Genomic DNA, 109,138 nt, shown 5'->3' on the forward strand with positions numbered 1-109,138 from the left:
AGTTAACTCTGCCTTTCTCTCCACAGATGCTGTCAGACCTGCTGAGTTTTTCCAGATTCAGGGTGGCTTATTGATAATGTCACTAGACTAGCAATCCAGAGGCCCAGGCTAATTCTCTGGGGACATGGGCTCCAATCCCACCATGGCAGCTGGTAGAATGTAAGTTCAATTAATAAAACCTATAATTAAAAGCTAGTCTCAGTAATAGTGACAAGAAACCATCATTAATTGTTATAAAAACTCATTTGGTTCACTAACATCCTTAAGGGAAGGAAATCTGCCATCCTTACCTGGTCTGGCCTACATGTGACTCCAGATACACGGCAATGTGGTTGCCTTTAACTGCCCTCTGAAATGGCCTAGCAAGTCACTCAAAGGCAATGAGGGATTGGTAACACGTGCTGGCCTTGGCAGTGACTCCCAATTCCCATGAAAGAATATTTTTTTTTTAGAAAATCAGCGAGCTGACATTCAGCTGAGATTTTAACACTGAAGATTGCAGGAAGAAGAAAAGATTGAGAGCGGTATAAGAAGTCCCACAGTTTAAAATCCTGGTTTACAAAAAGGCAACTACCTTGGTGAGTTGGGGAGGCCTCTGTTCTGTCATACACCTCCAATTTATCCTTGCCTTTGAAGTGTATCTTAACAATGTCTATCATGTGTTCAATATCTACTTAGGACACACAATCCAGAGGAAACAATCAAAAACTGCCCAAAGCTTCAAGAAAGCTGACACAGCCACGAAAAAGCTAACAGCTCAAAAATCAGTCTAACTATAGGATATGTGCAGACAAGTAACTAAACTGAATATACAAAAACACAGGGATCCCCAATTGGTTGCAATTTTTAAAAAATGACCCACATCTTCAGAAGCTGGCAGAGTGACATTAGACATTGCTTTAGCCTTTAGCAGACAAACAGGTTTATTAAATAATAATTGAACAAGTAAATAGTAGTGGCAACACAACATGCAAGGGCTAATTTTCCTACGACATGAACATGGATACATGCAATTCCCAGACACAAGGCAGAGGGAAAATTAATGGAGACTCATTGCACCATATCTGTTCCCAATATGCAGCACCAAGTGATTTTCTGAGGATCTTACGGGTTGGGGGATGGAGTCTAGCAGGGTCTTCTCCCTGTTGGACCACTGATGGGCAGTAGTCCATTGGAAGAACATCTAGCAGGAAGTGGTCAGTATTCCCAGCCACACTAGGATCGGAGCATCGGAGGGCAAGAAAGAAACGGAAAGCAAAGAAAGTAAGTGAAACGTTTTTGTTTCATGGGGCTAACAATTAGATCCTTGGGGCTAGAGTTTTTGTGTGGACAGCAGCCAGAAATTCAGAAGAGATTAACACCCCCCACCTCCTGCGCCACTAAGAGGGGCACCTGTTGCTAAGCAGCATTGGGCCATTAATGACCTGAAGCCACAAAAATGTCTGCCACAAGTCAGATGAACTGAAGTGTATTTTGAGTGACTAATGCCATGGCAGAGGAAGGAAGGAAAATTGGGGCTATATTTTTTCATAGAAATTGTTAAATTTTACTCGTTCCTTGCATAGTAGAAAATAATAGAGTTTGATGAAATGTTGACACTAAGGCCGTTGGCGGCGGGTGTCAAGACCGGTGTGGATTTTTTTTTGTTAATCAAAGAACCATCGCTTGCTGCTTCTGCTCTCCTTGGAGAATTCAGTGTACCCACCTCGTTTCTTTTTGTCACTCTGTGGGGATAGAAAACCTTCAGTGCCCAGACAAGGACTGGAACCCTGGACCCTTAAATCAAAAGTCTGATATTCTACTGACTAAGCCACCAAGAATTGCAGCGGACAATATTGCGAGAAGGCCAAAAATTGGTTTTACGCTATCGTGAAACCAGTTTGCGATCATCCGCTCTGCCTGTCAACGGCGGGCCGCATTTCCCACCGTCCAGCGTCGGGAGCTTAATTTTAATGCATTTGCATCTCATCATTGTGGCCGCATGCCGGAATCATCCCCCCCCCCCCCCCCCAAGTCAAATTTACCTCTCATGTCAGTGTAACTTCAGAACAGCGTGATTTACAACTGCCTTTAAAAGGCATGCTCCTGTCGAGCTGAACTCGGAGGTGGGTGCACACATCCTTGCGCGGTGCTCAAGGATCGCTCATATGACATCAAGGGATATGCGCCGCGCATTCGTTATGGCGGTGGGGGTGGAGGGGGGTGCACAGGCAAGTCCATTTTTCCCGGCTGGCTTTCGGTGTGGTGCCAGGGCAAGGGCTCCAGTGCGTGTGGGGCTGGGGTAGGGGTGGCAAGGCAGCACAGACTGAAGGAAGTACACAAGCACATGCCAGTGGTGGGGGTGAGGGAAGTGACCACACACTTGGAAAAGTTTGTTAAAAGTGAGCATTCTCCCGCAGCTGAGACCATTCAGCTTCAGCTCCATTGACAGACTTGGAGTTCGGCCTCTGAAGCATTTCTGCCCCACTCAAGCAACGCAAAAGCATAGATGTAGCGCCAAATGCTCCAGAACTTTTCACCCTCGGGCACAGACTGCAAACTAAGGTGCATTTTAGGGGGCAGCAGAATAATTGGATGACTGGGCAAGTTGTAGAAAACCCTTGCGAAAGGTGGCCACAGCACAGTCACTGATGGAGGCGCTCAGAGCACCTTGCAATGTCTGTATTAAGGTTTGGAGTAGTATCCCTCATGGCTCAAACTAACCGCGCAGCCTTGCAGTGTGGGTTAGGAGAATGCCTGCGCCTGAGCTGAGAGCACAGCATTCAGTCCAGTGGCCGAAGCTGCCGCCAATCGCTCAAGTGGAGCGGGGCAGAGGTGGGTGGGGGTTCAGACAGCCATGAAGTGCACTACACACTGGCCATCCAAATGGTGGCCACTCTTCAGCATATTTGAAGGGCCCTTGAGGCTTAACTAAGAGAGAGGTTTCTTAGTACACTCATGCTAACCCATGTGTCTGTCTCTTTGGTCCTGCAGGAGGAGGACATCAGGATCATGGAGCCTGGTGATTTAGTGGTATGCCTCGTGGCTGACAGGGAGCAGAGAAGGAGAAGAGTACGACAGAGGCGCCTGGCTCACCAATGAAAGGAGCAACAACCTCAGGATGAAGGTGCAGCAGGGCCTCCTGCGCATGAAGCTGAAGATCCACAGCGAGCTGTCACTGATAGATGCCTTGCTAGACCCAGAGTCTGTAGATGGCTCTTGTCATTCAGGCAGATGTCTGAGAACCAGTGTCGCTGAAGACTGCATACGTCTAGGGAACTGGTCAGTCACATATGCCAACTGCTGCAGCATTTGACGCCACAGGGACATGGAGGGCATCCACTGACAGTGGACTTGAAGTCACCACGGTGCTCAATTTTTACGTCAGTGACTCCTTCCAGGACTCCACAGGTGACCTGTGCGGGATCTCACAAGCCTCCACCCACAACTGCATCCAGGAGGCCACAGGCACCATCTTCGTGAAGGCACAGAACTTTGTGCATTTCACCCAGGATCAGGAAAACCAGGAAATAAGAGCACTGGGATTTGCGGCAATCTCTGGTTCTCCAAAGGTGCAGGGTGCCATTGACTGCACTCACATGGCACTTAGATCTCTGTGGCAACAAGGAGTCAACTGTATCAACTGCAAGGGCTTCCACTCGTTCAGCTGGTCTGCGACAACCACAAACGCATCCTACAGGTCTGTGCACGATTCCCAGGAAGCGTCCACGACCCCCACATCCTTAGGAGGTCTCAGATCCCTGGCATCCTCCAGGGTTCAGAGGCTGCAAGGTTGGCTCCTCAGGGTCAAGGGCTACCCACAGAGGAAGTGGCTGATGACAGCCCATGTGGCGGTCTTAGACTGCAGCAGAGAGATGGTACAACAAGGCTCATACCGCAACCCAGACTCTGGTGGAGCAAACTATAGGCAAATTGAAAATGAAGTTCTAGTGCCTCAACAGGTCTTGTAAAGCACTACAATACAGTCGCCAGAGGGCGTTACGCATCATCCTATCTTGCTGCACTCTACACAACCTGTCACTGGACCTGGCTGAGGAGGAGATGGAAGAGCTGCACATATCCTTCAATGAGGAGGACATCAAAGGTGATGAGAGTGATGAGGTCCTTGAGGGCGAGGGTGTCAGTGATGAGGCCATCGCACTGGCCAGACCAGGTAGGCACGCTCGTGAGGTCCTAATAGCCACAAGATTCGTGGAGGATGACGAGATGCAGTGAGGACTGTCCTGACACCCTAACCTTGCATCTGTGAGCATTTCACTCCTGTGTGGCTGATGGCAGTGCACATACCCTCAGTGCTCAGGATCATGTCATAGAGACGCAGTGGAGTCTCGAAAAGTTGCAAATATCCAGAAGGATGATGACTACATGCAGTAAGGACACTCCATAGATCTTCACATTGTCTCTGTGAATGTCTGGCTCTTGTCTGGCTGAGGGCAGCTCGCTTGTGCTCTGTGATCAGGGTCATATCATAGAGATGAAACTGTGAAGCTTTAAGTGCACCTAATCCTTTGGCAGCCTTCAGCACCTGACCCCTTCAGGAGCACAGCATCACCAATCACAGATGCTGAAGAGGTAGGGGGGCCAGCCCCACCTCAAAGGTGCTGAGGGCACACAGAGAGACTGCCGGAACTCTGATGACTGTCCACAACATTCTGGCAGCAATGACAAGCACTGTTGAAGTTCAGGCATCACTAATGCGCCCAGTGAGTGTGAAGCTGGACCGTCACTTTGCTCTGAAGGTTACACACTGTACAGGGAAGAGGCCCTGGTCTGAGGCATCTGCAGGAGCCAAGGTTCCATTTGGAGTGACACGAACACTGCTCATCATAACAAGGAGCCATAGACAAGGAGACATTCTTGGGAGTTTGTATATAATGTTCACTATTATAAATAAGTGATTAACACCTGTGCCCACACTATTCAACTACATCTTCTTATAGGCTGCACTCCCTTTTCAGTTATTTAAAAAACCTTTTATTACTGTTTTGTTTGCACTTCAGTCCCACGCTCCTGATTTACGGACACCCGGTGCGGAGGGGGGTCGGGAAGGAGGAGGACCTCCTCGTGAACCTGCTCCTGGGCCTGGCCAAGTTGGCCATTAACAGGTCCAGGCAGCGGGCGATCGAGGGGGTTGTCCGACCCGACTGTCTGCCCCTCTTCTGCGGCTACGCTCGCGGCCGGGTGTCCCTGGAGAGGGAGCACGCGGTGTCTGCTGGCACCGTCAAGGCCTCCCGTGCCCGGTGGGCACCGCAGGGACTGGGGTGTTTTATCGACCCCTTTAATCACATTTTGATTTGATGTTTGTAAGTTTTCTTTAAACTTTGTCTTTGGTTTTACAGCTAACCTGACTTAGGGGCTGCGTTTCCTTTATCCCCCATTTTGTTGATTTAGTTTATTAGGTTGGCTTTAAAAAGAGCTACATCTTCCTAACCTTCCTAACCCTGTCGCTACATCTTGGTGCTCCACCGACATCCACAGCGGAGGTAGAGGAAGCCTCCTGACTGCTACGCCCGTCTGTGATGACCTTGGCGGGCATCCTCTGGAGGTTCAAGGCCTGCTTTGGGTGTCCTGTTGTGGGCCAGGTGCACCTAGCCCTGTGGAGCTGGAAATGATTGGGTCACAGGAAGAGGGGATTTGGATTGGCTGGAATTCCCAGAGTCACCTGGGTAGATGGCCCCCGGGAGTTGAGCTGCTGATCCTCCTCCCTATTGGTGTCTGAAGGCCCCTGGCTGACTCCGTGAGGAGTAGGAGAAGCTGGAGTGAGATTGAGCTACATACCACCCCTCTCGCATTGACACTGGGAGGCCAATTATGGCATCAGCGATGGAGGTCAACTTGGGCAGCAGTGTAGGACTGATGTCCTGGACCAAGGTCTCCATGGCAGCTGTCACTCTGCCAGTAGTGACCTTGGCTTGTTAGCACGCAGGCGCCATCACCTCTGACTGAAGGCAGATGGACTCCACCATTGTCCCTTCCAATCTGAAGAGTGCACCTGACATCCCTTCCTGATGTTCCCGTGATCATCTTTGCAGCTCCAACAACTGACTGAGGACCAAGTCCAGAGGCTCATCATCTGATTCGGACTCAGCAGTTTCCTTGCCTTCAAGGCAGTCCTCTTGAGTGCCGGATTTCCCTGCCTGCACCTGCTGTGGAACAGATTGTGCGCTGGGCTCACGAGATTGTGATCCTGAGGCTGCTCTACATCTAGATCCCACCGAGGAGTGTGTTGCTGCACTGGTGGAGGGTGTGGGTGAGCGATGTGACGGGTCTTCAATGGTGCTGTCCTCAGGTCCCTCGTCCGAGTTGCTCTCGGTGCTGGCATCGGTTGCCTGAGAGCGACATGGCAGAGGTGCCTTGGAGAGAAAGTGGAGATTATTAATGCTTGGCTGCCATGTTACACACAGAACAATGGACTCAGAGTAGCGTTGACAGAGGGATGATGTGGTGCAGGATCCTCATGTGAATGTTTGCCGCCGACCTCACTGTCACCGCAGGAATGGTCCACATCCTCTCCAGCTAGATCCAACATGTGACCCTCAAACAGAGTGAGGACCTTAATGTCCATACCCGCTCTGGGACCTCTCCCGCACATTGTGCATGACCTTGTCCTGCATAAAGACAGATGGAGAGAGAGTGTGAGAGAGGCACATGCCAGGCCAAATGATAAGGTTGCCAGGCATGTGTGTATGCTAAGTGGAGCCATGGACTGGATGAGGGGGCAATCTCCAGAGAAGATGAGGCCATATGGGGGTGTGAGGGTGTGTGTGTGAGAGAGTGAGTGGTGATGTCCCTTGAGCTGGCAGTGAATGAGATGCCAGTGAATGTGAGTGTGTGAGTTGAGAGTGATGAGATGGTTGACTTACCCTGGCGGCTTGGGTGAGATCATTCATCCTCTTTCTGCACTGGATGGCTGACATCTTGTGTGCAGTATTGGCACTGATCACCTCTGCCCCCACCTCCCAAGCCAGAGTGGTGAGACTGATGGGACTCCTATGGTCAGAGCGGGGGTAGAGGACATTGCAGCGGGCCTCCATGGTGTCCAAAAGGCATCTCAGGGATGCATCACTGAATCGGGGGCTGCACTCTTCTTGGCTTTTGGGGCCACGTCTTCACCGGAGCAGTCCTGGGCTGCAAACATTGAGAACTGTGTGCGCGGCTGCAGTTTAAATATGGCGCCCGGAGTGAGGAAGTGGTGAGGTAATGGCGTGGCGGGCAAATTGAAGGCCGGCCGCCAGCTATACAATATTTTTCCCGTAACTGCGTAATTTATGAGGTGGGATACAGGATATGGCCGGCAAGATACGGCACGAAAATCCGCCATTGCAGATAAAACGTCTTTGTTCATGCCCACTACCATGCTTAGTGCAAATATGAGATGATTCTGTCCTAAATCTATGCTATAGATGCTGTCTTTATGTCATGATTCTTTAATCCTTTTCTCACCAACTATAGATTTGGCTCATCAAGTTGTCTTCAGAGGTGCAGGCTTCCAATAAAATATAGCTACCTTCAATTAAGTAATCAGGGCCTCATAAACTTAAATAGATCAACACCCTATCAATGCTCTGGGGTTACCATTGACCAGAAACTGAACTGAACTGGACCAGCCATATAAATACTGTGGCCACGAGAGCAGGTCAGAGGCTGGGAATTATGCGGCGAGTAAATCACTTCCTGACTCCCCAAAGCCTGTCCACCATCTACAAGGCACAAGTCAGATATGTGATGGAATCCTCTCCACTTGCCTGAACGAGTGCAACTCCAAAAACACTCAAGAAGCTTGGCACAATTCAGGACAAAGCATTGGCATCCCATCCACCACCTTCAACATTCACTCCCACCACCACCGACACACATTGGCAGCAGTGTGTACCCTACAAGACACACTGCAGCAATTCACCAAGGCTCCTTCGACAGCACCTTCCAAACCAGCAACGTGTACCACCTAAAAGGACGTGGCAGCAGATAGATGGGAACACCATCACCTGCAAGTTCCCCTCCACCCTGACTTGGAAATATATCGTCATTCCTTCACTGTTGCTGGGTCAAAATCCTGGAACTCTCTTTCTAACAGCACTGGAGATGTACCTACTCCACATGGCAGCGGTTCAAGAAGACGACTCACCACCAGCTTCTCAAAGGCAATTAGAGATGGATAATAAATGCTGACCTAGCCAGCGACACCCATATCCTGTGAAAGAATTTTTTAAAATGAAGCGTTCAAAAAACCTCTTAGCAGACGCAAATCTGCATAAACAGCAGAAAGTGTTTCTATTTGAATTGAATGTATCCACTCATACCACAAGCAAACTGACCAACAATCAGCTAAACAATTATTGTACCAATATATCAAGGTAAGTTGGAACATTCTTCTGCATTTCAATCCTTTGTGTGCCATGACCAAATGAAAGAATCCAATTGAAACAAGCCAATTGATTGACTTATTTATATATGATCCACACATGCCGTTTACATGGCCTCATTCAACTTCCCAAATCATAACTTGTTCAATTAAACAGCCAACAAATTCTGCACACATGTAACACACCACCAGCAATACGAGGCTTAATAAAACAGGCTTCACATGCATCTTTGGACTTCTCTTGCCCTTCCTAAGTTGCACACAAAATTATTCAGAAAATCAAAGTATATTCGTCTAGGTATATCTGGTCCAATATTTCATAAATCATTGAAGGTGGCAGGACAGGTTGAGAGAGCAGTTAATAAAGCATAGCATACTCTGGGCTTTATTAATAGGGGCATAGAGTCCAAGAGCAAGGAAGTTATGTTGAACTTGTCACTGCCTCAGCTAGAATATTGCGTCCAGTCCTGGGCTCCACACTTTAGGAAGGTTGTGAAGGTATTAGCGAGAGTGCAGAAAAGATTCACAAAAGTGGTTCCACAGATGAGGAACATCAGTTATGAAGATAGATTAAAGATGTTAAGACTGTTTTCCTTAGACAAAAGAAGGCTAAGAAGAGATTTGATAGAGGTACTCAAAATCATGAGGGGTCCATGAGAGCAAATAGGGGGAAATTGTTTCCAATCGTGAAAGGATCGGGAATGAGAGGAAACAAATTTAAAGTAATTCGCAAAAGAAGCAAAAGTTATATGAGGAAAAATATTTTCACACAGCTAGTGGTTAGGATTTGGAACACGCTGCCTGAGAGTGTGGTGGAAGCATGTTCAACTGAAACATTCAAAAGGGATTTAGAGTGTTATCTGAAAAGGAAGAATGTGCACAGTTACAGGGAGAAGGCAGGAGAGTGGAATGAGGTAAGTTGCTCATTCGGAGAGCTGGTGCAGACACAATGGGCCAACTGGACTCCTGCTGCACTGCAACAATTCTGTGAAAAAGCAATAAGTATTGATTCCTTCTTAACCTTCCAGTCAACACTTAACCTGTTTTATGCAGAATTTTGACAACATTGTCCAAATTCTGCTGAGGTGGTTTTTTTCTCCCCAGCTGCCATTATTAGTTCTACTGTTCTTTCAGCCTCTCATTGGTGATTCTTACTTTTCTCCAAGCATTTCTGTCATTTGTCAAACCTTTATGGGAAATACTTGTTTTCACAATCTGTCGACAAGTCTAAGCAATTAAATTTTTATGTTGTACTGCTCCAGCCTTCTCATGTGATGACTTTTATCCTCCCTAAAAGTAATCATTCTGTAGGAATATATCTTTAAATCAAATCATCCCTTTTCAATCCATTTCTTTCTTGGCTTCTTACATTCACATTTTCATCTCCACCTGATACGGAAGGCAGTGCTTGACTCTGAAATAACTTTGCTGCATGTCTCATTAATCTTTCTCCCTTATTTTTTTTCAAGAATCCTGATAGTAGGAACCATTGAAACAAGCAGTCAAAAAGGCAGCAAAGAAAAGCACCCAGAATGTTATGGGGAAACCTCCAAGCCAACTTGGACAAAATAGAACTGGGCGCATATCTGTGCCAGTAATCCTGCCACAAATATCATTTGTGTCACCAGATCTGCAGACTAGTGCCACAAGAAATCCAATGAACAGGGAAGGCAAGGAAACAATGTCCTTTTTCTTCTTAGACATAAACAAAACATGTTGGAAACACTCATACATCAAGCAGCACCTGGGGAGAGAGAAACAGATTTAGCATTTCAGTTCTGTAACCTTTTGTTAAAACTGAGAAATGTTTCAGGTTTTAACCAAGTATATGGGCAGGGAAAGGGGAAGAAGGAATAAAAGGGAAGGTCTGTGATAGGGGGGGAAGGCAGGCGTGACTAAATGTCAAAAGGGAGACAGCTCAAGGAAAAAGGAGTAAAGAAACAAAAGATGAGTCTAGAGCAGCTGCAAATGGCAACCATTCTTCTTGCCCACTCTGGGCAAGAGGATACTTTTCACTCCCTTAAAGGAACACTTAAATAACTAATTATTCACAATTCACTCTGATAATAGCAATATCTTCATAATGAACCGAAAAAGCCTTTCTCTACCAAATTAGCACCCCCACCACTCTTACTTCAGCACTCCTGCACCATCTGGCACACACTCCATAACTACAAACCTTCCTCTCATTTACTCAATCCTTAGGCAGGAGAAATTGCTGCACTGTGCCCATGAGAGACAGGTCACTGAAGAGAGCAGTCCCACCTTAAAACAACTCGTGCCTTATAAGGAGAAGGGCAAGGAGGTAATTTTCACTTGACATGTGTGATAGTGAGACCAACAGCGTACTGCTGACACATTGTTAATGCTCACGTGTGTTAATGGCTGAACTTTATCCTGGAATTTACTGTGAATGTCCAAGTTACTACCCCCAATCTGTTTCCTTAAGGAAGCCGTAAATCAAAATAAGCAAATTTACTGAATGACCCCCCAAACAAAGAAATTACCACAATTCCGCTCTTTGTAGCCAATACTTTATTTACAAATTTACAAATCAGAATCCACATAAATTAAACATGAATTAACAGGCAAAATATAGCCATTTCAAATTATAAATTACACAAGGAATAGCAGCTGCAACAAAGATAATCTCACAGGATTTTAAGCATTAGTATAACTCTCGGCACACAAATGTGGCACCACATGAAATCTCACAGTCTTTCTAACTCAGCCTCTGGAACATAGAGTCTCTCACTTTTCTCACTCAATGGATTTGTTCTTGAGTTACCTACAATGTTAGCTCCACTCCATCTGAAAATTCATCACCCAAACAGCACAGTCCTACAGAACCTCCTTAGCTAAGATTACAGCAATCTTGATGGCACAGATTCCCCAGCGACTCCTTTATCAGACTTCTTTAATAAACCTCATTAAATGGTCAGGTCAACTATGGCATAACGGAAACATAGCGGTATAATTGTTCAATTCACAATCTACACTCTAACCCTGCCTTCAGGTTTTAGTCCTTTTTATCTGTCTTACACACACAACTCTTTGTGAATGTGCCTTCTCTGTTCTTCCCCTACTGCAGCTCTCCTTTGTTTGCAGTATTCCTTTATGTCTGCAAACCACGCAGATTTTGTATGTTAACTTCCTTCCAGTTGGTACTACTTCCAGGTCAAGGGTTGCCAGGTCACATGAACCAGTATTTCTCATTATTCAGGAAAATTACAATTGATGCAAACTCTTAAAAGTACTTTTCAAACATGTTTTAAAACAATTTACAGATTCCACAGCCATTTTAAAGAAATTACAAATTTTCCTTATTGTACTTCTTCCAGGTCAGGGGTCATCATAACCAGCACAAGGAGGCAATTGATGATGTGGAACTCAGAACTCATGGGTCCTTAACTGGGAAGAAGGAAGTTTGAGATACATCAAAGCTATGTGCAGAAGTCAGTCTCTGAGGATGTGCACCAACTGCTAGTGTTGACTCTCAGGCTTACAGCGCTCATTTGCAGTAACAGACTCAGGGAAACCTTTTCTTGATTGCAGGCCCCAATGGACCACATGGCCACTGCACCAGAATTTGCAGCAGACCCATACCTAAGAAGTGGTTGGGGAACCAGTCAGTGCCTCCTCCTCCATGGAAGCACAGACTGCAGATCTGATAGAAGCTGGGCAGAGAATAGACAGCAAACTTGTGAGTAAGTGAGATTTTAAGGTGAAATGTTACCAACAGGAGAAGTCTGTTTTCTATTGTAGATAGCTGACCTGTCAGGATCCTATGACCCCACTTCGGGACAGAGTAAGGGTATTCTCCCTGGTGCCCTGGTCCGTAATTATCCCTCAGCCAACACCTAAAAACAGTTTATCTACTCTTTACCTCATTCCTGTCATGTGTACATAAGGTTGGTAACTGCAACTAAATGCATTCCTGGAGGTTTAATCACATGACTTGCTGCCACAGGCCAGCCATTAGTCAACCACAACATCCACCCTTGTGAAACATTTCCTTCCAATGCCAATTGGAAAGCAAAAAGACTCATTACCCAATTGGATGATGATGATGATGCTTGACTGTCAGCCAAACAGGCTTTTTTCCCCCCCTATTTTCAATACTTTGATATCTAGTAAAGAGAAATGTTCAGAGAATTTTTTTTTTAATATCTTTTTTCATGTCCCGATGATTTTTCTCCAGGGTTGCACACAGCAGTGCCCAGGAGATTGACCTTCAATTCCTGGAGGCTGCAGGCCAATCCTGGAGAGCTGGTAACCCGTGTGTGCAAACTGACTGCTGTGTTTCCTACATTAGAGTAGTGACTACGCTTCAAAAGTACTTAATTGTCTTAAGTGCTTTGAGATATCCTGAAGTGAGGAAAGGTGCTATAGAAATGAAAGTCTTTCTTTCATCATGAAAATCATTGAAGTTTTGAGTTGAAGCTTAGCCTATTAGCACTGACAGTTTAATTATCCTTTAGTATTATCAATCTTCTGGTAAACTTGCAAGGGTTTTAAAAACATGTAGTGCTGTGGCAGAATGTGGCTGCTCCCAGGCTCTGAATTCTTCCAGCTTGGGAGGGATAGTGGAGATGTGTGACATGTCTCGGAGCCATCACAGGTTGCTGGAGTAACAACACTAACATTCTCTGCACAGAAAGAATGCCGTAGGTATGTGTAAACAACCTCGCTATTTAATTAGTTTTATAGTTTCAATTAGTTCCTGAAGCAAAACATTTGATCATGGGGAAAGAAGTTAATGCTGAACCGTTAGTTGCAAAACAAATCCACAAGGTTATATCCACATAAAGTATACTTTTAAAAAAGAGAGGACAACAATCCTCCGGTTAAATAGGTCTATGTCAATTCATTTTACTCTACAATTTTATTCTGTAATTCTCATCTGATATGAGGCAAACGGCAGTTATGGCAACATCACACAGGCTATGGTTTCAGGCCTTAAACAAAGGGGCAGTTGGCAGCCTGGCTAAGTGTGCATCTCAGGGAACAAGAAAGCTGACAGCTATACTCAAGGCGCAACATTTTCCGGTCGCTTCCAGATATGGCAGCGATCAATCTGTTCAGTTTGCTGACACGCTGGGTGGAATTTAAACCAGCCGGCGGGAAAGATGGTGGCCCGGCTCCACTTATTCACGGTAGAGGCAACACAGCTATCTCCTGGCAGCAGGAGTACCTCTCGTGATTAACTTGGAGGTGTAAACAGGCCAACGTGGTAAACTCGCCTGCTCGCGACAGTGTGTCAATTAAGCTCATGGTTGAGCCAATTGACTTCAATTGTCCCTGTGCCCACCAAAATTTAGCCGTGCCTCAAGGATTAAAGGTGAGTGGCATGGTTTTCCTGTGTTTGCCTGTGGCCTTCTAGAGGCTCCGTCTTTCAAAGGCAATTAGTGCCCGATTGGGGGACCTGGCATCAGGAATGGGGGTGAGTGGTGGGGGTGGGTGGTGGGGGTGAGTGGTGGGGGTGGGTAGCCACTGAAAGCCACCCCCTACTGGGGTTGCCTACTGTGATTAAATGTATTCGTGTAAACACATGACTTACCCCCATGCTCCAGCCATTAGTCACCACCACACCCATTCTTGTGAAGCACTGCCTTCCTAAGCCAATTGGAAAACAAAAAGACTCATAGCCCACTTGGATGATGTTTGACTGTTGGCCAAACACCTTTTCTCCTCCCCATTTTCAATATTTTTATATATGGTTAAAAAAAGTTCTCTTTTTTAATGTCTCCAGGATTGCACACACAAGTGCCCTGGAGATTGATTTTCAATTCCTGGAGACTCCAGGACAATCCTGAAAGGTTGGCAACCCCTTACCCTTGCCTCCGACCTCTCAAACCTCCCTTCCTGGCCACCTCCTCCTTGCAACCCCCATCTGCCCTCACTCGCCTGAGTCCAGGCCTCCAGCAACAATTCCCGGTGAAGTCCCAGCAGCACTTCTGGCAACAGCCGCCGCTCCTTGTGGTGCTGCTGGCAATGGAGAGCTGCTGACCTTTGAATGGCCAGCACTTCTGGGTGACATTTCCACACCGGCCAGTTAAGTGCCTGACAGGTTGAGCCTCTCCCACAGAAGTGATGTGGGTTTCCCAACGGTCCTCCAACCAGTGGACTGGCTTCATGTTGAGAACATGAAATTTTGCCCTGTCTGTTAGGTGACGAACCTTACAATACACAGTGGGCGGAATCATCCCAGATTTGCACAAAGTGCGGTATTATTACACCTCCTTTTGTCCCCTACAGATATCGCTTCCTTCATTTAACTATTCTCTGCTCTCCACCTAGGGAATTTTACAGTCATTTTGTGGGGAATATTACAGTGATTTCATTTCCCCCTTCCCCTTATCTTTCTTCAATCCCTTATTAAATGCTCTTCATCTGCAACATCTCCCAGTCCTATCTCATTATAAGCCCCACTCACCGGAATCATCCCCCTATGTTGGATCATGAACTCAGATCGGGACTTCGAGGCTCATTTGCCTACCTTGCTTCAGGCAGCACTCACGGTCATCAGCACCAGGCTTCGCAGGCGGCACAGTCACTTTTAGGGGTGGGGGGGGGGTGGCTAATGGGCAGCTCTCTACCTACCAGACCAGCAGTAGGGTGGGGGTGACTTTTCAGTGACTGCAGGGCTAGAGCTTGCTTGGGGAAGGGGGGGCACATGTTGATTGATGCAAGTGGCCTCAAGATGGTGAGGGCTGAGGAGGCAGTCTCCAGAGGAGATGAGGCCAGGTGGAGGTGTGAGGGTGTGTGTGAGAGAGTGAGTGGTGATGTCCCTTGAGCTGACAGCGAGTGTGATGCCAGTGAATGTGTGATGGCCTGTGAGTACTTTTTTATTCATTCACGGAATATGGGCATCACTGGCTAGGCCAGCATTTATTGCCCATCCCTAATTACCCTTGAGAAACTGCCTTCTTGAACCGCTGCAGTTCATGTGGTGCAAGTGCACCTACAGTGTTGTTAGGGAGGGAGTTCCAGGGTTTTGATCCACTGACAATAAAAGAAGAGTGATGTATTTCCAAGCCAGGAAAGTGAGTGGCTTGGAGGGGAACTCCCAGGTAGTGGTGTTCCCATGTAGATGGTAGTGGTCGTGGGCTTGGAAGGTGCTGTCTGAGGAGCCTTGGTGAGTTTCTGCAGTGCATCTTGTTGTGGTACACACTGCTGTTACTGTGCATCGGTGGTGGAGGGAGTGAATGTTTGTGGATGGCGTGATAATCAAGCGGGCTGCTTTGTCCTGGATAGTGTCAAGCTTCTTGAATGTTATTGGAGCTGCACTCATCCAGGCAAGTGGGTAATATTCCATCACACTCCCGACTTTTGCTTTGTAGATAGATGATGGACAGGCTTTGGGGAGTCAGGAGTTGAGTTACTCACCACAGGATTCCTAACTTCTGACCTGCTCTTGTAGCCACAGTATTTATATGACTAGTCCGGTTCAGTTTCTGGTCAATGGTAACCCACAGGATGTTGATAGTGGGGGACTCAGTGATAGTAATGCCATTGAATGTCAAGGGTCGATGGTTAGATTCTCTTTTGTTGGAGATGATCATTGCCTGGCACTTGTGTGGTGTGAATGTTACTTGCCACTTGTCAGCCCAAGCCTGGATATTGTCTAGGTCTTGCTGCATTTGGACATGGAGCGCTTCAGTTGTTAGGAACTAGAGATAGTTTAAGTTAGTTATATGTGTATTGGGGTCTGTTAGGATTAAGGTATATTTTTAAGTTTAAGTTTAATTTTATATTTCTGTATTTTGTGGATTAAAAGGATGAAAGCTGAGTTTTAGTTTAACTTTAAAAGATGTCTGTATTTTAATGAGATTTATGACTCTTCGGGGAGTTGAAACAAACAAAGTATAAAAAAACTGTGCTGTTGCCTAGCAGAGAGAGAGGCCCCACGGAGACAGAGAGAAACAGAAGAGCAGTTTTTTAGTTCAGTTGGAAACAGGATCTAGGAGAAGCTGGACAGGGGGGAGCTGCAGGAACAAAAACAGAAAATGCTGGAAAATCTCATCAGGTTTGACAGCATTTGTGGAGAGAGAAACAGAGTTGACGTTTCAAGTCTGTACGACCTTTCTTCAGAGCTGCAGGAAGCAGGTTTCCCCACAGAACAGAAGAAGGGGGCCCGGAGAAGACCTTCTAGTCAAAGGGAAAGAACAGGAAGCTGGAAAAGGTGGTGGTGCCCTTGAGAAGGTGGTGGTGAGCTGCCTTCTTGAACCGCTGCGGTCTATGTGGTGTAGGTACACCCACAGTGCTGTTAGGGGGGGAGTTCCAGGATTTTGACCCAGTGACAGTGGAGAAACGGTGATATATTTCCAAGTCAAGGTTGTGAGTGGCTTGGAGGGGAACTTCCAAGTGGTGGTGTTCCTATGTATCTGCTGCCCTTGTACTTCTAGATGGCAGCAGTCGTGGGTTTGGAATGTGTTGGATGAGGAGCCTTGGTGAGTTGCTGCAGTGCATCTTGTAGAAGGTACACACTGCTGCTACTGTGCATCGGTGGTGGAGGGAATGAATGTTTGTGGAAGGGGTGCGAATCAAGTGGGCTACTTTGTCCTGGATGGTGTCAAGCTTCTTGAGTTTTGTGGGAGCTGCACTCATCCAGGCAAGTGGAGAGTAATCCATCACACTCCTGGATGGGCTTAAGGAAGTTAGGAGTGAGTTACTCGGTGCAGGATTCCTAGCCTCTGACCTGCTCTTGTAGCCACAATATATATATGGCTAGTCCAGTTCAGTTTCTGGTCAATGGTAACTCCCAGGATGTTGGCAGACTAGGAGAAGAGATGGGAAATGAAGATGAAGACAGATCAGAAGGGGTATTGATACCCACGAGTTGCTGGAGCTTGCAATCCTTAACACCTGAAAGGAAGAGAAAATGTGTTTTGTTAAAGTGTTGGATGAGACGAGGGATGAAATGAGACTGTGGAGCAGGTCAGCTTTGAGGTGGAGTGACTACAGCTTTAAAGTGGATAACAATGGGGAACAGACATGGAGCTGACAGATTGTGGAGAGGCAAGGTTGAGAGTCAGGCCCAGCTGAATAGTAAGAGATGTGAACGAGAGACTCCTATTTTAGCACACTTGATGAGGCCATTTGTGTTTTGCACTGTCACCAATTCTGATCCTGCTGGGTCTATTTTATACCTTGCTGTTGGTAACCCTGACCAATAGCAGGAGTGAGTGGCCATCCTCACCCTCAACTTGCTCCACCAAGATATTCGTGCTGCCTTCAGGAACCTAGTTACCAGCCAGAATTCTCCAGACTGTCCCAGGCACCTTTCTCCGCCTTTTAAGGTTTGCTGCAGCTGTTGACTGACAAAAAAAATGAACCATAATACAAAAGCAAAATACTGCATGTGCTGGAAATCTTGAAATAAAAACAGAAAATATTGGTAATACTCAGCAGGTCTCGCAGCATCTGTTTCTCTCTTCACAGGTACTGCCAGACCTGCTGTGTGTACTTGCGGCATTTTCTGCTTTTATTTCAGATTTCCAGCTCCTGCAGTATTTTGCTTTTGTATTAGTGTTTAATTGACTGCCATTTTTCTTCCAGGAATACCCACCTTGAAGAAGCTCTGCTCCTCTTGTGTTTGATTAGGTATCCGAACACTTTCACAGCCACATCTCCTTCCTCAGCAACAGTCTCAGGCTCCGACTTATACCACATAGATTCCAACTAAAATTCCACCCTTCGTGTTTCCGATCCACACACAATTGCAGGTATCTCCGAGATATTCAACATTCCTGGAACCGTTGTTCTTGCAGCACCCTGAGATCCACACTCAGTGCCCTGCACTGCCACCTGCCCACTATCGACCTCTCTCTTCAGCAGCACCCGCTCACTCCATCTCAAAGCTGACCTGCTCTACCCCCCGTCTCATCCAGCACTTTAACAAGAAACATTTTCTCTTCCTTTCAGGTGTTAAGGATTGCAAGCTCCAACAACTCGTGGATATCAATACCCCTTCTGATCTTCCTTCATCTTCATTTCCCTCTGACGCCATCCCTTCTTCTAATCCCACTCTTGTTCCTCTCTCCATAGATGCTGCCAGACCTGCTGAGCGCTTACAACATTTTCTGTTTTTATTTAAGAAAGTGAACCACCACTTTAAGCTCTTGTACACATTTAAGAAAATGCAGCGGCGTTCGATTTCCTGCCTGTAATGGTTAAACGAGCTTATCACAAGCACATTTCACACTTAAAGCTCACCTGCTGCATGCAAATGAAATGGAACCTGGAAAATCAACGGCACCTCACCCTACCTTCTCTAAGCAACTTTTAATCTTCCTTCAATCACTATCTTATAATCAATGAGAAACAATGTACAAAACCAAAGAGGCTATGATAAATTTGTATGAGGGATTGATTAGCCCACAGTTAATGTATAGGTCTGGGTGCTCAGTTATACAAAGGACATTAAATCCATAGGAAGTGTGCACTGTAGATTCTTCAGGGGTATGGTTATAAGGAGAAACTTGAAATACTGGAACTATTAATAAAGGAACAGAAATGTTTAAGCATAGATTTAACAAAGTTCATAAAATTATATGAATGGTTTTGGGCGTAAAGGATTAGCATGGATTGAGGATTGGTTAACACACAGAAGACAGAGAGTCAGAATTAATGGGTCTTTTTCAGGTTGAAAAGATGTAACTAGTGGAGTGCCACAAGGATCGATCCTATTATTATTATTTACTCTCTATATTAATGACTTGGAGGAGGGGGCAGAGTGTCATGTATCCAAATTTGCTGATGGTACAAAAACAGGTGGGAGGGCATGTTGTGATGAGGACATAAGGAATCTGCAAGGGGATATAGACAGGTTGAGTGAGTGGGCAAAAACTTGGCAGATGGAGTTTAATGTAGGAAAGTGTAAGGTCATGCACTTTGGTAGGAAAAATCAAAAGACAGACAATTATTTAAATGGAGAAAGACTCCAAAAAGTGCAGCACAGAGGGATCTGGATGTTCTTGCACATGAAACACAAAAAGTTAGCATGCAGGTGCAGCTAGTAATTAAGAAGGCAAAATGAATTTTGGCCTGTATTGCTAGGGGGTTGGAGTTTAAAACTGGGAAGTCTTGTTGCAACTGTACAGGGTGTTGGTGAGGCCGCACCTGGAGTACTGTGTATGGTTTTGGTCCTCCTATTTAAGAAAGGATATACTGGCATTGGAGGCAGTTCAAAAGAGATTCACTAGGCTGATTCCTGGGATGAAGGCATTGACTTATCAAGAAAGGCTAAACAGGTTAGGCCTTTATTCATTAGAGTCTAGAAGAATGAGGGGTCATCTTATTGAAACGTACAAGATTCTGAGGGGGCTTGACAGGGTAGATGTTGAGAAGATGTTTCCACTAGTCGGGGAGTCTCGAACTAGGGGATATAGTTACAGAATAAGGGGACACTCACTTAAAACTGAGATGCGAAGGAATTTCTTCTCTCAGGAGGTAGTGAACATCTGGAATTCTCTACCCCAGAGGGTTGTGGAGGCTAGATCACTGAAAGTATTTAAAGAGGAGGTAGATAGATTTTTGAAGTATCGGAGAGTTGAGGGCTATGAGGAGCTGGCACGAAAGAGGAGTTGAGGCCTGGGGCAGATTAGCCATGATCTTATTGAATGGCGGGGCAGGCTTGAGGGCCGAATGGCCTACTCCTGCTCCTCTTATGTTTTTATGTTCTTATGGTTTGGATGGGCTACTTAAGGAAATACTATTCCCTCTGGTTGGGGAGTTTAGTGATTGCCTTTAAAAGAGCGAGGAGTCAGGTTAAGGAGACATTTCTTTAGGCAGAGGGTTTTTTAGAGAATGGAATGTTTTGCCAGGGGAAATAATTCAGGCAGAGCCGGTTGCTTCTCTTAAGGGAAAATTGATTAACATTTGAAGAAGGGTAAGATACAGGGCAATGGGGAGAAAGCAGATGGGGCCAAATGGCCTACTCCTGCTCTTTTTTCAGAGCAGTGAGATTAGTTTTGGATTGATCTAGCAGAGAGCTAGCACAGACATGGGCTGAAGGATCTCCTTCTACACTGTGAACTTCCATGGTTCTGTGACATGTGAAAACAAGTATTCAATGGGCTTTGTGACTTAAGCTGTTGATGTACTTAACATTCCTTCACCTGTTTTGAAGGAATAAAAATATGAAAGCCCAAAAGGGAAAATGTATACGTTGAAAGCATAAAATTGGTGGTGCATTTCTTGGGGAAAGCTTAGAATTTTTTTTTATAAAGACGTATACATACTGGTTGATGCTAAGTTGAGGGGGAAGAAGGTGGCATAGTGATAATTTCAGAGGCCCAGGCTAATGCTCTGTGGACATGGGTTAAAATCCCACTATGGCAGCGGGTGGAATTTAAATTAAATTAATTAATAAAATCTGGAATTGAAAGCTAGCCTCACTAATGGTAACTATGCTGTGAAAACCCGTCTTGTTCACTGAAGGAAATCTGCCATCCTGATCTATCCATGAATCCAGACCCACAGCAATGTGGTTGACTTTTAACTGCCTCTGAAGTGGCTTAGCAATTGAAACTTTTTTTCATCATTAAACAGAGTAAAAAAAACATCAGAATTTCCCCAGACAAAGTTTTTCTGTCTCCATCAGTGAATCATTTATATACACAGTAAACATCAATGGCCCAGCCTGTGGTAGTGCCCTTGCCATATTAATGCAGTTCCATAACCCAACTTTTTACTTTCTCTGAGTTTTCATCCATCACAAAAGATTGCCTTCAATCTCATACTAGCCTGCCTCATGAACTACCCCCTTGATGGGCAGGTTCATCCAGCCTGCCCCTCACTCGTGGTGACTGCAGAATCATAACTAGATGCTTCCTTTCTTCTCGCATCTATGTAAAAGAAAAACTGAGAAAATCCCAGAGACGATAAGAGAAAAAATACTATGGAAAATGCCTCTCCAACTGTTCCTCAGATGATTGAAATCCGCCCAGGAGATCTGATTGACCATGTATTATTTGTAAAGCCACTTACCTTCTTTAAGATGTAACCTCTGCACTAATAACTGGTCCTGCTTGACATTTTTTTTTATTATTTCAAGGGACGTGACCATCACACCATCCATAATTTCCCTTGAGATTGTGGTGGTGAGCTACCTTCTTGAACCGCTACAGTCCATCTAGTGTTGGTACATCCTAAGTGCTGTTAGAAAGGGAGTTCCAGGATTTTGACTCAGCGACAGTGAAGGAGTGACAATATGGTTCTAAGTCTGGATGGTTTGTGGCTTGGAGGGGAACATGCAGGTGGTTTCCCCATTCGTCCGCTGCCCTTTTCCTTCTAGGTGGTAGAGGTTGCAAGTTTGGAAGGTGCTGTCAAATGAGACTTAGCGAGTTGCTGCAGTGTACCTTGTATCTGGTACCCACTGCTGCCATTGTATGTTAATGGTAGGGATAGTAAATATTGAAGGTTCAAGGGGCACTGAACAAGTGGACTGCTTTGCCCTGGGTGGTGTCAAGCTTCTCGAGTGTTGTTGGAGTTGCACTCATCCAGGCAAGTGGAGAGTATTCCATTGCAATCCTGACTTGTGTCTTGTAGATGGTGGGCAGGCTTTGAGGAGTCTGGAGGTGAGCAGAATTCCTAGCACCTAACCTGCTCTTGTAGACACAGTATTTATGCGGCTGATTTCAGTTAAATTTCAGGTCAATGGTATCCCCTAAATATGTCATGTCTGCAGAATTTGTATAACTGCAAGTTCTGGCATTTAAGCCCAGTAAATTTGTTGGGCAAACCATAAATTCATGTTGACTCCCTCATGTTATGACATCCCGCAATATCAACATTGGCCAAAAAAAAAGCACCAAAAGAGCGAGATTAAGTATGAAGATGCAGTAAGCAACTTTAGCAGAACAGAGACAGTTCTGTAGATTGGTAGTTAGGCGTCAGGTGAAATTTAGAGCAAAGAAATGTGGGAGGAAGAATAGGAAGATGAAATATACAGTAAATGATAAAACTTTAATTGGATTAGAGGAGCAGAAAGACTTTCAGGCTCAAATACACAAATTTCTATAAGTGTTGGAACAATAAAGCTGTAAATCTAAATGTATGGGATGCTAGGTGTTACAATAGGAGTACTGAGTGAAAAGCAAAGATTTTTACACTAGGGATACTGAATACAAAGCAAAAACTTTTACTACTAATATAAATCATTAGTTAGAATATTGGTCCTTCATCGCCAGTGTTTTGACAGGATGCAATATAGGTAGAGATCATTGGAATTACCAAGGCCAAAAAGTACTTGGGTTTTGTAGGCCTTGTTACAAGTATGGTCCAGTAATATCCTCAGAGCAGGCCAGCCCTCTAACAGGGCCTTGCACCAAGAATTGGATGTGGAATCAAGAGTCCAGCTTAGCTGCCAGCCTTGGGAAACAATAGTCAGTTGGTCCCCAAGCACCAAAAATGATCATGTCCTTCAAGTAAATGTTGTGCACTTAGCTGCTTGTCTCTCAATGCCTTGCAGCTGCACTTTGAGAAGCCATAAGTTGGCAGGTGTGGGGGAGGAATGGGGGGCTGGTGGGAATGGCACAAAAGCCACAAAGCTCAGCACCAGCTTCTTGAGCCATCACTGTGAGGCTCAGGGAGATTAAATTAAGGTGAGTTAGGAACATTTCTTTAGTTTCATTTAAATTGCCTATTGTAAGCCCTGCTCTTCCCACTTACTCTTCCTATTTTTGAGGAAGCCCCTGAAATATACCAAGATACCCAGGGTAATTCTCTGGGGACCTGGGTTCGAATCCCACCATGGCAGATGGTGAAATTTGAATTCAATGAAAAATCTGGAATGAAAAGTCTAATGATGATCATGAAACTATTGTCAATTGTCGTAAAAACCCATCTCGTTCACCAATGTCCTTTAGGAAAGGAAATCTGCCATCCTTACCTGGTCTGGCCTACATGTGACTTCAGACCCACAATAATGTGGTTGACTCTTAAATGCCCTCTGAAATGGCCTAGCAAGCCATTCAGTTCTCAAGGGAAATTAAGGATTGGCAATAATGCTGACCCAGCCAGTGACGCCCACATCCCATGACCGAATATTAAAAAAAAATCCCAGGGAGATGATAGAAACCCAACCTAGCGAGTCTCCATCCTCTTTTCTTCTCCCTAGCAACTGTGAAAATGTTTATCCCCGAGGCACTGGGGATAACAAACATCAAGGCCACTGTGTATTTGGGATTATTGCTTTAGGAAGGCTGTCAATGCCATAAAGAGAGAACAGAAAAGATTTTGCAAAAGGAACACAGAAATTAGTTTAGTTATGTGGTGAAGAGAAAGAAATACCATTCGACATTGATGTGAGCCTGGGGCAAGTGGAAGATTAGCCTTTCCCCCTTACCAAAACTCAAAGGGGCATGATAAAAGAAGGAGAATCCTGGTTGTATCTCAAACTCTGCTCCTTCCAGGCAAAAACCTGCTTTTTCTCATCCTCTCCACATCCACGAACTTAAAGGGCCTCTCAGTCCTGGATAATAAATATTGAACTAATTCCTTCTTTCAGAATATATTGCATGCATTGTTTTCATTGGAGTTGTATAAGTTTGATGTTTTTTAGTCACCAACCTCTTCGATTGCGTGCAGCACTAAACGTTGGTTGTTTGCCAAGTCCTAGCTTTGCTGAAGGGATGGTGGGAAGGTCACCAGTGTGCTCTGTGGGAATAAATCACATAGTTAGAGTCTGTTTGTTCTTTCTTGCCTTCCAGTTAATAAACTTTCTTCCCCCGCTTTGTTCTGTGCCAAGAGGTTGGACATTCCATCATCGTTCTGTCTGCTTGTCTGAACATCTAACAGACCAGTACAAAAATGCAGTTATTATTTCTGTAGCTGTCTTTCTGTTCAACAGCAGAAATTCCATGTTTAATAGCTCCAATCAACTTCCTGTCAATTTGCAGACAACTTATTCTCAGTTGTTCCATATGAATTTCTTAACAATTTCATCAAATGAACACCATAGTAATGGAGGTACTGCTAGATTCTTAACGCTAGATTCTTAAGTGGCTAGATTCTGAAGAGGCTTGACAGGGTAGATACTAAGAGGTTGTTTCCCCTGGCTGGGGCCTTTGGGACACGAGGGCACAGCTTAAGGATAAGGTTTAGGACTGAGCTGAGGAGAAATTTCTTCACTCAATCGGCTGTGAATCTTTGGAATTCTTTATCCCAGAGGGTTGTGGATGCTCCCTCGCTGGATATACTTAAGGCTGAGATGGACAGATTTTTGGTTTCTCAGGGAATCAAGGGATGTGGGGAGCAGGCAGGATAGTGGAGTTGAAGTCCAAGGTCAGCTCCAGTCGTACTGAATGGTGGAGCAAGCTCGAGGGGTCATATAATCTATTCCCGCTCCTATTTCTTATGTTCTTACTGTGAGCACAAAGTTACTATTTTCACTGGGGAAACTTTTGAGTTGGGCACTGAATAGATGCCATATTGGTGGTGCGTTCATGGTACCCACACGATGCAACAGTCAAGAGACGCAACCTACTTTCCGGTTCAGGCCTCGTTAACATTACTTCATTGGGTTGCAAACGTAAAAAATTTTAGCGGTCACTCTGCTAAATCTCACCAAATTTCTTCAGGAACCGAAGTGACCGGCTATTGCACTCAACTAGATAAGGCACACTAGAGGTTTGAGGTGTTGGTAGTGAATGCAGGGGTTTGAGGGGGCGGTGGGAGTGGGAGAGTGCAAATGGGGTGGTAGTGGGACGGAAAGATGTTGTGGAGACCAGAGCAGCATTTCTGTTCCTCCGAGCCCCGCTAAAGTTCTTTTCAACAAAAAAAATTGTTAGGGAAAAGCTTCCAGCAGCCCCTTTAAGGACCACCAGTAAGGCCTCAAGGCACTGAAGGAAGTAGAATTAGCATGTGCTGTACATGCTTTCTTCTTGAAAATTATAATCAGAGTCCTTTTTAAACATCCTCCCACATTAGTTTTGGCCAGGAGTGCTGGGCCTTCCTGAATGTTGATTCAGGCCAGTAATTGGCTGTGCAAGATCCCCACCTGATTTTTAATAGCCAATCACCCATTTTAAAGATGAGAAACAAAAGACTGGTAAGGTGGAAGTCCCCTTCCTTTATTGGGTCAAAAGAAATGTTTAGCAGCATAGAGAGGCTCATTTCAATTGGGACACACACAACTTGGATTTATATAGCACCGTTTTTTTATTTATGGGATGTGGGCATCACTGGCTAGGCCAGCATTTATTGTCCATCACTAATTGCCCTTATTCAGAAGGCATTTAAGAGTCAACCACATTGCTCTGGGTCGGGAGTCACTTGTCGGCCAGACCAGGTAAGGACAGCAGAGAGGGACATTAGTGAACCAGATGGGTTTTTACAACAATCGACAATGGTTTCATGATCATCATTAAACTTTTAATTCCAGATTTTTATTGAATTCAAATTCCACTATCTGCCCTGGCAGGATTTGAACCCAGATACCCAGAGCATTACCCTGGATCTCTGGATTATTAGTCCATACCTGTATGCCATTGCCCCCCCACCCACCCCCTTTTCACATCCTCAGGGCATTCTGAAGTGTTTCACAGCCAATAAATAACATTTTTGAACTATGACACCAACCGCCCCCCTTCCCCTCCACCACCCCCACCCCTACACCCCCTCCCCAGAGGAAAACAGTCACTCACTGGGATTTTCACAGAAGCGTCCCCTTAATTGGTATGGAGACAGTTTTCCTGTCCAATTAAGGGCAGTGAGCGAACTCACAAAGTTGAAAGGGTCAATCAGAGGCCTTTCTGATTGAGAGGGACAGCACGCTGTAATAGAGGGTAAGTAACTGAGAGGATGCTTCAACTTTGGAGGTGCTCTCTCACATCATTTTTAAAATTATATTCAAAAAACAAAAAGCAGCTGTGTCTACATGTTGGTTTGTGGGGAAGGTGGTGGGAATTCCTCTACAGGGCATTCTTTGGCAGGGAAGGCAGGGTGAACCTTTGGTCTTGCCTGGAGCACTGGCCTCCACAGGCTGCCCCTGGGTGCTTGCCACCAGGCGGTTAAACTGGGGAACTGGAAACCAACCGGAAAATCCCAGTCAGCATCCTTTAATGGCTGTTAACAAGGGTCTTAATCAGGCTAATTTGCTAGCCCCTTCATGGTGGCATGTACCCCTGCCAGCCCTGAACCCACCTTGGCAAAAATGGCTAGCGCTGGGAACAGGGTTGGAAAACCGGCGTGTCATCCGGTGCCGGTATTTTCGGGTCATGTCTGCCTCTGCTCAGTGGGGCCCAAAGATTCTGCCCATAGTCTCTGTTGCATTAGAGTCTGAGCAGTGCACACTTACCTGAATGTGGCAATTCTGTGTTGCCAACTGTTCTCTGCACTTTTAGAGAAATAATTCCAGCTGCTGTCCTCCATGTCATGCACTAAGTTTAATTGGACATAGATCCCTGCTCAATGCCACTCTAATCTCTTCCACATGGCTGGAAAGTCTCTGTATGTCTCAGGCCCATCTAACATCAAACTATTTATATACCACTATGTAGTTTTACTTAGGTTGCTATCGTACTTACCCATGGATTGATTTTAGAGTCTTTAGAAATTGCCACTCAGATTATGTGAAGTAATCCTGCCTTGGTCTATGCAGCCTTTCAACTGACTATGATGCCTGAACATTTTCTTTCCCCTCTTTTGAATTTCCCATTTATCCAAGAGAACAGGAGGCATCTGCAGCAAGGAATAGCGTGCAAGATGGTTTGCAAAACTGACTACGTTCTTCTGCTAAAAAGTGATTAAAAGTGAGCTCAGATATCACTTCATGAGGCTATAAGTTCCTTGAGCAATACTAACTGAAGAATGCTTAATGCGCTCCTTCTGCCATCTAGCTTAACGCTACCATGGCCAGGATTTTTCTTCCCCACCGCGGTGTGTCTCCCCCTGGTGGATGCAGTGAGCCATTTAAATCTCCATTCAGTTCGATGGGACCATAATATCTCGTCGGGTGGGAGGGGCCATAAAATCCTGGCCCATACATCCAATTATTTTTAAAAGGGATAGGGCTGCCATTAGAACGTCAGGCAGATAAATCACCAGCATCAATCTCTGGCCTATAGTAGAATTAGAGTTTAAAAACTCAGGCTGGGAAATTCTTCAGTGTATGTCAATCCCGCTCTCTGCGTTGTTTTACCCAAAGTTCTTTGAAGTAATTTGGCTGAGCAGGAACTTCTCTGAGAAATCAGCAAACCTTGATCATGACAAACTTTCTAAAGTCAGTGCAATTTTACTCTCAATTGTTGGCTACATTGGACTAATTGATCAATCGTAGATATTTGTCACTATTTTGAATCCTTATTAGTATGGTGATAGTTCATGGTTGTAGCTCACTGATAGAACTACTATTATATCACAAGGTACTGGGGGCATGATTAATTTCTCAACGCTTTGAAAATATGAGTCACAAGAGTCTACTTGGATTGGATTAGAACACAGATTAACAGCACTAATAGGATTGTCTTTTAACCTACCACACTCCAGACCACACAAACGTACCAAGTATCACATTGTCTGTCTCTCAATTAGCACGTGTCTCTGGATGGAAGTGAAAATATTTTTTTTTGCAAAAATATACTTTATTCATAAAATATCTTCAACCACATTCCAAACCATTTCAAAAACACCATTACAAGGATACAATCCGGTTCAACTTTAACAAAATGTATCACCAGGTGCATCAGTACAAACAATATTACAATCATTTACAGCCTTTCATTTTGAGCTGTACAGCCCGAGGGGATTTAAACAGTTCCCAGCCCCTCGGTGCGCTGTGGCAGAAAGGTCTTAGACAGCGACCCTTCCCCATTGCGCCTTTGCGGCAGCTGCCCCAAGCTTTAGTGCGTCCCTCAGCACGTAGTCCTGGACTTTGGATTGTGCCAGTCTGCACCACTCGGTCGGGGACAACTCTTTGTGCTGGAAGACCAACAAGTTTCGGGCAGACCAAAGCGCTTCTTTCACCGAGTTGATGATCCTCCAGCTGCAGTTGATGTTTGTCTCGGTGTGCGTCCCTGGGAACAGCCCGTAGATCACAGAGTCCTGTGTCACAGAACTGCTCGGGATGAACCTCGACAGCAACCACTGCATCTCTCTCCAGACCTTCTTTGCAAAGGCACAATCCACAAGAAGGTGAACAACGGTCTCTTCCCCACCACAGCCACCTCGAGGGCAACGTGCAGAGGGGGTGAGACTCCTGACGTGTAGGAAGGATCTGATGGGGAGGGCCTTTCTCACCACCAGCCAAGCCACGTCTTGGTGCTTGTTGGAAAGTTCTGGCGATGAGGCATTCTGCCAAATGACTTTGACAGTCTGCTCGGGGAACCATCCCACAGGATCCACCCTCTCCTTTTCTCTCAGGGCCTCTAAGACGTTACGTGCTGACCACTGCCTGATGGACTTGTGGTCAAAGGTGTTTTTCTGCATAAATTTTTCCACCAGGGACAGGTGGTACGGCACGGTCCAACTACTTGGAGCGTTCCGCGGCAGCGTGGCCAGACCCATCCTTCGCAACACCGGGGACAGGTAGAACCTCAGCACATAGTGACACTTGGTGTTTGCGTACTGAGGGTCTACGCACCGCTTGATGCAGCCATACACAAAGGTGGCCATCAGTATGAGGGCGATGTTGGGCACGTTTTTTCCCCCTTTATCTAGAGGCTTGTACATCGCGTCCCTGCGGACACGATCCATTTTTGACCTCCAGGTAAAGCGGAAGATGGCTCGAGTGATCGCCATCGCGCAGGAGTGTGGAATGGGCCAGACCTGCGCCACGTACAGCAAGTGAAAATATTCTGGTTTTCACTAGCCCATAATTTGTTATAGCAGGACACCTAATGGCATCTGCTGTTAGTTAGTTAGACTTGCTCATGCACGTTTAGATTTTAATTTTTTTTTTCGTGTGGCAAGTTGCGGAAAATGTCAGCTGATAATGTCAGGGAAACAAGGCATCTGGGACCTTAGTGAGCTGAGCAAACAACTGTGTATATCCTTAACCAACCAGATTGAAGGATTGCAAAATTAACAGTATGAGGACTGAGAAAGAAATGTAAATTGAAGTGGGTGGATTCAATGTCAAATCAGGTACAGAAAGAAAACTAAAAAGGTGGAAATAAAGATTGGATTGAAAAACAAAAGAGAATCAGAAAAAAACATTTTCACACAAGAGGTTCGAGTCTGGAATGCACTGCCTGGAAGTATGGTGGAGGTAGGTTCAATCGAGGCATTCAAAAGGGCATTAGATGATTATTTGAATAGAAACAAGGTGCAGGGGTACGGGGAAAAGGCAGGGCAGTGACATTCAGTCACAATGCTCATTTGGAGAGCCAGTGCAGACACAATGGGCCGAATGGCCTCCTCCTGTGCCATTAGATTCTGTGATTCTGTGAAAGGAAAAGTAATGAAAAATAAATTTTACATTTCTAAAATCTCCAATAACAAATAAACCCTGAAGGAATGAGAATCTACACTTGTCATAGTCAATTTACAATACCAGAAGGGTTGATTGGTGGCAATTAACACTTACCACATTATTTAAAGGGTACGCAGCAAAGCTTAATTTTTGTGGCAAGTTTTGTTTTTGCCTACCATACAAGTATGGGAACATTATGCCACCCCACACGTTTCAATAGTGAGTCAGACAGTGAGGTGCCATTCTTTCAGGTTTTAGAAATCCGCAATGGGTGACCAAAAAGTTGATAAAAAGGGAAAATATAGAACATGAGAATAAACTAGCAAAGAATATGAAAACAGATTGTACAAGCTTTTACAATTATGCAAAAAGGAAGGTAGTTAAAGAAAACATTTGACCATTAGAGACAGAAACAGAAGAAATTATAATAGGGAATGAGGAAATGACAGAGACATTGAACAAATATTTTGTTCTGTCTTCATGGTAGAAGACACAAATTACATATCAGAAATAGAGAGTAACCAAGGGGCTAATATAAGTGAGGAATTGAAAATAATTAATCCCAGCAGAGAAAAGGTATTATATAAATTTAAGGGACTAAAATCTGACACATCCCAGGATCTGATGGCCTACACCCTAAGGTTCTAAAAGAGGTAGCTACAGAGATAATGGATGCACTGGTTATGATTTTCCAAAATTCCTCAGAGTCTAGACAGTCCTAATAGATTGGAAGTTAGTAAATGTAAAATCTCTATTCAAGAAAGGAGAGAGAAAACAAGAAACTACAGGCCAGTTAGCCTAACATCAGTCAATCCAAAAATGCTAGAATCTATCTTTAAGGAAGCCTTAACAATGCACTTAGAAAATCATTGTATGATCAATCAGAGCCACCATAATTTTATGAAAGGAAAAACATGTTTGACAATTTTATGAGAATTTTTTGAGGATGTAGCTGGTAGGGTAGATAAAGAGGAACCAGTAGATGTAGTAGATTTGAATTTCTAAAAGGCATGCTACATATTTTTTTTATTCATTCATGGCTTGTGGGCTTCGCTGGCTGGGCCAGCATTTATTGCCCATCCCTAGTTACCCTTGAGAAGGTGGTGGTGAGCTGCTTTCTTGAACTGCTGCAGTCCATCTGGTGTAGGTACATCCACAGTGCTGTTAGGGAGGAAGTTCCAGGGTTTTGACCCAACAACAGTGAAGGAACGGTGATTTTTTCCAAGTCAGGATGTGAGTGACTTGGAGGGGAACTTCCAGGTGGTGGTGTCCCCATCTATCTGCTGATCTTGTCCTTCTAGATGGTAGTGGTCGTGGGTTTGGAAGGTGCTATCGAAGGAGCCTTGGTGAATTCCTGCAGTGCACGTTGTAGATGGTATACACTGTGCGTCGGTGGTGGAGGGAGTGAATGTTTGTGGATGTGGTGCTAATCAAGTGGCCTGCTTTGTCCTTGACAGTGTCAAGCTTCTTGAGTGTTGTGGGAGCTGCACTCATCCAGGCAAGTGGGGAATATTCCATCACATTCCTGACTTGTGCCTTGTAGATGATGGACAGGGTTTGGGGAGTCAGGAGGTGGGTCACTCGTTGCACGATTCCTAGCCTCCGACCTGCTCTTGTAGCCACAGTATTTATATGGCTAGTCCAGTTCAGTTTCTGGTCAATGATAACCCCAGGATGTTGATAGTGGGGGATTCAGTGATGGTAATGCCATTGAACATCATGGGGCGATGGTTGGATTCTCTCTTGTTGAATGTGGTCATTGCCTGACACTTGTGTAGCACAAATGTTACTTGCCACTTGTCAACCCAAGCCTGGATATTGTCCAGGTCTTGCTGCATTTGGACATGGACTGCTTTAGTATCTGAGGAATTGCGAATGGTGCTGAACATCGTGCAATCATCAGCGAACATCCCCACTTCTGACCTTATGATGGAAGGAAGGTCATTGATGAAGCAGCTGAAGATGGTTGGGCCGAGGACACTACCCTGAGGAACTCCTGCGGTGATGTCCTGGAGCTGAGATGACTGACCTCCAACAACCACAACCATCTTCCTTTGTGCTAGGTATGACTCCAACCAGTGAAGAGTTTTCCCCCTGATTCCCATTGACTCCAGTTTTACTAGGGCTCTTTGATGCCACACTCTGTCAAATGCTGCCTTGATGTCAAGGGCAGTCGCTCTCACCTCACATTCATTCAATATGATCACCTCCATATGACAGGTTAATATGCAAGATAAGAGGTCATGGAGTTAGAATAATATATTATTGTGGTTGGAGGACTTGTTAACAAACAGGAAGCAGGGAGTAGGGAAAAATGGGGCACTTTCATTTGGCAGGTAACTAGAGAAGTGTCACAAGGATCAGTGCTGGGTCTTCAGCTATTTACCATCTATATTAATAATGCCTTGCATTTATAGGATCATAGAATAGTTTCAGCACAGAAGGAAGCCATTCAGCCCATCATGTCTTTGCTGGTCCTCAGAGGGAGCAATTCACCTACTGCCACTCTCTTGCCTTCTCCCTGTAGCCCTGTAAATTTTTTTCAGATAATGATCCAATTCCCAAGTCCCTCTGCTCCTGCACCCCCCTTGGAATTGAACCATTTATTTTTAATTGTTTGTCTGCAGTGTTCCTGCCAAATTGCATCACTTCACACTTCTCTGCATTAAATTTCATCTGCCACTTTCATTCTACCAACCTGTCTATGTTCTTTTGAACTTCTACACTATCCTCCTCATGGTTCACATTACTTCCAAGTTTTGTATCATCCTCAAATTTTGAAATGGTGCCTTGTACACCAAGGCCTAGGTCATTAACATATATCAGGAAGAGCAGGGATCCTAACACTGAACCCTGGGGAACTCCACTATATACCTTTCTGCAGGCTGAAAAACAACCGTTCACCACTACACTTTGTTTCCTGTCACACAGCTAATTTTGTATCCATTGTGCTACCGTCCCTATCATTCTATGAGCTCTGACTTTGATCACAAGTCTGTTGTGCAGTACTTTATCAAATGCCTTTTGGAAGTCCATGTATACCACATCAACAGCATTAGCCTCATTAATCTTCTCTGTTACCTCACCAAAAATCTCAAGCAAATTAGTTAAACATGATTTGCCTTAACAAATCCATTGCTGGCTTTCCTTAATTAGCCCGCATTTGCCCAAGTGACTTAATCTCGTTCCAAATCATTGTTTCTAAAAGCTTCCTCACCTCCAAGATATAACTGACTGGTCTGTAGTTTCTGGGTTTACCTTTGTACCTTTTTCTGAACAACAGCGTAGCATTTACAATTCTCCAGTCCTCTGGCACCACTCCTGAGTCTAAGGAAGATTGGAAAATTATGGCCTGTGTCTCCGCATTTTCCACGCTCAATTCCTTCCGTATCGTTGGATGCATCTCACCTGATCCTGGTGTCTAATCAACTTGAGTACAGACAGCCTATTCAATGCTTCCTCCTTATCAATTTTAAACCCTGCAAGTTTCTTAACTGCTTCCTCTTTCACCATGACCTGGACAGCATCTTCTTCCTTGATAATAAAATGCTTTTCACCACCACTAGACATCTCAAAATGCTTTATAGCCAATGATGTGCTTTTGAAAAGTAGTCACTATTGTAAAGTAGGAAGAACAGCAGCCAGCAGCAAAGCCAGGTGGAAGTTAAGCTCTGAGGGGGTTGAAGAGGCTGCAAATAGTTATAGACTGTTTAACAAGGTGGCAGATGGACTATAATGTGGGGATGTGTGAGGTTATTCACTTTGACGAGAAGTATAGAAAAGCAGAATATCTTTTAACAGGTATGAAACTTCTAAGTGTTGATGTTCAGAGAGTCTTGAATGTACTTGCGCAAGGAGCACAGAAGGTTAGTATGCAGGTACAGCAGACAATTAGAAAGGCAAATGGCATGTTAGCCCTTATTGTAAGAGGGTTGGAGAACAAGAATTAGAAAGTCTGCAACTGTATAAGGCTGTAGTGAGACCACACCTGGAGTACCATGTGCAGTTTTGATCTCCATATTTAAGGAAAGATATACTTACTTTGGAGGAGATACAAGGAAGATTCATTAGGTTGGTTCCGGGGATGAGATGTGGAGAAATTTCTTCATTCAGAGGGTTGTGAATCTTTGGAACTTTCTCCCCCAGAGGGTTGTGAATGCTCCATCACATATGTTTAAGGCTGAGGTGGACAGATTTTTGGTCTCTCAGGTATTAAGGGATATGATGTACGGGCAGGATCAACCATAATCATATTGAATGGCAAAGCAGGCTTGAGGGACTGTATAGTCTACTCCTGCTCCTATTTCTTATATCGTTAGGTTATTCGCCTCATCGTTATTTTGACAGCAAATTATGAACCATTATTTCTCTTTAGCCTTTTTCCCAATATGCAGTCTTGTCATACTTGGGGTTACCAACTCTGGTTCTAGGTATTCCTGGGGCTATGATATGTAGCATTTTAACAACAACATGTCTGCCAGTGTTATTGCATTTAGATTTTGCAGCGATTGGGTCCTCTGCAGTTGAGCATCTTTTTGGTTTCATGCCAGCATCTGTTGTACAAGAAGTACTAAAAACCAGGAAGTCACCCATGAGCAGATGAAGAAGAGAAGCTGAGAGCAAGAAAGAGGGGAAACTGAAGGCGGCGGAATGATTTACAGGGAGGAAACCAGAGATGGTTTCCTAGTGTGCTCTGTTCTGGAGTCGCATAGTGGTAATTTCACAGGACTTGTAATCTAGAAGCTAGGCTAATGTTTTGGGGATACAGGTTCAAATCCCACTGTGACAGCTTGTAGAATTTAAATCCAATCAATAAAATCAGGAATTGAAAGCTAATCTTAGTGATGGTGACCATGAAACCTATCATTGATTGTTGTAAAAAAAACCCAACTGGTTCACTAATGCCCTTTCGTGAAGGAAATATACCATTCTTACCTGGTCTGGTGTACATATGACTCCAGACCCACAGTGATATGACTTAGCAAGCCACTTAGTTCAAGAGCAATTAGGGATGGGCAATAAATGCTGGCCTTGTCTGCGATGCTCGTATCCTGTGAAAGGATAATTTTTTAAAAATGTAATTAATGACTTGGATGAAGGAATAGAGAGTTGTATATCCAAGTTCACATTGTTAGAAATGATAGTAAGTCGTGCGGGATAGAAGCAGGACATTGCAAAAGGCAAAAATTGAGTGATCAAATCTATGGAGTTCGATGTGTACAAATGTAAGGTAGAAAGCTTTTAAGAGTTGATTTTCAACAATGCAGCTGAACAGCAATATCGTGACTGTTACTACTTTGGACTGGCAAAAGATAGACCACAGCCACAAGGAAGGAGTGAATATATATGATGGTGGATGGGATGTCAATAAAGTAGGATGACAAATCCTGGATGATGTCAAGCTACTTGAGTATAGTTGGAGCTGCACTCCTCCATGCAAGTAAAGCGTATTCCATCATTATAGATGGTGGACAGGTTTTTGGGAGTCAGGAGGTGAATTATTTGCTGCAGAATTCCTAGCCTCTGAAGCAGGCTCTTCTAGCCATAGTATTATGTCTGGTCCAGTTTTCAGAATGTTGATGATGGGAACTTCAGAGATGTTAATGCGTTGAATGTCAAGGACAGGTTAGGGTCTCTCTTATATAGTTTAAATCAAAAATACTGGAAATACCCAGCAGGTCAGGCAGCACCAGTGGAGAGAGAAACAAAGTTAATGTTTCAGGTTGATGACCTTTCATCAGAATAGTTCTAGTTTACACCAGTTTGATATCAGTCAGGTATTAGTATGCAGGTCTGAAATTTGTATTGGATTTAAATTATTGCACTATTAGCCAGATATTAACCAGAAGTGAGCTCATGCAAGTTTGATAGTGATATACAAGTCTCAGATCAGTATGAACTCAGTCTTATTTCTGTCAGACACTGCTTCATAGCACGATTATTTTATGAGGAGAGATTGAGGAAACTGAGCCTGTATTCTCTAAAGTTTTAAAATAAGAGGTGATCTCATTGAAACTTACAAAATTCTTACCGAGTATGACAGGGTAGATGCAAAAAGTATGTTTCCTCTGGTGGGTCTAGAACCAGGGGACACAGTCTCAGAATAAGGGGTAGGCCATTTAAGACTGAGACGAGGAGGAATTTCTTCACTCAGAGGGTGGTGAATCTTTGGAATTCTTTATCCCAGAGAGGCTGTGGAAGCTCAGTCATGGAGCATGTTCAAGACAGAAATCAGTGGATTTCTGGCTACTAATGACATCAAGGGATTTGGGGATAATGCGGGGAAATGGTGCTGAGGTAGATGATCAGCCATGATCTAACCGAACAGCAGAGAAGGCTCAATGGGCCGAATGGCCTTCTCGTGTTCCTATGTTCCTAGTCTATTGACATTAGTTTTAGTCAGATAATTTAATATCAGTTAGATATTATATAGGTTTATTTGAGTTGGTGTATACGGGAGTTTAACTTGTGTGAATTGGAGTTTAACTTGCCTGAACGAGAATTTAGCTCGGTTCAGATTGTGAGAATGGGAGTTTAGTTTAACTTGTACCAATAGGAGTTTAGTTTAACTTGTACCAATGGGAGTTTAGTTTCGTTTGTATGAATTGGAGTTTCGTTTAATTTAACTTGTATGAATGAATGAGAGTTTAACTTAGTCTGTGTGAATGGGAGTTTAGTTTAACTTGTGTGAATTGGAGTTTGGTCTGTGTGGATAAGAGTTTTAGTTTGTTTCGATGGGATATGAGCTCCTCTCAATGGGAGTATAGTTTGGGTGGAGCCTGAGTTTCTGTATAAGGGGCCCCCGGGTCTTCTAGGTTGGAGTTATTTGCCAAGTTTACTGTCAGGATGGGTTTGCAGTTGCTGGGTGGGCTCCTGTTGCTCCTTGCGGTGGATGTGGGAGGGAAGTCGGGCAGGGCGAAATGCCCTCCCTGTGCGCTGTCCGAGTGCCCGGCTCTGCCCCCGGGAGGCTGCCCTTTCGGGGAGCTGACCGACCCGTGCCGTTGCTGCACCGTGTGCGCTGCCGGCGAGGGAGCGCCTTGCGGCGGCCTCGTGTCCAAGTACGGCCGCTGCGCCCAGGGCTTCGAGTGTGTCCGCTCCAGGAGCAAGCGGAGGAGCCCCGGGCGCTGCCTCTGTAAGTTCCCCCAGCAGGTTTGTGGCAGCGACGGCATCACCTACAGGGATGGCTGTGAACTGAGAGCCGCAGCGAAGCGGGCGGAGAGGCAGGGAGAGACCCCAATCACCAGGACTGGGAAAGGAGCCTGTGAGACAGGTGAGAAAAGACAAAAAAACGTACCTCTCCCTGGGGCAATAAGCAGCCCGGGGTAAAGGTGGAGGAAACGATGAGAGAGAGAGAGAGGAGAGGGCAGAGGGGCAGAAAGGAGTGAGAGAAGAGAGGGCAGAGAGAAGAGGGGAGTGAGAGGGAGAAGAAGGAAGAGAGAGGAGGGAGAGGGCTAGAGAATAGGGAGTGAGGGAGGAGAGGGCAGAGGGAGAGAGGAGTGAAAGGGAGAAGAGGGAGAGAAGTGAAAGGGAGGAGAGGGCAGAGAGGAGAGGGAGGAGGGCAGAGAGAGAGGAGAGGGAGGAGGGCAGAGAGAGAAGAGTGAGATGGAAGAGAGGGCAAAGAGAGAGAAGGGAGTGAGGGAGGAGGGGGGCAGAGAGAAAAAGGGAGGAGAGGGCAGAGGGAGAAGAGGGGAGAGAAAAGGGAGTGAGGGAGGAGAGGGCAGAGGAAGAGGGAAGGGAGTGAGGGAGAAGAGGGCAGGGGGAGGAGAGAAAAGGGATTGAGGGAGGAGAGGGCAGAGGAAGGGAGTGAGGGAGGAGAGGGCAGGGGGAGGAGAGGGGAGAGAAAAGGGAGTGAGGGAGGAGAGGGCAGAGGAAGAGAGAAGGGAATGAGGGAGGAGAAAGGAGGGAGGAGAAGGGCAGGGAGAAGAGGGGGAGGAGGACAGAGAGAAAAGAGTGAGATGGAAGAGAGGGCAGAAAGAGAAGTGAGGGAGGAGGAGAGAGAGGGAGGAGAGGGCAGAGAGAGATAGAGAGAGGATGGTGGCGAGAGAAGGTGGGGGAAGGAGTAGAAGAGGGCAGAGAGAGAGAGAAAGTGAGAGAGGGAGAGAGATGATGGTGGAAGGAAAAAAGTGGGCAATTGCTTAAAAGATGCATATTGAGATCCTACGCTGGCTGCACACAAGACACACACACATTCAGTCCAAGTGTATCAGTTGGTGAGTGCAAGCAGCCGTTTTTAAGGAGAATTTTAAAGAATCTTCAGAAATGAACGCAATTTTGGAAGGTCAGGACTAACACCCCTGTTCCCCCCCACCCCACCCCCGGCTCCGCAAAGTATTGCAGCCTCCCACCAGCCCATGCAGGACCCCTCTGGGATAAGTCCCGCCCTCCCCTGCCACACCCCGGACCCAACCTGCCAGGCTCATTGTGATTCACCGCCCTCCCACAGCCGGCAAGCTGCAGCACAGCACCATTTGGTACCTGCAGTTCGCCCAGTGGAATTCCAATGAAGCCCAAGCTTGAGGACAGTTCGGTCTCCCAGTGTTGGCTCTGGGCGCAGCCACTGCACTTCCACTGAGTTCGGAGGCGAAAGTCCAAAATCACCCACCATGTCTCCTTAGAGAGTATGGGTGAGGGATTTACAATTCCACAGTCATTATTAATGCTTCGAGCTGTCCAATGTTGTTTTAAATACTTGTTCACAGACATTCAATCTCTTTGTGACATTAACTCATTTTGTTTTAGTTTTCTCATTTAATATTTTGATATCTCTTTGCTTATCTACACATTATTTGTGGCCAAGAGTTTCCGCTCTGTAAGCAGTCGGCGATCCGGGCACAAACTGCATTAATTTTAAGAAGAGTTTTTGTTTGCATTCGAACTTTCTTGCATTTTGCTGAACATAAAATCTTCCATCAAAATGCGCAATTAGGCAACATTTTCCAACAGTTTAAAATCAGTTTTGCTTTAATAAAGATTTCTTGATCTGTTTGAGTGGTAACCTGGCGAAGACGCCTTAAACCATTTTCAATTGTATTATCACAAACCATGTTTCAATACTTTAATCAGAGTCTATAGTTCACCAACTGTGAGCTTTCCGATATTAAATAACTGGAAGTAACTAAAAACATTCGCAGAACCATTTTCTAATTTCATCAGTTTCTTAGTAAATGAATGCAAAACGTTTAAAAGCTTTTACAAATGTGCCCTTTCGTGTCCTTGCGCCTAAAAACAAGTTAATTTTAAAGCTTACTCGAACCCTGCAAATGGACACAATGAGCCGAAATTCGCAATGCTGATGAATTCGATATGGGAGTATTGCCAGTTTGGAGCTGGGGGTCAGTTTCCACTGTGGTGGGGTTTATTCGACTAGTGCAAAATGATGGGGAAACCAATTTGCAGTGGACTGGATTAGCGCTTGAAATTCCTCGGTCGTTTGCACTGCTTTGGTCGATTTGTGGTGGATTGCACTGAAATGTAACCTAGTGGAAGCTCCGGCTCTGTATCTCTCACCACCTTGCAGCCCTCTTTCTTTCGCCCCACTGACAGTATTTTCTCACTAGTTACTTCAGGTAAGCTTTCCGTTTCTAATTCACTAGTTAATGCTGCTCATTGCTACCCGAACCCAGAATCTTCCCCACGTTCCTAACATATGGGTTTAAATAACTTTTGAAGATGTATATTAAGCCTTCACTTCCACAGACATGTTTATTAAACATTCATTGCACTAATGTTTAATGGTAAGATTATTGAATCATTGGATGATACAATTGGGGCATTTTCTTAGTCTGCACCAGTTTAGGGAGGCATTTGCGAAAAAAAAAAGTTTCAATGTTTTAGAGTTCAAAAAAATTGCTAACTGCTGTTTTGAAAGAGGTCCTTGGCTCACCTGTCACCTCTTTATATAAATAAATGGGACATAAGCACAAGAGAAAAGGTAGATTGAAGTTTTATTTCAATACCAACTAGCAGACATGACAAATTGCGAGGAAGAGGGCATGACTTGCAGAATTGCAAGGACAGGTTAGTGGAGTGGGCAGGTAGGTGACAGATGCAGTTTAATGCAGGGAGATGTGAAGCTGTACATTTTAGGAAAAAGAACAATGAAATATGTACTCTAAATGACAAGATTCTTAGCAGAGAGGAGGAACAGAGAGATGTAGCAGTGCAAATGGATCTTTAAAGTTAGGGGTGCATGTAGAAAAAGCCAACAAAAAGGGTAAATGATTTTGGGTTTTAAGTTCAAGAGTATGGAATATAAAGCAAGATACAATGTTCAATTGGCAAGGCTACAATTAGAGGATTTTCTGAAGTACTAGGCACCTTGTTAGAGGAAGGATATTCAAGCCTTGGAAAGAGAATAGTAAAGATTTACTGAAATTATATTATAGTTATAAAGAAAACTGCAAAAAGATTTGATGCATTTTTGAAGCAGCACCAAGTACTAATGGCTAATCTAAGTTGTGGTTTAGCTCAGTTATTTCTGAATCAGAAGGTTGTGGGTTCGATCTTCCCTGTATAATCCAGGCTGAAATTTTAACATGGTACTGAATTGTTAGGGACAACATCTTTTGGATGAGACGGGTTGAGGTAAAAGATCCACACAGTTTGAAGAGCAGAGAGTTGTCCCCCCTAACATTACTTCCTCAACCAAAAACAGATTCTCTATTCATTTCACTCACTGTGCGCAAATTGGTTGCCAGGTTGTCAGTGAAACTTTAAGATCTGTTGTTTGTAAAGGTTTTGGGAGGCCCAAGGATATGATGAGGTACTATGTAAGTTCAAGTTTGTTCTTGTGGATGATTTCAGAATTAGAACAGCTCTTTAAACAGAGAGGAACTAGTGAAAGATTGTTTCCATTGATTAGTGAATCATTAACAAAAGGAAATTTACTCAGGATTATCACAAAGAATGAAGGAGAAGGCGAGGAGATTTTTCACACACAAATAGGGAACACTTTCCTACAAGTGGCTACTGAGATAGTTACTCATTTAAAAGGAATCAGAAGCGTATTTCAAAATGAAGACTATAAAACGGTGCAGGGAAATGTTAAGAGAGATGAATGGATAACTCTAGTTGAAGAGCCTGCACTTGCCCAGAACAATAGGTCAAATAACTTCTTTCTGCGCTGTGAATTCAGTAATTATACCTACTAGGATTGCAACCAAACCATATTAATTGTACTAAACCTTGCACATATTTGACGTGATTCAGTTAGTCGGTGCAAGTTCAGAGCTGTATGTGCAGAGCCCATTTTTGAATGTAATTCATTGCATGCAACCAAATTAGGGGCTGGTCTTAATCGACACATTAATCACATGATTTCCATCAGTTGGAAATGTTTTTAGAAAGTGACTTCAGAAAACCTAGAAGAGGAAGCATTTTTTTATTCAACATTTAGACAAGCCATAGCTTACTCCTCTGAGACATTGTACCTAAGAATTTAAACTTTAGCAATTCTGGACAAATTAATAACGTTGTTCATGGCTCTCCCAAACAACACTGCTCTTAATGAAATACTGCAGTATCTCCAATTATTCAACTGCAATGTATTTTCCCTCTCATGTAATTAAAATTATATCATAGTGAATTTGTATCATTCTCAAACATGGTCCGCTCTGCATTGGAGCAGGGCTTTGCTTGGCTGGAAATAGGTTGGGAGTATTCTCAGCTCTAACCTGTAATGTGTCAGATAACTGGTATACCAGGTGGCTAGCAGGTAAGATCCATCTGTGGATCCAGGCTTAGGTATTGGCCTGGGCTCCCAAAATAAGAAGTCGCAAGTTAGTAGAGTGAACCTTGCACATGGTACCAAGATATCCAAAAAATATCTTCATGCTGATGGCACTAACAAGTGACTGAAAACACTATATTCCCTCTAGCTATTGGTAGACATTCAAGATGTGCCCATAATAAGTATGTGTCCAAAATGCAGGTGCCCACCCCAAACAGATAAAGATTTCACTACCCGCCCGCCCCAACCCCGGATCCTGGATAATCTAGCAGAGTCAGTGGCAGAGATTGCTAACGGGTTGGTCAAAAGATGTTGGGGCCTATTCAATTTTTTATAGTGAGGGTCACTGTACAAACACATTGGTCCTAAAAATCCACAGGAATCAACATCCTGGCATGAATACTGAGATTCCCTCACCAGGAAATTCCAATGCTAACCCTGCCAGAATCCACCCAGTGTCAGGAGGGTCCCCACTTTATATTTTAACAGTGGGTGTTGGAGCCACTGTGCTTCTCAGGTGTCTGAACAAAAGAGAGAATATGCTGCCATTCACAACCTCAGGGCATCTCAAAAAGGTTTTACAGCCAGTGAATCACTTTTTGTAGTGCAGTCCCTGCTGTAATATTAGAAACATAGCAGCCAGTTTGCACACAGCAAGATCTTACAAATAGCAATGAGATAATGACCAGAAAACCTGTTTCAGTGATGCTGGTTCAAAGATAAATATTGTTCAGGACCAGGAAAACTCCCCCACTCTTCTTCAAAGGTGCTTACGGAATCTTTTACATGCACCTGAGAGGGCAGATGGGGCCTTGATTTAATATCTTATGTAAAAATACCATCCTCCAACAGTGCAGCACCCCTACACTGAAATATCAACCGAGTCTCTAGAGTGAGGCTTGAACCCATAACTTCCTTACTTAGAGGCAAGTGTATTAGCTCTGAGCCAGGGCTGACACAGGAATCAGGTGCACTTCTCTAGATATGATGCCCTTAGGTAGCTACATCGATGAAGCATGTGATCACCCACAGTGCTGATAGGGGGAGTGTAATCCTTGCCTGGGGCTGGTTGGAAGAGAAAAACTGTCTTTTTAATTCTGATAGTCATGCCAGATTGCAGGCAATCTGCTGCAAAGTGATTTATGATTGTTTGCTCATCATCCTGAGGGTGGCTCATGAGAATATCTCATGAGTCATAGTAAATAGGAATTAATGAATAACTTTATTCGTTTTTAAAAATTGAAAATCTCAAGCAAATGTGTTGCCATTGTCACCTGTCGCCATATAAGCACATAGGAACAGAAAATCTACAGCCTTTCCATTGTCCTCCTACCATACCTCTGACAAGACTGTGACCGAAGGGTTGTGAATTATTCCAGGGAAGAGATCCTACCCTTCCTCAGTCGTTTCAGTGATGCCTTGTGAAAGGAAAACCAAACAGGGCTAGCAGCGTGGGAGTTGCTGCAAGAGCATGGGGGTCAGTATGCTGATGGGGCCAAGTATGACAGCTTAATCAACAGCATATGGGACTTGAATTGCAGCCAAGAGCCTTAAAGATTTGAGGAATTCCTGAAGGGTTTTTAAGTCCAAAATGCACCACTAATAATGCAAATACCCATCACTGGCATTTAAAAAAGGCAACCTCCTTCTGACCTCATCAACTTTATTTGGGTCAGCACTCGAGGTCATTGTTGGGTGGATTCCCAATATTTACACTAGAGTCAAAATCTGCTGGGGTTTTGGACCCATTGCGTTTTTCTTAAATGTACAGAAGCAGTTAATAAAAGTTTTTTTGTGTGCTTATAGTAACTCATCTCTGCTCTTGTTTGTAGTAAGCTTAAGTTTCCAAATTAAGGCACATTTTATCCCACATATGGATCTTAAGCTAGCCTTTGTTGTGGATCCATATTTATGTCCAGTTAGGCAGTAGTAAAAACTTTCTTCAGTCAATTTTCTTCCTGTACTCACCTGAAGCATAGCAACTTACATTACATTGTTAGAAAGTCTATCATTCAGTAGTAAAATAATGCAGATTCTGAGAGTCTGAAATAAAAATAGAAAATGCTGGAAGGATTCATCAGGTGTGGAGGGAAAAACGTTAAGGTTTGAGGTTGATGGCTTCTCATCAGTTCATTAGGAATAGGAGTACGCCATTCAGCCCCTCAGCCTGTTCCACCACTGGATGAGATAATGGCTGACCTAAGTCCACATACCTGCCTTTGCTGGATATCCCTTAATACTTTTACTTAACAAAAACTAGAAATCCCATTTTAAAAGTAATAATTGATCTGGCATTGGCTGCACTTTGCAGAAGGGAGTTCCAAACTTCTACCGCCCTTTGCATGTAGAATTGTTTCCTAGCTTCTCTCCTGAAATATCTGACTCTTTTAGGCTATGTTTTGCAGTCATACACTCCTCAATCAGTGGAGATAGTTTCTCTCTATTTGCCCTATCTGTTCCCCTTAATATCTCAAAAACCTCAAATTAGCCTTTAACCTTATAAATTCCTGGGATTGCAAGGGTAGTCAGTTTAACTGTTGATGGCTAGCTATCATTCTAGTAAATCTATGCTATATTCTGTCCAAAGTTAATATATTCTTCCTAAATTGTGGTGCCCAGAACTGTACTTGGTGTGATCTAACTCAAGTTCAGTCTTTCTAGATGATTTGGGCATAGGGAGCAGTACATCAAAATTTGCTGACTACACAAAAGTAAGGGGGTTAGTAAACATTAGTTAGTGGAATAGGTGGAAGGGTAGGAGGTCCAAATTATCAGGAGAAGTGATGCATTGTTAAAGGAAATAAAAAAACGGTACATACATTCGATGGGAACATGTGGAACGATCTGAAGGAGCAGAGAGGCTCAAATATTTAATTCCCTGTAAGTACGAATGCTGGTAGAAAAAGCCATAAAAAAAAACCAAGATTGTTTGATTTTATAGATGGGACATACAATACAAGAATAAACATAGTGGTTTGTGCCAGGTAACAGTTGGGCCTCAGTTAAAACACTGCTGTTTTGGGCACCACCATTATAGAACATACACTAAAGCCATAGAGAGCATTCAACCTAGATTCACCAGGATGTTGCTGGGGATAGGAGGTTGTAAGTTATGAGGAAAGAGTTAAGATACCAGTAATATTTTTACTGGAGCAGAGAAGATTAAGTGGAGGCGTAATAGACATTTTAAAATTGTGAGAAGTTTTGATAAAGAGACAGGGAAATACAGTGAAACCACAAGCTTGGATGACACAAAATTCCAGTTATGTTGAAGGCGTCTACCCTTCCCGCTGGCACAATAGCAAATCCCATAGAACGATGCCCGAAATTCTGCATAGTAATTACAGATTAGCCAAACTTGTCAAAGCTTGTCATATGACCGTGTCAACCAATCAGAGCAGAGTTAGACCACGCAAGAGTGCCAAATCATGGAGCGCTGGGATATCCGTCTTTTGACATTGAAATATCCCCATGAAGGGATGTGCAAAACCTGCGATTATGGCTAAACCTGTGAGAAAGTTAAAAGCGTTGTCGATCAGAGAGAAGGTGAAGCTGATACAGCAAGGGAAAAACCGTGGCGCGAAGTGGAAAGCTGACATCGCAAAGAAGTGGGAGATTCCGCCATTATGGAACACAAGGGGAACATCCTGGAACGGTTAGACAAACAGGCATTCTTACCAGCAAGGAAGAAGACAAAAACGGCTGCCTATCTCGATGTTGAAGAAGTTCTGCTAACATGGTTCAAGGCAACCCTGCAGGAAAGAGGAGTCACCCTGGCAAAGAAGCTGGGCCACATGGAGTTCGCCTGCAGTGATGGATGGCTGGACCAATTCAAGACAAGGCACAGCATCATCTTCTGCACGGTAAGCAGCGAGGGTGCAGCGGTTATGGCAGCAATGACAATTGATTGGCTCCAAAATGATCTTGTCCACGGCTTGAATGAGTATGCACCACAACACATCTTTAATGCAGATAAAAACTGTTTTATTGTCTTTTGCCAAACTGCTCTTTAAGGTTTAAAGGTGAAGCGTGTAATGGTGGAAACTGGAGCAAGGAATGCGTCACTGCCATGGTCTGAACAACATGGCTGGTACCGAAAAGCTGTTGCTTCTTGTGACCCGTCACAAATGTCAAGGCACTACCCACGCAGTACAGGGCTAACAAAGCCACCTGGATGACTGACAGCATTTTGAGGCATGATCAGGAAAGAGGGCAAACCATAGCATCAAAAGAAAAGGAAGATTGTCATCATTACAGACAACTGCCCCCCACTTCCTGATAACACTGACCTCAAGAGCATGAAACTATTGTTCGTGCCTCGTAACACCACGGCCAAGCTCCAGCCAATGGATAAGGAGATAATTAGGAATCTAGAAACCCACTACTAACGGCAGCTGATCTCTCAGATTATCGAGCCACCGATAAGAAGCAGGAGTACAATCCAACTCTTCCCGAGGCCATGTCCATGATGAAGAAGGCATGGAAGATGGTGTTGGAAACCACAGTTGCCAACTGCTTTCACCATGCTCAGTTCCAATAGGTCATGAATGCTCAAGACATTGAAAACAAGGAGAAGCGGTACGAGGCCGACCTACCCAATGACGAGGAACTTTTCGTTCTCCTGCAGGAGGCTGGCATGGAAATTCCAGCAGAGAGAACCTTGAAAACTTGGACAATGCCATACCTTGCACGATGGAACTGACAGATGATGCAATTGTATTCAACCGAGGAGCTCAAGGAGGCCGACGACCCTGGAGAACCCGATGAATGCTCGCCCGCCTGTTCCCCTAGCTGTAGCCGCAAAGGGTTGTAGCGATGCTCCAGGATTCCGTACTGCAACACGAAAACACCAAGGACGTGTTTGACTGCATTGACAACATGATGGACTGTATCATGGACGTTGGAAAACGGCATGCAAAGCAGAGAAAGGTTACGAAGTTTTTCCAGAGCTCACTCCTGAGAGTGCATTTTCAATGCAAAACTCCGGCCGTTTACAAGGTCAGGCCATTGTAAGGAGTAAACAAATTGTATAAAGACTTTTTCACACATTTACTGTGTTTTCATTTGGCATGTGAGTCTATTGTTTCTGACATAGACCATGTTTGTAGGCATATCCGGTTACATAGAGGTATATTCATGTGGGAATGGGGCCTAGTTGGCTATCCTGAAGCTCTGCTTAACTCACATTTGTGGGTGGATCCCCTGCTATTCGACTCATTGGGATTTTACTGCGCTCCCTCTGGTTGAAAGCCTGTGACAAGAGGTCATCAAATTAAAATCATCATTAAATAAATGATGGGAATGGTTAGGAGAAATTTCTTTACACAGAAGCTGGTTGGAGCATCAAATACCATAAACAGCGGCGTATAAGTTCACATAATCACAGAATTGTTACCGTGTGGAAGGAGGCTATTCGGCCCATCGAGTCCGCACCAGAGCTTTGAGCAAAGTATAAGGGCCACCTCATTTTTCCGGCCTCAAAAATTATGTTTTTGCATACACTCACCATATAAGAAGATCCCCTTTTCACGGGTCCATAAAATTCCACCCCATGTTTTAATTAATGGTAGCTTTTAACTGGGAGTAAGGGATTAATCAAGGGGATATGAGCTGTGTTGTGAAGGTGTGCAAGAGTTTAAGACATGCACACTCTGTGTCAGAAGCAGATAACATTTCAAAATGTCAACCACTACACCCATGCCAGTGTCTCATTTTTATACTCAGTGTATAATTAACCACCCACTCCCCCACCCCAGCCCTGGTTTTGGAGGGATTTTTTTGGGGGGGCTTCAAGGATCAACAATATTCTGTCAGTTCAAATTTCACCATGGCAGTTGGGGAATTTGAATTCAGCCTTTAGGAATCTGGAAATGGAAAGCAGGTATCAATAAAAAGTAACCCTTAGTTCATTAATGGCTTAGTGCCTTAGCTTGGAGGTCATACAGTAAAGGTTTATTATATTGATTCCCAGCATTGTATGGGGTGGGCAGAGGGGTATCCCAAAGATGTGCTGGGAATCCCCTTTCGAAGTTCCCAGGTAAGGGTAGGCATGGCAACTGAGAAGTGCAAATTCCCTCTGAGCAATTGTCCTGCACTGGGAACCATTCAAAAAATTAAATCACAAACTGTATGGTCCGGGCTGGGTTACACTAATAGTTGTCCAGAAAAAGTTAGAAGAATTAAAACCTCTTCTAACTTCTGGGTTACTGTTGTAAAGATCCAGACCGACCCCATCACCACCCAAGGAGACTGTGCCCACCCCTGGGGACTGTACCTCCATCCCCAACTACCTCCTTCCCCCCTCACAGGACTGCCCCCATCCCCTGACCCCAAAGGGGAATCCTCTCACTCCCTGACTAACCCCGCCCCCCATGGGATTCCCCCCACCCACATGGGACTCCTCCCCCCACCCCACAGGCCGGGTCTGAACTGACCCTGACCCAACCCATCCTGGACCCAGCCCCCCTACCCCTACCCCCCCGACCTGTCCCAACTCAACACCCCCGACCCGATACGAGGCTCCCCCGGACCTCCCTTACCCCCCCCACAACACCCCCTGACCTCCCCCCCCCAAACTGCTGAGGTCCAACCCGCCCCGCCCCCAGGCCCCTCCGGAGGCCCAACCCCCCCTGAGGCAACAAAACCATCCCCCCACCGAGGCCCAGCTCCCCCTGCCTAGCCCTGACCCCCAAATCCTCCGAGTTCTGACCCCCACCCACCCACCCACCCACTGCTGATTGCCACTCCGAGGAAGTTACGGCCTATAGTCTCAGGAGTTTAGAAGAATGAGAGGTGACCTCATTGAAAATATAAGATTCAGAAGCAACTTATCAAGGTAGACACTGAGAGGTTGTTTCCCCTGGCTGGGGAATCTGGAACACAGGGGCACAGCCTCAGGAGAAAGGGTCAATCATTGAGGACTGAGATGAGGAAACATTTCTTCACTCAGAGGGTCGCGAATCTTTGGAATTCTTAAGCCCAGAAGGTTTTGGATGCTCCATCGTTGAGTAAATTCAAAGCTGAGATATATATTTGGTCTTACAGGGAATGAGGAGCAGGCAGGAAAGTGGAGTTGAAGCAGAATGCCAACCACGATCGTACTGAATGATGGAGCAAGTTCAAGGAGCTTTTGAAGAAGAGTCATATTGGACTCAAAACGTTAACTCTATTTCTCGATTCACAGATGTTGCCAGATCTGCTGGGTTTTTCGAAAACTTTCTGTTTTTATTTCAGATTTTCAGCACACTCAATATTTTCTTTTATAATGAGAAGCCATATGAATTACTCCTGCTCCTGTTTTTTATGTTCTTCTGTCCTTCCCAGAAGGAAACCCATGGTCCTGACCTAATCTGGCCTATTTGTGACTGGAGTCGCATACCAATGTAGTTAACTCTTAACTGCACTCTGAAGTGGCCTAGCAAGCCACTGAGTAGCAACAAACAGCTACAAAGAATCAGCATTGTGGGGTAATCTTCACCATGTGGGTTGCAACCGTTCAAGGGAAAGGTCCACCACCCTCATCTTAGAGCAACTGGAGATGGGCAATAAATGCCAATGGTGCCCTACGGATGGGAAATAAATGTGGTGCCTGCCTCCTGAGAATGAATAAGGAAAATTCTCCAGTGGAAAATGTCATGTTATCCAGATAGTGATGCGATTCAGGAAATTTACACACACCTCCCAACACTCCCACCTATATATACACACACCCACTTAAAGCACGACAATTTGATACCTGGTTGGCTTTTGCTGATTTAGCTGTGGCAACTGGAGGGGTGCTACAATTAGCTCCAGGAGCTTTGTGAGTAAAAGGAAGATCTATCTGGTTGACTGTTTCTGATCATTATCCAACAGCCCCTGGAGGAAGTGCACAGAAGTGCAGGTCAGTGATCACATGGGTCAGAATCTTGCCCTTGTCAGGCGGGCTCGGTGGGGGCGGTCGGGAAGCCGACTGCCACCTGCAATTGAGGCCAGGAGGCGATTTCACGTTGGCAGGCCAATTAAGGCCCACCCAGCGTGAAACGCGAGTGGCAGCGCTCATCGCTGCCTGTGCAGAAGGTGGGGGGTGAAGGGCGAGCGGGGCAAGCGCGAACTTCACACATGAGCGCGAGTGGGCGCTTGATAATCTCCCCGAGGCACGGAGCTGCCTCAGAGAGATGAAGAGTTTTTTTTAAAAATAATAAAGAAATTAAAAATGCTATAATGACGCTGTCACATGAGCAGGGACATGTTATTAATTAAACTTAAACATTTTTATTTTATTTTTATTTGCTTTAGGATACCTCATCCCGCTCGTGGATGAGGTTTCCTAAAAAAATGCAAAAGCGCCTTGGCCTTTTCGCCAGCCTGCCAAGCGTATGGTTGGACGAACAGTGAAAAATGTCAGTCAATTGATACTTTAATGGCCTTAATAGGTCTTTTAATTGTCAGCGAGCACACAGCCAACTCCGGCACACACCCACCAACCGAAATATTGCGCAACTGCGTGTTGACTCGGGGACGCTTGCCCAATGTCAACACGCGTCATTTTACGCTCGAACGGGTCGGGCGCACGCCTGCCCGTCGAGCTAAAAATTTTGCCCATAGGATGGTTGGAGCATTGAGTGCTTTTCCATAGTGAATGGTTGTGACAAAGACCAATGCAACTTTTAAGGGAAAAGTGGATAAACAATTGAAGCAGGTATGGACAGGTTGCTTCTCCTTGGGATCAGGATGCACTCTGGTTCAGTGGACTCTGAGGTGACAGGTGGTGCTTGAAGGATCAGGTAGATGAGTTGTTGGGAGGTTTGTGCACTTTCTCTGGCACCTCGACTTCACCTCTGTGTGTTCCTGATGAAGCCTTTCAACGTGTTCAGTGCCTTTCTGAAGGAACGTTCTCCGTTTTGGTCAGTCATAAGCCAGGGACTCCCAGTACTCAGCAGGAATGTTTGATCTCTTCAGGGATGAAGCGTTTCTGTTGTCCTTCTGGGAGTGTCCTGCCACGATCAAATTCTGAATAGAGCAGTTGCTTTGGGAGTCTGGTGTCAGACATATGAGCAACATATCTTGCCCAGCGGAGCTGGTTTTGAGTGATTAGCACCTTGATGCTGGGCAAGTTGGGTTGGAAAAGATTGCTGTTCTTCGACTGCCTTTCTTGCCACCAGATTTTGAGGCTCTTGCCAAGACTCCGCTGATGATATCCTCCTCTAATCTGGCTGCCCTCAGAAATTTGTTACCATTCTCCACCTACTCCACAATGATCAGGCATGCCATGATCCTCAATAATGGAACCACCACATACCCTATCTCAGTGAAGACTTGCGTCAGACAATGACATGGGTCATTGCACTAACCCTCTTTTCCATTTTCCTTGGAGAGGTTAGGGCTTGATGTGACACTCACAGTCACCGCTCTGTATTGACCACTTGGGAGTGTATAGAGAGTGGGGTTAAGGTTAGCAGCATAAGAGGGGAGAAAATGCTTTGAAATCCTATAATTAGTAATTGTTTAGATATAACTTTTCACAAGAAGGGTTTGTGAACAGGGTGTTTTTTGGTAATAAGCAGAAGTATACTTTTTCATGTTACAACATTATTATGCTCCTGGCAGTTCTTCCACTGAAATGTGGTTATGTCAGTAGTTCAACTCAACAAAACATTTATTCTATGCTGTGTTTCCACAAGCGCAATCAAGCACTCGCAATACAGGATACACTTTGGCAGGATTCCAGAACTAAATTCCAGGTGAGAGTGACTGCCCTTGATATTAAGGCAGACTTCAACCTAGTGTGGCACCATGAGTCCTAGTAAAACTGGCATCAAAACTGGAATAAAAGAGAAAACTCTTTATTGGCCAATACCTAGCAGAAAGGAAGATAGTTTTGCTTGTTGGAAGCTAATCTTCTCAGTTCCAGGATATCACTGCAGAAGTTCCTCAGGATAGTGTCCTAGGTCCAACCATCTTCTGCTGCTTCGCCAATGACCTTTGTTTCATTAAAAGTGAAAAGTGGGGATGTTCCCTGATGATTGCACAGTGTTCAGTACTATTCACAACTGAAGCAGTCTCTTCCTGCATGCAGAAGACCTGGACAACATCCAGCTTTGGCCGGATAAGTGTCAAATAACATTCATACTATACAATTGCCGGGCAATGACTGTCTCCGACGTGAAAGTGTCTAACCACCACTCCTTGGCATTCAATAGCATTACCAACTCTGAATCACACAACACAACAGCCTGCTAGTAACTATTCACCAGAAACTCAATTGGACCAGTTGTGTAAGTGTTGAGGCAACTAGAGCAGATCAGAGCCTGGGTAATCTATGCCAAGTGCTTCACCTCCTGATTCCCCAGAGCCTGTCCACCACCTACAAGACACAATATGATGGAATACTCTTCTCTTGCTTGGATGAGTGCAGCTCAACAACAGTTAACAAGATCCACACTATCCAGGCTAAAGCAGCTCACTTGTTGAGAAGCCCTTGCAGCACCTTAAACATTTATTCTCTTGCCACTACTGCACCGTGGCTTCAGCGTGTACTATCGACATGATGCACTGCTGCAACTAGCCAAGGCTTCTTTGATAGCGCCTCTGAAATCTGCAACCTCTACCACCTCGAAAAACAAGGATAGCCATCGCATGAGAATATCACCATCTCCAAGTTCCCCTCCAAGCCACACGCCACCCTGACTTGAAAATACATTGTTGTTCCTTCATCGTTGCTGGTTCAAATTGTGGAACTCCCTTCCTAACAGCCCTGCGGGAGAGTACTTTCACCACAAGGACTGCAGCGATTCAAGAAAGCAGATCGCTAACAACTTCTCAAGGGCACTAGGGATAGTCAATAAATGCCGACTTCGCTAGTGACATATATCCCAAAAATTAATTTTTAAAAATGGAAAACCTATTTGCATAATCACTTTGGTTAAAATTTATATAATCTCTATCCACTGTGACTAAAAGATATTAAAAGTCAAAATACTTTGAACTTGAGCATAATATTTAGATTGCTTTTAAAGTACCAAGAGTTTCTGTAAGAAATCAAGCCAGATCAACATAGCAGTGTGCTCCTTAGCAATGGATCAGTGTTGCAGCACTTGAACTTTTCACAATTCAGCTGAGAAGAATGCAGCAGCATGTCTAATCTTATTAACAGCCTACGTGCAGTGACAAGTCAAGCTAGTTTTGATAAATGGTTGCAGTCTATTAATTTTTGCTGAGACCAATCTATCAGTAGAAGTGGCTTTTAACCATTGGTTCCTGTATGCCTTTGTTAAGCGCCGGATTAATAATAAACACAGCCGAGTACACAGAATATTGTCTGAAAGGTTTTGCTGGCAGTGCTGAACCTTTTCTATGGTGAATATTTCATTCCACGATGACGAAATGTTTTCACTGTGGCTGGATTTTTTTTCTCTTGCACAGTTATTTTGCACTGTTGACTCCATTTGCTGGTTTCCCCCTTTGAATGTTTCTCTAGAGCTTTGAAAATGGCTGCTTATATCCCTGCTGCAAATCACTGGACAAATCCTGAATAGTAAGGCCTATTTATATGAAAATTGATAGGATGTGGGTTGAAACTTTAGATGTGACCCCAAAGGCTTTCATGTTACAGTTATGTAGTGCATATAGAGGCTAACGGTTTAATGATATTAAGAGCTAAACTTTACTCCGGGGCCATTACACAGGAATGTTTTCTGCAAAATAAACATTATTTTAATCTGCTTTACTTTGGTGTCCACTGGGGTAAGCTGGAGAATTTACCTCAACTGAGCTACTGAAGAACCCAGAACACGGCAGTCCCAATGCCTGCCCCGCTCATCAGAGATTAGGTTTCAGCAAAGGGTCTTTCAAGAGGTGTTGGATCCCTTTCAAATTTAAGGGGCTGAATGCCTGTTTTAGGCATCTACCCTGTACACACGAAATTAGGGTACCATGAAGTAAATAGTGAGGCCATTGCTTGTGCAGAATGCACACTTCTGTCTCACTGTTAAATTGATATGTTGTATGCCTGTTCTACAGCAGAGAAATGGCCTCAATGCATACAAATTTCACTTCCTTAAAGTTCTGCATTCTTCCTTATGATTTAGCTTAATCCTAGTTTATGTTAACATTTGTTGATTTGTACACAGCATTATTCTTAGTGGTGCTTTAACAAATTTGAGAGTCCACACAATTTGTTAGCAGTGAGCCTGCAAAATGCTACGGCCATTCATTTCCCTGACTTTCTAGTGTAGCTTAATGAATGTTGTCCCCCAGTGCACTCTGGAATGAAGAATAAAAGTTGAGAGCTGTACTTGGACAGATACTGGCAGCTGCTTGTCTGGGCAACAGGTCAGTGTACAGAAGCTGGAACAGACCATCTAGGGCTTGGTTTGTGAACCTAAGTGTGCAGAAGAACGTCTCATCATTCATGTCTTCACCGTAGCTCTTATGCCTATTGATTCAAGGGTTGGGAGAGAGTTGCACGTCCATCAGGAGTTTCTAATCATGGAAAACCACAATGCAATCCTCAAGCTAATCACCCTTTCTCCACTGATGTGGAAGTAAGTTTCATTAAGCCCCAGGAGTGGTTCTGGAGCAATGTCCTAATAAAAGTCACCACATCCCTCAATTTCTGTGCACTGAAAATGTGTTTCCGTTCCCTCTGTAGACCAAGGGAAGCAATGCAATACAAACTAGCCACGGGACTCTAAGTTGTTGTGGTAGGCCTTCCAGTGGAGATTCCAGAAGAGGCAGGAATAACAGCCCAGCAGCTATTTTACAACATGACAGGAGGAAGAGGCATCAGAGACTGGAATATGATGTATTAGGCAACATTTGATAAATAATGAATATTGTGATAAATTCTGAAGACTCAAAACGTTAACTCTGTTTCTCATTTCACAGATGCTGCCAGACCTGCTGAGTTTTTCCAGCACTTTATTTATTTGATAATTTGATTGGAAGAAATAGTGTTCAAGAGGTGGTCCTCCCTTGCAGCCTTTATACTGACCACAGACATTATCCATGTCCTTAATGCCAACCAAACTTGGTACATTTCCTAAACTACCTGCTAATCACACAAGCGCCATTTTCCTTGTTACTCACTGCTGAGTGAAATACTCCAAGTACAATGAAACACAAAAGCAAACTAAACAACAGCCATACTTCAGAGTCTGCTATCTGCCTCATTTTAAATTTGTACAATTTCTCCTTCCTGTGAGCTTTCGTGGTCTAGTATTAGATGGTTCTCCACCTGAAGCCCCAACTCTGTTGTTTCACCTGTAGTGGAGTTAACCTCAGAGAACCACAAGATCTTATTAGTAGGATAAATTACTAATTGCCCACAATAACAGGATCTTCTTCAGTTCTCTGCCCAAAGTTGGGTCCTTAAGCAATTATTTGCCAAAGCACAGCAAAGTGCTGCGATTCTTTACTATGGGAAGGGTGAGCAGGCAGACCCCAAGTCTACCTCAACTGGAACAAGGGTCAAACCCCTTGCTGTCGGAACTAATCTGATCCTCACACTAGCTGTTTAGCCAGCTGAGCTAACTGGCCTCCATTAACAGGATATCAGTTGCTTATTTTTAGTGTGGCATTGCGGCTCATTCTACAAGCCATTCCCATCAGCTTCTGATATGGGCTAAGATCTGCATAGCTGAAGTGTTAGCATTTGGAGATTCATAACCTTAATGTGTGTTGGATGCAGATATTGTTGGATGCAAGCCATTTGGCTCCTACATCACAGTGAGAGTCAATACTGAGGGAATTACTGACATTTAAATATATTTCATATAAAGCACAAGTAATTTGAGTAGAGGGGTTGTTATATAAGGTAATTATATTCTTGTGGCACTCCAGCAGAGTCCTGGGTGTATTGAATGAGGTACTGATCATTGCTGCCACCTCCATAAATATTACCTTTACTGTCTGCCACAGAGGTCTCCTGTACCAGCCCCAAACATCCAATCTTGCAGTTGCTCATTCCTCTGCTTGCAAATAATTGAGGTCGGGCTCTCCGAAATCCGTAGCTCTTCTTTTTGCAGCTCTGTTATCCCAGGTGTGTTCCTTCTTCTAGTCTTGCTGTAGTCCTTTAAGCAGTAGAAAGTTTTGTACCCTGCTGCTCCACCTACCCTCCAGCTCGGTCTCTACTTTCTTACCACATTCATCTCCCCCCACAGTCCAAACACACACAGTGGATGGCTTCCATTCAAAGGCTTTATTGCGCCAAGTTCCTGCCTCCCATGTGGTTGCAGTGCCAAACCCCCACCTCATCTTCACTTTAGCATTGCAGGCTAAATTTGCACTCTGCATAATTATATGGCTTGACCCCGAGAGTCAACACAGTCAAAATGGTAACAAAAACAAAAACAGAATTACCTGGAAAAACTCAGCAGGTCTGGCAGCGTCGGTGGAGAAGAAAAGAGTTGACGTTTCGAGTCCAATGACCCTTCTGTTGAAGGGTCATTGGACTCGAAACATCAACTCATTTCTTCTCCACCGATGCTGCCAGACCTGCTGAGTTTTTCCAGGTAATTCTGTTTTTGTTTCTGTTTTGAATTTCCAGCATCCGCAGTAGTTTTTTGTTTTTAAAGTCAAAATGGTGGCTAGGAGCCCACCCTGGCTTGGCAATAGCAGTGAAACTGCAGTACCTGAATGGGCATTTTTCTTTTCAAATCTTGAGCAATATGCCTTAAGGCGAGTAATTATTACGTGATTCTCCCTCCACCTCTGCTCACATGAGAACTAACCTTCAATGCTACTCCTCACTTTGTGTAAGTGATAACAACAGAGAAGCTCAATTTACATTATTTTCCATCTACAGCTCCAGTCATTGTGACACAGCCTAAGGAGATCTGGAATGTCAGTGGATCCCAAGTTTACCTTACCTGTGAAATTATTGGAGTACCTACTCCTGTACTCATCTGGAACAAGGTTTGCAAATTTCAGTTTCTTCTCTATTTGAATTCAGTTTGCAAAGTTTAGGTCTTTGAGAAAAAGAAGGTTCTTAAATCTTTCTAAATCACATTATGCATTTTGGGGAAATTATAAACTTGTGCCTCCATACTTAATTATAGTGTTGAGCCAACGTTTGCGAATCAATTAACACATCTACATTAATCCTTTGACTAATTAAAATCTGTACATGTGAAACGTAATTATGTTGAAATAAAATAATATTTCTAATAAGCCCTTTGTCTGACAATCCTAATTGCTTTGGATCACTGGCATGTCAGTGATTCCATCAATAAACTACAGTTGTGGGACTCAAATCTCACCTGTTAGCCATGCCATGCATCAAGCCATTCAGCCCATCATATCTCTGCTAACTCTTTGCTAGAATGATCTAAAGTAATCTTACTGACCTGGTCTCCCCCTATAGTCTAAAAGCTTCCTCTGTTTTAAGTATTTGTGCAGTTTTCCCTTTAAAAATGAAATGGTCTCTGTCTCAATCACTCCCCATGGCAAAATATTCCATGCCCCAACAATAGCAAAGTCATTTCTCTTAACTCCCCACTCCCCTTATAACAATCTTATGTCAACGGCAACTTTGTCACAGACTTCCCTAATCACAGGAATTAGCCTTTCCCATTTACCCTATCAAAATGCTTCAACATTTAAAAAAAAAACATTTCACTAAATATTCTCTTAACCTCTCCAGTGGAAACATAGGAAGAAGGGTAGGTCATTCAGGCCCTTGAGCCTGTTCCACTGTTCATTTTTATTCACCTTTGCTTCACATTCTTTAATACCCTGATCTAACAAAAATCTATCAATATCATTCTTGAAAATTACAATGAATCCAGCATCCTCTATGAACAGCCTGTTTTCATTCTTGAATGGTCTGGTTCTATTTTTAAGATTGCATGCCCCTTTGTCCTGGACATCCCGCCAGAGCAAGTGGCTTCTTTGTATCTACTCAATCCAATCCTTTTGTCAGGGCTATTTTTCAAGACTGTGTGTTAATTATTATTTTAAAGATGTCAGCTTGATAGTCTCAACCTTCTAATTCAAGGAAATACAAACCAAGTTTATGTAACCCGACATCATAATTAACTTTTTAAGTTCTGGTATCGTCATGGAGAGATTAGAGCGCAGTTTCACCAAGTACAGTATATCTTTCCTGATGTTTGGCGCCCAGTACTGAACGCAGTTCTCCACATGGGCTCTGAAGAAGGTTCTGCACAACTGAGGAATCACTTCTTCACTTTTGTAGTCCAGCCCCCTTGAGATAAAGGTCAACATTCCATTAGGCTTTTTAATTACTTTTTACACCAGTAGACTAGCTTTTAGCGATCTGGACAACATGGACACCCAAATCGCTTTGCTCCTCCACAGTTCCCACCTAGTGTATCCTGATTAAAAATATATTCCTATTTGCCTTTCTTGAATTCAAAGTAGATGGTTTTGCATGGTCCCATGTTGAACACTATCTGCCATAGTTTTACCCACTCAATTTCATCTATGACGTCGTATAGGTAATCTATTCCCTCTCAACTAGTTTGCAGGCTTTGACACAGTTGACCATGTAATTCTGCTATAATGCCTCTCCACTGTCATCTGACTGGGAGAAGCTGCACTTGCCTTGTTTCATTCTTATCTATCCAGCTGTAGCCTGTGAATCAGCCACACGAGCTTCTCTTCCCACTCATGCACCGTTGCCTCTGGTGTCCTCGAAAGATCTATCATTGGCCACCTCCAATTTGTCACCTACGTGTTGCCCCTCAGCAATATCATCTAAAAACACAGCATCACTTTCCACAAGTACACTGACTATACCCCAGCTCTACCCCACCTGCACCTCTCTCAACTCCTCCATTGTCTTTAAACTGTTGATTGCTTGTCCAACATCCAGTACTGGATGAGCAGAAATTTCCTTCAACTAAATATTATGAAGACTGAAGCGGCTGTCTTCGGTCCTCAATACCAACTCTGTTCCCTTGCAGCTGACTCCATTCCTCTCCCTAGCAACTGCCTTAGTCTGAACCAGGCTTTTGCAATATTTGACCCCAAGATGAACTTCCTACCACATATCTCACCATCACTAAAACCACCTATTTCCATCTCCATGAATTTCCCACCTCTGCCCTGGCCTCAGCTATCTGCTGTTGAAACTCTCACCCATGCCTTTGTTACTTTTAGACTTGACTATTCCAATGCACTCTTGGCCAGCCTCTCTACCTTCCGCAAACTTGCGCTTATTCAAAATTCTGCTGTCTACGTCCTAACTCACGCCAAGTCCAACTCACCATCTCCCCCCAGCTTGCTGATCCACATTGGCTCCCAGTTAAGCAACGCCTTGAGTTTTAAAGTTCTCATCATTGTTTGTAAATTCCTGTATGACCTCGTCTGTGTCAGTAATCTCCTCCAGTCCTACAACCTCCTTAATCGCTGTGCTCTGCCAATTTTGGCATCTTGAACATTCTGGATTTTAAAAGCTCTACAATTGATGGCCATCCTGCCTCTGCCAAAGCCCAAAGCTCTGGAATTCCCTCCCTAAACCGCTGCCATTCCTTCCTCCTTTAAGAGGCTCCTTAAAACCAACCTCTTTGACCATGCTCATCTGGATTCTCCTTATGTGACTTGGTGACAAATCTGACATATTGGATTAAAGCAAAATACTGCAGATGCTGGAAATCTGAAATAAAAACAAAATGCTGGAAAAACTCAGCATGTCTAGCAGTGCCTGTGGAGGGAGAAACAAGAGTTAACATTTCGAGTCCATATGACTCTCCTTCAGAGCTCTGAAGAAGGGTCATACGGACTCGAAATGTTCACACTGACATATGTGGAGTCTGGAATTCGATACATTCTATTGACTAAATGCATCTAAACTGAGTTTTTGTTATTACCTTAAACTCCAAATACTTTCCCCACAATAATAATACTGTCATGCTCCGCGTTACAAAAATCTGCACTGACAGCTTATAAAGAACGGAAAAATGTTAATGCTTAGAGGGACTATTGATGTTATCTTAGACTGAAGTGAAAACTTGGATTTGCTAAAGAGCCATTATGCCTTAGGAAATAGCAAACTGTTGTTGCTAACTAAATATTTGCTCGTCAAAAGTTTTCAAACAATTTAGAATGAAGCCTTTTAGCTCTATTTGTGCTCCTTGGGAACTGCAAACAATGACATTCACAGCACAAAAGTTGACATGGTGTAACATGTCTGGTGAAATACAAAACATTCCATCATACAAGAAGCACTCGTTATGCCAAGCACGAAGAACATTCTCAAAGTGGCGTGGTCCTTCTAAAATTTTATTATGTAAGATCATATAAGGATGTATTAATAATGCTATTTTAAATAATAGGTAATAAAAACAGCGACTGGTGTGGAAAAGATGGAGTTGCTGCCTGGTGACCGTGACAACCTTGCCATCCAGACCCGTGGTGGACCAGAGAAGCATGAGGTGACAGGATGGGTGCTGGTAAGCTTCTAATCTAGGTGTAAGGATATTGGTTAGGAAGTTATGTAATCTCCAATTTAAATCTTTAATTTACATTTCTTGTGCTGCTTACAGTAAGGAAGCGAACACCTTTCCACGTTACACACAATCCCCAGTCCGTCTATATTACAACAGTGTTGTCACTTTTAAGGTAGTTCCTTGGCTATAAAGTACTTTGGGATGTTCTGAGATCGTGAAAGGTATCATCTAAACGCAAGTTCTTCCCTTTAAGGCATGGCTGCCAGAGCAAAGATCTTTCAAATCTGCTGCAAAAATGAGGCAAACATTTATTTTGTGCGCTACGGGCTAGCTTATCAGCCCATTCATTGCCAAGGGACAAAATATGTGTAATGAAATTTTAAGCTTGAGAGAAACAAATAAGCCAGATCCTCATTAATGCCCCTCATTTCATCAGGTGGAGTATTTCCATTGCACACACTAGTCTGTGATAACCCATCTGATTGAGATCGCACATTTTATGCTGCACTGTGATCATTTTTGGGTTAGTTCTCATCCCCCACAAGAGTGAAAAACCAGCTTGAAAATACCCAAACCCCACCCTGAGTGAGGAAGACTTTTATGTCACCAGTCTAGTCATGTCTGCCTCCAACCCGAGAGGTCCTTCACATAATTAAGTTTGATTTTTTTCCCAACAAAAACACATTGTTGTTTTTTTTCAATCTGAAGGACTAGAAGTTTCCTTTTATTATCTAATCTCCTTATTGTAATTTGCTTTCAACATTATCTGTTCATTTTAGAAAAAGAGCCTGTGGAAAACTAAGCTGTGTTGCTACCTTGTTACAAGTATTTAAACCATGTTTAAATATATTGACCCATCACAAAATAATATATTTGAACCATGGGAGTAAAATGTAAAAAATATTGCGGAATCTCTGGATTAAATTACCCACAATTGGGCAATAATGGCACTAAATTCACAATATTGCTGTAGGGAGGTTTGACTCTTGGTGTACTGACTGCGCATTAGGTAAAAGTTCATCTTATTCCCCTGTTTGTAAAGGAGTCACAGAGACATCAACTTGTAGTTATATACCTTACAGGCGTGAAGAAAAACAGACATTGATCCAAAAGAAAGATAAGTGAACAAGATCTTGGTTTAAAGACTCAGGCTGAGAAATTTGTTGATGTCACCCCACTACTATACAGGTGTAAAATGGACACCTAGGCGCCTAATATGAAGGTAGCAAAAATGCATCATGGCATATTGGTACAGGCTCTAGTGCAAGCATCCTGCCTGGGCCCAAAACAGGGTAGTAGGGCCTTTACATATGCAAAAGGAGGTGTTTGTGACCCCCTTCCTAAAACTGGGCTGACCTGAATGTAGCTGGTACCAAGGCCCATAACCAAAGAGTTATTTTAGTCAATCTTCCTGACCCCACCACAACATTGAAGACCATTGCCAAACCTCGCTCATTCCCCTCCTGATTGCAACCCCCTACTTCCAAGAGGGAAAACAGCCTCACAGCTTTCTCATCCATAAGACTGGTGAGCTCTCTCAGCACTCTGACTGGTGTCTGCAGTATGCTAATGAGGCCCAGATGAGCCTCAGGCCTCTGGTGGGCGCTTACAAGGAGCTGCCCATTTCAGACTTGAAAACAAGGTCAAAACAAATTTCCACCCCTTGAGCTTTAGAGTATATATAAGGGGGGTGGGGGGGCACGATTGACGAGTTTAGGGATGAAATTCCAGAATGTTGGATCTAGTGTGAAGACACAGTTGTCAATAGGGTGCAGGGAATAGGGTAAGATTCAAGAGTTAGAAATTGTACCGAGGCACCTCGGAGAGGAACATGCGGTATGAAGGAAAATTGAATTCTATAGCACTTCCTGTAATTTTTCAAGTTGGAATGTTTTGCCCCCAGGCTGCAGGCCTGACATGGAATGTATATTGTAAATATGAAGAGAAATACATTTGCATAGAGGTACCTAAAAATGGAACATACTGTATGGAGATAAGTCAAATTTTATGGCACTTTTTGTCATTTTCAAGTTGAATTGTTTTGAAATGTACTTCTACAAATTTTATTAATAAAGTATACTTTTGGAAACAAAAAGATTCAAGAGTTAGAGGAACGGAGAGTTGAATTTTAAATTTGGGAGTTTGGAGGACGAGAAACATCATACACGTCAATTCTGCACATAACTTTTAAAGTGTCACGTCTCCACGCATCTTTATTTTCATTTATATTTAGATCTCTCCTCTCACCGAGGAAGATGCTGGAGAATATGAGTGCCATGCATCAAACAACAAGGGAGAGGCTGCAGCTGCTGGAAGCATACATGTGGTTGATGAACTAACAAGTGAGTGTAGTATTTTATATAAATAATGTAGATGCACCACAAAGTATATACATATGCCTTGAACTTCATGACCGCTAGAAGGACTATCGTGATTTTTTCTGATTGTGTATCTTTCTCTGTGGAAGTAAATTACAGCTAACTGGGATATTTGAATTAAATCAGAACTCAACAGACAAGAGATGGAACATGATTCATTCATGTTTACCTGAAAATTCAGTGCATAAGTTTATCTTCAGATGCATTTTTATCCCCAGGAAGTCTAGGGAGTAACTTCCACGCCTTGGATTCTTGTTCCTGTATGGACAGCCGAGTGCACTAGTTCTTTGTCCACTAGTTTGGCTGCTGAAAATAGGAAAGGGAGCAGGGGGAGAAAAGGAGACAGGGAATGCAACAGCTTGCATTTAAGTAGCACCTTTAGTGTAGAAAAATCTTTCCCTAAATGCTTGAGACATAATCAGACAAAAATGGGCACCGAGTCAAAGGTGATAATATTAGAAGTGATTAAAAGCTTGGTCAAAGAATCATCTGGTTAGAGGTTAGAGATAGGGAGGGGAAAGGCCAGAAACAGATGTGAGCATGAAAATTTTAAATAAGTGTCCAGAAGCCAGTGCAGGTCAGCAGAAGGTTGCAAGTTGGGATTCAAGCAGCAGAGTTTTGCATGAGCTAAAGTTTATAGTATGTAGCAAGCTGGTCAAGAGAGAATTGGAATAATCAAGTCTGGTAGTGACCAAAGCACAAATCGGAGTTTCAGTAGAAGATAGACTGAGGGACGGGACTGTAACGGAAGTGGAAGGAGGCTGGTGGCAATATGGGGTCAGAGGATTGAACAGGATGCTGAGATTTCAAACAATTGAAAAAGCCTGAAACAGTGGCTAGGAAGGATGATGCCATTAGTGGCAAGGGCGCAAGACGATTGCTTCAGTCTTCCCAATTTTTAACCCGAGAAAACTGTGGCTCATTTGAGACTTAGCTTTAGCTAATCACCTGACAGGGGTTGAGAAAGGGAGGGGTTGAGAAAGGGAGGGATGTAATGTTGGCTGCCCTCAGTGTACATGTGGAAGCTGAGTTAGTGCCTGCAGTTGATATTACCATAGGGAACCATGTAGTTAGGGGGGGGGGGTTGGTCTCAGGCCACAGTGTAACAACAGGAAGAGAAACATTTGCTAGAGATGATCTATCCATAATTTGATAGATAAGAATGGAATCAAATGAGGGGTGCAGATGGTGTCAATTTGAGTGACAAAAGTCATCCCAGAGTTTCTTCTATTTGTATTGGGAGGTTAAGGGTAGAGTTGTGCAGGGCACTGGGTTTTAAGCAAAAAAGTGGCAACGAAGAAAAGAAGCCAAAGGATTTTCTTTGTTTTCCGGGATCATGGAATAGTGAGCACTTTTGCCAGGGTAGACGGAGACCCAATAGTATTTTAAGTATGAGAAGAAAATTTTATATTCAGAATGTTTCCATAATTCTGCTCTGCAAGCAACTGACATTAATTTGCTGATGCTCGTGTTCATTCTGATATGTTGTTGACTTGGTATCTATCCTTAAACTTGGATGGGAATAGTGACTGTTTCCTAGGCACATTTTCTTGAAAACATGGTCAGGCTGGTGTGTTCAGTGAGATTCCTGGAAATCAATGCATTTAGCAAATGAAGCGTAGGTTATTACAAGAGATTTAAGACTTGCATTTAAGACTGGAATATGGAGCTGTATTATAATACAAAGAAAACTAAAGTCAATAGATTATGATTTTATGGGTACACATGGAAAAGGTGAACAAGTCAATGAAAAATCTAATGGGACAGGACTCTCCATTTGCTGAGTACATACAGCAAAACTGGGTATTTCTTCCTATTAACTTTGTTGTTTTGTTTTACAGTGAAAGAGAAAGTATGAACAAAAAAATCAATGGAAAGAACCAATGGCCAACCACTAGCTCATCATGGAGCTCATCTGCTGACAGGGAACTCTAGGGATCTATGTAGTGCTTTTTTTCAGTGCATAACAAACTGAGCTTTCTAGGGATCTTTTCCCCAGCATATAGTTACTTCTAGTTATGATTGTTGATGCACCTTTCATTTGACTCCTGCTTGTAATTAGATTTTTGTAAGTAAAATTTAAGGGCAAAGGAGTATAAACCATTCTCTCCATTATCAAAATATAAACTGTATATAAAGTTATGAAATAAAATTTATACAATGCTTAAAATACAAAATTTTATTTTTGTTTTCACAACAAAATCTACTTACAATGCTGGCAAAGATAAAACCACCGATCAAGCCACCAGCGAGAACAGTAAACGCATGAAGTGTGACTAAAGACCTGGTATTTAAATAAATAATACCATCACACCTTCTCATACATCTTTACACACTCTGCTGCAAATAATTTTGCCAGTCGCATATTATATTATTTTGAAACTTAGCGTATCTGAGAAAAGCTGATCATTTACAGTCCATCATGAAATCAACATTCGTGGTGCAATACTCATTGACATTAGCTCCTGGAAGAGAAGTTTGCAGGCATAGGGCATCCGTACCAATGAAATCTGAAAGTCAAAGAACAAGGCAAATAAAAGGTAAGCATCATTTTTATAAAAACAAACTTCCATTTTTATTCTCATACTTGTCACAACACCGTTCCACTGACATTTATGGCTATTTACAGTCATTGCTTAAAATTACTGTTCATGGTTTTGAGTCACTTCTCCTAAAGTCTCCTCAGTTATTCTGGAGAAATCAGAGCTATTGACTTAAGTTAAACTTGTACAAAACTCAATTGAGGTTTTTTTTTAATATAAATGCCCCTTAAGCTATTTGCATAGCTGTGGTATAAGCCCTTTTTCCTAACTTGCTCATGTCAATTTTACAAACTTTTGCAATTTGTAAGATTTAAAATATCGATCTGTGGTGTTTTTCCCAACACCTGATGCACAGTCTGCTACAAATAATTTTGTCAGTCGCATATTATACCATTTAAAATCTTTGCCAGATGCACCTTTGCCACTTCACATCTGACCATCCACGAAAACTAATTCACATTTCACTCTATTTAGCCACTTCCACTTATTTGTCTCAACTGCCTTCCTGAGCAGTCTATCCAAAAATTTCACCACCCTTTGTATAAAGTACCTAAATCCAAACTGTCTACTCCCTTTTCTAAGCTCGAGATGTGTCTCCAGATTTGAGTGAGGCAATCTGAAACAGATTACCTAGGATTCATTGATAAGATTCTCATATTTTACAAAAGCCACCCAGAGAGCCAACTAAGACCAGTTTTGGTTTTCAGCCCATGCCCAATAGAAACTACCTCATTTGATAGAGGACCCGCATGCAACAGAGGAGGCTTTGATTCCATCAGCTCAGATGGATCTCAGTTGAGGTCCCAGAGATGAAAGTGCTCAATCAAGACATACAATAAACTCAATTGGTTTTGCATCAGTATATTTCAAGACAAATACTGATGAGGAGACTGAAAATAAGGACAAGATTTATGAAGTCAGCCAGAAAGATCATTCAGGATAGAGGAAATGTAATACAGCCAACCAGTCTTGTCAACATGGAACAGTACATTTCTGTATTCTCATGCCATACAATTCCACTAACTTTTAAAGCAATGGAATAAAATGAATACTAATTTACGAGCTCCTCATGAGTTTCTGCAATGGAATGAAAAGCCAGAGTAGAGAAATTTAAAAGTAACTTGATTCTTTTTCAGAAGTATAATTCACACTCCAATGTCTGTTTTAGCGGGAAAGGAGTTTTAGCATGCAGATTCCAAACACAGCAGCTTTGGTCAACAAAGCAAAAAATATTCTAATTGGGCTATTCACTCACTTATCCCTTGGGCACAAGTAAAATAATGCAATAATTTGAACACAGAAAGCAATAGCTCAGCCTTCTGTATAGTAGAAAGAACTCTGGGCAAGCATTATGTGGCACTTCAGCAATACTGAGTAAGCACACAGAAATGCACAACATGCAACAGTATAGAACTACTTAAATATTCCAAATGAAGTCACCTGATACAGAGCATGCAGAATGTGGGTTTGTATGTCTATCTAGTATACATATTTCTAGAAGTTGGAAGGAGATCATATTTGTCACTTGAAACGATCATCACAACTTCTTAGAAATCACAGAATGTTAATATCTTACATTTATTGTCCATACTTCAGAAAACAGATTCTGAATGTTTGACACATACCTGAGTTTTGTTACGACATCCTCTGCATTCATAAGTGTGTGTCCTGGTATTGGCAATCGCCATGAGTCCACAAAGATTGCAGACATGCACCTGATAAGGATCAGAAACCTCAAATAGCCTCTCTCTCAAAAACTGGGCTGCACCATGAGCAATCTGACAGTCACGTTCCATCTCCCCAAAACGTAAACCACCATCACTGAAACAAAAATCAAATCACGTGTTATGGAGAGCAAAAGTGGAGGGAAAAAATCTGTAAATTAAGACAGATTATCTCTTAAATTAATGATTTCCCAACACTGCCTCACTCTAGTCCCAAATTATGTACATTAATCTCTGGTGAAAATACAAGCCGAGTCTGGGCATGAACTTGAACAGCTTCTCATCTACGTGCTTAAACAATCACTCCCTCCAATGTAACATTGCTGCAGAGTGCATCATTGTCAAGATAAACTATAATAACTCACCAAGGCTTAAGCCAGTACCTCCCAAACCCTCAAACTCTACCACCAAGGACAAGGGCAACCGTCACATGCCATGGGAACACTGCCAACTGCAAGCTCCCTTCTAAGTCACACACAATCCTGACTTGTAAATATAGTGCAGTTCCTTTATCATCACTGGGTCTGTACCTTCAGCACTCAGACATAGCAGTTCAAGGTTCACCATCATTTTGTCAAGGGCAATTAGGGATGGGCAATAAAGGCTAGACAGACCAGCAACGTTGACGCCCCATGGAGGAATAAAAAAGTTTATTTGTACTAGGCCAGTCACACACACACACCATTACTGTAGAAATAAGAATTTGAACATAAATTGAATAATGCAAACAACAAGTATAAACTGCAACTAAAGGACTTGGAAAGTCACAAGGTCATGAATACAGTAGTAGGTGGCCTCTCACTAAAACTAGAATTTTGCTCAAAGTCAGCAGTTCCAAAGCATTACAACTTCATAAATACAGTAAGACACATTGCAAGTTTCACCTTACCGAGATCTACCCTCCATAGGCTGTCTGTTAAGGATCTGAACAGGTCCTCGAGCACGGGAGTGAATTTTGTCATCCACCATATGTTTCAGACGCTGGTAATAAGTAGGACCAATAAAGATCTGCGATGTAAGTTTACGCCCCGTAAACCCATTATATAGAACCTAGAAACCAGAGAGACATGTTAATATGTAATTTTTGTCATGTAAATTGACACAACAGTAACTACTGTATATTTATGCTCGCTGGAAAATGCAGGATCACATGGCTGTCAAGGCCAGCCTTCTGAGCATAGCATGAGCAATTGTTAACTGCATATAAAAAAGTCACTTAGTAGCAAGCTGATTGGACTGTACAAACAACGTGACCCTCTAATAAAAATGACACATGGTTAACGCTTCCAATCCCTTTTTCCTATTCTACAGAAATAGCTCCAATCCATCATTCAGCATCCCAGACGGACACATGAACCTCAAGTTCTCTGGCCACTCCTCTTGTTTGGATCAGGCTCCTCAACCTCCTGTACTAACAGAAATTAAAGCATAGGAGGCTGCCATCCAGATCTTTGTGCTTGTTCCAGGACTAGCTCTACAACTGGAGTTATCTACTGAATGATTCTATTACAATGCTACAAAGTAAGGATGCTGCAGTCTTTATGCGAAAACCAAATCCATATGTCAATGACCCTGCCTCCACTGCTCTCTGGGGAAGAGAGTTCCACAGACTTACAACCCTCAGGAAAAAAAATTCTCATCTCCCTCTTAAATGGGAGACCCCTTGTTTTTAATCTGTGTCCTCTAGTTCTCGTCTCTCCTACAATGGGAAACATCCTTTCAGTATCCACCCAGTCACCGGAGGATCTTGCGTGTTTCAAAAAGATGGCCTCCCATTCTTCTAACCTCCAATGGAAATGGGTTCAAAACGTCCCACCTTTCCTCATAGGATAACCCCCTCATCCCAGGAATCAGTCACGTGAACCTTCTCTGAACTGTTTCTAATGCAATTATGTCCTTTCTTAAATAAGATGACAAAAAAAACTGTACATAGTACTCTAGATCTGGTCGCACCAATACCCGAACTGTAGCAAAACATCCCTACTTTTGCATTCTATTCCCCTTGCAATAAGCGAGAATATTCCATTTGTTTTCCTAATCACTTATTGTACCTGGTACTAACTTTTTTGTGATAAAGAGGAGGTAAAGAGTCTACAAAAATATAGATAGGTTAACTGAGTGGGCAAACATTTGGCAGATGCAGTATAATGTGGGAAAATGTGAATTTGTCCACTTTGGCAGGAAGAGTAGAAAAGTAGTATAATATTCAAATAGAGACAGATTGCACAACTCTGTGGTACAGAGGGATCTGAGTGTCCTGGTACATGAATCACAAGTATGCAGGTACTGCAAATGATTAGGAAGATGACTGAAATATTGGCATTTATTGTAATGGGGATGGAATATAAAAGTAGAGAAGTTTTACTGCAGCTGTAGAGGGCCTTGGTGAGTCTAGATATGGTGTACCTTATTTGAGAAAGGTTATAATTGTGTTAACAGTTCAGAGAAGTTTCACTGGACTCATTCCTGGGGTGAAGAGCTTGTCTTATGAAGAAAGGTTGAACAGGTTGGCCCTATATCTATTGGAGTTTAGAAGAGTGAGAGATAATCTTATTGTAACATAAGGTCCTGAGGGGACTTGATAGGTGGATAACAAGGGGATGTTTCCACTTGTGCGGGAGACTAGAACTAGGGGACACAGTTTAAAAATAAGGTGTCTCCCTTTTAAGACAGAGGTTAGGAGAATTTTTTTTTCTCTGAGGGTCACAATTCTGTGGAATTCTCTTCCCAGAAACCAGTGGAGGCTGGGTCATTGAATTTGTTCAAGGCTGGGTTGGATAGGCTTTTGACAGACAAGGGAGTCAAGGTTTATAGGGGACAGACAGGAAGGTGGAGGTGAGACTACAACCAGATCAGCCATGATCTTATCGAATGGCAGAGCAAGCTCGAAGGGCCAAATGGCCCACTCCTGCTCCTAAGTCCTATAATTTGATAATCAACAATCCAGCTGAATTTACTGTGACACAACTGAACTGCCTTTAGAACCACTGATAACCATTTAACATACTAATTATTTGCATACTCCATGTTTAAATTTAAAGAAATTTATATATTGCTTATCATAATGACCATTTTGATGATTAGGCAAGTAATTCATTCAATAACATATCTCTGAACTGTCTTCAGATCTCCTCCATTGCCATCACCACTATGCAGTGGCCTGTAATGCACACTGAGCATTGTACTGTTTCCCTGGGCTAACTGTGATTTGGTATGATAAACGTGTACTCAATCCAAAATGGATGATGCAAGACAGTATCGCAAATCAAACATGAGCAACATTCACTCCCAGCCATAAATTGGATGATGGAACCGATTTAGGTGATCCAGACATCTGTTCCCCAAAGAGGAGCACATCCTTGGGTACTTATTTGTGTCTAGAAGCTGAAAGGCAAGGTAAATATGTCACACAATGCTCACCCTTGTGTGAACAATGACCTCAGATGCTGCTTTACATTATTCCACAGCTGTTATTAAAAAGTTGCACCAGGTTGTACAAATTGTCATCTGCATGCATAAGGAAAAGAAGTTACCTCATTGCCTCGGAGGTGGTATCCATAATCTGATAATAGGTTAGAAATCTTCTGTACATTAACTGCGTCGTTAAAAGGTGTAGCATCACCAATTTCACCCTTATTTGCTGATACCTGAAAAAAAACTTGAATGAGAATGTGGACACCAACTCTGCACAACAATTAAATCTTTATACTTTGAAACATACCTTCCCTTGCAGACACTCAATCAAGTGACCAACCGTCATTCGAGAAGGAATGGCATGTGGATTGATGATAATGTCTGGGGTGATACCTTCACATGTGAATGGCATATCCTACAAAAGAGCAAGCACATAAAACAATTATAAAAAGGTAGAAAATCAAGAAGCTAGAAACAATATAGGTCAGTAGCTGTTGCTTCTTGGCCTATTCCTCACCCATTACCCTAGCCTTTGCTGTCTTAAACTACCATAGCAAACAAATTTTAAATCCTTGTCCAGCTTCAATCCTTCACAGCCTCACCCTTCCACAACTCCAAATCTCACCCAGTCCAACAGTCGCTGCCTAAACATGCTCCTCTGACGCAGACCTCTTGTGCATGTCATTGTCCCTGCCATCCCACTCCACTGTTGGTAGCTGAGCTTTCAACATGTCTCGTTTCAATGTTGAAATGTAATGCCTAAACTCCTCAACCTATCTCTCCTCCTTTAACAGCCTCCTCAAAATTCATCTCTCCTTTCTAGCTTTTCAACTACCTGTGAAGAAATTCAGGATGCTCTTTATGTTAACAGGCAAAAATGGTACAACTTATGCTCCGGTTCCAATCAAACCAAATAATACTGTATGTCAACTTCACTGTACTGAAAATACAGGCTGTGCACACGTCAATAAGATAAGACGTAGGAGCAGAAGTGGGCCATTGGGCCCATTAAGAATGCTCTGCATTCAAAGAAGTGACAAACATGGATGGCAGCCATTTTTTAAATATTTAAATTGGGGAAAAAGGGAAAGATTGATTCTGAAGTTCAGTGGGTCAGGAAGTACCTTTCTCCACAGATGCTCCTTGACTTGTTGAGAACTTTCAGCACTTTCTACTTTTACTTCACCATCTCCAGCATCTGCAGTATTTCATGTTGATTCTATTCCTGCATCTCAAATCAATTTTCTTTTAAACCTGAACCCATACTACTCAAATTCCTTACCTCTTGTCTGTACTGGATACCGCATGTACCCTTCTGACCATGACGACTGGCAAATTTGTCTCCAATTTGTGGAATTCGGACAGATCGTACCTGTGTGAAAAGGGCATGTGGCTTATAAAAATCCAAAGAAGGCACTAGACAAATGAGAAATAAATGTCAGGTAGCTCCAATGATCATTGAATTGTCTTTTCCGATGATTCTTGCTTATGTGTCCTAACGGTTTCGGTGCTGGGCGCAGTCTCAAGAGGGGGAGGTCGAGCCCCAATCCGCTGTTTCTGTGACCCGCAATGGGGATCACAGCTTGGGAAGCACTGCTTTACAGTATTACTAACTTCTGGTTTGGGTTACACCTTCCCAAGAATTGGTGAGAAATTCTGTGGTGTAATATTTCTTCCAAATAGGTTGGAACAATTTGCTTCAATTTCTAGGAATGGCTGGTAATATTTATGTTTCTGCTGGGATTCCTTCAGATTAGGTACCCTTACATATTCAATTCTCTTCAGTGGTGTGGAGTGGGGCAAGGCCTTCTCACTCAAAGATAAGTGTGCTATCACCGAACCAAGGCAAGTTAAGGTTTTGTATCATTTTAACTGACAGTGAATGTTTTGCATGCTTTGGATGAAGGCTGCTGTTCATTTCTGATTAACACCTTGGGTTTCTTAATTTTCATCAGATAGGCTCAGTTGGCCTCCTGACTTGGGCCAAGGCTAACAAAGACAGTGCAATGCTTGCTGTCCTAGTATTGGATGTAACATTGACAGAAAATAATGTCAACTCAACAGAGAAGGGTAAACTACTGAAAAAGCCTCAGTGAATAAGGTTGCAATATAGAAGTATTGCGGATACATGTGTGAAATATATTTTCCATACTTCATCCATCCAATGCTTCAATAAAGAAAAAACTCAAAAAGGAATAAAAGTTAAGTATTTTCATGCCTTACCCTAATTTTGCAAAATTTGTATCCTTCTTGGTTTAGAGTCACCATGACTTGATCCACAATACCAGTCTCACTGGTCCGCAGGAAGGTACTGCAGTCTCTCTTTGTGTACCGTCGATTTGTGCTTTCAAGCTCGTCTTCGTTTTCTGGCAGTGTTACTGTTTTACCAATGATTACATCATCTCCTGACACACGCACACCAGGTGCTATTAACCCATCTTCATCTAGCTTCTCATAAATAGCATGTCGCATGCCTGTAAAACACAAGGTTAAAGGATGAATCATTGGAAGAGAAATAATCATACTGAATCTTTACTAGTCATATCTGTGACTTGACAGGCTGAACAAACTGGTCAGGAATAGTTTTAGAAATAGGCAGATTCGCATTGCATTTGACTTTTGTTTCTGCTGTAGTTTTTCCAGTGTAAATTACTCTGAATAAATAAAAGACCATAATGGATATAGTTTTTGACCAAACACTATTACTTTTACATCTTCAATCAACCAGAAGCTCCACATAAGATTCAAGTTTTGTCTTATGTGGGGCTGATTCCTAACAACCTGAACTTTTAAAAATGAATGCAGAACCCTGAACATTATCAGTGAATTAGTTTGAGTGCTTTTATTTTTCTTTAAAAAAGCTCTATATTAAAATTGCCTTCTGGATGGAATGTTCCTGTTTACCTGTACTTATCAAAACATACAGTCTATGCATTAGCTAGAAATATAAACTGTTTGACAATACACGGGTGCATCGGATTTACTGAACGTTACATCCTCAGTTCTTTCTTCAGTTCTAACCAGTAAAGGAACAAGCTAAATATAAATTGTTACAAACTAGAATAAATTATATGTTCAGTAAATTCAGATATTTATCCAGTTGTACCATGTAGCCTGAGTTAACTTTCCACTATCCAGGGAGCTCTACTAGAATCACACATATGAGTATTGCTGAAAAAGAGACATTTTTTTGACAAAGGTAGCACAAGTTCTGTACCACCAAACAACTATTTAATCATACACATGCTTATTGGGTGAAGACAGGATTGGACCTGATTGCAATAGTCCTGCAGGCAAAGAGCCTCTTGACATTCATTTCAAGAATTAATTTCAATAATAGAATTTGGATGCAACCAGGAACTGTAGAACAGTGCTCTAACAAACAGCAAATGTCTTCCATCGGGAGGAAATATCAGGAAAACTGGGGAAAAGTTTAAATTGTAAACATGTTAGATTTTAATGTATAAGTTAGCATCTCAAATGGAGTTGGGGAAAATGCACAAAATACAGAGAATAAATCGAAAGTGCTAATTATTTTGATATCGATGCCCAATAGAACCTGTTAGCAGGGTCAAATTTGTTTCTGATTCACTGACCGTCCTGAATCCCAGAACATAAACAAACTATTCAGCCCTTCAAGCATAAGCTCGCTTCCCAAACTATTTTTCAAACAAATTTATAGACTCTAAGAGAACAAGGTATATGAACGACCCACTAGTGTGTTACCATATTCTGGCAGCAGACATAAATGCCACTTGGTGTAAATGTCCAGGAATACTGCTCCAGCAGAAAAAATAAATACAATTTTAACAGCAAAATAGCTGAACCAGCGATGCAACTAACAGGACCAACTACCAAGAATGCAACAGCAACGTGGAGGTGCAAATCCAACACTAATCCTCATGTACAATCGGGAAAGAAGAGTCGACACTCACAAAGATCTTATGAAAAATATTTAAAAGTGACCATGTCTCAGTGCAATTGCTACCTCATTGTGCGACAAACTCAAACATTAAATTGTGAACAAGCAACATTTTAATATTGTTATGATCCCAGCTGAGGCACCCCTGAACAAGCCTGATCCCAGAGTGGAACCCAGCTTGAAAGATCCTAACTTGTTTGTTTAGATACCTGGAGAGTAGGAACTGAATAGAGGCACATGGGTCAGCTGATAAACTTTTAACAAAAGAATAAAACATGTATTCGACAAGAAAAGATGAACGATCTTACAATAGTCCTTCACCCACAACTCTACCTTTACAAATCTATACAGATTTATAAGGATAACACAAGTTACAAAAGCTATCTTATACTCTAATGCACACAGTAAGTACACAGTCCATGTAAATTTATTGCACCCTGTGATTAGACACACCACACTCTGAAATCAAGTGACAGATGCCACCTCAACCAGATGCTATGGATCTCTCCTCAGCTCCCTCCAGACACTTGTCACACTGTGAACCAACCAGTCTCACTGAATTCCATCCTTCACACAAGTGTTTCCAATCTCCATTTTCCAAGACCTCGCCTTGGCATCTTCTCCCAAACCAACACTTTCTCTCAGATGCCTTCCACAAGGGCTCACCTCCAGGGTTTCAAACTCTCCTTCTGATGTTCCACTTCCCTGGGTCACCACATACATTCAAGCTGTCCTCCACACACTCTTGTCTCTCTGACTCGGCTATCAACAGTACCACTATTGCACATGTAACTCTTCATATTGCAAAGAGTTACAGACCTTCAGTTGACTCTTAGGACGGTCTTGCCTTTTGCAAGCTGTTCTCGCTTTAAATCTTGTCTCCTTAAATCTGAAGCATGGAGCTTTTCTCTCGACTCCTCACAAATACCAATATAACTTAAGCTATCTCTATTTCCGAACAAACATTCAGATTTAAACTGGGAAAGCAAAACAGAATTCAGGTTCACCTTGGCAAGTTTCCCGAGAAGGCCTCTCAAATACTTCCTCTTGGTCAAAACCTTTCTTTGATTCTTGTTCTTTGTAAGAGCGGTAGAATACAGACCTAGCATACACAAATAAATATATTCATGAAAATAAGCATACACCAAAAATCAAAGACAACTGAACCATTTCTAGGACAAGTTACACGTACCTGAAATAGCCTCTGTCTACTGCAGAACGATTCATGATGACAGAATCTTCTTGATTGTAGCCAGTGTATGAAGCAATTGCTACTATAGAGTTTATACCTAAAACACAGAGTACAATATGAATAGATTAAACATCCATTTTTGGCATATCCCCCTCAGGATCCACAACAACCTTTGTTTAAGTTTCAAACACCAAGATAATTTTTAAACCTGGGTGAACTAGATTTGTTTATGAATTTAAGTGAATCAAGGATAATTAAGGCTGATTTATAATCATAAACACACCGGTTTAAATAAAATACAACATTTTTAAAAATTCATTCATGGGATGTGGGCGTCACTGGCTAGGTCAACATTTATTGCCCATCCTTAATTGCCCTCCAGAGAGAGGTGGTGAGCTGCCTTCTTGAACCGCTGCAGTCCATATGGTGCAGATACACCCATGGTGCTTTTAGGGAGGGAGTTCCAGGATTTTGACCCAGCAACAGTGAAACAGTGATACATTTCTAAGTCAGGATGGTGAGTGGCTTGGAGGGGGACTTCCAGGTCGTGGTATTCCCTTGTGACTGCTGCCCTTGTCCTTCTAGATGGTAGCGGTCATGGGTCTAAGGAGCCTTGGTGAGCTTCTGCAGTGCATCTTGTAGATGGTACACACTGCTGCCACCATTCTTCAGTGTGGGGGGAGTGAATGTTTGTGAAAGAGATGCCAATCAAGTGGTTTGCTTTGTCCTGAAATGGTGTCAAACTTCTTGAGTGCTGTTGGAACTGCACTCATTCAGGCAAGTGGAGAGTATTCCATTACACTCCTGACTTGTGCCTTGTAGATGGAGGACAGGATTTGGGGAGTCAGGAGGTGCATTATTCGCCACAGGATTCTGAGCCTCTGACCTACTCTTGTAGCCACACTACTTATATGGCTAGTCCAGTTCAGTTTCTGGTCAATGGTAACCCCCCAGGATGTTGATAGTGGGGGATTCAGCGATGGTAACGCCATTGAATATCATGAGGCGATGGTTAGATTCTCGCTTGTTGGAGATGGCCATTGCCTGGCACTTATGGCGCAAATGTTACTTGCCACTTGCTAGCCCAAGCCTGGATGTTGTCCAGGTCTTGCTACATTTGGGCATGGACTGCTTCAGTATCTGAGGAGTCACGAATGCGCAATGCTCAGCACCAATCAGCAGCGAACATCCCTACTTCTGACTTTATGGTGGAATGAAACATGTATTAAGAAGGACAGCTATTTTAAAAAAGAATGCTCACAAAGCACTCAGATCAGACCAAATTTAACAGTTCACCACCACCACTCATGAAAACCGGTCACTCACCAGCTGGTAGCTCTCTGAATCGCAGATACTCCATAGAACGGGTTGTAACAAGCGGCTTTTGTGGGTAGTACAGCACATGTGCTAGGGTGTCCATGCGCACATGAAAGTTTGTAATATAAACTCCCATAGCTTGTTTACCCATAGCAGATTGATACGTATTTCTGGGAGACTAGAAAAGTTAAAGGAATAAGTAATGAGATCAGAGACTTTCATAAATCCACCTTCAATACAAATCATTCCATTCTTTAGAAGGCTCCAAAATCGCACATTTAAAAATTCTGTACCTCACCACAAAACTGAAAATGCAATTAGCACTGAAATAATACCCAAAAGCTCTCTAGTGTAAACAGAGTGCCTCTCTTCCTGCTTCCAATGTTAGCTACGTACAAGCCAAATATGTAAAATCTTTGGGAGAGGTGGGAAGGAGAGTGATGGTGAGGTAAGGAGCATAGGAGACAAAAAATAAATCTTAGTTTTGGGTGGTGGCAAGCAATCTTAGATGCAGTGGGGAGTTTGGGCACAAAACAAATGGTGGGGGGGGCGGATTTGCTGACAAATAATTTCCACATGGGGATTTGGATTACTGTGTGAACATTTCCAGTGCAGACAATGGCGCACAATTTCAGTATTGTGGGATGGGGTGCAGAAACAGAGGTGGGTTTGCAGCCTTAAAAAGGCCTCTGAATGGTTTTATATTCAGTTCCAGTGATTACACAATGGAAGGTGGTCCAGGGAGAGACTGAGGTGTTCAGGTCAGATGGGCATTCTTACAATCAACAGGAGAAATTGAGATATGTAGGACAGACTACGCCAGAATGCCAGGCCAGGAGCAGACAGCGTATACAACACTGGGTTAAAGTTGCAACATTTTCTGATTAGGGAGGACCTTCATTAAGAGTTAAAAGAAGCAAAGTTATAATTTCAGAGGTTAGACAACAGGTTTTTCAATTCCAAAGAGACTGACACATCTTATGCAGTGTGAACTTTCAGCATTTGAGGTTTATACATTACTTCAGTGCCATCCAGTGGCCTAGGTGCGCAAATGCTTACAGATCCATACCAGCAGTCTATCATACAGGCTAATTAATGCATTGTCAGCTAACACCAAATAGAATTTAATGTTGGAAATAATATCACCTAGTCTTCATGGGCATTGCAGGTAAATGTGCCACTGCTAAAATGAAAAATCTCACATGGTAAAGAAAACATTGGGGTTTATGATGTATCTTGAAATGGAATGTAGTGACCCACCTACCAACTTAAATATATAAAAGATAATGCCTGGGATGGATAGGTAAAATCCCATATACAGGAGGCAGCTCAAATAGTGGATAACAATGCAACCATCAAATCGTGGAGAAGCTTTCAGTGCCAGAAGAAATCACTTCTAAATTAGCAAGTTGAGATAGGCAGGGAAAGTCAGACAGAGGTTGGTGACCCAAAGGTCACTGGAGTTGTAGAATGATTAACCAGGAAAGGTGAGTGAACCAGGCCATAAAAAGAAGTTCCAGAGATAGTTTTGTTTGTGAAAAATGACAGAGGGATGCGATATAAACAACCTAAAACTAGGATAAGCTCTGAAAAGAGCTAAATGAATTTTGTTTGTAACAATTCTGGTGTTCTTTGTTCCAACTGTAATGTTTTTTTCTACTAGCTCAGAAATTAGTGTACCTTTCCCTGCCTCATAGAAATATAGGTAATATTTGTTACATCTTTCAACAGTTTACCTGCACAAACTTATCTCGAACAATTCTCTTCTGGTCTTACCCACCTGATTATGGTCAGGAAATGGAATAATTGATGCACAAACACCAAGAATCATTGATGGGTGAATCTCACAATGTGTATATGTTGAACAATATGCAACGCCCTTTTCCTGCAAGTCATCCGGAGTCATGGCTAGCATTACGGTCTCCTCTTCCAGCGTATCAATGTACTCCACCACACCACTGGCCACAAGATCCTGCCAACTGTATGGAGGTAAAAAGTTGGGACTTTGTCAATATGCTCTCAAACCAATATGAGCTTATAGATCTGTCAAATATTGACTGTTATGGAATAATCCTTTCACAAGTTTTTCATAGTGTAAAAAGAAGCATTTAACCATATGCAGAATGACCGCAAGTACAACTGCACCCAATAACTACCAGAAGCTTCTACAAATTGGGAGGCTAGTGGGAGTTGCAGTATCCAGCATTTCTTTTTGTTTACACACTCCCTGATAGCAGCAATAGGCCTCCAGTTACAAAGGCATCAATGGAGTTACGCTCCATGGAGGAATATGCTTAATGTAAACAGCATACATATCAATTTTAGATCAGTAGCGGTACCAACATCATTGCTGTCAACTGGATTGCTGAAGGTAAGTAGATGACACAATTAACATTCACCACTGTAGCCTGGAGGAGAGGAACAAGTTGTCTCGTGTCCAGCAACAGCATGGCTACTCTTAAGCAAGTAGATGAATGGGCAGACTAGCTGATGTTGCTTGTTACAGCAGTCTGTTCAGGTTTCATCACTTGGAATTGATGGTCCAATTTGGTTAATTAGCTAATATGTTCACATGTTAAGAATAGCAAGTTGGAGAAGTTGCCAGAGAGCAGCTGCAACCCAAGGAACTGCCCCCAAATAACACAGAGGGAAGAAGAGGAAAAAATACAATTGGCTTCCCTTTCTCCTTGACTGGAGGTAAATACTGTAAAATCTAATACTTTCTGTTCCACAGTTCATTTCTTCTCTCAATTTTTGAAGAGGTTTGTATTTTTGGAGGAATCCAAAACCAACAGTCATAAATATATGATCGTCACTAATAAATACATAAAGAAATTCAGCATAATTTTCTTTGCCCAGAGAATGGTTAGAATGTGAAATTTGCTAGGACATGGCCTAGTTGAGGAAAATCGCACAGAGGCATTTAAGAGTAAGCCAGGTAAGTGCATGAGGGAGAAGCCAGTAGGATATGTTGATGGGGTTAGGATGGAAAGAAGTTCATGTGGAGCATAAAAACTGACAGTCCAATTAGGCCAAATGTATTCTATGTGATCTTACATACTCAAACTCATATTTTGAACGAGGTTGGCAAGCAGTGACATAAATCACTTTAGTTGTGCAGTTATAGGATTGCTGTTTTTCATAACATACCTATAATTGTTGTACTCGCGTTCTTTCAATTGATCAATATGCCGCTTCTTCAGCAATAGCTTCTGCTTTTCTACAATCAAAAGCGGCCGACAAATTCTACCTGCATCTGTGTAAATCCTAATTTCGCGCTCACGGATGTCTCTCACCATGGACACCTTAAGTAAAGAGGACACTGTTAATAAAGTTAGAAATTAATGAAATGATTGTTCTCAAAAATGTTTAAATGGTTTTACTGAATAAGAGTAAATTATACATTTGCCTTCACTACCCATGGATACTTTTCTTGTAAAAGATGAATTTATGGGAGCACACAAAGATCAATTCTCTCAAATCTGTCACAGAATTTATTTCTTTCCTCCTTTTTTATTGGTGTTATCCCCTTCCACTTCGTCTCTCCTAATGTGACTTCACATTAGGGTACAAGTTTGCAGGATCCACACACAAATGAACTTCCTGCTAAATAAGGTTGAACCCCAAGTGCTAGTAGACATGGAGGACATTGTAGCCCAGTCACATCTTCCCAAACATGGCAAAGGGATGGAACCAGGACAGCCTATGTCAAAGGTGAGACTGAGTTAAGACAGGATGATAGAAGTCAGATGAAGAGGAGAATAGAGAAGTTTAAAATCATCATGGCTGAGTCGTCACTTGGTGCAAATATTAAAGGGCCACACACATCAACAATCTGCACCATCATCAGGAAGTACACCTATTCTAAATTCCATCTCTAAGATATCATAATGCTGACAGGTTCATCTTGGCCAACAAAAGGGCTGCCCATCAGTTAGGGAAAGTATATTTCCAGATAACACAAACAGGCATCTCAAATTTCATCTCGCAACCTTTTTGCAAAATGGGCCCACACAAAATGCTGCAAAAGTGTGAAGGACAACTATGAGGAGGTGCATTTAATGATTTCCACTTCCAAAGAGGCTTGCTCAGTGGTAAACAAAGGCAATTGTCCAAAATCTAGTTCAAGTCTAGGAACAAGCCTATGGCAACAAGAATGCAGAGCCACTTCCTCTTTTCCAATTGCAGGGGAGAAGACAGAAAGGAGGAAATCAAAAAGAAAATGCTAGTTTGCATATCAAGCTAATATTAAAAAGGTCAACTAATGATTCAAAAAATTACATTACTGAACTCCAAAATCCATAATCAGAGCTCCTGTCACAAGAGGTATGAATGATTGAGCATTCTGGTACAAAAAGACATTCAAAAATCTTAATCCAAAATGTAGAATTTGAGAAGTCAAACAGGATTCAACAAATCTACTGCAGCATTATGGAAGTATTTTGCACGAGTGTGAACATTTCCCGAGTTTAAAAATCAACTATTACAACAAAATTAAATTAATTCCAAGTATTTTTCTTTGGAGAATTATTTGTCAAGCAAGGAGGAACATATAAATAGGTCATTTTTCCATTTTCAGTATCCAACTCCAAGCCCAGATGCAAAACAAGCTGCCTTTATGTTAATCAAAAAGCCAAATACTGCAGATGCTGGAAATCTGAAATAAAACCAGAGACCGCTGAAAATACTCAGCGGGTCAGGCAGCATGTTTGGAGACTGAAATATTTCAGTCAATGACCTTTAATCATAACTGGGAAAGTGGATGTAATAAGTTTTGAACAAGATCTAATGGGACAAGAATAAAAATAATGTCTGTGATAGGGTGGAGGACAGGAATAGTTAGTCTTAAAGGGCCACAGGGAATGGTGATGGGGCAAGGAAACCTGCCTAGGGCAGGTGTGCTACTGTCTGAAAGCAAAAATAAGAGAAAAACCAAAACATGCAAAGGAAACAAAATAGGGGTACAGGAATTACAGCCTGAAATTACTCAAAACCTATTACATCTCTAACTTCTCCCAGTTCTGATGAAAGGTCATCGACTCTAAAACGTTAACTCTTTCCCTCTCCACAGATGCTGCCAGATTTGCTGAGTATTTCCAGCATTTTGTTTTTATTTTGTCTGTGTAACCTGGATAGCATCCTAACCTTATTGATGTAAATAAACAGGTGCATCAGGTTCGATTTCTTGCATTATATAGTGCAAATAGTCTGCATCATACAGATTCAGATTTTACTGTACCTCAGATACAATGATGTCCATTTGACGCCTCAGTTTTCTTAGTGTGGTCATCAGCTGGTCAGGATCTTTATGTATTCCAACCCAACAACCATTGACAAAAATTTTTGTAGCACTAGAAAAAAAGGTGGAAGATTTAGGTCCAGAACTGTATGTGCAGTCTTCAACCACAGCAAGAATGTTTAATATCTCAATGCAAGTTCGGTCACTCGGATAATTATCCATTCAGCAAAAAAAAAAGATTTCTGTGTAAACCACTGCTGGATGTAAAATTTTTCCACAGCTATGCATGTCAAACATAGATACTGGACAATTACACAAACACTCAATTCTATACAAAAATCTTTCTATTCCAACCAACTTTGTACTGAAAAAGCTGTTACAGGAATTATTTTTTTTCTAACAAACTCAAATCAGTTAACTTCACTTACTCTGCAATAGCAGCAGGAGAGATTTCTTCAAGATTTTCCATGCTCCACTCCTCCAAGAATTCCAAAATGGGTGAGGGCTGAGATCCTACAGAAATGTAAGCCATCAAAGCCAGGTTTTTCACTAACCCGACAGCATGGCCCTGAAACAAGAGATTAAAGAGTTAGTGTATTGAAGATTCAAATGCTTGACTGTTTGCCATTTGGGCCAGAGTTCCATTGTAACCAGTCTTTACAGAGATCCTAAAAGGAAGATCTGCATGACAAGTAAAAATCACAAGAAAACCTTACAGGTTCAAATTTCAATCTGAATACTTGATTTACAAATCCGGAATAAGAGCAAAGCAATGTGGATGTTGGAAATCCGAAATAAAAGCATATAATATCCCCTCCACCCCACTGTCAGTCTGCGGACAGCTCCCACCGGAGTTTTACAATCTTTGTTTTCCTCTGTTCTAACAACCCCTCCCATAACTTAAACATCCTTACTGAAATCCTTTTTTGCCCAACTGCTTTAATTGTGTCTTTTATCAATTTTGCTACTCTACCTTTCCCAATTCCATGTCCTTTTTAAGGATCATGTCACCTGAAATACTTAGCTCCTAGTAAGGCCCGGCTTGTAGCCAGGTCTCTGTAACCGACTACCACATCATGGTAATTTTGTGTTTCTAACTCTCACTTCTTTTATTTCTTATACTACATCCATTTGTGTACAAGAGTCTTATTTAGCTAAGTGTCCCAGCCATGCCATATGCCCTTGTGGTGCTTCCCTTCAAACTTTTTGACTTTTCACACTGATAATGGATATAGAAAATTGATTAAAGACTTTTATTAGGCAATACAGCTGAGAGCTCTAATCTTACCTCTGGTGTCTCAGCAGGGCAAATCATACCCCATAAAGTATTGTGCAGCTGCCTGGGTTTTGCTAGCTTTCCATCTCTTCCAATTGGAGAGTTAAGACGACGAAGATGAGAGAGAGTTGAAGCAAAGGTTAAACGGTTCAATACCTAGTTACAATAAGAGATATATTCAATTATCGGTTTGATATATATCATATATAGTCACATACTTGTTGAAGTTATGACACTACACTTGAGAGTCATGGTATATTTAAATGTGTATTCACACATCTTTCGAAAGTGTATATTTACATCTATATCTTATGAAATTTTGCAGTTTTTGATTACATAGTGCTTACATATATCATATATATACAATATATTTAGGCTCTTTAGTATGATTGCGTTGGCAGTAGTGAGCATCAGACAGTTTAAGCAGCTTGTTGGGTCTTCATTTCTGATTTTAATTATGCCTGGGGACAGGGGAAGAGGGGCCCAGCATAATGCAATCACACCTGTTTGGATTGCTGCCCATCCATGCCAAATGGATGAACTGTTATGCTGAGCTGAAGCCACACAGTAATTTGTGTTGATTAGTCTTTAAGAACAGGTCCCAGGCTACCTGTTATTTCCATGGTTGCAGGCAGAAGCTGAACATCTCTTTGTCTGACTGGATATTGCGCATCTATTTCAGCCACATTTATTGAGCAGGGACCTGTAATTTGTGACAAGGAAAATGCATCTTCTTGTAGGTAACAGCAAGCATCATTCTAGCCTATTCATTGCAGAGTGAACACTTCATCAGCCAGGATTAACACCTAAGGAATTGGGCAAGATCTAGTCATCGTCCTAATCATTTTCAAACTGTTATCAAGACAACTTGGCCAGATTATCTCTACAAGGGATGGAATTCGTGGAGCTTGTGCGGGGTGATGCACGGCTTTGAGTTTGTCTGCGCAAAAGAATTTCTCCCCTACCTCAAGAGTCATAGAGGTCTACAGCACAGAAAAAGGCCCTTCGGCCCATTGAGTCTGCGCCGGTCAAACAAGTACCTAACTATTCTAATCCCATTTTCCAGTACTAGGCCCACAGCCTTGTATGCCATGGCATCACAAGTGCGCATCCAAATACTTCTTAAATGTAACGAGGATTTCTGCCTCTACCACCCTTTCAGGCAGTGAGTTCCAGATTCCCACCACCCTCTGGGTGAAAAAATTCTTCCTCATGTCCTCTAAACCTCCTGCCCCTTACCTTAAATCTATGCTGCCTGGTTATTGATCCCTCCACCAAGGGGAAAAGTTCCTTGTCTACCCTATCTATGCCCCTCATAATTTTATACACCTCATTCATGTTCCCCCTCAATCTCCTCTGCTCCAGGGAAAATAACCCCAGTCTATCCAATCTCTCCTCATAACTAAAACTCTCCAGCCCAGGCAACATCCTGGTAAATCTCCTCTGCACTCTCTCCAGTACAATCACATAATGCAGGTTCCAGAACTGCACGCAATACTCCAGCTGTGGCCTAACCAGCGTTTTATACAGTTCCAGCATAACCTCCCTGCTCTCATATTCTATGCCTCGGCTAATAAAGGCAAGTATCCCATATACCTTCTTATCTACCTGTGCCGCTACCTTAAGGGACCGGTGGACATGCACACCAAGGTCCCTCCGATCCTCGGTACTTCCCAGGGTCCTACCATTCATCGTGTATTCCCGTGCCTTGTTTGTCCTGCCCAAGTGCATCACCTCACATTTATCCGGATTAAATTCCATTTGCCACTGATCAGCCCGTCTATATCCTCCTGTAATCTAAGGCTACCCTCCTCACTATTTATCGCCCCACCAATTTTCGTGTCATCCGCGAACTTACTTACTGATCAACCCTCCTACATTCAAGTCTAAATCGTTTATATAAACCACAAACAGCAAAGGACCCAACACCGATCCCTGTGGAACCCCACTTGGCAAAGGCATCCAGTCACAAAAACACCCCTTGACCATCACCCTCTGCTTCCTGCCACGCAGCCAATTCTGGATCCAATTTGGAAAACCGCCTTGGATCCCATGGGCTCTTACCTTCGTTATCAGTCTCCCATGTGGGACCTTATCAAAAGCCTTGCTGATGTCCAAGTAGACTACATCAAATGTATTGCCCTCATCTACACACCTGGTCACCTCTTCGAAAAATTCAATCAAATTGGCCAGACATGACCTCCCCTTAACAAAACCATGCTGACTGTCCTTGATTAATCCCTGCCTCTCCAAGTGTAGATTAATTCTGTCCCTCAGAATTGCTTCCAATAGTTTCCCCACCACTGAGGTTAGACTGACCGGCCTGTAGTTCCCTGGTTTATCCCTTCCTCCCTTCTTGAATAACGGTACCACACTGGCTGTCCTCTGGCACCTCTCCTGTGGCCAGAGAGGTATTGAAAATTATTGCCAGCGCCCCTGCTATCTCCTCCCTCGCCTCACTCAACAGCCTGGGATACATTTCATCCGGGCCTGGAGATTTATCTACTTTTAAGCCTGCCAGACCACTGAGAACCTCCTCCTTTTCTATGCTAATTTATTTAATTATATCACAGTCATTCTGCCTGATTTCCATACTCATGTCATCCCTCTCACTTGTGAACAGACACAAAGTATTCATTTAGAACCCTACCTACGTCTTCCTGCTCCACACACAAATTACCACGATGGTCCTTAATGGGCCCTAGTCATCCTCTTATTCTTAATGTACTTGTAAAATAACTTTGGATTTTCCTTTATTTTACCTGCCAACATTTCTCATGTCCCCTTTTTGCTCTCCTAATTTCCTTTTTAAGTTCCCCCCTACACATTCTATACTCCTCTCAGGCTTCTGCTGTTTTGAGCCCTCGGTATCTGCCACAAGCTTCCCTTTTTCTCTTTATCCAATCCTGTTTATCTCTCGACATCCAGGGTTCCCTGGATTTGTTGGTCCCACCCTTTACCTTTACTGGAATATGTTGGTCCTATACTCTCCCTATTTCCTTCTTGAATGAGTCCCACTGCTCTGTCGCAGATTTACCTAAAAGTAGCTGCTCCCAGTCACGCTGGCCAAATCATAAAAGCAAAAAACTGCGGATGCTGGAAATCCAAAACAAAAATAAAAATAAAAATACCTGGAAAAACTCAGAAGGTCTGGCAGCATCTGCGGAGAGGAACACAGTTAACGTTTCGAGTCCGTATGACTCTTCAACAGAACTAAGTAAAAATAGTTTATTTTTACGTAAATTTTTTTTCCTATTTTTACTTAGTTCTGTTGAAGAGTCATACGGACGAAAGGTTAACTGTGTTCCTCTCCACAGATGCTGCCAGACCTGCTGAGTTTTTCCTGGCCAAATCATATCTGATCTTATTAAAATTAGCCTTCCCCCAATTTAGAACTCTGATTTCTGGTCCGCCCTTGTCCTTTTCCATAACAACCTTGAATCTAACGGAGTTATGATCACTATCTGCAAAATGTTCCCCCACCGATACCTCTACCACTTGCCCGGCTTCAATCCCTAAAATTAAGTCCAGGACCGTCCCCTGTCTTGTAGGACATTCTACGTACTCTCCTGGGTGCATTTTAAGAATTCTGCTCCCTCTAAACCTATCACACTATGACTAACTCAGTTAAATGTTGGGGAAGTTGAAATCCCCCACTATTACTACTCTATTATTTTCACACTTCTCTGAAATTTGCCTACATATCTGCTCTTTTATTTCTCTCTGCCTGTTTGGGGGCCAATAGTACACTCCCAACAATGTGATTGCTCCTTTTTTGTTTTTAAGTTCTACCCATATGGCTTCCTTTGAGGAGCCTTCTAAGATGTCATCCCTCCTTACTGCTGTAATTGATTCCTTGATCAATATTGCGATACCCCCTCCTCTCTTACGTCCTTCCCTGTCTCGCCTGAAGACCCTATATCCTGGAACACTGAGCTGCCAATCCTGCCCCGCTCTCAATCATGGCTCTGTGACAGCAATGACATCATACTTCCATGTGTTAATTTGTGCCCTCAACTCATCTGCCTTATTCATCAGACTTCTTGCATTAAAATAGATATCTTCCAACCTTGCCAAATTCCCTTGTGCCTTAACTAGCCTATAATTTCTATGCCTTCTAGGCTCACTTGCTCTCTCTTCTAATTTTGGCTGTGCATCTCTCCCTGCTGGACCTCCTCTCAGGATCCCACCCCCCTGCCAAATTAGTTTAAACCCTCCCCAACACCACTAGCAAACCTCTCCGCAAGGATGTTGGTCCCATTCCGGTTCAGGTGCAACCCATCCGTCTTGTACAAGTCCCACCGCCCCCAGAAACCGTCCCAATGTCCCAGAAATCTAAAGCCCTCCCTCCTGCACCATCTCGCCAGCCACACATTCATCTGGACTAACCTCCTACTGCTATACTCACTAGCACATAGCACCAGAAGTAATCTAGAGAATACTGCCTTTGAGGTCCTGTTTTTTAATCTGCTTCCTAGCTCCCTAAATTCTGCTTGCAGGACCTCATCCCTCTTTCTACCAATATGTACCACAATCGGTCTGTTTGCCCTCCCCCTTTAGAATGTCCTGCAGCTGTTCAGTGGCATCCTTGACCCTGGCACCAGGGAGGCACATACCATCCTGGAGTCATGTTTACGACCACAGGGCACCTGTCTGTTCCCTTACTATCGAGTCTCCTACCACTATTGCTCTTCCCCTCTTTCTTCCTAAAGGTCTCACCAATAACCCTCTCACACAAGAGGAAGCTAGAAACAAAATTCATCAGATGGATGTAGCGTTTGGTGCAAGGAAGAGATTAGGCCAATCTTTCCATGAAGGCAAGACTAACCCTTTCACTTAGCCAACAAATTTCAACATGACCAATACCACCATTGCCAGATGAAGCTCTACCTCCAGAGCTGTGCAAAAGTTGGCAGACCTGAACGTCAGCTCATTCCCTTGGGCTCTTTTGTCTCCACCAGCTATAGACATATATCTACTTTGGGCACATGCTTACATCAATGACAAAGCGAGAGACAAAGTTGTGGAATCAAATTTTAAGCAGATCACTACAGGAAGAAGAGTGCTGACGGGTATGGAGCCAGATCCTGAACATCACCACTCACTCATCCAAACAGCTACAATTTTTTTTCAAAACAAAGTAACTGCCACAGCAGGAGACTAGCAACACAAATATTTGCTCCTCCATTCCCCAATATGGACGCAAGAATCTTTATGCCCAATATGAAAAAAGGTCTTTACTGCAGCAAAACAACTTTACCTGAGACACACCAGCTCTGGCTTGATGAGCCTTCTTTTGATCTCCCCAATTTCCTGTTGCTAGTGAGTATTTTAGGCCATCAGAAATAATCCGTGTTTTAATTGCTAATTCCAAGTTGAAATCTTTCCCTCTGTCTATGAACTTCTGGGAGTATATCCGTACTTCTTTCAGTAGGTTTTTAAACATTCTGTAGAAGTAAATTTGAATTGTTAACTTTTAATTTGTTTACAATTACATTTATTACAAAGGTACAAACCAAAACACTTTACACCATTCAGCTGTACAAACAGTTTTTGAATAAATTTCAAAACATAGTAGATGTGCCATGTTGTTGTGCATGGTAAGTCAGAAGATATGCTATTTCATAATGTCAGCCTGCGCATCCTCCCTCCCCGCAAGTAGAGAGAGAGAGGGGAAACAAGATCAAAGAGGAAAAAAGAGACAGGGCAGAGATTTTCTTAATTGTATGTGAAAGAACTAATATGTTTACACTTCATTACACATCCTTCCTTACCCTCTAAACAGGAAAGCAAGCAATGGTCCAGCCAGGTCCAACCTTTTGTTCCCATAATGATCTCTGTCATCCAATTCTCTTCGGCCTAAAGCAGCCAACAGCAATCTATGAACCATGTAACTTGAACCAAAGAAAACTTAAATTAGTCTTAAACCACTGCTACTCCAAAATACTAATTCACAAATATATTGCTATAAGGCTTAAATATAAAATGCACAAATGGCATAAGGTCTGAAAACATTAGAAGTAAACAAAGTATATAGAAAATGAAACATCTTTACGCAACCTCCTGCACTTGGAAACATCAATTGTTCTGAAGTTTAATTTTTGGAGAGTGCACTGAATTGAGTTCATTTTTTTTGCTCAACTAAGAGCCACAAGACTGTGAGCACAGCTGCACATCTGAGGAATCTTTTATAAGTTCAGCCTATTGACCACATTAAAACTGTAACTATCCATCACTGCATCAAGCCCTTATTCCTGATGCATCATGCATTGCTTGCAACCCACTTGCTAGCAAAGAATCCGTGTAAATGATTCCTAACTCATTGTACCCAAAGGACAGGGCCCAAGAGCGAAATCACATGCTCTGTGCTTCTCCTGTTTCTGGACACACTGATCGCATTATGCAACAAACAGAGCCTCACAGCATGGAATCTAAAAAGTGGAATACTACATCAGGTATGATGTAGATCCAACAAGTGTAGCATAGCCTCAAAGGGCAATGCACTGCACTTTTATTCATTAAACAACAGCCTGGGTTCTGCTGCTTGGGTTCTATAAAACGCTCCCGCAACAAAAAATAAATCTGCATCTATAAAAGAACAGCATCAATCACCCGAGGATCAGTTATTCGCTTGCTTTAAAAAAAAAGAGCTGCTTTTATTTAGTTTTGGGAACTGTTCTAGTGAGGGCTTTTAAAGTTGCAAGTTTTGAATTAAAGTACATAGGATCACAATCAACAGTTACCTACCAGGAGTTGGCTATTCAGGATTACTTAAAATGCATTGTACAGCGTTGTCCAATTGATATTAAAAAGAAACATCACCTCAAAACATAATTCTGAATTACTTGGAATATGCCAGGTGCTGTGCGGATGCAACACTAAGTTACATTTTATAGGCCTAAATACAATTTCAAGCTGCAGCATGGACCAACCCATTCAATTAACTATGAATGTATTAATCTTATCCCAACACCTGCAGCAAATAAACATGAAAACTTTAAGTATCTTTTTTATGGAAGCAACTTAATTATGCTTATACAGAGATGGGGAGCTCAAATCAAGAATTTTTTTTGACATGGCTAACAGAAATAAAATGTCTCTGTGAACAATATCCTCATTCCAAACATTCCAGGATTTATCCAATCAACAATTTATCCAATTTGGTGAGGATTTGAGTCCTTTTTTAAATTTCAGATTCTGCACACTTGAATTCTTGGTGTACACGAAGCAGTTGATTTAGAGTCCAAAGGAGCAAATCAGATTTGTAGACTCAGTTAGGTTTTGCCTTCCTAGCGCACAGCCAGATAACAAAATGCCGGAGCAATGAGCAGGATTCAAACTGCAGAGATGCGCACTATTCTCCATAATGAACTGGACACTTTTTGAAGATATGTGAATATTCAACAGTTGCATTTTGTTTTTTGCTCCCCCACACACTAAGCAAATACAATTGTCAGAAATGTATGACATCAACCTTTTTTTAAAATAATGAGCTACCATGCTCTGCAAACCTCCACAAGCTGACTGGTTGGCTTTGCCTTGCCTGGTGTTGTCCATCACTTTTAACACCTGTACCCACCCAAGCCAGCCCAACCAATCCTGTGAAGGTGTTCGACGATGGACAGCGCCACCAACCAATGTGTGGAAAATATTTGCTGGAGCTTTAGCCATCCCCTGCTCCAAGGCACGGGCCCTGGTGTTGTGCAACCTGTGCATCACCCTTACCTGGGCCTTGCTGAAGGTGGTTTTTGGATCAGTCTATTACCCTTAGTGAATTTGAGAACATAATTTTCTTTTTTTTTCCAAAATCACAACAATTTTCACTTAAACACTTAATAAACGTACCCCAAGAAATAAGCTTTCTTGGTCTCACAAAAGTCACTGACTCCAACGTGTGGCAGCACTTCCTTCTGCAGGATTTCCTTTGCGTATTTAATTCTCTTCTCTTTTGTTACACCAGGTTTTGCACCTCTTGAACCAATAAAATTCAATGCAACATTTTGTTCTTGGATAACAAATGCTTCATCCAGGGAAGGCTTCACCTATAATAAAAACTTAAGAATTATAATCCACATAACATGTACTATTAGGGTGAATATATTTGGTTACAGCAATTTAACCTGAATCTACTTGAATAAGCTATTCTGTCAACTTTAAAATGCAGATTCCTGTTTTGGCTTTCAATCAGCATTTCTTTGAAGGAATTTTACTTGCCACGAAGGCTGTTAAGAAGTTTGTGATGTCTAAAATTAAAGCTGACCGCTGATTCTACATGATTTAACCAATCAAAAAATTCTTCCATAGCCATTTTTAAAAAGTGATCAAGCACAATTGCAAGAAGTGAACTTCCCCCAAACAGCAAGTTCAAATTCAGAAGCAAAATACTGTGGATGTGGAAATCTGAATCTAAAACAGCATTCTGTGTTTTTAGTTCAGAATCAGAACCCAGCTCACTTGGAAGGGTGTAAAAGTAGTGAAACTGGATAGCATAAGGACAAAGCAACTCTTCCCACTTCTGCAGGCCCGGCTTCAAAAGAAAACTTGCATTATACAATATTTTTAATGCAAAGGAACATCCCAAAGTGCTTCACAGAAGTGTTATTGGACCAAAATGGACACCAAATCACAGAACAGCTTGGTCACATGGGTTTTTAAGGCAGGATTTAAGATTAGAGAGCAAGGCGGAGAAGATTCCAGAGAGTGGTCCATAAATGACTGAAGGCACGGCTGCCAGTGGTGAGGCAAGGGGAGGGTGCGAGACACAAAGTCAGAGTTGCAAGGACCAAGAGTTCTCAGGGGCGTTAAAGACTGGAGGAGGTTACAGAGATAGAGAATAGGAAGACCGTGAAGGGACGTAAACACAGAATGAGAATCATAAATTGAAGGTGTTGGGGAACCAGAAGCTAATGTAACAACAAAAAGTAGAGTAGACAGTGCTGGGCAATGTACAGACAGTAGAGTTTAGGATGAGCTGAAGTTTAAAAGGATGGAGTATATGAACTGGCCAAAAAAACAAAGGATTGGTTGGGTGTAGAGGTGACAAAGGTGTGGATGATAACTTCAAGTGGTCTAAGACAAAGCAGAAGCGAGTGATGTTATGGAGGTGGAAATAGGCAGCCTTTGGGGTCACATATTCAATTTGAGGTTGAGTAGGGTGCTGAGAACAGGTTGATTCAGCAGTGGTCTGTAATGACAATAACAAATCAGTGACAGGGTACAGAGTTTGTTGCGGAAATTGAAAACGCTTGCCGGATACTATAGCTTTGATATTTCCATGGTTCCATTGAGGGTCATCCAAGAATTGATGACAATCACGTGAGGAGACGGAAAGAAACTACAGAAAGCTCAGGATCAATATGGGGGCAGGAGGAGGTTTGGCTTGGAGGGCACGGGGACATGGGAATACAGCATAGGCAGCTTCATTTCTTTCATTTGTTGTTGGAGGTGAAGATGAAGGGGGCAAGACAGAAGAGGCTTCAGGAGAAATTTGGTAGTGGAGAAAAGCTGGGCATTATCCTTGCTATCCAGAATGATCTTGTGGGCAGTTTTGGCAAAGGCCACTTGATGTCAGCTAGCCAGATCTGGCGATGGATTGCTAAACCAATTGTGCGCCAGATATGCTCAAGTCTGCATCTCTTTGATTTGAGAGAGCAAAGATAGTGACCATTCTGGGGTGGGAGAGCAGAAAGGTTTTAGGGGTGACAAAGAGATCAAAAATGGATGTGAGAGAGTGGCTGAGCTGATCAACAGCTGAAGAATTGTGGTAAATGGAAGATGAAAGATTAGGCATTTGGATGTTTGAACTTACTAAGTTTGAACTATCCAAGTGATTTTGGTGGTGTGGGTGGAAATTGTTCTACATAACAGGCACAGAAGGAAGTGGGCTTAGAAGGCTGCATTGGTGATGGGTATAAGCAAGCACTTGGAACCTTTAACAGTGATCATGGAAATGGAAAAGCCTGTGAGATGGCAAAATCAAGGGGGTGGTTCTGAACATGAGTATGAGAATTTATCTGGAGGCTGAGGTTTAAGGAAGACAGGAGAACAATTAAATCAGGAGACCAAGGAAAAGGTGATTTGAGATAGAGATTTAAATCACTGAGGATGAGTGGCTCAATGCAGAGGCTGAGGCAGGACATCTCAGGACGTGACAGCAGGGTCAGGGGCAGTAGAGAGTGAGAATTTTATAGGGAGAGGCAAGGGTGGGGAAGCAAGGCAAGGCACCTGAAGGAAAAGGTGCTAAAGGAGTAGGATTTACTGAATAGATCTCCCATTTCACTGAAAGAATTCAAAAGGAACAGACACTTCTATGGTTAATTTTGTGTCGATGAATAAATCACCCACCCTATGCACTGAGAATAATGATTAATATAAAGAAAAGAAACACTTGTAATATATATCAACACAGACAACCAACTGATGTCTCAAAGCACTTTATCGTCAATGAAGTACTTTTGAAGTATGGTCACTGTTATAATGTAGGAAACGTGGCAGCCAATTTACATACAGCAAGCTTCCAAAAACATCAATGTGATAATGGCCAGATTAATCTGTTTTGGGATGGTGATTGAGGGATAAATACTGGCTAGGACACCAGGGATAACTCCCCTGCTCTTCTTCAAGATAGTAGCATGAGATCTTTTATACCATCTGAGGGGGCAGATGGGGCCTTGGTTTAATGTCTCAGCAGAAAGATGGCACCTCCAACAGTGCAACACTCCTTCAGTGCTCTTGGAATGTCAGCCTTGATTTTTGTGCTCAGGTCCTGGAGTGGGGCTTGAACCCACAACCGTGTGACTCAGAAATAAGATGCCACCAACTGAGCCAGGGCTGATGCACAAAATGTAGCAGCATCTAGTCTAGCCTCAAATTGGTGCTTAATTTGAAACCTGTTTCTAACTCCAAGTGCTCAGATTTCTAATGAGCCACTATATGATGTGGCATTGACAAAAACTTTGCTTAAAATTTTATTAGCACTGGGTATTAGTCGCAAAAAATCTTCAGCCACAAGACATTAAAATGACTTGTCTGAAACAGTAGTTAAAAAAGTTTTTTTTTTTAAAAATCACTTTGAAACTCACCATTTCCATCATTTCAGGGTCATCAAAATCATAGATGATGTGCTCCAAAATGTCTCTATCAGACACAAATCCCAAAGCACGAAACACAATAATTATAGGAACTTCCTGTCTGATATATGGTAGTGTGGCAACTATTCTCTGGCCTATTGCACTTTTTCTTACGCCCTGCAGAGAAAACAGACAACGTTTTAAGAATTAAAAGTAGCATCCAAAGAATATTAAAAGTGAATACAGTGAACATAATTGTCAAAATCCTACCTGTCCTCCTCTTGCTAGCATGCTGACCCAGATGGTACTTGTAGGACGAGAAGAATTCTCTAAACAAGACCGACACTCTCCTGTGTACGCATATTTGGAATCTTTCTTTGCAAACACATACACGGTGTTTGTCGCCATCTTTTCCTGTGCAATTAAGACCTTGGGAAATTCCAAAATGATTCATTTATTATTAACTCAAACAATATATTTTACTGCCACTCATAGTTACACCTATACCATTTGCTGTAGTATCATATCTAATGATAATAAAAAGTTGCAATGTCACACAAAATGTGCAATGAACTGAGAAGTTGCTTCCCTTGGCTGTGGAAACTAGAACAAACAAAATTTCAGGATAAGCAACTGAGCATTTCAGACTGAGACGAGGAGAAATTTCCTCACTTAAAGCATTGTGAATCTTTGGAATGGTCTGCCCCAGAGAGTTGTGGAAGTGCCATCATTGAATATATTTAAGGCCAAGATAGACAGATTTTTGGTTTCTCAGGGGATCAAGCGATATGAGGAGCAGGTGGGAGAATGGAATTGAAGCCCAAGATGAATGCTGGAGCAGGCTCAATGGGCCATACGGTCTTCTGTTCTTATTTCTTATGTCATGAGCAATGAAAATAAAATCTACAATAAGGCAGTAAAAAAAAAACCATGGCTTTAAAATTGCAGTGCATATTTGGGCTTGTAGAATTCTATCCAGACAAAGAGTAATGACATTTAACCTTTGGGCGGAATGAAGAAAATTGACAAGAAAGGTGACAAAAAATATTTTTTCAGTGAAACAACTAATTCCAGATAAGGATTTACAACTTTATTACAACCAAATACAAAGGGGCTGTAGACAGAAAGAAAGCTGAAAATTGACCGAATTTGTCCATGCTGCATTATACGAAGTTAAGATTTTTTCAGGTAATGCGTCCTAATTTAATCTAACTACTTTACCTATTAAAATAGCCATTGGCTACGAGATAGTAGATAAATGCAAACCTACAGTTTGACTGCAAGACTGCGCTAATGTGGGCATACCATGTTTTCAAATTTGCTTGTCAAATTAAGCAATGAGACAAATGCACAACCAATGGTCCACTGTTATTAGACAGCACATCATGCAGGATTGCCATTTAAGCAAAGTTCCCTCTATTTTTTGGATGATGTGGGCAATTTATTTAAGTACTCAGCCCCTTTAAGTTTTTTTGCACTGCCAATAATTTGAAGGGGCCGTCCTGTATGTGAACTGTGTGGGATCTTTTGGGTTGCTGTGCAACTTAAGAGGAAACATTGCATGCAACATGTATACATAATCATACTAAAATGGTTCTAGTTATGGAGGTTCACCAGGAAGGAGTCATTAACAGCAGACCTGGTATCAGATAGTTCTATTTATGCTTCACACTCCTTTCCAATTTCCTAGCCTAACTGAAATATAAAAGGCAAGAGAGAGTAAAGGCCATGCCTGATAAGCATGGTTACTCATGTAGAAAGAACAACGAACAGATGGACAGTATTGTGCAGGTGTATTAAGGGATTCCATAAAAATGTTACTTAATGTACTTGCACACATGCTTTGGATGTAGATAGGACGCGCTGATGTAACAGTCTCAAATCTGGGAGAAGTAATTAGCCCTATAATGATATGCTGCACCAAAGCACCCTTAGGGACTTTTACCAAGTTTGCTGGGGCTACCATGAGCAGTCAAGTCAGACTTATGATACCTGATTAGTCATGAGGGTTAACTCGGAACAAGTCCAATGGGTACTTCATGTATCAATGTTTTAACAAATGAAAGATATTAAATCAGACATCTCCATGCTTCCTGGTCCTCAAACTTATATGAAAAAGGGTAAGCCTCATACCCTATAAACCCAACATCTAGTGTGCCTACATATTTATTATACCAATTGTAAAGCAATTTTATGAAAAGTACTGCAATTGACTTGTGCATTAGCACTCATCTGTATCACATTAACAGATATTGAATGTCTCAAAGCAATTTAATTTTTATTACAATAATTATTTGAAATTTCCTTATTTTTCTAAATATCTTATGAGACAACTACAAACTCTGTACCTTTTCGGATCCATTGATGATGAAATAGCCACCAGGGTCCAGTGGGCACTCATTGAGCTCACAGAGATCACGATCCGTCAGACCACTAAGAAGGCAATAGGTGGATCGAAGCATGATAGGAATTTTTCCTATAAACGTCTTCTGATGCTGTGTTTGCATCTGCTCCTCCCCCTCCTTAATCACTGTCTTTGTGATATCTACATAGAGAGGGGCTGAATACCTGTAAGACAGTAAAATGCAACATATCAAATCCCTATTTTTGAAAAGTTGGGAAAAAAATTGATTTTACCTCTGCTATGCATCCAAGGAAACTTACGTAAGGTTTCGTAATCTAGCTTCATTTGGCATCATTGGAGATGGTGCCCCATCCCTTTCCCAATGTGTGGGTTTGGATAAATAGATTTGTTCAAATTTTAGTAAGAACCTGGGCTGGAACAGGAAAATAATATGTATTATACAGATACACAATTCAACTGCTAAAAATATAATCAAATGTTCTTTTTTGGGTGTTTTCTTACCGGCTCTTCTACTTCCCCAGTAGTATGTTGAGCTTCAGCTTGGAGATCTATTGGAGGAGCATCTTCCACAATTCTTTGCACTGACATTTGTATGAATTCATCAAATGAATCCAACTGCTGTCGAACCAAACCTTTCTCATCAAAATATGAGCTGAAAGACAAATATTCAAATGATATTTTTGTTACAAAGAATAGGTTGTAAAGGCTACACAACTTGTTACTGAGCATCAAAACATCACCTGGTAAAATATTTACTGCTCAAATTCATAGGCAAGTCTTAATTCGTTCCAGTTTAAACCAGCTTTTCAAAGCTATTTCCAATTTTGAGTTTTCTCAATTGAAAGGCAGATTCAGCATAGCCTTCAGTTTAGGGGGCTCATTTTCCCTACTCCTAGAAAATTACATTTGAAGCCTGGGATTTTAAATTAATTTGGGAAACCACAGAATATCGCTAAACCATTGTTTTTCCCATCTCCTGCCCATTCAATAACTCATCCTTCCTTCTTTCGCCATGCAGTCCCTCAATTTTCCCTCTGCAGTTTATCTTCCCACCAGCTTTGTAACGTAACACAGAAGCCTTCTTTGAAACTATGTGCTCGGTAGGCTTTTGCAGAGTTATTATGACTTAAAGGCAAAACAGTGGAGGTGAAAATTCAAAGCGTTTCTGAGAAAACAGAGTTAAAGAACATATAGAGGAAGCTTAATCTTATGATTAAACAACATTGTCGTTCACCACAAGGTAAACTATACTATAGGATGCAGTCTTCATTTCTTGCCAAGGATGACGTTTTCTTTCCTAAAGAATGATTCTGAATTGGCTACTGTAGATTAAAATTATAACCCACTAAACATTGGTGCCTATAGCCACCCTTGAAAATGTTTACCCAATATTAGCTCCAGGGTTTGAGGGGGGCGATTGTGAAATCCAGTTTCCTTCAGGTCCATCAAATTTAACAGCAGAGCCGGATTAACATTTATTTTCTTGGTGCTCGAGCTATTACCATCCATATTGAAAGGGTAGTGAGCCTTTGGCATCAAGCCACAGTCAAGGAGGGAGGGCATGGAAAGACAATAAAAATCAGAGGCCAGGAGAGGAAACAAAACGGAAGGTCAGAAGGGGAAGAACAGAAGCCGGAGGGTGGGGAACCAGAGATTGAACACTAGAAGGTAGATTGGGTAGGCTTGAGGGGTGAATCGGGCAATTGAAAGTCTTGGTGGATGGGGAGGGCAGGGGAAGAGGAGAGTGAGATATCAAAGACCAGAAGAGATATTGGAGGTGTTGGTGGTGGGGCTAGAGAATTATGTTAGATTTGAGTTCTGTTAAATTTAAAACATAAATTTAAGACGTAAATTTAAGTCTTAGTATTTAAATAACCAACCCACCTCCTGGGCGTGAGTTGCTACTCGCCTCCCAGCATTGGCTACTTCGAGATTGGCTGGGATCAGATGAATTTTTTTTAACCTGTTAACATCTTACCCATTTTGGCACTGGTTAAAATTCCTTCTGTGTAAATGCAAGAAAATGCAGTGGTGGGCAACCTGCAGCCCATCAGGGTTCTGAGTGCAGCCCATGAGACATTTTGTTGGCCGTTCCCCACGCGCAGGGTTGCCAGATTCCACTAGTTTCCAACCACATAGTTTTATTCCTGCCGGTATTACTAAAGTGATGCGTGTGCAAAGCAAGGGCACGTGAAGCAAGGTGCGTGCTAATTGCATACAACATTGACAGCAAGAGCTGTGCGCTCCCTCTTCATCCAAAGTGCTGCTACAGTTCAATCAGCACGCCCCACAAATTCTTATGAACACGTGAATTAGGAGCAGGAATAGGCCACTCAGTCCCTCAAGCCTGCTCTGTCATTCAATAAGATCATGGCTGATCTGAATGTAACCTCAACTCCACATGCCTGCCTATCCCCGATAACCTTTCATCCCCTTGTTAATCAAGAATCTATCTAACTCTGCCTTAAATATATTCAAAGACTCTGCTTCCACTGCCTTTTAAGGAAGAGAGTTGCAAAGACTCACAACCCTCAGAGATAAAATTTCTCCTCATCTGTGTCTTAAATCAACGATCCCTTACTTTTCAGTGGCCCCTAGTTCTAGATTCTCCTACAAGAGGAAACATCCTCTCCACATCCACCCTGTCAAGACCCCTCAGGATCCTAAAGGTTTCAATTAAGTTGCCTCTTATTCTTCTAAATTCCAATGGACGTAAGCCTAACCTGTCCAGCCTTTCCTCATAGGACAACCCTCCCGTTCCTGGTATCAGTTTAGTAACCCTTCTCGGAACTGTTTCTAACGCATTTACATCTTTCTTTAATAAGACGACCAGTACTGTACACAATAATCCAGATGTGGTCTCACCAATGCCCTGTACAAAAGAAACATAACCTCCCTACTTTTGTAATCAATTCCCATCACAATAACATTCTATTAGCTTTCCTAATTATCTGCTGTACCTGTATACTAACCATTTGTGATTCATGCAGTGGGACACCCAGATCCCTCTGAATCCCGGAGCTTGCAATCTATCATTTAGATAAAAGCTGCTTTTTTAATTCTTCCTACCAAAATGAACGATTTCACATTTGCCCACATTATACTCCATTTGCCAGATCTTTTCCCACTCACTTAAACTATGTCATTTTGTAGCCTCCTTACATCTTCTTCACAATTTACTTTCCCACCTATCTTTGGTAGGAAATTGTGCCGTCAGCAAATTTAGCAACCATTCCTTCAGTCCCTTCATCCAAGTCATTTATATAAATTGTAAAAAGTTGAGGCCCCAGGACTGATCCCGGTGGCACACCACTCGTCACATTCTGCCAACCAGAAAAATACCCATTTATACCAACTCTCTGCTTCCTGTTAGCTAGCCAATCTTCCATCCTTGATAGGAACCAAACCGACATTCAACACGCCATAGTTTTTCATAACCTGTGAAATGCAAGTTGAACCCAAAACAGAAGCCAGCCTTTAATGGAATTGCTTCATAGGGTCAGGCTCATTTACGGCACAGAAGGAGGCAATTGGCCTATTAAGTCTATGCCAGCTCCCCACAGAGCAATCCAGTCAGTCCAACACCCCTGCAGGCTAATTTCCTTCAAGTGCCTGTCCGATTCCTTTTTGAAATCACTGACGGTTTTCGCTTCCACCACCCATTGGGCAGCAAGTACTCACTGCATCAAAAAGTTCTTCCTCACATCCCCAACTGCATCTTTTGCCAAAAATCTTAAATCAGCGTCCACTAGTCCTTTTATTTTTTATTCTTTCACAGGATGTGGGTGTCGCTGGCTAGGCCGGCATTTTTATTGCCCATCTCCAATTCACCTTTGAGGTGGTGGTAGTGTACCGCCTTCTTGAACCACTGCAGTCCATGTGGTGTAGGTACACCCACAGTGCTGTTAACAGAGGGAACTCCAGGATTTTGACCTGGCGACAGAGCGCTGGATCATGTTGTGAATGCTGCTCCCTAGGCTGAATGATAAAAGATGGTAGAAATTGAACCCTTAAGTGTGATTGCTACATCATGGCAAATGGCATTCCCCATCAAAAGTACCAACTCCTGGCACCATGTTAATCGTCCTAGAATTGAAAGACCAGAACCATGATAGGGTCCGCCTTGTCCTCACTTTTCACCACCAGCCGCAGCATTCAAAGGATCATCCTCCGCCATTTCTGCCAATTCCAGCATATGATGCCACCACCAAATACATCTTCCCTTCACACACCACCACCCCACCTCAGCATTCCGTTGGGACCGTTCCCGCCTGGACACCCTGGTCCACTCCTCCATCACCCCCAACACCTCAACCCGCTCCCACAGTACCTTCCCATGCAATTGCAGAAGATGCAACACCTGCCCCTTTACTTCCTCCCTCCTCTTCGTCCAAGTGCCCAAACACTCCTTTCAAGTGAAGCAGCGCTTCATTATTATTATTTCATTATTATTTTTTAAATTGACTTCAATTTTTATTTATTGTTTCATCCCCAGTTTTTCGCCTTTTTGAACTTTTTCACACCACCACCCCCTCCCCCCACCCGACCCCCACTAGGGCTGTCACTTTCCACAGTGCTTACCCTGGTCCTGCCATTATCACATTCTGTTTTCCACTCTTGATGTAACCATTAGCACCTCCTTTAGCCAATACTGCCACTATTAACAACCTTTTGACCTTTTGTTTATGACATCTTTCACAATCTCTCCTTTGCCTCCACCTATCGCTGGCCTTCTACCCAGCTTCACCTATTCCACCCCCCTTAAACAGTATACATTTCACCACATTTCTACATCCCTTTAGCTCTGGAGAAGAGTCACACGGACTCGAAACGTTAACTCTGTCTTTCTCTCCACAGATATTGTCAGACCTGCTGAGTTTTTCCAGCATTCTTTGTTTTTGTTCTGATTGAAAGACTGCAGCTGCTTTCCGGAATGTGTTTCTCATCCAAGCATTGGCGTTGCTTTCATAATCAGTTGGAAAAGTTTTCACATTTTTAAAGTGCTTTTCCCCATCATGACAAGTTTCACCATGGTCAAGTTTGATTCGTGTTCAACAATGTGGTGTGTGTTGAAGTAGGACTGAGCTCTTTGTGATTAGACACCTAAGCAAAGCTTCATCAACATCCACCATATTACTTTCACACTTCTGCTTCCTATCCCAGTTTTTCAAGATGTCCTTTTTTAAAAAAAATTCCAGAAACCTGTGATACAGGATTGCCATGCTTCTTCATGTCACTAACTTTTGAATCCTCAATACCTTCAAACTGCTCAAAACATCTATTTGCTCTATTTTACTCAGTTAGCTATCTGATTAGCCATCTTGTTTAGCCATTTGGAAAACCAATTTTCCTCACCCATATGATATAAATAAGCAGGTGGAAACCAAATCAAACCGGGTCTTACTCTGTTAAATTCACTGATCAATATGCCCAAGAGGTAGGGCCTCAGGCTCAAAGGTAAAAAGTCTCACTAAAGCAGAATATCTGTGCAGCACACTAGCTTCTAAGTGGGAATTCCAAAGTATGAAAATGCAATTAAACTAGTTTATAATTGGAAGTGCAAGGAAAAAAAAGGGACTTCAGAAATTGCTGCATTAAAGCTGGAATTGCAAACTTTTTTTCCTTCTTCCTCCTGACTCTTATATCCTATATTGGGATTTGAAATAGGTTTGAGTTGAGGCAATACAGTTAATGACCAAAACCACTACATCAGAGTAAGAAAGATCAATCCTCAACAACCCACCAGTCTCAGGCAAAGGTTAGTGAATATCCATGATTGAGCTGAAACACTCCATGCTGACTGAGTAGCAAGAGTACCTGAGCCATACTGACCAAAAGATAATTCTGAATGCCAGTTCTTACCAGTAATTTCAGATTATGTAAGCAGTCTGCTATAGTATATCATTTTACAAAATACAATTGTTTGATATTCATTTTTACCTGATAACAATCCAACATGCCTCCTGCCACAAATCTGGGGTGATTTCATCATCATCTTCATCATACTGCGTATCTAGAAATCAAGTAGCAACAGATTCTCAATTATCAAGTCAGAAAGTCAACCATACTGCACAACAATATAAAGTATTCAGTTAATTACCAATAAAGTGGATTGCAAGAGCAGCAACCATAACCATTCAATGCCCATCACAACTTCATTGCTAGCAATGCAGTCAGAAGTAAACACCAAATGTCACATTGTACTAAGTGGTGTAATTTGAGCATGAATCAAGGAGAGCAAGGCATTGGGGAGAGCGCAGAGGGGGAAAGATAAGAGAATGCACACAACATGGGTGAGAGATGGAGAGAGAGCAATGTGGGGGCAGGCAGGTGAGACAAGTTCCTCTCGGTCTACTGAAGATTCTTCTAATGACTTAGCGAGCTAATGTTATGAAGCAGCATACCCTATGAATCACAATCAGTTGTTTAATAACACCATTATTTTGTGCTATTGCTGAGGTTCCCACTATCCCAAATTACCTGCTTTCTAGACTTTACAGCTTAAGTTTCTTGACTCTTTCCTCATAGTCCATCCTAAGTAAACCAAATGAATGTATCATTCATGCTTTTTAAACACCATTATTTTGTCAATGATTGGCACTCCTCCCAAGAGAAGGAAATGGGGACAGGGACGGGCAGAATAAAGATTTGGTCAGGCTATGAGTCAATGCAGCATTTCAACTGTTTGAGCAAGGGACTGACATTGTACTGGGCCTGCCTTCAGACAGGTGTTAATGCAGGATCAGGAAGCTTTCTTTTTCCACATACTCTTAGTTCACCATAAGCAGACAGCAGCATCTGGCAGAGAACATGCAGCAGGATGTCTCTAGCATACTAGGATGTCTCTAGCATCCTGGTAGGAGTACTCAGTTTCAGAATGCTCTGCAACAAGCAACATCATCATAGTCATGTATAGAGGGATACCAAACCGCAAAATAAAAAGGCACTCACTCCGTCTCTTACGTTTGAGAGCATGTCGCTTAATTAGAGTGGCTTGTAGCTGGATTAGGCACACTTGGGGGATTTATTTTACATCAGAGACAAAACTATGGACCGCACCCCTACAGGTAGCAGATCATGCAGCCGGGACGCAGAGCACCAGGGATGAATAGAAAAAGGAGGACAGGATGAGGTGGCTTCCTCTTTTGATAAAACGCATTGCAGCTGGCTTCTTCAAAGGATTGTTAGTAGTGTCAGTGTAGGCAGTGCTGACGGTCACTGAGCTCGATATGGCTCCAACTGTTGCAAAGTTACCACAACCCTGCACCCAGAGGTGATAATCCTCCTAATAGGGCCATTAACACCCAATGGCAACCTACCATTCCAGGTCTGCCTCCCACTCAAACAACAAAGGGATGCAGCATTTGGAAAAAATGCATGCACTATATACAGCACTCAAAAAAACTGACCTATGTGTACCTTTACTGCTGACAGTATTTCCTGTGTGGGGCTCAACTATCTTCCCTTCCTCAGCTGGCTATTTACTCACTCTTCATCAGATGGCAAAACTGCAGAATGCAGCACACAAGAAGACCAGAGACTTCAGCTGGACTGTGGAGCAGTAGACCATCGAAGTAGTTCAAGTAAAAAAAAAGCATTGCTTCAGCAACACTAAGGCATGCTCTAGAGATACCAGTGAGGTCTGTGCCATCACCCTGTATCAGGATTCTACTGCTATGGGGGACTTCATCAGCCACGGCTGCAGAGAGTAACCTTTTGCTTAATTGGAGGGGGTTGGAAGTGGATCAGACTATGGGTCAGTGCTGGTTCCACTTTTACTCAGTACATAAATGTGTCCATATGCCCACGTCCAAATCAATCTCAAAATCTGCTGATGGCCCAAAAATAGGTGGCTTGGCACATAGCAAATAGGGCTTAAAAACTGCAGGAATATACAGAAAACTTAACGAAATAGCAAAAATGTGGTACATGTTGATTAAACTGGATAAATGTGAGTTTATACATTTTTGGAGGAAGAACAAGGAATAGGAATTTGTTATCAATGGAAAAATATTGGAGTACAGGTGGACAAAGATGAAAGGGTTCAAGTACATAATTCCTTGAAAGTACAAGTAGATGCAGCCATCACTTTTGAGTTTTATAAATAGGAGTATAGAGCACAAGAATAAAAAATTAATGGTAAATTTGAACAAAACATTGTTAGACCTAAGTTACAGTCTGCAAGGCATTTTGAGAATCCACATTATGGAAAATACATTAAAGCCATAGCATACAGAATAGGCTCACTGGAATGATGTGAGGGCTAGAGAGGTATATGTTTATGAACAAAGAATTCAGGTACTATAACAATTATCAATGGAGCGAGAAAGATGAAAAGTTTAATGGAGGTGTTTAAAATTAGAGACAGGCTGAGGACAAATGTAGCAGACCAAAACTGGTTCACAGGACCTCAGGTTTGCTTATCAACAACAGCGGAATTAAACAGCATCACAATCTTTAACCTCACTTCTTGATCACTAACAAGTGAGGAGACCCTGCATGATTCAATTGGGAGTAGATGGTTGTGTGTGCCAGGAGCAGCAGCACGCATATTACAATAAGCCACCAACCTAGTGAAGCTATTTCACTATGTATTTCACTGTGTATGCCAAACAGCAAAAGCAGCAGGCCTTAGAGAGGAGCTAGTGTTCATCAACAGAGCTTCCCCAGCCTAATTGCATCCAGGTGGATAACCGGGCAACTAATGCGAAGAGAAGGCTTCATGGTCATCCCTAAACTCAACCATGATGAAGCTCAGCACTTGACTGCAAGAGACACAACTGAAGGTTTTCCAAAAGTCTTTGGCCAACAGTCCTAACTGGATGATCTTACTTTACCTCCTTTCTAGCTCCCCATCATCATAATCACCAGTGTTCAACCTATTTGGTTCGTTCCATCTAATTTTAAGAAATGGCTTGAGTACAGTGGACACAAAATCTACATGCCCTGCCAACATCCCAGCTTCAGTCCTGACAAGATGTGTGCCAGAGCTATTTGCTCCCCTAGCTAGGCTGTTTCAGTATAGCTATGACATTGGCAACTATTCAACATTGGCCAGTCAGATCTGGCGTGAATTGCTAAACCAGATGAGCACCATAAACATTCAAAACTGTCCCTTGGAACTGAAAAAGCAAAGATAGGGGCTGTGTCAAGTGGAATACCAGGGTGTTACCAGGAACAAGGACATCAACAGTAGCGAAGAGTATGACTGAGCAGATTGGTAGCCAGAGGGTTGGAAGACAGCATTGAATGGAGGAGCTGAATTAACTGCTGCTGTGGTAGAGCACCACACAGCAAACATAATCTGACGAATAAGACATATACTTTGACTGCAACCAAGCAAGTCCTTCACCCAATTTTTTTTTTTAAAATGCATTTATGTAGCACCTTTCATTGCCTTAGGAAAATCAGAAGCACCTCACAAGAAAGTACTTTGGAAGTGTAGTCACGGTTGTAATGTAGGTAAGACAGCAGCCTATTTGAGCACAAGGTCCCACGGTGTTAATAGTAACATGATAACAACCACATAATCTGTTTTGGTTATGTTATTTGAGGGATAAATACTGGCCTCGACAGCTGAGAGAGCACCCCTGCTCTTCTCTGAATAATACAGTGGGGTATTTTAGATTCATCCGATGGGGGCAGATAGGTCCTCAGTTTAATGGCGCATACAAAAGACAGCACCTCCTGGCAATGTAGCACTCCCTCAATGCTGCACCGGAGTGTCAGCCTACATTATGTGCTCAAAATGGCTCTGGAGTGGGACCTGAATTCAGAAGCAAGAGTGCTTACCCACTGAGCCAGAAGTTTACAAACCTGCATGCGACAAAATCCGGTTATATTAAGCATTATTCTGCAGATCAGGGAGAAATGCAAACCAAAAATGCACCAATAAGCTCAAATTTCCTTTTAACAACCTGTCTCTGGACTCGGCACTGGGAGGGAGGCCTAGACCCGAGCCCTGCACCAGAACCAGGCCCCAGCCTCGGCCTGTCGCTCAAGCCTAGCCCGGAATCCCAGTCTCGGCCTCCAGCTCCCCGGCCGCCGCCATTTTCAATTTCCCGACATAGCATCGCAAACCCGCCGATTAAAAAGTGAAGCGCAGCACTCACCCTCTCCGTCATCCGGATCATACATCTCGATAACCGACTGTGAGTTGACAAGGATACAGTCAGAAAGTCAGAGAGCAGCCGGAACCGACCCGTTAAATCAAGCGATGGACTCCAATGGCGTCCGCAGCTTCGCCAACAAGCAGCCACTTCGGTGTGCACTGCGCATGCGCCAACTCATCACCTGACCTCTGATATATAAACACACACGAACAGAGAGGGCGCTGTCTCTGGCATATAAACTCACACAGACAGAGAGGGCACTGTCTCTGGGATATAAACTCACAAAGAGAGAGAGGGCAGTGTCTCTGGGATATACACTCACAAAGAGAGAGAGGGCAGTGTCTCTGGGATATACACTCACACAGACAGAGAGGGCACTGTCTCTGGGATATAAACTCACAGAGGGAGAGGGCACTGTCTCTGGGATATACACTCACACAGACAGAGAGGGCACTGTCTCTGGGATATAAACTCACACATAGGGTGAGGGCACTGTCTCTGGGATATAAACTCACAAAGAGAGAGAGGGCACTGTCTCTGGGATATAAACTCACACATAGGGTGAGGGCACTGTCTCTGGGATATAAACTCACACAGAGGGTGAGGGCACTGCCTCTGGCATATAAACTCACAGAGAGAGAGAGGGCACTGTCTCTGGGATATAAACTCAAAGAGAGAGAGGGCACTGTCTCTGGGATATACACTCACACAGAGGGAGAGGGCACTGTCTCTGGGATATAAACTCCTACAGAGGGTGAGGGCACTGTCTCTGGGATATAAACTCACACAGAGAGAGTGGGCACTGTCTCCGGGATATAAATTCACATTCAGAGGGAGAGGGTACTGCCCCTGGGATATAAACTCACATTCAGATGGAGAGGGCACTGTATCTGGGATATAAACTCCTACAGAGGGTGAGGGCACTGTCTCTGGGATATAAATTCACACAGAGAGAGTGGGCACTGTCTCTGGGATATAAATTCACATTCAGAGGGAGAGGGTACTGCCCCTGGGATATAAATTCACATTCAGAGAGAGAGGGCACTGTATCTGGGATATAATCGCACACACAGAGAGAGAGGGCACTGTCTTTGGGATATAATCTCACACACAGAGGGAGAGGGCACTGTCTCTGGGATATAATCTCACATAGAGGGAGGGGGCACTGTATCTTGGATAAAAACTCACACAGAAGGAGAGGGCATTGCCTCTGGGATATAATCTCACACACAGGGTGAGGGCACTGTCTCTTGGATATAAACTCACACAGAGAGATGGGCACTATCTCTGGGATATAAATTCACATTCAGAGGGAGAGGGTACTGCCCTTGGGATATAAACTCACATTCAGAGGGAGAGGGTACTGTCTCTGGGATATAAACTCACATTCAGAGAGGGAGGGCACTGTCTCTGGCATATAAGATCACACACAGAGGGAGAGGGTACTGTCTCTGGGATATAAACTCACATTCAGAGAGAGAGGGCACTGTCTCTGGGATATAATCTCACACACAGAGGGAGAGGGCACTGCTTCTGGCATATAAACTCACACAGAGGGAGTGGGCACTGTCTCTGGGTTATAAACTCACACAGAGGGAGAGGGCACTGTCTTTGGGATATAATCTCACACACAGAGGGAGAGGGCACTGTCTCTGGTATATAAACCCACACAGAGGGAGGGGTCACTGTATCTTGGATATAAACTCACACAGAAGGAGAGGGCATTGCCTCTGGGATATATACTCACACACAGTGCGAGAGGGCACTGTCTCTGGGATATAAACTCACTCAGAGGGAGGGGGCACTGTATCTTGGATATAAACTCACACAGAAGGAGAGGGCATTGCCTCTGGGATATATACTCACACACAGTGCGAGAGGGCACTGTCTCTGGGATATAAACTCACTCAGAGGGAGGGGGCACTGTATCTTGGGTATAAACTCACACAGAGGGAGAGAGCAATGCCTCAGGAATATAAACTCACACAGAGGGAGGGAGCACTGTATCTTGGGTATAAACTCACACAGAGGGAGAGAGCATTGCCTCTGGGATATAAACTCACACAGTGGGAGAGGGCACTGTGTCTGAGGTATAAACTCACACAAAGAGGGAGAGGGCACTGTCTCTGAGGTATAAACTCACACACGCTCTGGGATATAAACTCACACAGATAGGGAGAAGGCAGTCACTGGATATAAACCAGAAAATAAGAACATAAGAAATAGGAACAGGATTAGACCATTCGGCCTCTCGGGCCTGCTCTGCCATTCAATACGATCTTGGCTGATCACCTTGTGTCTCAATTTCCACATTCCAATCTAACCCCGATAACCTTTGATTCCCTTGTCTAACAAGAATCTATCTCCCTCTGCCTTAAAAATATTCAATGACCCTGCCTCCACTACCTTCTGAGGCAGAGAATTCCAAAGTCGCAAAACCCTCTGAGAGAACATGTTTCTCCTCATCTCTGTTCTAAAAGGCTGACCCCTAATTTTAAAACAGTGCCCCCTAGTTCTGGACTCACCCACAAGAGGAAACATCCTTTTGACGTCTACCTTGTCAAGGCCATTCAGGACCTTGTATACTTCAATCAAATCACCCCTCACTCTTCTAAACTACAGTGGAAACAAGCACAGTCTGTCCAACCTTTCCTCATAAGACAACCCATTCATTCCAGGTATCAATC

The 109,138-nt window shown here is 42.8% G+C and overlaps 2 protein-coding genes across 2 annotated transcripts; one reads left to right on the forward strand and one right to left on the reverse strand.

The window, feature by feature from the left end:
* Window positions 1-36,226: 36,226 nt before the first annotated feature.
* LOC144675506 (insulin-like growth factor-binding protein 7) lies at window positions 36,227-64,455 on the forward strand. Its single transcript, XM_078536227.1, has 5 exons — window positions 36,227-37,050; window positions 56,294-56,403; window positions 59,787-59,903; window positions 62,134-62,242; window positions 64,120-64,455. The coding sequence occupies exons 1-5, from the start codon at window positions 36,627-36,629 to the stop codon at window positions 64,134-64,136; spliced, it is 777 nt and encodes a 258-aa protein (XP_078392353.1). The 5' UTR covers window positions 36,227-36,626; the 3' UTR covers window positions 64,137-64,455.
* polr2b (RNA polymerase II subunit B) lies at window positions 64,443-106,622 on the reverse strand. Its single transcript, XM_078536207.1, has 25 exons — window positions 106,452-106,622; window positions 102,280-102,352; window positions 96,841-96,991; window positions 96,639-96,751; window positions 96,323-96,542; window positions 94,245-94,403; window positions 93,987-94,151; window positions 90,751-90,947; window positions 88,680-88,799; window positions 88,166-88,352; window positions 82,918-83,061; window positions 82,058-82,197; window positions 81,630-81,741; window positions 79,541-79,695; window positions 78,171-78,369; window positions 76,400-76,568; window positions 75,074-75,170; window positions 74,889-74,983; window positions 72,183-72,433; window positions 71,242-71,331; window positions 70,267-70,374; window positions 70,079-70,192; window positions 67,435-67,595; window positions 66,447-66,642; window positions 64,443-64,788 (listed from the first exon to the last, which is right to left on the reverse strand). The coding sequence occupies exons 1-25, from the start codon at window positions 106,474-106,476 to the stop codon at window positions 64,699-64,701; spliced, it is 3,531 nt and encodes a 1,176-aa protein (XP_078392333.1). The 5' UTR covers window positions 106,477-106,622; the 3' UTR covers window positions 64,443-64,698.
* Window positions 106,623-109,138: the final 2,516 nt, after the last annotated feature.

The sequence above is a fragment of the Cetorhinus maximus genome, chromosome 1, assembly GCF_964194155.1.
Source record: "Cetorhinus maximus chromosome 1, sCetMax3.hap1.1, whole genome shotgun sequence".
Classification (NCBI taxonomy): domain Eukaryota; kingdom Metazoa; phylum Chordata; class Chondrichthyes; order Lamniformes; family Cetorhinidae; genus Cetorhinus; species Cetorhinus maximus.

Excerpts from the sequence above, each read along its gene's own strand:
- polr2b (XM_078536207.1), bottom strand. The coding sequence starts at position 106,476 with ATGTATGATCCGGATGACGGAGAGG. Across the intron at positions 96,992-102,279 it reads GCATGTTGGATTGTTATCAG|CTCATATTTTGATGAGAAAG; the intron begins GTAAAAATGAAT and ends TTTGTCTTTCAG. Across the intron at positions 72,434-74,888 it reads TTCTCGGGAAACTTGCCAAG|GCATGCGACATGCTATTTAT; the intron begins GTGAACCTGAAT and ends TGTGTTTTACAG.
- LOC144675506 (XM_078536227.1), top strand. The coding sequence starts at position 36,627 with ATGGGTTTGCAGTTGCTGGGTGGGCTCCTGTTGCTCCTTGCGGTGGAT. Across the intron at positions 37,051-56,293 it reads GAAAGGAGCCTGTGAGACAG|CTCCAGTCATTGTGACACAG; the intron begins GTGAGAAAAGAC and ends TTCCATCTACAG. Across the intron at positions 59,904-62,133 it reads AGGTGACAGGATGGGTGCTG|ATCTCTCCTCTCACCGAGGA; the intron begins GTAAGCTTCTAA and ends ATTTATATTTAG.